The 144,179-nt window shown below is 43.4% G+C and overlaps 1 protein-coding gene across 1 annotated transcript; it reads left to right on the top strand.

Annotated features, from left to right (window-relative positions):
* The first annotated feature begins 26,197 nt into the window (after positions 1-26,197).
* ngfr (nerve growth factor receptor) lies at positions 26,198-141,944 on the top strand. Its single transcript, XM_033035373.1, has 6 exons — positions 26,198-26,511; positions 55,800-55,941; positions 71,345-71,701; positions 127,089-127,290; positions 130,237-130,424; positions 139,707-141,944. Exons 1-6 carry the CDS (start codon positions 26,476-26,478, stop codon positions 140,009-140,011), a joined length of 1,230 nt encoding a protein of 409 aa, XP_032891264.1. The 5' UTR covers positions 26,198-26,475; the 3' UTR covers positions 140,012-141,944.
* The last annotated feature ends 2,235 nt before the right edge of the window (positions 141,945-144,179 follow it).

The following is a 144,179-nucleotide window of genomic DNA, read 5'->3' as shown; positions in this document are numbered from 1 at the left end:
GTTTAGTTTAGCCAATTTCACCTTTGTGATTCTTGCAGTTATAAGAGAGGGCTGCAGAATTTATGTGGTTTTAGTGACCCTATAACAATATAGATTTTAAAGGGTTTCTAGCACAATGGGTTAGGGGCAGGAAAAGGAAACAGTAGATGGCGTTGGCAGAATTGATATTGATGGTACCTGTGGGATTCAAGATAATCGATGTAAATTACTTTGTGATTATTGAGAATGAGAGAGTTTGAGTATAGGATGGGATTTGTGTAAGAAGGAACTGCAGATGCTGGTTTAAATCGAAAATAGACACAAAAAGCTGGAGTAACTCAGTGGGACAGGCAGCATTTCTGGGGAGAAGGAATGGGTGACATTTTGGGTCGAGACCCTTCTTCAGATTTACCTGCTTCCATGAAGAGTTGAGTTTGGTCAAATATCATTATACAGCATCCTCGTGGTCATTCAGTCTCGGAAGTATTCCCATTCTCTGAGGGGGGGGGGGGGGGGGGGAGGCTTTGAGAGTGTGTAAACGCATTACATGTGTCATATTGAAACTGTCAGCCAACACACAACTCTCCATGCAATCCACTGGCCCATTATTTCCCCTTTGACACTATGTGCCACAGACAAAATCACCCCTTGGGAATGAATGAAAGCAGGATTCGAGGGAGGTGGATTTTTGACTACTTTTGCCTTCCAGATACTTACACCTAAAGCTGAACGTGTAAGTTGAACCTGAGGGCAGCACAGTGTTGCAGCAGTAGAGTTGCTGCCTCACAGTGCCAGTGACCCGGGTTCGATCCTGACTACGGGTGCTGCCTGTGTGGAGTTTGAATATTCTCCCTGTGACTGCATGGGTTTTTCCGGATGCTTCAGTTTCCTCACAAACTGACCAACGACCCCAACGAGTTCTACTGCCGGTTCGATAAACAGAAATTTAACCCTGGTACCCCCCTCCCCAACCAACACTTCACACCTACTCACAGCCTGACTCCAGTCTGCAAAGACTGGACCCTTCCCCACCCACTCCTTCTCCTCCCCAGTCTTTTGCAGTCAGGCTGTAAGTGGATGTTAAGTGGTGATTGGAGAGGGGTGGGTGGGAAAGTGTCCCATCGTTTCAGACTGGAGTCATGCTTTAAGTAGATGTGAAGTACACCTACATCCAAAGTGTAATGTCTAAAGCACCTCCTAAGTCTGCAAAGGACAATAGGAGCAGGCGCTTGGGAATTCCACACCACCCTCCACCCCAACCACTTCCCTTTCAAGTCACACACCATTCTAACTTGGAACTAACCCACTGGTCCTTCGCCATCACGGGATCTGAGTCCTGGAACTCCCAATGCAAAGGTACCATGCGAGTGCCTCCTTCAGAAGATCAGCAGTGGTTCACAGGAATGACCCATTACCAATCTCTCAAGGATAATTGGGGCTGAGTCAAGTGTTTAATTCTCATTCGGTCATAAGTGATAGGAGCAGAATTAGGCTATTTGGCCCATCAAGTCTACTCCACCATTCAATCGTGGCTGATCTATCTCCCCCTCCTAACCCTGAGGATACTCAGATCTGGAACATAAACAAAAAAGTTAAAATTAGCACAGCTCCGTTGATCACAAGTGCTGTTTAAATTTCATAGAACATAGAACATCGAACAGCATGGCAAAGGAACAGGCCCTTTGGTCCACAATGTCTGTGCCGAACATAATGCCAAGACTAACTCTTATCTGCCTGCACATCAACCATATCCCTCCATTCACCTGCCTATCCAAAAGTTTTTAAACACTACTCTCGTATCTTCCAACAGTGCGTTCCAGGCACACCACCCTCTGTGTAAAAACCTTTCCACGCACATCTCCTTTAATTTTTGGCATTCTCACCTTAAAGCTATGCTTTCTAGTATTTGATATTTCCATCCTGGGTAAATTGTTCTGACTGTCTACCCTATCTATGCCTATTTTATATATTTCTATCAGGTCTCCCTGCAACCTCCTGGGTTCCAGAGAAAACAATGCGAGTCTATCCAACCTCTCTCCATCGTTAATATCCTCTAATCCAGGCATCATTCTGGTAAGGGCCTCTGCAGCCTTTCCAAAGATACCACATCCTTCATGCAATGAGGTAACCAGAACTGCATATAATGCTCCAAATGTGGTCTAAAGTTCTAAAAGCTTCAATGCTAACATGGAACTGGCAACCTAATTAGTTAACATGAAGCCTAAAATGTGTTATTAGGCAACTGAACCATCCTACCAACAACTAGAGAGTAATTCTGAGCAACCATCGAACTCATTGGAAACCTTTGGACTATCTTTGATAGCCTTTGTGGACATTATCTAGCACCAAATTTTATTCACGTTATTCCCTTTACCATGCATTTATACACTGTGGAAAGGCTCGATTGAAATCATGTATTGTCTTTCCACTGACTGGTTAGCACCCAACAAAAAGCTTTTCACTGAACCTCAGTACACATGACAATACATTAAACTCAACGAGAATACTGACCAAAGAAGACAATCTTTGATAATTAACTGTAAAAACTGTCCTGACCCCAAACGCCACCTATACTTTTTCTCCAGAGATGCTGCCTGACGTGCTGAGTTACTCCAGCACTTTTTGGCCTTATACCTTGGGTAAATTGGCTTAGTGGTCATTTTGAGCATAATAATGCATTTAGGTGGCATTTGGACAGGTCAATGGATAGGATATATTTGGAGAAACATTGGCCAGGTCTAGGCAAGTGGGACTGCCTCAGTTAGGGAACTTGGTCGGCATCGACAAGTTGAGCTGAAGAACCTGTTTCTGTAGAGTTGTAGAGCTCCAGGTCTCTATTACTTGATGACTCTAGACTATGAGACTATAGTCTGGTGTCTATAGTGACTATAGTCTACAGTCCCCATCTTTGATAATTGACATTTTGTTCTGTTCATTACGAGTGTTTTACTGCTCTGCATATTTTAATCTGGAGACAATAGCCATATGTACAAATGTTTGTTGAATAGTTCAGCATGCAGGAAATATTCTGTGATATCGAGCATCTTCTACATCTGTTTACATTTGTCCAACCGAAAGAGATTCTTTCAAATAAGTCGTGCATTCTCCACGCTTCAGCTGAGTAGCTTGGCCTTCTGTTGAAGCACGGTGAGTGTGAATGCTAATAGTTTGAAATGCTCAATGCAAAAGCTGCAAGCTTTTAGTCAGACCAGGGCTAAAAGCTCTGTAAAGCACTTAGTGAATTCAAGTTAATCAGGCCTATGGTTGTTACTGTTTTAAAATGCTGTGTAATACATTGCATCCAATTAAAGAAACCAGTGCTGCTAATCACTAAAACCCTGTGAATGTTGTTTTTACTGTTAGGATCTTGCTGGGTTTTGATTCAAGAAAGCTTTCATGAACTCAACAGCTCTCATTCACTCCACTTTTAGCAGATACAGTGCATAAACAACATTTCTCTTACTGAAAGAAGAGACAAAATGCTGGAGTAACTCAGCAGATCAGGCAGCATCTCCGGAGAACAAGGACCCTGTTATGTATTCGGGATGCTTAGCACACTTGAATAAAGGCTCGGACACGGGAGTAATCTTACAAGCTTCTTTACCACAGGACGCCACCTAGTCACCCCCACATGCGTACTTGCACAACATATGACAAGACACTCATTACATATGCTAATTACATATGCTAATTTTACTTCGGAGTCACGTGAGTGACTACGTGAAGAGCCCGCTCAGTGCGCAGGCGCGGCATTACGCCAGCAGTGCAACAGCGGCAGCAGCGGGACTTAGGCGCTCCCGCTACAGAATGAAACGGTCCGTCAGGTGAGTACCCTGAGGTCGGGTTTCTTTTACAGGGGAGCCTTTTTCTGCTTGTGTTTTACAGGCAGAGAAAAAGGCTCTGGAACAAAACTGCCCCCGTTCGAAGAGGAACGTTTTCCGTCGGGGAGGGGGGCAGCAACAGGCGGTAGGAGCGTTTACCCGGTGTTCCGCTATTCCCCGACACCGTGCCGAGCCCAGCCCGCTAGTACCTGAGCAGCGGGCTGGATGCATAGCCACCCAAAGAGGCATCCGGCAGGTGTTCCCGATTTCGGACGGGACGTCTCTCCACCCGCACGGGGGGAGAGAGAGCCGCCTGAGCCGCTGGAGTGGCTATCGGAACAGGTGCCTGCGAGAAGCGCTGCTTGAGGGGCGCTCTCGCTTCTACAAGGCACAAAAGCTCTAGAAGAAGGCGGTAGGAACAATTACCGGGTGCTCCACTATCCCCATCACCGCGCCGAGCCCAGTCCCGCTAGTGCCTGAACTGCGGGCTGGATGTCTAGCCATCCGAACAGGCATCCGGCCGGTGGCGTCCGATTCGTCGGACGGGGACATGTCTCCACCTAAATGGAGGAGAGACAGCCGCCTGAGCTGCATCCAACAGCTATTGGAGCAGCTCCAGCGAGATGCGCAGAAAGAGCGCTCTCGCGGAGGGAGGTCAGGCACCCCCTCCACAGTGTTCTGTACACTGCCCTCTGCTCCCTCATTACTGGAGGCTAGCATTGGTGACCAGGGCTGGGCTGGTCTGGAACAGGCGCAGGCGGACGAATTCGGGAGTATGCCAGGGGTGCAGGAACAGGAAGAGCTGTTGGGTGTGGTGGACCGCTTTGTAGCAACCCCACGGGCTGGAGCACCGCTGGAACTAAGAATGGCGGCCAGCATCAACCATCTATCTAATAAACCATTACTGGAAAAGGTGCTCGCTGAGGTGCTGGAACAACACACAGCACCAGAAAACTGTGAGGCCCTCAAAGTAAAAAGTGTAAAAAATCTGGGGGCATGTGGGGTCACACATCCGGGCCCAAGAACTCAAGCTACAGCGGATCCTAAGGCTCCTGAATTCGGCCATCACAGCCTTTACTCGTTCCGTGGAGACCACGGAGATGGATACCTGCCAGCAGGATGTGCTGGCATTAATGTGTACCACACAATTTGAGATCAACAATCTCCGGAGGGAAAACATAAGACCTGCCCTCAATCCCAAATTTGCTGGCTTGTGTAAAGCCCCAGCTGCGGAGACGGACGCGCTGCTATTTGGGAAAGATCTCAATAAAAAACTGAAGGAGATGGAGGAAGCATCAAAAACCTTCGGCCTAATGAGGGCAGGCCCTGGGACGAGCAAACCAAGACCTCCGATACCCAAGCGGCAGCACCCCACGGCATCCACCAGTCGACGTCCGCAATATGGGACTGGTGAACGCTTGGGGTCCGCACATTATCCCCAAAGATCTTTTTTAGATCAGGGCCCGCAGCGGACCCCCTGAAAAATGTGCCTCCCCCCAACATCGCCAGCACGTCAGAACAGAACCTTCAGGAAAATGAAGAAACAGAATCGCCAATAACCATGGAGGTAAGTGGGTCTGGTTCCTACCAGCATATAGAGAATAAGGGTGCTTTACTAACAGGGGGCAGATTACACTTGTTTAAAGAAGCATGGGGTATGGTCACGAGTGACAAGTATATACTCAACAGCATTAGGGGATATAAAATTCAGTTTATATCAGAAAAAAAACGCCGCCAGTTCAACATTGGCCCCAAAGGGTATTTTCTCCCTCCATCAAAGAGCAACGGGAGGGACAAGCTGAACTGGTGAGACTTATCACAAAGGGGGTCATAGAAAAGACCAAACATGAACCCTTGGAATTTGTATCCAATATATTCACCAAAACCAAAAAAGATGGTGGATGTCGCATCATCATTGACTTAACATCACTAAACAAGTTTGTTAAGTATATACATTTCAAAATGGAAACATTTGTTACTGCTAGACAACTGATTTCCAAAGGATACTAACTACATGGCAAGCATTGATCTCAAAGATGCTTACTATCTAATACCCATACACAAGGATCATAGCAGATACCTAAAATTTATCTGGATGGGGCAGCTGTGGCAGTACAAAGCATTGCCTAATGGCCTCACTTCAGCCCCAAGATTATTCACAAAAATATTGAAGCCAGCCATGGCAATACTAAGGAAACAAAAACATATTGTCATGGCCTATTTGGATGATATCCACATAGTGGGGAAAACAATGGAACTGGCTGTGGCCGCAGTCTCAGCTACAAAACAGCTCCTTGAAACTCTGGGGTTCGTCCTACATCCAGACAAATCTAAGTTAAATCCATCCACTATCATGGACTACCTGGGTTTCACAATTAACTCAGTCCATATGACTATTACCCTGCCAAGGGAGAAAATGATTGGATTAGCACAATCATGCAATAATTTAATGGTCAACAAAAGACCAACTATTCGACAAATAGCAACAGTGATTGGTAAAATGGTAGCAGCATTTCCGGCTACACAATTCGGACCTTTGCACTATCAAAAATTTACAGAGAGCAAAGGTACAGGCAATAAAACGACATACAGGTCACTATGATCGTGTCATGAAATTACCCACTGAAGCAATATCAGAGCTACAGTGGTGGGCAGAAAACGTTTGGCATAGTTTCAGCCCTATCTTCATCACTAACCCTACTTTAGCTATTCAAACAGATGCCAGTGCTCAAGGCTGGGGAGCGACTAACTCCATATCCAGCACAGGTGGTAGATGGACTAACCTAGAGTCATCATTACTACTTACACTGGGCATTAACTATCTAGAGATGTTGGGAGCCTTTTATGGTTTAAAAGCATATGTATCTAATATGCAGCACTTGTATGTTCGGTTACAAATTGATAAATACTACGGTGATGGCTTATATTAACCATATGGGTGGCATAAAATCATTATAATGCGACAAATTGGTCAACATGATTTGGCAATGGTGTGTCGAAAGACATATTTGGCTATCAGCTACTTACCTACCAGGTAAGCTAAACACCCATGCCATGAGAAAATTAAACGCCTGGGTTGCAAGTTTGAACAGACCTTACCTGGAACTGGGATTGTCCAAACAAACCATCACCACCATGTCAGCATCCCTTCGAACATCCACCAAGAGGCAGTACTTAACCAGCATCAAAAAAGGGAGAAGTACTGCCAGGAAACAGGGACAACGTACGCAACAGCCACAGCCACCAACATACTGGAGTTCCTGGCCTATCTACACCACGATGTAGGGATCAGCTACAGTGCCATCAACACAGCGCGGAGTGCTCTTTCTGCTTATCTCAAACCAGCGCCAGGACAACAGGCGATGGGATCCCATCCACTGGCGGTAAAACTGATGAAGGGCATTTACAATATCAAGCCCTAAGCCCAGGTATACCCATATTTGGGATATCAGTGTGGTCCTGACATATCTCAGGGAATGGCCACCAGCCAGATCCCTCGGCCTCGAGCAAGCTACACTAAAGACGCTCATGTTGATGGCACTTGTATCCGCTCAGAGGGTCCAGTCACTACACCTATTGCGACTGGACAACATGATCACAGCTCCAGACCAGATCTGTCGTTATCCAGCGACTGATCAAATCAAACATAGCAGACCAGGAACACCTAATCCAGTCGTGGAATTCCGGGCTTACCCACCAGAACCATGGTTATGTGCCATGACCCACCTACTATCCTACATAGACACAACCAAAATATTCGAGGGAGATGAAAAGCCTTGTGGGTCAGTCATAAAAACCTTATGGTCGGGTGACGAGCCAAACCATTGCGAGATGGCTCAAGCAGGTGCTAGAAACTGCTGGGATAAACACTAACATGTACAAATTTTATTCCACCAGGGCAGCATCCATGTCGACGGCTAAAGAATGGACATGCCTATAGACCACATCCTGGCTACAGCAGGATGGTGGGGGGGGGAAAAGACCGTTCAGAAATTTTATAATAAGCCGTTGGCAAAACCGGGTTTATTTGCAGTAAAGATTTACGAACTGCAAATATTTAATTTAAGCCCAGGGGAGCAATTTAATTCTTTGTTGTTATTGTTTAAAAAATACCATTGTGTTTTTCTACAAATAGACTCATTGGTTGATTACGATAACACTTCCTCCCTCAAGAACTTCGGCAGTGAGTGGAATGAAACTGTTACACGGTTTGAAATCACAGAGCTTTGAAGTCTTCACGTAGTCACTCACGTGACTCCGAAGTAAAATAGTAAGATTAAACGAGAACTTACCAGTTTGAAGTTTGATCTGTATTTTATGAGGAGTTACGATGAGGGATTACGTGCCCTCCGCTCCCACCCTCATTATATGGATCAAACTAATAAATTGATGTCTCCTTATCTTTACTATGTTTACTTCAAATAACTGTGTCTATCTGTGATTCCACACCGCTGCTTGGAAGTATGCCGCGCCTGCGCACTGAGCGGGTTCTTCACGTAATCCCTCATCGTAACTCCTCATAAAATACAGATCAAACTTCAAACTGGTAAGTTCTCGTTTAATCTTACTATTATCACATACCTAACACTCCTCCCCCTAACTTGGAGGCAGGTAACACTATTTCTATTACCTACATAACACTCCACCCCCTTTAACTTGGAGGCCCATAACACCATTTATATTACATACATAATACTCCTCCCCCTTTAACTTGGAGGCAGGTAATACCACTTCTATTACATACACCGCACTCCTCCCCTTTTAAGTCCATTTCACCTGTATGCTCTTTTCCTACCCATCATTGAATAATACACTGTTACACAATGGTATTATACTTAAACCAAATACATTACCCTTGCTTTATGAGTTCTCATTTTCTGGTTCACGTATTTGTTTTGTTTTCCTCTTGGTAGGTGGGATCTGACCCATGGCTGCAAGGTTCCATTTTCTAGCAGCTTCCTCTGCTGTTCAGTTTCCCTTCTCTGCTTATTTATCTGCTCTTGGTGTTTCATGAGATTCTGCAATGCCTAACCCATTGTCCATTGCTCAGTGAAGGAGGCTCCATGCTCAGTGAAGGAGGCTCCATGCTGGATTATACTGAAGTGTCCTAATTGCAATTGGTCCTGCCTACTTTTGTCTTGACCGACCAGCCTCCCTTCTTTAGACTTTTCTATTAGCAGCTTCTACTCATTGTCACACATTTTTTCAACCTTTCCTTGCATCATTCAAGACTTTTCTGTTGTTCATCTACTCGTCTTCTTAAGTCACCTTTCTGGTTCTTTATCAAGAAGTAGGATCTATATTGTCTTTGCAATACAACACTGGCTTTCCTATATTGTTTAAGCCTTTTGTATCGTTTAAGCCTTTTCTGTTGTTTATCTATTTGTCCACTTAACTCTTTCCGATACCAACTCATATGGAGTACTGACTGCACTTTTACAGTAGCTCTCTTTTGCTTAACCCCCTGCCTAACCATCATACTCTTGTAGGACTTAATACGGCGTGCTGCCTTGATTTTCTCTACCAATACTCTGGCTTTGATCCCACGGTATAAGGCCTGAATACAAATCACTGCTTTTCTCAAACTATCATACTCGCCCATCCTTTTTCTCCCAGAGATGCTGACTGACCCGTTGAATTACTCCAGTACTTTGTGTCTATCTTTTGTAATGAAGGCAAATCTCGGCAGCTAAAAGGAGCATAACTTGGCCTGCTGGTTAAGTTAATTTGTTTCTGGAAATGTTTACTGGGTTATAAAATATAAGCAAAGATTTCTATCTTCAAATTGTATGGTAAGATCTCTAATTTCCCTTGAACTACAGGAACAGGTACATGGATTCCTTGTGTTCAAAAGGGAACTGCAGATGCTGGAATATCGAAGGTAAACAAAATTGCTGGGGAAACTCAGCGGGTGCAGCAGCATCTATGGAGCGAAGGAAATAGGCGACGTTTCGGCCCGAAACGTCGCCTATTTCCTTCGCTCCATAGATGCTGCTGCACCCGCTGAGTTTCCCCAGCAATTTTGTGTACATGGATTCCTTGTTTGATATCTTCTCCTAAATGTAATGCTTCTGACAATGCAACACTGCACCATGTGTTCATTGTGTCCAAGTTCAACCACACTGCTCAGGACTTTTGAAAATACTTTAGGTGCATGGACATACATCTCATGCATTAGCTGAAAACCGAGGTCTAATTTGTAAACGGAGTGTAGTCTGTCCTGCTCCACTCAGTCCACTTCGATATTGTATTTAGATTGATCAATTGTTCAAGGGTCAAGAGTGCTTAATTGTCATATGTACCAAAAATGGAATAATGAATTCTTACTTGTAGCAACATAATGGTCTGTGAGCACAGTAGTCGCGGTTAACACAATGGAGAAAAAAGTTCAAGAAATTAAAAACAAACAGTATTAGTGCAAAACAAATGCTCAAAGTGCCTAGTGTGCAACCAAGACAGTTCATAGTTTAGTTGGTGTTTGTAGTCTTCAAGAGTCTGGTGGATGTTGCTGTTGCTGAACCTGGAGGTTACAGTTTTCAGAATCGCTTACCTTCTTCCCGGTGGCTGGAGTGAAATGGGAGTGTGGCAGGGTGGTGTGTGGGTCCTTGACCATACCAGCTACCTTTTTGAGGCAGCGCTTCCTATGGATCCATCTGATGGTGGGCAGGTCAGGACCTGTGATGGTTGTTTCTGGGCGTTTGAGTTGTCAAACCCAATTGCCATGCAACCAGTCAATACCTTCTCTATCCTACAGCTGAATAAGTTCAAGGGAGTATTTGTTTTCAAGAGAGAGTTAGTTTTAGCTCTTAGGGTTAACAGAATCAAGGGATATGGGGAAAAAGCAGGAACGGGGTTATGATATTGGATGATCAGCCATGATCATATTGAATGGCGGTGCTGGCTCGAAATGGCCTACTCCTGCACCTATTTTCACTGTTTCTATGTTTCTATTTGTCTACATATTGGACCTCCTCAATCTTCTCATGAAGCAGAGGCATCGTTCAGTTTTCTTTAGGATTGCATCAATGTGTTGGGGCCAGGACTGATCTTCAACGGTATGCACTGCCAGGAACTTGAAGTTGTTGACTCTCTCCACTGTCGATGAAGACAGGATTGGGGATCTTCTTTATTCTTTCTGTACTTCAAGCGATTATTTTTCATTAAAAATGCACTGTACACGTATTATAGATGAGAATATTATAGAGTAAATCCCAGAGAGAAATCGTTGAACAAGGCAGGTGACTTTATTGTTGGAAACATTGTACTGCAATTGTACTCCATTCCAAATAGAGTTAGATAGAGCTCTTAGGGCTAGTGGAATCAAGGGGTATGGGGAGAAGGCAGGAACGGGGTACTGATTGTGGATGATCAGCCATGATCACATTGAATGACAGTGCTGGCTCGAAGGGCAGAATGGCCTACTCCTGCACCTATTGTCTATGTATCTATGTATATAGGCAAATAGTTACTGCACCAAGATTAATAGGAAAAGCAAGCCTGATGGAATAAAAGCATTTAAAACAAATTAGAAATGCGATTCCGCATTTCATGTAAAATTACTTCAAACTGGATACGCCAAATGGAAGTGCAGTGTAACAAAGTTGAAGGATAGAATAATATATTCTGTCAACATATCAATCATTTCTCTGCTGCTATGTGGTATACTGACGTAATGGCACAATGGTGGGAAATGTAGATGCAAACTGAAGCGGACAAATGCTTATTGTTTTCTTTTTGTCTGATGCTCTATGGCCAAAAGCTTCAAATGTGGTTTCTGTATAACCTGTAGCGCCATGGGCAAAATAAAGTTCTTTGTCGGGGATTAAAGCCACAATTGCACAATTAGAAGAAAATAGATGTCTAGTAAATGGCCCTTTCACCAGCGTCCGCCACCATTGCAGTCATCCTGACCGCTCTCCAGTCTACGGGGTTGTGCAGGTGACGAGCCTTGGACCACTCCAGAAGGTTTCATAGAAACATATAAAATAGAAGGAGTCGGTCATTCAGCCCCTCGAGCCAGCACCGCCATTCAATATGATCATGGCTGATCATCCAGAATCAGTAACCTGCTTTCTCCCCATGTCCCTTGAATCCGTTAACCCTAAGAGCTGTATCTCTCTTGAACATACTGCTTCACGGTTCTGCGACGGGTAAGCCAGGCCTGAGATGAACGTCTGGCCAAGGCTCGGCAGGAGCTTCTGCACCCCCCCCCCCCCCCCCCCCCCCCCCCGTGGATAGCCGAGAGTGAAGGCTGCTGCATCTGAATCAAAGCGTAATTCAGGCTCGATCCTGCTTCTCTGATAATGGTTTGAAGGCAGGATTCAAATGGATAGATGGAAGAAAATCTAGGCAGGAGCTTTAATCTTCATTAGCTAACTGATGCTTTAATAGTTTCATTACCCACAGAGGGGTGGGAGATTGCAACCTTCACGTGGTCCACCCTGTTTCGACGAATGCAATCAACCTGGCGTGCACAATCAAATAAGATCAAATGAAACAAGTTGTCCTACAACTTTAGGCTGTGCACGCCATACGCAAGAAGAAGATTACCCACAGTGGTCGCAGAGTCAGGCAGCACAGAAACAATCCCTTCAGTCCACAGGTCCAAGCCAACCATCAAGCACCTGTTGAGGTAAGTCGACACTCATCCTGTTTTATTCTCCCCACGTTTCCATCAACTCCTTCCAGATTCTTTCACTCACCCATACACCAGGGGCAATTTGGAGCAATCAAGTAACCTATCAACTTGCATGTCTTTGTAATGTGGCAGGAAACTGGAGGATCTAGGGGGAACCCATGTAATCGCAAGGAGAACATGAAAACTCCACACAGGCAGCACCTGAGGTCAGGACTGAACTTGGGTGACCAAAGCAGTGATGAGTCCATGGCTGCTTTCATTGGCAAAGAAAACAAGCAAAAGCATGCAAGTGTAAACATATACTGTGTGCCTACATAGTAGTGGCCACAAATCAAATTGGCAGTTCATAAGTTATAGGAGCAGAATTAGGCCATTCGGCCCCTCGTGTACTCTGCCAATCACTCATGGCTGATCTATCTTTCCCTCTCAATCCCATTCTCCTGCCTTCTCCTCATACCCCCTGACACCCATACTAATCACAAATCTATCAATCTCCACCTTAAAAATATCCATGGCTTGGCCTCCACAGCCATCTGTGGCAATGAATTACACAGATTCACCACCCTCTGACTAAATAAAATGGCGGTGCAGGTGATCTTACCTGCTGAAGATCCAATAAAGGAAATAAAATTTTGATAGCTTCTGCAGCAGCATCGGTCTCTCTCCACCCCCATCACCCAACCACTTGGGTTTTAGAAATTGCAAATGATTTTTAAACTCTGCAAAACTTTAAATTACAGGGTTGTAGATATGTTTGTATTCAATGGAGACTGACATCATTTTAAAGGTTAGTTTGTTGCTTTCCTATTGATAGATTTAGGTGAGATTATTATGAAGAGGACAGCAAATTACATCATCACCACCTCATGATGTAATTTGCTCATATATCGGACGTTCTGAGCAAGAAACTAAAATATAACCTGTTAACATAAATCACCAAGTAGAAACTGCATCACCAACTGCATCACTGGTAATAACTCAGCTGGTCAAGAGAAAACAGCATCTCTGGAGAAAATGGATAGCCAAATGGATGCTTTGGGTCTGGACCCTTCTTTAGACTAGACTTCAGTCTGAAGAAGGGTCGTGACCTGAAACATTACTATCCATTTTCTCCAGAGATGCTGCCTGTGCTGCTGTTACACTAGCATTTTGAGAGTACCTTCGGTATAAACCAACATATTCAGTTCCTTTTAATTGCATTGCTGGTAAGTCTTTTTTTCATTAGATGTGATCCAAATAAAGTGAGGTTTGAATTTGGTTATCATCATTTTAATTTGTGAACCTAGCATGGTAATTAATGTTGATATTTGCAGAACTGTGGTCAGTTACTATTGTTTCTGGAGACTACCAGTTTGTGAGAATCTTATATAGTTCAAAATACAAGGCTTTAATATGTAGGTGTGTACTTGTTATCATTCACGGGCTAACTTCGCACAGTGAGACCTTAATTGTAATTTGTTTGAGGAACCAGAATGTGTTGCTCTGGTGTTATGTTGGGGAAAGATTACATACATCTGAGCTCTTTGGTACAAGTTACAAGTAATTGGACTGCAAATAATGTCAATCCCAAAAATTGTTTTATTTAAATCGAGAAAATGCAAGGCATTTGCAAAGAGAATTACAATGATGTTTCCATTTTCCAAAGTCCTAACTTTTTAAAAGATTTACAAAACACCATATTTTTCAGATATATATTTGAAAAATAAATCGACTGTTCCAATTTTGGTAGACATATTGGAACTGCAGATAGTGGTTTACAAAAAAAACATCCCTGGATGCGCACCCATTTCTCCCATATTCCTGCTCCCTTTCCCCCATCCCCTTCTTCCTACATCCCTTCTTCTGACTTCACATTTCAAATCCTCTTCTCTCCTTATCTTCTTATTGAAACTTACCGCGACTTAGTGAAACTACCATCATTGAAACTTACCGCATAATGATAGGCTTGGATAGCGGGGATATGGAGACGATGTTTCCACTGGTGGCAGTCTAGGACTAGAGGTCATAGTCTCAGAATTAAAGGACGTTCCTTTAGGAAGATGAGGGAAATTTATTTAGTCTGAGGGTGGTGAATCTGTGGAATTCTTTACCAAGAAGGCTGTGGAGGCCAAGTCAATGTTTTTTTAAGGCAGAAATACTGTAGATAGATTCTTGATTAGTATGGGTGTCAGGGATTATGGGGAGATGGCAGGAGAATGTGGCTAGGAGTGAAATATAGATCAGCCATTATTGAAAGCGCGGAGTAGACTTCATGGGCCGAATGGGCTAATTCTGCTCTTATCACTTATGAACGTATGAACTTATCTCACAGCCTTTTGTCTTTTTACCTCTGTTCTTTGTTCAACCATCTTCCAATCAAACCGTTCTCAACTGCATCCACCTCACCTGCCAGGCTTTGTCCCGCCCGACCTCTCTTCCAGCTTTCTCTCCGCCTACTACAATCAGTCTGAAGAATGATCCCGACCTGAAGCATTACCTGTCCTTGTCCTCCAGAGATGCTGCCTAACCTGCTGAAATATTCCAGCATTTTGTGTCTTTCCCTGTTCAAAGTATGGTGCTATTTTTGTGTCAACTCCTCTTGTTTTTTGCTTCATGTCACATGTGAACATGCCTGAAAAGCAGATCAGAAAAAAAATACTGGATATATTTCAAGTGTCAGGCAGACTCTGCAGAGAGAAAAACACCATTCACTTTTCAAGTTGATTGCCTATTCATCAAGAGCCTATTCATCAAGAGCTACTTATCTGCTACTTAAAATGTGTGTGAAATCACACACATTTTAAGTTGTAGAGAAGTAGCGAGTAGTGGAGAAAACAAAGGGAATGTCTATGGTTGTGTGAAAACCAAGAGAGATTGAGAGGCACAAAAGTCATGATGCCAGCTGAGAGGCAGCTGTAAGTTAACAAACCTTCCCACTCTTCAGGGTGGCACGGTGGTGCAGCGGTAGAGTTGCTGCCTTACAGCACCGATGACCCAGGTTCGATCCTGACTATGGATGCTGTCTGTACAGAGTTTGTACGTTCTCCCCGTGACCTGCTTGGGCTTTCTCCGGGATCAACAATTTCCTCCCACACTCCAAAGACGTACAGGTTTGTAGGGTTAAATGTTCAAGTTCAATAATCAGAGAACATTTCAAGTGAGTTTATTGTCATGTGTCCCTGTATAGGACAATGAAATTCTTGCTTTGCTTAAGCACACAGAAAATAGTAGGCATTTACTACAAAACAGATAAATGTGTCCATATACCATGATATAAATATATACACACATGAATAAATAAACTGATAAAGTGCAAATAGCAGAAAGTGGTTATTAATAATCAGTTTGGCCGAGCCAGGTTTAATAGCCTGATGGCTGTAGGGAAGTAGCTATTCCTGAACCTGGTTGTTGCAGTCTTCAGGCTCCTGTACCTTCTACCTGAAGGTAGCAGGGAGATGAGTGTGTGGCCAGGATGGTGTGGGTCTTTGATGATACTGCCAGCCTTTTTGAGGCAGCGACTGCGATAAATCCCCTCGATGGAAGGAAGGTCAGAGCCGATGATGGACTGGGCAGTGTTTACTACTTTTTGTAGTCTTTTCCTCTCCAGGGCGCTCAAATTGCCGAACCAAGCCACGATGCAACCGGTCAGTATGCTCTCGACTGTGCACCTGTAGAAGTTAGAGAGAGTCTTCCTTGACAATCCGACTCTCCGTAATCTTCTCAGGAAGTAGAGGCGCTGATGAGCTTTTTTGATAATTGCGTTAGTGTTCTCGGACCAGGAAAGATCTTCAGAGATGTTCACGCCCAGGAATTTGAAGTTCTTGACCCTTTCAACCATCGACCCGCTGATATAAATGGGGCTGTGGGTGTAGTATAATTGTAAATTATCCCTGGTGTGTAGGATAGTGTTAGTGTGCAGGGGTCGCTGGTCGACACAAACTCAGTGGGCCGAAGGGCCTGTTTCCGCATTGCATCTCTAAACTGAAACTAAACTAAACTAAACTAGAATCATATCTCACAGTTGCAGCATTAGTTTCTCTTCTCTGTCCTCTGTCCTCTCTCATCTCTTTCTATTTCTATCTTCAGCAGCCAGACTGGATGTGGTTGAATTACCTTCACCATCCCCTCTCTGCGGGCACAAATAACTTTTATCTCATTCAGTTTTGTTAGGTCTTAACTCTGTCATAGACATTAGAGTAAAATGTATCCCGGAAGCCGACATCCCAGATCAAAGGACTTTAATCTGGGAGCAGATGATATCTGCAACTAAGATACCAATATATTAATTTTTTACAAAGTAATTAGGACTGGCAATTGCTTAGCTTGTTGATGCAGTACGTAGCTGAACATTATTTGTGTAGAATTCATATGAAGACCAGTTCACATTTCATTCTGATATCCTCAAGGATTGTTAGTCTATACAGAAAGTTGAGGACAATACAATTGGATCAGCAGCTTGGTGCAGTATTGAGGGAGAGATGCACTGTCAGAAATGCAACCTTTCATGTGTATCATTAAACCAATCCTATAAATAAGATTCCAGGGACGTCTTTGAAGAGCTGGAGAATTTGCCATTGTATAGTGACCCATATTTATTCCTTTAGTTTAGTTTAGTTTAGTTTAGAGATACAGCACGGACATAGGCCCTTCGGCCCACCAAGTCCATGCCAACCAGCGATTCCCGCACACTAACACTATCCTACACACACTAGGGACAATTTACAAATTTACCAAGCCAATTGACCTACAAACCTGTACGTATTTGGAGTGTGGGAGGAAACCGGAGATCCCGGGAGAAAACCCACGCAGGTCAAGGGGAGAACGTACAAACTCCATACAGACAGCACCCATAGTCAGGATCGAACCCAAGTCTCCGGCGCTGTAAAGCACCAACTCTACCGCTGTGTCAGATAAGTTCATCCAATTATTATCATGTTTCTGGAACTTTTCCTGGATACAAGACAGGTGATGAGTGAACCCCTTACAGAAATGACCCCTTCAAATGAATGTAGTTGCCTGTAAAGGGCCTGCTATGTACAATAAAACATAAGGACTGGAGAATTATCCTTGTCTATGACTTATAAATGTGGGAATAAAATTTTAAGGTTAATTGTAGTCAGAACAAAAGAGCATAAATTAAATATGGGACAGTTCTGTATATCAGCATGTAAAACACTAATTTATTCTTCCTAAATTATGCATAATGAATGTGAAGACTTGCTCAACTCCAATAAATCCCAGGGAAACAAAGCATTAAGCTGATAAATGCTCAGATGACAGGATGATTTAGCAATTCTTAGCTGTGTTGCCACCGGTTACTCGAAGAATTTAGACCAACGGATCTGAAATCAAACAGCGCATTCCTAATATGAATGCTCAGTGCCTGGAAAATAGTGGTTGAGAGCTGCTTCTTTCAGCAGTATGCAATTCAACATGAGTTTAGAAGGATGAGGGAGAACCTCATTGAAACTTACCGAATATTGAAAGACCTGGACAGAGTTGACGTGGAGTGAATGTTTCCACTCGTGGGAGGGTCTAGGACCAGAGGGCACAGCCTCAGGATAAAAGGATGCACCTTTAGAAAGGCGATGAGGAGGAATTTCTTTAGTCAGAGGGTGGTGAATCTGTGGAATTCATTGCCACTGACGGCTGTAGCAGCCAAATTATTGGGTATTTTTAAAGCAGAGATTGGCAGGTTCTTGATTAGTAGGGTGTCAAAGGTTATGGAGAGAAGGCAGGAGAATGGGGTTAAGAAGGAAAGATAGATCAGCCATGATTGAATGGCGGAATAGACGATGGGTCGAATGGTCTAATTTTGCTCCTATGACTTAAGAACTTACTTATACACATTGGTTGAGGGTTGTATAATGCAAGAATAAAGTTGGCTGGACACCTCACAGTGTTAGTTACATTTAGTGGATCTGGATGTTTTGAGCATCAGACATCAAAGACATTGTTTCCCTGTTGATGGACATATTAGTCTAAGTTTGCCCTGGAGTATTCATTTTTGGTCACTCATAGGCCAACCAATGTTTTTACAATGCAGTGCCAATGGGATGCATCAATATTAAGCCCCAAACTTATTTTTCATCAACAGAACTGTCCCCCCAACCCCACCAACCACTACCAGTGGGTAATCATTCACCACATCCTCTTATCTCACCCCAAGTGCCCCAGTACCCAACCTAACAATCTTCTAGTCAGTGATCTATTCTGATCTCCTTGGAACCCCAAGACCTTGTATCCCTGCCCCCTTGACATCAGGACTATAGGCAGCACAGTGGCTCAGCTGGCTGTCCTGCTGCCTTACAGCATCAGATACCCCTGTTTGATCCTGACCTCAGGTGCTGTCTGTGTGGAGTTTGCACGCTCTCCCTGTGAACGCATGGGTTTCCTCCGGGTGCTCCAGTTTCCACCCACATCCCATGGACGTGGTGGGCTGAGCGGCCTGTTTCCAAGCTGTATCCATAAAATAAGCTAAACTAAACTAAACTAAACTAAACTCTTGGCGGATACACACCGGCCATCATTGTCTCCCACCTGCTCCGCTACTCCAGCTGCTCTCCTGATCATTCATCAAACTGAACCAACCTCCCTAGGTTGCTCCAATCTCAATTATTGACCACTCCACAAGACTCTGATTAGATCAATGACTACAGGCACCTTGCGCCTCCCCCCCCCCCCCCCCCACCCCCCTCAATAATCCCCTCACGTGGCCCTGATCCCGGATAACATATTTCCGTCCATGATAAGATGCTAGCGCCTGTGCAGCGGTGATATTTACAGAGGTGGACCCATGACCAAAGAGGCTGCTGGTGCCTCACGCAATGACAACACTGCATGTCTGAACCAGTGTTCTGCAATGTCTTGCCCATCAACTGTAAACATTTGGGAAAATTGCTGAGCCATCGTTAAAATCAGGATGGAAGGTCATGTTAACGGCCAAGCAAACGTCAAATAACCAGATTATTTTTCAAAATCCTAAAAGCTTTTGAAATCCACTGATGTTTGTTGGTAATAACAGAAGCCATTCATCATGTTCCACTGTGCTTGAGGGGCAACGCAATCTAATTAGAAGAAGGTTTTTTGTTTGGAAATGCAAAGGACAGCAGTTCAGTGTTCGACAAAGTATGTCTAACATTTTGTGTTCCAGCTGACCTACAGGAATCAAAGTAACGGAGAAGGCCAGTGAAGAGGGGTCCATAATTAGGATCAAATAATGACGAATCGTGGTGACATGATAAGCCACAATATGTGGAATTCAACCCACATTTGCCTGATATAATCAGAGATTTCATTCAAAGTGGAAATCCATAGATTTCTGGCCCAGGGATGGGAGAATAGAGAGAAAAATGCTGAAAAAGATCAGCCCTGATTTGCCTAAATGGTGGAGCGGGTTTGAGGGACTGAATGGTCTATTTATCGTCCTATTTCTTATGTTCTCATGTCCTAATTCATGAGGGATGGACATGGCCATTGCTTATCCCTATTGTCATTACTTTTCCTCAATATAAACTCAGTCTGAATTCAACCGGAGTCTGAAAAAGAGTCCCAGTCCAAAACTTTGCGATAGAGTTCCTGCCTGACCTAGACACAAAATGCTGGAGTAACTCAGTGGGCGAATTTATAATACGATTACGAAGAGGACAGCTTTGTTTCATCACCACCTAATGATGTCATTTGCTCATATATCAGACGTTCTGAGCAAGAAACTAAAATATAACCTGTTAACATAAATCACCAGGTAGAAACTGCATCATTGGTAATAACTCAGCCAGTCGGGCAGCATCTCTGGAGAAAGTGGACAGGTGATGCTTCAGGTCGGGAGCCTTCTTTAGACTAGACTTCAGTCTGAAGTGGGTCCTGGCAGAAAATATCACTATCAATTTTCTCCAGAGGTGCTGCCTTACTGAGTTACTCCAGCATTTTGTGTCTATCTTTGATATAAACCAGCATCTGCAGTTCCTTTTTATTATATTGCTATTTGACCTGCTGAGTTACTCCAGCAGTTTGTGGTTTAGATACGATTACAGCTTCTGCAGTTCCTCATGTTTAAATGTTACTGCTCCACTGCAATAAATCCACACGATACACCTACTTTGTTCTTCTCAGTCTGAAGAAGGGTCCCGGCCTGAAATGTTGCCTGTCCACGTCCTCCAGAGGGGCTGCCAGACCCACCGAGTTTCTCTATCACTTTGTGTCCAATGCATAAATTCAGCCATCTGGACATTCCTCGCCTCTCAAATGTTGAGAAATTCCCTCTTTACCTGGTGATCACTCATTTCAATAACACAGTACCTCTGCTTGGCAAGGACAATGCTCTGAGGCCGGAAGGGAAGCAGAAATTAGCAGTAACTTCCTACATCTTACACAGCACAAGCGTGGAGTAGAACAGTTTATCTACACTACTCTTTCTACATCACAACCGCTGAGCTTTTCAACACTTTCGTGTTTCATTTCAAACTTCCAGCCTTTTTAAGACTTTCTTTAAAGCAGGCGGGGATTGCTGGTAGGCGCGGACTCGGTAGGCCGAAGGGCCTGTTTCCTCACTGTATCTCTAAACTAAACAAAATCGGAACCAATAGTAAAGGTCCACTACTTTACTCTTAGATGGGGAGTTCAGACTTGAGCAATAAAGGAGCTATGATCTATTTGGGATGAGATATTAGTTTCGAGATACAGCGTGGAATCAGGCCCTTTGGCCCACCGAGTCCGCGTCGACCAATGATCCGCCTACACTAACACTATCCTACACAATAGGGTCAATTTTTACTGAAGCTAATAAAACCTACAAACCTGTACCTCTTTGGAGTGTGGGAGGAAACTGAAACACCCGGAGAAAACCCACGCAGTCACGAGGGGAACGTACAAAATCCGTACCCCTAGTCAGGATTGAACCCGGTCTCTGGTGCTGTAAGGCAGAGGCTAGGTTGCCCTAAGGATACGCATTTAAGGATAGAACTGGTGGTGGGTGTGTGGTGGTTGGAAGATGGAGATGATGGTGGTCATGTGCAAGGCCAAATATTGTGTGAAGTGAATTGTCCTGTTGCGAGAAACAGCCTGTATTATCAGTTGCTTGTCAGTATCAGTTGTCTGTCACCATGCATGTGGCACGACTAAAGCAAATAGGAATTGGACAATCCAGGATGTCTGTACACTACAAGCAAGTGTCAAGAATCAGGAGCCAAGAGTGTTTAATTGTCATATGTACTGATAATGGAACAATGAAATTCTAACGTGCTGCAACATAACAGGATGGGGCGACATGGTAGTGCAGCGGTAGAGTTATTGCCTTACAGCGCCAAAGACCCGGGTTCGGTCCTGACTACGGGTGCCGTCTGTACGGAGTTTGTACGTTCTCCCTGTGTCTGCATAGGGTTTCTCCGGGTGCTCCTGTTTCCTCTCACACTCCCAAGTTGTACAGGCTTGTAAGTTAATAGCCTTCTGTAAAATTTAGGTTGTCCCTAGTGTGTAGGATAGTAAAGTTGGCATGGACCCAGTGGGCCAAAGGGTCTGTTTCCACGCTGTATTTCTAAAATATCTCTAAAGCATAACAGGTCTGTAATCACGATACACATTGGTAACATATAATAAACAAAACAAATTCAATAAATAAATAATCCCAATACAAGTGTAAAAAAACACAAAGTCCTTAGTGCAACCAAGACAGTCTATAGCTCATGGTTTATTTAGTGCTTGTAGTGTTCAAGTGCCTAGTGATTGTTAGTAGGAAGCTGTTCTTGAACCAGGAGCTCACAGTCATCATATACCGTCTTCCCGTTGGTAGAAATGAAATGAGAGTGTGGCAATTTCTTCCAGAAAATTGGGGAGGAAGGAGGAATCTATTTAGCTAACATCAAATTGTAGAAAGCAGCAGAAAATGAGTGAAGAAATTGGTTGTGCATTCTTATTTCCTTGGGTATTTATAATGTGCTGTCACACGACATATTTAATGATGTGGAAATCAAGAAATCTGCAGCTGCTGGAAATCTGAATGAAAAGCAGAAAATACTGGAAACACTCAGTTAATCGGGCAACATCAAGAGACAAGACTGTGGGGACTTTTGTTTCAAGTAGGCTTGTGTGCATCATCAAATCCCTTTCTCTGTTCACCAGCTAATCTTTCTGTGATGGAAATCAAAATTTAGTTTAGTTTAGAGATACAGTGCAGAAACAGGCCCTTCAGCCCACTGGGTCCGCGCCGACCAGCAATCCTCACACACTAACAATATCCGACACACACTAGGGACAATTTACAATTAAACCTTTAAAATCCTGTACATCTATGGAGTGTGGGAGGAAATCAGAGCACCTAGAGAAATCCCACACAGGTCACAGGGAGAATATGCAGACACTGTACAATCAGGATTGAACCCTGGTCTCTGGTGTTATATGGCAGCAACTCTACTGTTGTGCCACCGAGCCACCCTTTAGAAAGTCTATTTTAGATATCTGGTGTTAGGTCTGCCTAGTGTAGCTGGTTTAGTGAAATTAAGACCTTAGTGTCAGGGATGTTTGCCTGGTAGAGAACCCTGATGTTGCTTCACTTATCCTTCCAGTAAATCATAGAATCATAGAGCCTACAACACGATCTTTAGTCCAACTCATCCATTATGACCAAGATACCCCATCCTTTACCTGCCGGCTGAACCTTTTCTATCCATGTACATGACCATATATATATTTTGCCTGCCTTTGTACCCACTTCAACTACTTTCTCTGGCACCCCATTCCATATACCCACCATCCTCTATGTGAAAAAGTAGCCCCTTGGATTCCTATTAGAACTTTCCCCTCTTAGTTTTTAGTTTAGAATAGTTTAGTTTGGCCTTAAACATCTGCCCTCTAGTTCTTGATTCCCCAACACCTTGAAGACAAATACAAGGAACTGCAGATGCTGGATTAGATTTTTTTTAAAAGAGGCAGATGCTGGAGGAACTCAGCGGGTCAGGCGGCATTACTGAAAAACATGGCTGCATTTTGATCCGACGCTAAACATCACCTATCCATGTTCTCCAGAGATGCTGCCTGACCCGCTGAGCTACTCCAGCATTTTGTGTCTTACTTTGAAGACTTCCTCGGTGTTGACTTTTTTCCCATTGACATTAGCGGCCGTTCCTTTCTGAAGATGTGCTGTTGGGTGCGTGATGTACTCTGATCCCTCTGCTAGCAACTCACGGCAAATACTGAGTGAATCCGGCTACTGTGTTTTTGGCCTCGGGGTCCAGCGGGGGTAGACAATATGAGCGGATACAGTCGGTACACATGGAGGGGAAGGTACATCACACGTGTTGACGCGCGGGAATGTGATTTCAACACGAGGACTGTTCTCTTTGAATGAAGTTGTCCTTTCTAAGGAACCGTTACAACATGCATTTGAAAGTAAAATTAAAGTCTGCGTTGAGCGCTATCAACTGGTACCAAACTCTGATGCTAATTCATGGCAGAAGATAGAAACAAAATGCTGGAGTGTCTCAGCGGGTCAGGCAGCATTTCTGGAGAAAAGGAATAGGTGACTTTCGGGTCGAGGCCCTCATCGGAATCAATACATGGCATCAAGTAGATACGTAGAATCGACTTAAACAGGTGGTGAATACTTGTCCAGGAAGCAGCGATGGATTCGATCTGAGATGCAAGATTTGTGGGATAGGGTGGTCATGGTGAGAAATGATTATAGGCTGTAATACAGTGTGTAACTTTATGCTAAAGATACATGTGGAAGGGTGGTTTCCAAGGTGTTTGGAGTAGTTCTGTAGCAATAGCCAAGGTGAAAACCTGTTGGAAAATGAAGAAGATATTTGCAATTGAGAGGTTTGACCTGACCGTGAGGAGCTGCCGAGTTGAAAGTAAATCCATCGTAGACAAAAATGCTGGAGAATCTCAGCGGATGCAGCAGCATCTATGGAGCGAAGGAAATAGGCAACGTTTCGGCCGAAACGTTGCCTAATTCCTTCGCTCCATAGATGCTGTTGCACCCGCTGAGTTTCTCCAGCATTTTTGTCTACCTTCGATTTTCCAGCATCTGCAGTTCCTTCTTAAACAAAATAAATCCATCACTAATTTCTGAAGGGTCTCGACCCGAAACGTCACCCATTCCTTCTGCCCAGAGATGCTGCCTGTACCGCTGAGTTACTCCAGCATTTTGCTTCTATCTTCAATTTATACCAGCATATAACCATATAACAATTACAGCACGGAAACAGGCCATCTCGGCCCTTCTAGTCCGTGCCGAACACTTACTCTCACCTAGTCCCATCTACCTGCACTCAGACCATAACCCTCTATTCATTTCCCGTCCATATACCTATTCAATTTATTTTTAAATGATAAAAATCGAACCTGCCTGCACCACTTCCACTGGAAGCTCATTCCACACAGCTACCACTCTGTGAGTAAAGAAGTTCCCCCTCATGTTACCCCTAAACCTTTGTCCCTTAATTCTCAAATCGTGTCCTCTTGTTTAAATCTTCCCTACTCTCAATGGAAAAAGCTTATCCACGTCAACTCTGTCTATCCCTCTCATAATTTTAAAGACCTCTATCAAGTCTCCCCTTAACCTTCTGCGCTCCAAAGAATAAAGACCTATCTTGTTCAACCTTTCTCTGTAATTAAGGTGCTGAAACCCAGGCAACATTCTCGTAAATCTGCAGTTCTTTCCTACTAATGTCTTAATATTTGCTGTGACATATATCAGTATTGAGTGTTAGTCCAAATGTAGAAACAAGGAACTGCATATGCTGGTTTACACCGAAGATAGACACAAAGTGCTGGAGTTAGTCAGCGGGTCAGGCAGCATCCATGGAGAGAATGAATAGGTGACGTTTCGGCTCGGGACCTTTCTTGAGCCTGAAGTCAGATAAAGACAGATTTCTAGTTAACCCCAATTTTCAGTCTCGGGGGCACCCCACATCACTTAGCCGCAAGAAACACAACATAGCATCTGCAATTCCTTGTGTTGAATTAGCCGCCAGTTTCCAGACAATAATGTAGCAAATCATCAAACAGCCCATTTGATTCGCGTGGAAACAACGCGTTCAGATGACATTAGCCAAGGGATAATATGGTTGACCCAAGTTACTTGCATAACTCGTGAGCAGATGTCAGATATTTTTGAGATATTTGTGTAAATCTGAAGGAGCAGACGTGGTTTAAATTCGGCGCAAAATACATACTCGGTTGTCCTCGGGAAGGATGAAGCGGAGATCCAACTGGTGATTTAACGGAGCCGCCGCCTCAATCGATGGCAATTTCGCCGGCCGGCGGGAGAGTGGAAACTGGCGGGTGGGATGAATTGCAATCAGTTCCCAATAAAGATATCACGACACAGGTGTCTGAATATACACACTTGTTCGTGTCTTGTGGAGTGAGGAGTTTGAACATAATGTCAGTGGGAGACGGAGTTCAGATCTAATTGAGATTTGGGGTCAGACAAATCTGAAAATTAGTTTTGTTTTAAGTACAGAATAAGTTACTATGTGGAGGAAGGAAGTGCAGATGCTGGTTTATACCGAATATAGACACCAAATGCTAGTTTCACTCTCCCCTGAACATCAGTCTGAAGAAGGGTCTCGACCCGAAACGTCACCTATTCCTTTTCTCCAGAGATGCTGCCTGACCCGCTGAGTTACTCCAGCATTTTGTTTCTGCCATCAGAAAATAAACTCAGCAGAGGATTCCTGGCTATGAGGGAACGCCGAGCCTGCGCTGGCCAGCGGTGGTCGCGAGTTGGAAGAGGGGCGTTGCTCAACACCCTTCATCTAAAGGCTTTCTCTCGGGGTTAATGCTGACGCTCCGGTTCGCAATATGTCAGATGGCTGTGGACGGGGAGGAGATGATGGATCCAGCCAGCCAACCAGTGCGAAGCTGCAAGAGATGATTTCAATGAAAATGCGGCGTGTCCAGTTTGCGGGCGCAGTTCTGGTCTGGCGACAGTCAATCTCTGCCTTTGATATTCAGCTCGCTACTGGGGCCATGGAGATGGTATAAAGGGTTCAGAGCAAGCAGTCAGTCCATCGCAGCCCGGCCGCTGGAAGCACTCAACGACTTTACACCGACAGGATGAAACTCGCTCCGGTTATTTTGCTGTTTACAGCGGTGAGTGCTATTTACTTGATTTTTGTTTGAAGTACCTGTGTGTGTGTGAGTATATGTGCAGTGACGGGTATAATGAAGCAACATCTCTCCACCTGTATCCGCCATAGCATCAAGGCGAAACTTGCAAGATAAATAGGCAGAGGAGTGTAACACCTCGTTACTCGGCTGGCTGTCAGGTTAGACGGCTTCAAGGAGAGTAGACACAAGCAGGGCACTCGCGTGTGTAGGGAGGAACCGCACCGTCTGTATCTCGCGTTTCCCTCTCCCCTGATTCTCAGTCTGGAGAAGGGTCTCGACCCGAAAAGTCACCTATTCCTTCTCTCCGGAGATGCTGCCTGTCCCGGTGTGTTACTCCAGCATTTTGTGTCTATCTTCGATTTAAACCTGCACCTGCAGTTCATTCCTGACACATTTTGCCTGCTGTTTGTTTGAGACGGGCTGTTATCTCTGGAGGTCGGTGGTGCCGCCGCCGCCGCTGTTTACGGGGAGAGATGAACTCTCAATGAATTGTACAATTGCATCAGGGAGATGCCGAATGGATTGGACGGGAGAAGGGAATCCCGTCTTTTTGCAACTTGGTGGAAACCCTCCTTCGCGTGTTTTACCCGCCGCGTTGCGTGCTACAAGATTCGTCTCAGTCAATTCACCTTAAACAAAATATTTATCTTCGGGGAAAGGGGGCATTTAACATGTGAACATTTAATCCCCAATTTGAAGTGATTGGTGGACAGGATCTGACCATTAGGGACAAACAGAGCAGGTTTTATCTCGACTCTTTGGGTTTGGACACAAAAAGCTGGAGTAACTCAGCGGGACAGGCAGCATCTCTGGATGGAAGGAATGGGTGGCGTTTCGGGTCAAGACCCTTCTTCAGACTGGCGGACCTCCGCCCGGGTTGTTGGTGCAGAGGCTTCGCCGCGTGTTCTGTGGGTTCTCGTTAGATTGTAGACGCCCGCTTTCGCTGACTGTCCCATTGCTCGGCTCCCCAGGGATGTAACACTGCCTCTCTCTCTCTCTCTCTCTCTCTCTCTCTCTCGCCCGACTAATTGAAACCAATCTATCCTCCGCAATGATGCGGGGACCGATGTCAAAGCAATTTAAATGTTGACGCTTTAAAATGATGGGGCGAAACGCAAAGTGCTGGTGGAACTCAACTGATCAGCCATGAGCTGAAACGTCGCCTGCCCACCCCCCCCCCCCCCCCCCCCCCCAAACACTGCCTGACCCGCTGAATTCCTCCAGCACTTTGTGTTTTGTCCGCTTTTCCAACATCTGCAGTTCCTCGTTGTCTCCTGTAAAATTTTGCTGGGCGTTCGGCGGGATGACAGGCGGGTCACTGTGTACAGAAGCGGCCACTGAGTGGAGGAAAGAACTGCAGCTGCTGGTTTCGATCGAGGATAGGCAAAAAATGCTGGAGCAACTCAGCGGGACGGGCAGCATCTCTGGAGAGAAGGAATGGGTGACGTTTCGGGTCGAGACCCTTCTTCAGACTCCAGAGATGCTGCCTGTTCCGCTGGGTTACCCCAGCAATTTGTGTCTATCACCGAGCGGGCACTGACATGGGAGTTGAAGCTCACTGAAGGCGGGGAATCCCTAGCAAGCCGTGTCAGTGCCTTCTCTGTCTCTGTCACGTCTCTGTTAACCCGGCAATGGAGACGGTTTGATTTTTAAACAGCGCGGAAGAGCGTGGAGCAACGTGTCGAAACATTCAATCCTTCGCGTTATTGAATGAAAGTGAATCGGATGTAAATGTCTCCCACGCATGGGTCTAGGCTATTAAAGCCGTCACCCCTTCAACTCGCTGGCAATCAGCCTGTGTCATTATTTTCCAGTCACAAACGACGCAGGAGAAACGTCACCCATTCCTTCTCTCCAGCGGTTTGTGTCTATCTTCGGTGTAAACCAGCATCTGCTGCTCCTTCCTATACCCGAGTTTTAAATCACAGCTGCGAGGCTGGTTTGGCATCTGGATATATGCGGGAACTGGAGGCACAGCAGCAGCGATGAGTCACCTGCATCGGTGTGTTGCAGAAACGTTCTCACTGTAACCGGCCTCAATGTAGAAAGGACAGGCACCGTCCGGGCAAATCTGATAGAACTGCAAGCTGAAGATTTAAAAAAAAAAAAACACTTGTGGAGCTAGCTGCTGCATCACAGCGCCAGAGACCCTGGTTCAATCCGGACCTCGGGTGCTGTCTGTGTGGAGTTTGCATATTCTCCCTGTGAACGTCTGGGCTTCCCCGGGTGCTCCCGTTTTCTCCCACATCCCCAAAGACGTGCGGGTTTGTAGGTTAAACTGGCCTCTGTAAATTGCCCCCTAGTGTGCAGGGAATGGATGAGAAAATGGGAGGACATAGAACTAGTATAGAAACAACGAGATGTAGATACTGGTTCATACGGAAACGGAACACAAAGTGCTGGGGTAACTCAGCGGGTCAGCCGGCATCTCTGAGGAACTCCCGTTCCCCCCTCCCCGACTCTCAGTCTGATGAAGGGTCGCGACCTGAAACGCCACCTATTCCTTCTCTCCAGTGCCCGACCAGTTGGGTTACTCCAGCACTTTGTGTCTATCATCGATGCAAACCAGTATCTACAGTTCCTTCTTAACCATGGAATAGTGATGTTTCAGGTCGGGACCCTTCTTCGGGACTAGTGTGGTCGGCATGGACTCGGTGGGCCGAAGGGCCCGTTTCCACGCTGCATCATTGACCCCCGCAACGCTTATCCCCCTGAAGCGGTTATCTTTTTAAACCGGTACAATCTCAAATAAGAAAGTGAGCTTTGTGAGTGTTCAATTGGTTGTATGTGAGGGGACTCGCAACCGCATGTGGCCAGCAAGGGGCGCAGTTGGTAAGAGACCCCGAGGTAGTCTGAAGAAGGGTCTCGACCCGAAACGTCACCCATTCCTTCTCTCCAGAGATGCTGCTTGTCCCGCTGAGTTACTCCAGCTTTTCGTGACCATCCGAGGTAGATATTGCTTAGAGAGTTTACCGACTATTAACCGGGAGAGAGACAGACTGAAATCTGTTTCTAACAACAACAGTTTATCATTTAGAGCATCGAATTACAATGATGTGCACGCTGACTGATTTTAGAAATCCATCTGTGTTCAAAAGGGAACTGCAGATGCTGGAATATCGAAGGTACACAAAATTGCTGGGGAAACTCAGCGGGTGCAGCAGCATCTATGGAGCGAAGGAAATAGGCGACGTTTCGGGCCGAAACCCTTCTTCAGACGTCTGAAGAAGGGTTTCGGCCCGAAACCCCGCCTATTTCCTTCGCTCCATAGATGCTGCTGCACCCGCTGAGTTTCCCCAGCAATTTTGTGTACCTTAGAAATCCATCTCCCTGGCGTTGTGGAATTTGATTTTTTTTTAAAGCAGAACAGCTCCAATAATTTTACCGGATGAACAAGTTATGGTGATTTTATTTTCCATTGATAAGATTTATGGGACTTGGATAGTGTGGATAAAACTGACGGTTTTGGTCATAAGTGTTAATATGATTCAAAGGGGTATTGAATAGATAATTGGAAATGAAGGACATGAAAAAGATACGTCTGTGAGAGTGAAATTGATTATAACGAGTGGTTCCAGTTAAAGATCGAGTGGGACCCATGTAGTGGGCTGAGGGTTTCAAATATATAAATTCATTTATATCAGGCAGAGGGAGATACTGCTCTGTGGTTTATTTATGTAATTAATATTCAGTCGCTGCATGCATTTTAGTTTGGGTTATTGCCAGGTGTCCCAAGGTATAGTGAAAAGCTTCTGTTGTGTGCTAACGGGTCAACAGAAAGACGATACATGATTACAATCGGCAGCTATCCGCAGTGTACAGATACATGATAAAAGGAATAACGTTTAGTACAAGGTAAAGTCCAATTAAAAATAGTCCCAGGGTCTCCAATGAGGCAGTTTAGGATTGCTCTCTAGTTGTTGGTAGGATGGTTCAGTTGCCTGATAACAGCCGGGAAGAAACTGACTGAATCTGCAGGCATGCGTTTTCACACTTCTGTACCTCTTGCCTGATGGGAGTGATTGACCGGGTGAGACTGGTGCGGCAACATGCAGGTTTGTAGGTTAATTGGCCTCTGTAAATTGCTTCTGGTGCGTGGAAAAGTGGGTTAACATAGAATTGGTGCGAACTGGGTGATTGATGGTCGGCATGGACTCGGTGGGCGGAAGGGCCTGTTTCCATGCTGTACATTTCTGTCAATCAATCAACCAATTAATCTAAACTGCTTTTGACTGCCTGAACTTGCAGAGGGTGGTGCACACCGACCAGACTGTCATGGGCTCGTCAAGTCCTTGCACCCAGTCCATCTTCGCCGTGCATTGCATCAGGAAAGATGGAAGAATGGTGAAGAATGCCAAAGACGTATGGGTTTGTAGATGAATTGGCCTCTGTAAATTGCCCTCTGGTGTGTAAGGAGTTGATGAGAAAGTGTAGGGAGTTGTTGAGATGCCCTTTCCCCTCTTCTACCTTCTGGCAGAAGAAACCTGGACATCCAGACTTAATTACACCTTCTTCTCCGAAGATAGACACAAAAAGCTGGAGTAACTCAGCAGGACAGGCAGCATCTCTGGAGCGAAGGAATGGGTGACGTTTCGGATCGATACTCCAGTTTTTTGTGTCTATCTTCGGTTTAAACCAGCATCTGCAGTTCCTTCCCACACCTTCTTCCCCACTGCAATTGGACTCCTCAACCCATTACCTCTTTCACATCCCTTTCCCGGAGGTGCTGACATGTACTCTTACTCTTAACTCCACCTTATTTGGATATTCCATTGTTCTACTTTAATTTGTTTGCACTGCTTCAGATTGCACAACAATCTTGCACCATTCAATTGTTCTACACTAAGTTCCTAATTTCATAAGTGATAGGAGCAGAATTTGGCCATTCGGCCCACCACGTCTCCTCCACTATTCAATCATGGCTGGCCTATCTCTCCCTCCTAACCCCATTCTCCTGCCTTCTCCCCATAACCCGTGCTAATGACTAATCAAGAATCTATCTCTGCCTTGAAAAAGCCTCAAAACTAATGGTTGCACGTATTATTGTGTTTCTCATTATTATTTGTATGCTTTGTACACATAGCATAGAAACAGGCCCTTCGGCCCAACTTGCCCATGCTGATGTACCTTTAGAATGGAGAGGAGGATAAAGGGGCTGTCCAACTGTGGCGACCTAATTGGCAAGTTTAGAAGAGTTTTCCCTCGACTCGTACTCGCAGCATGGTCGACACGAGGTCCCAGGAGGGCTTTGTAACTCTCCTTCTTGCTCGAGAGTAGTCCGCGCGTACTCGAGGCCTCAGCTAGGTTGCGGCGTATTTTTCAACATGCTGAAAAATGCCCGCGAGTAAAAAAAGGTCGCCATGGAAAAAAATCAATATTTGTTTTACTCGTAGGTTTAGTCGAAGTAGGTCGTAGTAGGTTGGTATGTTAGTCGTAGGTAATTGAGGGTAGCCGAAGGTAATCAAAGGTAGTCGAAGGTAGTCGTAGTTAGTCTTCAACATAGTCAAAGGAGGTCATCTTCACTCTCCACTATTCGGTGTCCAATATTCCCGAACCTAGTCGAAACTAGTCTTCAACATAGTCGAAGGAGGTCTTCAACATGACACCTTTTCAAGCTCTCCTAAACTCTTCTAAACTCACCAATTAGGTCAGCGCAGTGGGACAGCCCCTTAAATTTCATGAGCCAGAGGATTATGAAGCTGTGGAATTCCTTGCCACACATGGCAGTGGAGGCCACAGCACTTCAACTCCCCCTCCCATTCCCAATCCGACCTCTCTGTCCTGGGTCTCCTCCATTGCCAGAGTGAGCAACAGCGGAAATTGGAGGAACAGCACCTCATATTCCGTCTGGGGACCTTGCGTCCATATGGCATTAACATTGAATTCTCCCAATTTTGCTAGCCCTTGCTGTCTCCTCCCCTTCCTTAACCCTCTAGCTGTCTCCTCCCACCCTCCCATCCGCCCGCCCTCGGGCTCCTCCCCCTCCTCCCCTTTTCCTTCTTTCTCCCACCCCCCATCAGTCTGAAGAAGGGTTTCGGCCCGAAACGTCGCCTATTTCCTTCGCTCCATAGATGCTGCTGCACCCGCTGAGTTTCCCCAGCAATTTTGTGTACCTATTGATAGGCTCTTGATTAGTATGGGTTACGTGGAGAAGGGTGGAAAATGAGGTTGAGTGTCTTTTCTCACGCACAGCGTGTAACACATTTATTATGAATAAATCATATCAGCGGTGATTGAATGGTGGAGCAGACTCGATGGGCTGAATGGCCTAATTGTGCTCCTATGTCTTATGAACGGGATTAACCTGCAAGATGAACCCTTCTTTCAACTGAAGTTGGTGGAGCTGAAGTAGGTTTGAACACACATACGTCATTACATTGTACATTTAGCCAATTCAATGGAAGACAAATTCCTAACCGTAACCTTTGAAATAATTACAAACCCACTCTTAGTTTTACAGAGCTGAGCATCCTCCTTAATTATAAGGTACCACAATGCCAATGCCTTCGCTTGTGCGAATATAAGAATGAAATAAAGCCTTTTAGTCACTCATTTCTTTCTGATTCTATGCTATTAATACATCCTCTACGCCCTCTGAATTGTCTGATACTCAATGGAAATGTGCAACAGAAATGTTCCAATCTTTCTGGCATCAACCACACAGTCATTTGCATTTGACTTGCTTCTAATACTGCTCTGTGCAAGATTTCATTTTCAAATTATTAGACCCCCTATTTTGCCTCCATGCAATTTTGGTCAACCTATTTAAGATATTTTATCCCTTATCTTGTATCTATACACTGTAAATGGCTCGATTTGTAATAATCATTATATTTACACTGACTGGATAGCATGCAACAAAAAGCCTTTCACTGTACCTCGGCACATGTGACAATGAACTAAACAGAGGTGTTTGTCAACTGTACCCTGAAGGAGGGAGAGTTTTGAAACAGGAAGATGGAGTAAGTTAGGGGATGTGGGTTAGATGGAACAAAGTTCGTACAGTTTCACTTGTGACAGCGTGACAGGACGACCTCTGGAGCATTGAGCAGTACATCTAGCATCTACCTCTTTGGAGACCCTTAGCCTATCTTTAATCGGACTTTACTGGACGTTATCTTGAACTAAATATTATTCTCTTTATTCTGTATCTGCACACTATGGATGGATTGCTTGTAATCATATATTGTCTTTCCACTGCTAGACAGCACGCAAAAAAAATGCTTATCACTGTACCTCGGTACACGTGACAATAAACTAAACGAAACTGCAGGAGGATGTGAAGGAAAGAGGGGTGGAAGGCGGTGATAACAAGTCTAGACTGAGATGAACAATGCCATGGTAGGTGGACCAGGAGGAAGGTGAACTGCAGCAAGATGTTACTGGGGAGGAGAAAGGGGGGGAAATACAGGTAACGGAGAGAGAGGCAGACTGGAAACATGCTTCCAATATATTAGTGTGTAGGAAGGAACTGCAGATGATGGTTTACACTGAACATAGACACAATATGCTGGAGTAACTCAGCGGGACAGGCAGCATCTCTGGATAGAAGGAATGGGTGACGTTTCAAACTGAAGAAGGGTCTCGACTCGAATCATCACCCTTCCTTCTATGCAGAGATGCTGCCTAGCACCCAGAGTTACTCCAACATTTTGTGTCTATGTCTATCCAAAATGTTAGTGCCACACTAATGGCCACAAATGATTTCGGAAATTAAAGTTGGAAATTTCCAATAGCTTATTCTGATTAAAGTCTAAAGTTGTAAATATTCTCGGTGGTTCCCAGAAAACAAATGTCCGTGGATTGCTATCACGGATCAGATTAACTCAAGCCCTTTCACTATATTAGGGGAAAAATCAGATTGCATATGCAGCTGAGCAAATAGAATGAAGTTTACATGTATTGATGCAAAACATCAATTATGAAGCGGGCTCAACTCATTGCAACCTACCCTTATACCCAATGCCACAGTTTATTTACATAATACTCAGATTATCCTCCCAGGTATACTACAGGTTAATCCATGAGAGAAAGCGATTAAAAATAATAAGTGAAATAGCCAAAAGCAACACCTCCGAACAACAAAGACATCTTGCCAACACAAAAAAGCCTTATATGGTGGCTTATAACCCGGAAACTATTACAGTATCTTTCATCCCCTCAGCCAACAATGACCCATTCTACATTTCCTTGATCACCGTCTGCTTTGATCTGTTTGCACACCTTACATTCTCTTTGAAACCCTTCCATATCTCTAGTTTCCCTCTCGCTTGACACTCGGTCTGTAGGAGGGTCTCGACCCGAAACTTCATCCATTCCTTCCATCCAGAGATGCTGCCTGTCCCGCTGAGTTACTCCAGAGTTTTGTGTCTATCTTTCATGATTGATCATTTCTTGGTAATGTGAGTCTTGTCCAAGGTTTCTCTGTTGGATGATCTCTCATTCTAATTTAGTTTCTTTTATGATTATTGTCACATAAGCTGTGTACAGCAAGAAGCTTTTTGTTGTGTGCTATCCAGTCACCGAGAAGACTATACGTGATTACAATTAAGCTGTTCTCAGTGTATAGACACAGCATAAAGGGTATGACGTTTAGTGCAAGATAAAGCCCAGTAAAGTCGAATTAAAATGATTTGAAAGGTCTCCAAGGAGGTAGATGGGGGATCAGGACTGTTCTCTAGTTGGTGTTAGCTATCACAGTTCCATGAGGATCAAACTCATTCTCTCTGCCCCAACAGTGGAACCACTATGGTTATGTTGCAGGTGTAGAGAGTGAGGGACAGGCAATAAATGGAGGATAGATAATGCGATTGGGATGCGTTTCTGAAAGGGGGAAGACAAAATTGGGAGTCTGCAACTTGGAGCATAGGATTGTAAGTTGGGTAGACTTTAGACTTTAGAGACACAACGCAGAAGCAGGCCCTTCGGCCCATCGCCGAGTCCGCTCCGAGCAGCGATCGCCCCCGTGCACCAGCACTATCCTAGGGAAAATTGACAATTTTTACCAAAGCCAATTAACCTGTATGTCTTGGGTGCGTGGGAGGAAACTGGAGCAACCGGGGAAAATCCACGCGGTCACAGGGAGAACGAATAAACTCTATACAGACAGCATCCGCAGTCAGGATCGAACTGGTGCTGAAAGGCAGCACCTCCACCGCTGTGTCACCCTGGGTAGTGGGGCTGGTGCGGGATCTTCCTCTCACAGAGGGTCAAGTATTCCACTGGGTGGCGCCAGCAATGGCTGCCTCGCCAACAGTTTGTCTGTCCTCTCCTTCTTTGTGTTTTAATTGAATGTGTTAAATGTATGATTTCAGTGCTCTTTAGCTTGTTTTATGTGGGAGGTTAGGGGAAACCTTTTCTAATCTCTTACCTCAACGGAGATGCAATTTTTTTCCATATTGTATCTCCCTCCACACTGCGGCCTAACATCGAGGAGTTGGTGGCCTTTGTTGGAGACCGATTTTGTGAGCTCCACCGCGGTTACCTGTGGATTTACCATCGCGGAGCTCGTGATCCCTTTGACAGGGGTCGACCTCGGATCTCCAACCGTGGGTGCTTGCAGAATGAACATCACGGAGCCAGTGGTCTCTGTTCAGAGACCGACTTCGGGAACTCTAAGCCGTGGGTGTTTCGATCACCCCGATGGATGGTTTTGATTGCCCCGACCGCAGTAGAATAAAGAGGAAGAAGGTTGGACTTTATTGCCTTCTATCACAGTGAGGAATGTGGGGAATCATCTGTGGTGGATGTTTATGTTAACTTTTATGTAGTTGTGTGTCTTGCTTTTTTTTCCGTACGGCTCTATGGTAATTCGCATATCACTGTACCTTAATTGGTACGTGACAATAAAAGACTTTTGACCTTTGAAACCTTTGATGTCCAGGGAGGGCAGTGGGGGAGTTTGGTGGAGGTTGTAAAAGACAGGCTTCACCTTGGCATTAAATTGATTCAATAACACTGCGCTGGCAAAAGGCACTCTTGTCTTTTTTCTCACGCACAGCGTGTAACACATTTATTATTGAGTGTTCGTTAGCCATTCAAAGCCGACATTCTGTTACCCATTCTGAATTGGGCAGCTGCCAGCAAGAATTCTGTGCTGTCTGCTGGAGCCAAACTGTCAGCACGCCAGTCCTGGAAGAATCTTGTGTGTCTTTGTTATTTTCATCCCAAATGATCCCAATCTATCTCAGTATTTCAAGCTTATTCTATAATGTCCAGCTCTTGACCCGTATACTCTTTTCCGTTTAGGGATTTTCACTTTCCTTATCCTAAGGTGTTTTTAGTGGCGTATCGGTAGAACTACTGTCTCACAGTGCCAGAGACCCAGGTTTGCTCCTGACCTCAGATTCTCTCTGTGTGGAGTTTGCAAGTTCTCCCAGTGATGTCGTGGGTTACTTCTGGGTGCTCCAGTTTCCTCCCACATCCTAAAGATGCGGGTTTGTAGGCTAGTGTTCTCCGTAAACTTCACCTACTGTGTAGGGAATGGATGAGAAAGAGGGATAACACAGAACTAGTGTGAACGGGTGATTGATGGTTGGCGCCACTTGATGGGCCAAAGGTCCTGCTTCCATCCTGTATCTCTAAACTAAACTATGGTGTAATTAAGGAGTTGTACCATTGTCTCAGCTACTGTCTCTTACCTTTGGTAAGCAAGTCTACATTAATTGCTGAAGTATTTCAAGTGTGCTTATGGATTTTGAGTATTCTACTTTAGCAATAGAAAATGATTAGTAATTTTCTTTACACTATTTCTTACAGAGTTTTGGAAAGAGGATCTTTTTTGCACCACCTGTAATCCAAATAGTGCTAGAAACTCCTTACTTCTTGCAGAAATGCTGTCAATTTCGTTCAGTAGACTGGTTTATCTAGCTGGCGTAAACTTTGCAATAGAAATCACATTTGTCTCTTGGAAGCGAGAAGGTTGCCCACACCATTAGCTAATATGTACAGTAAATATATGGACAATCATGCTGGCTGTAAAGTGTTATAGTAACTGTTTCTCTTACCCAGAGAGAGAGAGGAGGTGAATGAACTGCAGCATTTTCATTATGGATACTTTTCCGTTGGTTAAGGTCATTGATCTTGTAAAAATCACAAATAGTTGACAAGCATTTTTTCAGAAAATGGTGATTCTTTACATCTAATATTTTCAGGAAGAAGCTTCAATCAATCAATCTGAATTTAAAATAACTGATACTGACTCAAAACCTCACCCGTTTCCTTTTCTCCAGTGATGCTACCTGACCCGCTGAGTGACTCCAGCATTTTATGTCTATCTTTGCTGTAAATCAGCCTCTGCACTTCCCTCCTACACCCGATATCTAAGATTATGTTGAGATTGGAGATGTCAAATGTTGTAGCAAGGATATTTTTTGTTCCGAGTTCTTTATTGTGTTTATTTCCATTCCTGTGATAAAGTGGGAGAGGAATAGAGGGAATTTAACCAGAAGGCATGATGTGTATGATTAAAATAAATGTTGACACTTAGTTTAGAATGGGAAGTCTTAAATTCATTAAAAATTGATATAATTGGATTATTTTGATACAGAATTATAATTATTCATTTCTGGTTCATTGCACAACCAAGCCCCAGAGCTGTCCCACCAAGCTTGTGTAGTATCAAAAATTAATGCACTGTAGTAACAATTCATTTTCTTTGCTAGGTTACAGTGCAAAGCAGACTGCACTGGAGGGAGGATTGGCTACATCCATTCTTAACTCCGTACTCTCTATGTGCCATTTTTCCAGTCCTGAAATAATATCTTGAAGGATTGTATTGTGTTCCCTGTTTCTATTGTATCCAGTGATCCTTGGTTTGTCCTTGGATTCTGAATTCAAATCCTGCTCACTGTTCTTCTTCTGTTACCACTCAGTTACTTTCTGTCTGCGGGTTAGAAGTTGATTTGTGCATTCATTTATGAATCAATAGTCTAAATGTAATGGCCTGTGATTGTCATGGAGACATAGTCTTACAGCAGAAAAACAGGCCCTTCAGCCCAACTTGCCCATGCCGACCAAGGTGCCCCATCTATACTAGTCCCCCCTGCCCTCATTCGGCCCATATTCCTCTAAACCTTTCCTATTCATGAACCTGTCCAAATGTCTTTTAAATGTTGTTATTGTACCTGCCACAACTACCTCCTCTGGCAGCTTGTTCCAAATGCTTACCACCCTCTGTGTGAAAAAAGTTGACCATCAGGTTCCTATTAAACCTTTCCCCATTTCATCTGAAACCTATGCCCTCGAGTTTTTGATTCCCTAACAGTGGGTAAAATCTGTGCATTCACCATATCAGTTCCTTGCATGATCTTATACACCTCCATAAAATGACCCCTCACCCTCCTGTGCTCCAGGAAATAAAGTCCTAGCCTGCTCAACCTCCCTATCTCTTAGGCCCTCAAGGCCGAGCAACATCCTCGTAAATCTTCTCTGCATTATTTTCAACTTAACAATATTCATCTTGTAGTAGGGTAACCAAAGCTGAACATAATACTCTAAATGCAGCCTCACCGACATCATATACAACTGCAACATATAACATCTATACTCGTTACCTTGATTGAAGAAGGCCACTATACCGAAAGCCTTCTTGACCACCCTATCTGTGACGCCACTGATTGAAATGTGCTTTTTGTTTAATGTATAACGAGGGAGGTTTAGAGTAATAGAATCACACGGTATGGACACTCATCCATGCTGACCAAGATGCCCAATCTAAGCTGGTCTCATTTCTCAACACTTGTCCAGGTCCCTTTGAATCTGTCCTGTCCGTGTACCTGCTCATGTGTCTGTTAAATGCTGCTTGCGGTTTGCTATTAGGTATTTGGTATGTACATCAAGAAGAATGATTGTATTTCTATATCCATTGGTAATAGTTGGCTCATGATGTGACACCTGTGGACATTTACTTTTTGAAATACACGTTGAGCAATCATGGACATATGGAAATGATTTATTAGATCCTGCAATTTGCATGTGCAGCAAAATATAAATAATAAGTATGTCTCTTTTAATTCCATCAATGTTCTCCATTACTAGTGAAGTCCTATTAAAATTTGAATAGCCTTTGATAGGTAATATTATAGTATTAATTTTTCTTCCTGAAAAATTATATTCAAGGTAGTTGCAAGGTTGGTTTCCTATTTAGCTCTTGTTTTTAGCCATCGTTAATAATACCTTGTAGAAAGCTCGTTATGTCCATCAGACCATCAAGGAGAAATTCTGTTCTTTTGACTGTACGAGAAATTCCTTGTAAGAAAAACAGGAAGAGGATTTCCTGAGATTAATTTTCTTAGCAATGTGGATAGATCCAACTTTTAAGCAAATCAGACACAGTTTGCATACACCTTTGTATTTTTACATGGGCAAGGTGGGTGTCTTTGTTGCTTCATTTTAAATTGTTGCAACTCCATGGCTTAAATGGACTGAAGGTCGAAAAATGGAAAGGGTAACCAAATCTCTCATGTCAAGTTGTCTCCTTCTTATGAATACCTTAGTGCGACTTCAGATATTATCCAAAGACACAAAATGCTGGAGTAACGTAGCAGCTCGAAACCCTTCTTCAGACTGATTGAAGGGAGTGAGTAGAAAGGCAGAAGAGAGTTAAACAAAAAAACATAGAAACATAGAAAATAGGTGCAGGAGGAGGCCATTTGACCCTTCGAGCCTGCACCGCCATTCAATGTGATCATGGCTGATCATCCACAATCCGTAACCCATGCCTGCCTTCTCCCCATATCCCTTGATTCTGCTAGCTCCTAGAGCTCTATCTAACTCTCTTTGAAATTCATCCAGTGAATTGGCCTCTACTGCCTGCTGTTGCAGAGAATTCCACAAATTCACAACTCTCTGGGTGAAAAAGTTTGTTCTCATCTCATTTTTAAATGGCCTACCCTTTATTCTTAGAGTGTGGCCCCTGGTTCTGGACTACCCCAACATTGGGAACATTTTTCCTGCATTTATCTTGTCCAGTCATTATATAATTTTATACGTTTCTATAAGATTCCCACTCATCCTTCTAAACTCCAGTGACAGTGAGTCAGGACAAAGCGTGGCAGGAAATAGGTGGACGTAGTGGAGAGGGTTTTGAAAGGCAGATGGTTGGAACAAAGACCGGAGATATTGTAGAGTTGTGGATTTGAGAGAAGCTTGAAGGTGGAAGGAAGCAAGAGGAGAAAGAGGTGGGAGTCTGGCTGGGGCATAGTGGAGAAGAGGGAGAGGGGTGGAATAAAAAGGGGGTGGGAGTGTAGGGGAGAAAATGGGTGTTATGAGGGGAGGGGGATAATTAGTAGCAGGGTACCTAACATGGTAATTTAAGATATTACCTATGAAGGTGAATTTGGGATTGTAATACAGTTATTTTTTTCTGATGATATGTGCTGTACCGGCACCTCTAAGAAGTTAAATGTCATTATTTTGTTTTCCAACCATGTGTATGTAAGTTTATTAATCAGGCACATTGGTGCCTTTCGTCTACAATAAAAACAGTCGGGATGTATTGTGGACATTCACTGAGAATGGTTTGCATTGAAGTGCATAATACATTATGGTAATTATTCCTAATTAAAGCTATGGACCATATGGTGAAAGGATCAGTGTAGCTGAACTAATTCTAACATGCATCGATGGATAAGGCAGCATTGTTACATTTCTTTCCACAATGATCGATTGATTGATTGATATACTTTATTATCACATGTGACCTGTCACAGTGAAATTCTTTGTTCTACATAACATACACAAGGCATGCAAAGTGTCGCTACGTATCGGCCGCAGACAATGCGCTCAATGTCGTCTCCAATGGTCTCTCTGTGTTCTTGGCAGTCCCCCCCCAATGCTGGGTCCTTCTTTGTACTCGACGGCGTGCCCTCGCATTTAGAAACACTTGGACAGCTACATGGATAGGAAAAGTTCAGAGGGATATTGGCCAAACGCGGGCAAATGGGACATGCTTAGATGGTCAGCATGGATGAGTTGGGCCGAAGAGTCTTTTTCCATGCTGTATGACTGACTATTTTTATCCATCCTATTCACATTTCCTTTTGACCTTTCTCCCTGATCATGTATCTTTCCAAACTAGTTTTGAATGCTGACAAAGCAACTATCTCAAGCACAAGCTCTTGAAATGGAATCCATATTTGCACAACTTGCTTATCTACACACAATTATTTTTCCCTGTCTGTCTTTGTAATTCTAGAGTGGGGCTGGAGGCAGAGGGGTTCAATCAGTCTCTGTGGCAGAAAGTATTTGCACAAAACAAGGTGCATCAAACAGCACGTGAGATCAATTATTTTGGTAGGAGGAAGTTAGGATACAAAAATAAGTTCCTGCTTTCTTTGAAGTGCCAGCAACGCCATTCAATATGATCATGGCTGATCATCCAAACTCAGTACCCCATTTCTGCTTCATCCAAAATCAGTACCCCGTTCCTGCTTTCTCACCATATGCCTTGATTCCGTTAGCCCTAAGAGCGATAGCTAACTCTCACTTGAATACATCTAGGATGTAGGATAGAACTAATGCCCTGGTGATCGTTGGTCTGCGCGGACTTGGTGGGCTGAAGGCCACGTTTCCACTCTGCACCTCTAAACTAAATTAAATATTTAGATTTTTTTCAATAATGCCACTTTAATTACTTTCCAACATCAACGACAATATCCACAAACTGAATAGCCTATCCAAGAAAGCTAAAGAAATTGGAATGCAATTAATTAATTGCATTTTTGCTATTAATGTTGGCTGCGATTATATATTCAGAATTCCTAGTCAGTTTAACATCAATTTTGGTAAACTTCCATGAGGAATCGATTCATGCAAATGGTTTTGATAGGAGTGATTTATTTCAAACAACGTGTACAGAGGCTCTGTGAGCAGATGCAGTCTCTTTGGCTTGGTCAGTTTGACCATTTGCCAACTCAGCAATTATCTGTTGGTGGGGGGGCTTGCAGAGAAGTAATCAGCTGGAAGCTCAAGGATAAAATAATCAATGCACTGTCATGTGAAAAAAACATTGATCCTTCAATTGATAGCTTTTGCACATATTATAATTTCTACTTTAAATAATCTTTGTTGGTATGAACTGCAAATTGCAACAAAATAGACGAAATGTACAGAATAATGCATAAAGTGCCTGGTAATTACACCTAAGGAATTCTTCCATTTTAGGGATTCTGCCCCACATGTTGTGAAGTGTAAATATGCTTTGATTTAATTGAGAGGACATGATGATGGGAAATGAAAATAATTGGAAGCAGAAGAAGCTATCATCATCTCATCCCCGTAGGAAATCAGCTCTCAACCTTCTTACTTATTAGCTTTAGAATTGCAAATACTTTATACTCTGAGGAGTGTCTGCACTCTCACAGAGAGTTTTAGATTAGTTTAGAGAAACAGCGCGGAAACAGACCCTTCGGCCCACCGGGTCCGCGCTGACCAGCGATCCCCGTACATTAGCACTATCCTATACACACACTAGATACAATTTACAATTTTACCAAAGCCAATTCACCTACAAACCTGTACGTCTTTGGAGTGTGGGAGGAAACCGGAGCACCCGTTGAAAACCCACGCGGTCACAGTGAGAATGTACAATCTCCGTATAGACAGCGCCCGTAGTCAGGATCGTACCCGGGTCTCTGGCGCTGTAAGGCAACAACTCTACTGCTGTGCCACCGTGTCACCCTCATTTAGTGGGATGTTTGATGCATCTGGACATATTAGGGTAGACTTTCTGCTACTGAAATCAGTGGCTGCCTGCCTCTGGGAACACTGTTTGGTCACACCATGACCTCTGAGCTGAGGGTCTGTGTAACATAGAGACTGATTCAACCCATACAACCTGTTACACTGTTGGAATGGTTTTGGCAGCTGGTGAAGCCACTACTTAGCTTGGCAGCTGTTGAATCTGTCAGTGTCATTGGGGGTCTTGAACAAACATTCAGCGACACTTGGAATTTGTTTACAAATGGAGATTTCTTTAATATTTAACAAAAAAGCTCACATTTTCAATATCTGTCACAGAGGAATTAAGATACCATTTACAGTAAATATGGATGATCAGAATTTGGAAGGTGGCCATGATGAGATCATAAGATCATAAGACACAGGAGCAGAATTACGCCATTCGGCCCATCGAGTGTACTCCACCATTTGATTATGGTTGATCTATCTTTCCCTTTCATCCCCATTCTCCTGCTATCTCCCTATCATCCCAGACAAATTACTAATGAAGAACCTAACAAATCTCTGCTTTAAAAATACCCAATGACTAGGCCACATTGCAATCTGTGGTGATGAATTCCACAAATTCACCACTGTCTTAATAAATTCAGTTCAGTTTAGTTTATTGTCACGTTAACCGAGGTACAGTGAAAAACTTTACTCTTCACTTGGAAATTCTTCCCCACCTCCATTCCAAATGTACATCCTTTCATCCTGAGGCTGTGCCCTCTGGTCCTTGACTCTCCCACTACTGGAAACATGAGGGGGGGAGGGGGATTTTTGAATGGATTTTTAAAAGACAACTAATGCTTGACAATGTTGACAGCAATTTTGATGAGGTGACTAATGCCAATGATTCAAAATAAATTCAAATTGTAATAGATTTAGGCAGACGATGTAGGGGCAGGAGAAGGATAATTATAGCGTATGACTGAGCGAACAATAGGTGATCTGATGTGGTCAGTTCTCTGTGGATTGTCACCTTGTCGTGGTGGAGAAGCTTGTGTGGTCCTGAGATCCTGAGAGCGATGCCATCTGGAGCTACGCTCCTGGTAGGGCCACCCATGGTGGTAATGTCGAGGGGGAGGACTCTGACGAAGAGCAATCCAACCAAGACCTCAACGGTGGAACAGGCGGAGGATGATGGCTGACCTTAGTGGAGCGTCACAACGGCTGGGAAGGCGGATGAAGGCTGCAGCAGAAAAGGGTCTCCGGTCGTCTTGGACTCTATTCCACCAGATCCTGACCCAGATCTGTCAAGGACTGTGGGTTGGCTGTCTGTGCACCAGTCTCCCCACGTTAAACAAAGTCACGCACAGGCGTCCTCCAACCCTGGAGACACCCAAGGGGAGCCTAAGAAGAGATGTGGCAAGTTGCGAACCTGACTTAGAAATTAGCCGAATGGTCGGAGGGATTGTGAGGAAACAGGTAGATTGACCAAATTAACATTCAACAAATGAACAATGAATCAAACAATGAACCATTCTACATTTCCTTGATAATCTTCTGCTTTGATCTGTCGTTTTCGCACCCTACCTTCCATATCTCTTGTCTTCCTCTCCCCTGACTCGCAGTCTGAAGAAGGGTCTAAACCCAAAATGTCACCCATTCCCTCTCACCAGAGATGCTGCCTGTCCCGCTGAGTTACTCTGGCATTTTATATCTACTTTTAGGTAGATATTAAATTGTTTGAACACGTCAAAAGATCATTGGGGGAGTCCAGAACCAGGGGTCACAGTTTAAGAATAAGGGGAAGCCATTTAGGACAAAGATGAGGAAACATTTTTTCACCCAGAGAGTTGTGAAACTGTAGAATTCTCTGCCACAGAGGGCAGTGGAGGCCAATTCACTGGATGTTTTCTAGAGATTTAGATTTAGCTCTTGGGGCTAAAGGAATCAAGGGCTATGGGGAAAAGCTAGAATGGGGTACTGATTTTAGATGATCAGCCACGATCATATTGAATGGCGTTGCTGGCTCGAAGGGCCGAATGGCCTACTCCTGCACCTATTTTTCAATGTTTCTATGTTTCAATGTTTCTATGTTTGCTACAAAATTCCATATTAGATCTAAAACTGTTAAAAATTTATGGACAAATTGTGGAGAAAACCACAAATACAAATCAGTTATCGATATAATGTTTGTAAGCATTGCAGATGGAAGAATAACACCACAAAAACAATTGCAATCGATGAGTGAATCAGCAAGTGGATTTCAGTGTTGGGAAATGTGACATGCACTTTGAACATAAAAATAGGTTGGTGTAACGGTAAAAGTCCAAAGGGTGTTTGCAAATAAAATTTGAGGAGGGAGCAGGTACAACATCGAATAAGTTGAAGCAGAAATGCATATGATATGCTGAAACACATGGGTATGTTCATAAATTTATGTGATAGAAACATAGAAACATAGAAATTAGGTGCAGGAGTAGGCCATTCGGCCCTTCGAGCCTGCACCGCCATTCAATATGATCATGGCTGATCATCCAACTCATTATCCCGTACCTGCCTTTTCTCCATACCCTCTGATCCCCTTAGCCACAAGGGCCACATCTAACTCCCTCTTAAATATAGCCAATGAACTGGCCTCGACTACCCTCTGTGGCAGAGAGTTCCAGAGATTCACCACTCTCTGTGTGAAAAAAGTTCTTCTCATCTCAGTTTTAAAGGATTTCCCCCTTATCCTTAAGCTGTGACCCCTTGTCCTGGACTTCCCCAACATCGGGAGCAATCTTCCTGCATCTAGCCTGTCCAACCCCTTAAGAATTTTGTAAGTTTCTATAAGATCCCCTCTCAATCTCCTAAATTCTAGAGAGTATAAACCAAGTCTATCCAGTCTTTCTTCATAAGACAGTCCTGACATCCCAGGAATCAGTCTGGTGAACCTTCTCTGCACTATGGCAATGTCCTTCCTCAGATTTGGAGACCAAAACTGTACGCAATACTCCAGGTGTGGTCTCCCCAAGACCCTGTACAACTGCAGTAGAACCTCCCTGCTCCTATACTCAAATCCTTTTGCTATGAAAGCTAACATACCATTCGCTTTCTTCACTGCCTGCTGCACCTGCATGCCTACTTTCAATGACTGGTGTACCATGACACCCAGGTCTCGCTGCATCTCCCCTTTTCCTAGTCGGCCACCATTTAGATAATAGTCTGCTTTCCTGTTTTTGCCGCCAAAATGGATAACCTCACATTTATCCACATTATACTGCATCTGCCAAACATTTGCCCACTCACCCAGCCTATCCAAGTCACCTTGCAGTCTCCTAGCATCCTCCTCACAGCTAACACTGCCCCCCAGCTTAGTGTCATCCGCAAACTTGATCCAGATCATTAATATATATTGTAAATAGCTGGTGTCCCAGCACTGAGCCTTGCGGTACCCCACTAGTCACCGCCTGCCATTGTGAAAAGGACCCGTTTACTCCTACTCTTTGCTTCCTGTTTGCCAGCCAGTTCTCTATCCACATCAATACTGAACCCCCAATGCTGTGTGCTTTAAGTTTGTATACTAATCTCTTATGTGGGACCTTGTCGAAAGCCTTCTGGAAGTCCAGATACACCACATCCACTGGTTCTCCCCTATCCACGCTACTAGTTACATCCTCGAAAAATTCTATAAGATTCGTCAGACATGATTTACCTTTTGTAAATCCATGCTGACTTTGTCCAATGATTTCACCACTTTATTATCAAATTCTGATAGGAGCAGAATTAGGCCATTCGGCCCATCAAGTCTACTGTACCATCCAATCATGGCTGATCTATCTTTCCCTCTCAACCTCATTCTCCTGCCTTCTTCCCATAACCCCTGACATCCGCACTAATTAAGAATCTATCTCTGCCTTAAAATATCCATTGATTTGGCCTCCATGGTGTTCGGTGGCAATGAATTCCACAGTTTCACCACCGTCTGAGTGTAGAAATTCCTCCTCATCTCCTTCCGAAGGGAACGTCCTTTGGGGGGGTGAGGCCTGTGATTATCCACATTTATCTGAACCTTGAGTATCCTTTCATCCTGCCCAAATTCTATTAGTACCCTTAGATCACCCTTGGGTTTGAACGAGATCCACCACACTTTACATGGATCTTAGCAAGTAATTTGATATTCAATTGAGTTTAAGCTATTGTAAATTTGCTGAAAATGGATGAAAAATATCCATACATTCAATCTGTTATTTTCGGGAGATGCAAAGGGGACTTGGGAATTATAGTAAACTTCTAGTACCATTCTCACTTCTGATTGTTAGAATCTGTTAGTATAAGTCCCACAACCAGATTAGACTTCACATATGCTGGTCGGATGCAATGCTGAGGAGTTGTGCATTGCTGAGCTAAAGCACTGTCCTCTGAAAGGCACGTCCACTTGTTATTCTGAATACAAGTCTAGTCTATCCTTTGACTTGTGTTGTCTGCTGTGGGTGATCCAGGACAGAACGGGAAGGGTTGCAGGGATCACTGCTGCTCGGTAGACCATGAGTTTTATGCCACATCACAGGTCTGGAGCTTCAAACACTCTTTTCCTTTGATTTCATTGTTATCTGTACGTTTATTCCCTCTGATAGACACAACATGCTGGAGTAACTCAGCGGGTCAGGCAGTATTTCTGGAGAAAAGGAATAGGTGACATTTCGTGCTGGAACCCTTCTTTGCTCCCTCTCATGCTTAGGTGTTGAAGATCCAATAACTTCACCAGTTGGAGTATTGTCAATTCTTGTTGAAGACTATAACACAATGAGAGGTTTAAATTTAAGTATATTGATTATCAATGGTCAAAACTGAAGCCCTTTTATAATTTTATAATTTCCTTATTTTCCCTACTTAGACTTTGACCTACAAGCACAGTTGTTGCTGTGCACCCTATGTTTGTCTTCAATCCCTCAGTATTTGCAGAGATGTGAGCACCATTTTAGCAGAGCTAGGTGCACTTGTTGCTCCAGTTCTGTGGCAATACTCCTGCTGACTCTTCAAGATTTGTAATGCTCACACTAACCTTTTTTAAGGTGAGGTGGGGGAGGAATGATTTAATAGGAACCTGAAGGGTAATTTTTTTTACACGAAGGGTGGTGTTTGTATGGAACAAGCTGCCAGAAAGATAGTTGAGGCAGGTACTATTGCAATGTTTAATAAGCATTTAGACAGGTACAGTACATGGATAGGATAGGTTTAGACTGATAATGGCCAAATATTGGCAAGCAGGACTAGTGTAGATGGGACATATTGGTCGGCGTTGGCAAGTTTGGTCCGAAGGGCCTGTTTCCATGCTGTATGACTCTGTGACCAATATTTTGATTAAAAATCCTTGATTTAAAACAAGGTGCACGGGCTTCTCAAGACTCTGAATATTTAATCTTTTCTAAGTTATTCAGAAATAAAGTGCATCTGATGAGAAAAGGAAGATATTGGATAACATAACTTACTTGACCCTGTCATCCAACATCCAACGTCCAACATCCAACAAGGCACAACATCACTTGTAAACTCTATGCGTTCTGTACAAAACTATCTTCCAGACAATACCTAGAATGTTTAACATCAAGCACAAAATTCATCAACACTGGTTGACTTGGGATTAATATTGTGATTGTGGTCATTAAAGGAGAATATCAGTTTTGTGAACCAAATCTTCTTAAAATTGAACAGCACAGCATAATGTTGTCCAGGTGGTGTCACGGGGAAATTATGACCAAATTGAACCCATTATCTCTAAGTTGGCTGTAAAACTAACTAAGCCATACCTCCCGTTTAGCACTTGATCAGTAGCCCTGCAGGTTACAGCTCTTCACTTACCAGTTGGGCCAAAGGGTCTGTTTCTGTGCTGTACGACCCTGTGAGTCAAAGCACTGTTTAATTGTTAGGATGATTCATGTCTATTCTACTCTTTCAGGCAGTGCGTTACAGATTCCCACCAACCTCTGAGTGATTTTCTTTCTACAATTCTTCCATGATATTTCTACAATGACTTTAAATCTCTGCCCTCTGGTTTTTGGCCATCTACCTGAGAGAAGTCGGCTGTTCATATTCTATATAGTTCAATTACGTTTCCTGTTAATCTCTGGAGTTCCAAAGAATACAATCGCAGCCTGTTCGATTTTTCCTCATAATGAAAATGTTCCAGTCCTTGCATCACACTCATAAATCTCCCCTGCACCTTCTTGAGAGCAACTATGTATTTTCTGTATGATGGTAAACCAGAAATGCATACTGTACTTAAGTTGCATCAAGTCTACTCTCTATTGATATTCTGAAGATTCTCAGCCAGTTTAATATCTGCTGCTGTTTTTGTTTTAACTTGGCCAATGAATTCTGAAGAAGTCTGAAGAAAGGACTTACCTCGTATGTCACCCATTCCGTTTTTGTCTATCTTCAATGAATTTGCTTGGCAGTTCAGATGCAAAATCAAGGAAGTTGTGTTGTTTTGGTGACTTCAAGGAGTCTAAGAGGCTGATGAGTCCAACTAACACAAACTGAAGCGAGATATCCATTTTGTTCCTTTTCTTCCCATAACTTTGCCTTTATAACTGAACATGTAAAAACAACTAGTGATTAAATGCTGAGAATGTTATTATTTAAATGCCTTAAAATATTAATTTTGTCGTCAAAAGAGGCATGGAAATCTGAAACCAATAAACCAATAAATATAACAGTCCCATCAATTTCATTTCAACTCGTTGCTTTTGGACCTCAAGCTTATTTTATATGGGCTTTTTTTTCCTTCTGTTGCCCTAAAGGTATTGGAGTAATTTTTGCAAGTAGTAGCATTGAACTGAATGAAAACCTATTAAAATCAACTTAATTTGCTTTTCTTTTCGGTTCTTTTAAAGCTGATGGTTTATTGTCACTTGCTTTGAATTATCACTCCAAAAATATCACTCCAATTATCCCTTAGAATACAAAAAAAACAATTTCCTAAAGAAATATAATCTAGATCATTGCTTCAGGCAAAAGAAAGTAGAGTATGGGCATTTCCCAACCTGTCAATAGTTAGTTATTAAATGTAAACATTAAATGCTTTTTTTAAATCTTTGTGACATGTTTCTGTTATTTTTGGCTCAAATATTTTATTGTTCATAGTCTAGATCTAATCTCTCTGGTATCTGCCCAAGGGAGAATAGCACACCATCATATTAGTTGAAAAAGGTAACGCTTAAACTAAAACACTTGCGTGTGGATGAAACATCCTGAATGTTGACACCACCACCAGTACCACAGTCTGAAGAAGCGTCCCGACCTAAAACATCGTCTGCCCATGTTCTCCAGAGCTGCTGCCTGACCCAAGGAATTACTCCAGCACTCTGACTTTTTTTTTGGAGACAACCCAGAAGGCAGATAATTATCTGTGTCAGACCCATGATATGATAATTGCAAGCTGCCTGCAGGAGATAGATGTGCTGATATGTGACTCCACTTCATAACTGTTGACTTTCCTAATAATAATCTGTTACAGATAAAGAATTTAAATTGTTCCTGTATTGTTATTGCTGCTTTGATCACTATAGTGTATATAATATGCATTAACCTGATTTGGCTTTGTCACTAATAACCCCAACAATTGTACATTGGTTTCACTAGTAGACAAGGTGCGAAGAAAGATTTATAAAATGCAAATACAAACATATGTGCAAACTGTGTCCAACAAATGTCAACACTCTAATTTTATTTGTCCAAAGCAATCATCTAGATTATTTTTCTTTAGGAATATTCTTTTTGTATTCTAAGAGATAATTGAAGTGATATGTTTTGAGTGGTAATGCAAAGCAGGTTACAACAAACCATCCGGTTTAAAACTACAAACAAACTGTGCAAATCACAGTGAATTTGAACGTTCTCCATTTTCCTCATTCGTTCGAATGCAATTACAACTAATGGGATAATGTCTCCCAGCTCATGAGTTTGGATGTCCCAAGTGAATGCGTTGGCTGGAGCCTAATCTACCTCCTTACTGGTACGTCTCTAATACAAACTGCTGCTAATTGAACACTAATCACATAAACTGGCAGCTTGTTTGGGCTGCCGGGAATTCTCGTTAGGCAATGGAGAATATAAAGAGTAACTTTTATTTCTCCAGACTCATGCCCTCCATTTTTGGAACATACAATTTAACAAAAACCATACCTAAGTAAAATACTTCAGCTAGCCAAAATCTGAAATTTAAAAAATCAGAAAATGTTAAAGTATTTCTCTGACTTCACATTCCATACCTATTTACTCCTAGGTACACAAAATTGCTGGGGAAACTCAGCGGGTGCAGCAGCATCTATGGAGCGAAGGAAATAGGCGACGTTTCGGGCAGAAACCCTTCTCCTTATCTCCCAGCCGTTTGTCTTCCTCTCATCTCTGGCCTTTGTCCACCCAAATGCCAATCAAACCCCCTCTCACCTGTATCCACTTATCATTTAAGATAGACACAAAATGTTGAGGTAACTCAGTGGGCCAGGCGGCATCTCTGGAGAAAAATAATAGGTGACATTTCAGATCAGACTGCTAGTTATAGGGAAAAGACTGCTAGTCTGAAGAAGACTTCTGACCAGAAAGGTCACCTATTCTTTTTCTCCAGAGATGCTGCCTGACCCATTGAGTTACTCCTGCATTTTGTGACTATCTTTGGTATAAACCAGCACTTTAGCTCCTTCCTCCACTCATCACTTACCAAGCTTTGTCCTGCCTCCACCTCTTGTAGCTTTCTATCCCCCTACTACAATCAGTCTGGAGAAGGATTCTGAGCCGAAACGTCACCTATGTATGTTCTCCAGTGATGCTGCCTGACCCGCTGAGTTACTCCAACACTGTGTCTTTTAAAATATTCGGCAAGTCAGGTAGCATGAGAGAGAGAAGGATGGGAGAGGGGGTAATGTTTCAGATCCTCCACTTTTTCGCTGATAAAATCAGCACCATCTATCAATCTTTATCCCCTGTACCCGACTCCCCAGCATCTACTCCAACACCTACCAAGGCCCCTCCTTTCAACATCTCCACTGACCTCCTTACCCCTCCTCCACACTGCTTCCTCTCCCAGTTTGACCTGGTCACCCCTATTGAAATCTCCAAACTCATCAGCTCTTCCAAACCCACTACCTGCTCCCTCGACCCTCTCCCCACTCCGCTGCTGAAGTCCTGCCTCCCCGTTCTCTGCCCCTACCTCACTAATCTCTTCAACTCCTCATTGTCCCAAGGAATTGTCCCCTCTGCTTTCAAAACTGCTGCTGTCACACCAATCTTAAAGAAACCTGGTCTTGATCCCTCCTCTCTCATTAACTATCGCCCAATCTCAAACCTCCCCTTTCTTTCAAAAACCCTGGAGCGTATCGTTGCGTCGCAACTTCATTCCCACCTCCTTGCTTATAACCTACTTGAAACCCTCCAATCTGGCTTTCGCCCCCTCCATAGCACAGAAACTGCTCTCCTCAAAGTCCTCAACGACCTCCTCACCTCTGCTGACACTGGTTCCCTCAACATCCTCATCCTCCTTGACCTGAGCGCAGCCTTCGATACAGTGAACCACAACATCCTGCTCACCAGACTCAAAGACCTCGGCATTGAAGGCTCTGCACTCAGCTGGCTCCGTTCCTACCTTTCCAACAGATCCCACTTCATCTCTCTCCACAACCACACCTCTGCTACAGCCACAGTCACTCAAGGCGTTCCCCAAGGCTCCGTACTCGGCCCCTCCTCTTCATCATCTACATCCTCCCCCTTGGTCAGATACTCCGCCACTTCAACCTGGACTTCCACTGTTACGCCGATGACACCCAGATCTACCTCGGCACCAAATCCCCCCACAACCCCCCCCCTCTCCCATATCAACTCCTGTTTGTCAGCTATAAAAACCTGGATGCAACATAACTTCCTCAAACTCAACAGCGATAAGACAGAATTCCTCCTCATAGGCTCCTAAGCCACACTCAGCAAAATCAATAACCCCACTCTCACCATCGACGGCACCACTGTCTCCCCATCTCCCAAGGCCTGCAACCTTGGCGTGATCTTTGATTCCACCCTCTCCCTTGAGCCTCACATCCGCCATGTCATTAAAACCTTCTTTCATCTCCGCAACATCGCCAGACTCAGACCCTCTCTCACACCTCCCGCTGCTGAAAGACTCATCCATGCCTTCATCTCCTCCCGACTGGACTATTGCAACTCACTTCTCCTTGGCATCAGCTCCACCTACATCAACCAACTCCAACTGGTTCAGAACGCAGCCGCCCGACTCATCACCCACACCAAATCCTGGCATCACATCACTCCAGTCCTCAAACAACTTCACTGGCTTCCCATCTCCCACCGGATCACCTACAAAATCCTGATCCTCACCTACAAAGCCCTCCACCATCTGGCCCCCCCATATCTCACTGACCTCCTCTCCCCCTATCAACCCTCACGGTCCCTCAGATCCACATCAGCCGGTCTCCTCTCCACCCACAAGTCCAACCTCCGCAGTTTTGGGGACAGAGCCTTCTCCAGGGCAGCTCCCAGGCTCTGGAACTCCCTCCCCCAACTGATCCGCAATTCCGTGTCCCTCACCATCTTCCAGTCCCGCCTCAAGACCCATCTCTTCACCTCTGCCTATCCTTAGCCCCACGTCCCCCTCCCTTTTCATCTGTGCATTAATTGCCTCATATTGTGTTTTGAATTGTATTCTGTCTTTACTTTGTGTACTAGTCATGTCTCTACTATTTATTTCATTCCCCTTACATGTTTTTCCTCTACCTGCTAAATTTTTGTAAGGTGTCCTTGAGACTCTTGAAAGGCGCCCATAAATAAAATTTATTATTATTATTATTATTAGATCAACGACTCTTAATTAGAACTGGGAATGGTTAGAAATAAAGAAATTATCAGGTGTGTGAAAGTAGTGTTGAGCTAAGGAGAGAGCAAAGATCTATGCTAGTCAGGAATGCATAACCCTTTGGTTCTGATGAAAGATCACTAAACTGAAATGTTAACTGTTTCTCTCTACATATGTTGCCTCACTCTCTGAGAATATTTTTTTATTCAAGCAAGTAATGTCAATACATTTCAATAACATTAAAATAGAATGTATTCAGCTCTAAAATTGAGAAAGTATACAGTACGCCTTTGGGGGGGAAAAAGTTATAATAAAGCTAAGATCACTTAGAGTGATATACTGTAATTCAGAATAGATGAGATTCTGTTCAAAACACTTTCTTGGAACTTTTTTTGCCCTGGTAAAACTAGGCATAGAGTTTGAAATAGAGTTTGTATAAGATAATTACAAGCAGTTGAATAAGGGGTGGGAATTAATAAGCTTTGGCTTCTTCCTGCTCCTTTTCGGACACATATGATTTCATTTATTTATAGATATTGTTTATGACACTTTATAAATATTTTTGTTTTGTTTTGTGTATGCTGTTTGACACTTGCTTTTTATTCTTTTATTCTGTTTGAAATAAATAATAAAATAAATAAATAATAATATAAATGGATAAAGTATAATTTCTCAGACATAGAAATACTAATATAATTTGGATGTTTTATTAGTTATTCAATAATGTAGTTCCTTCTAATTTAACCTCAAATTTCAAATTGTTTCACATCCATGAAACATCTTCTGAAATGCTGCCACTGTTACTTGACATCTTGCACAAAGCATGGTTCCATCACTTGGTCCATTGTTTTAATCTGTTCATGTTTGTACAGATTGTGGGGCCCAGGGAAGCGAGTTGAGGTGAGATGGTGGGAAGGGTGGAGTAGGTAGTGGTGTTCCCATGCACTTGCTGTCCTTCACCTTGGTGGTGAAGTTTGTGAATTTGTGGGGTGCTGTCAGCATAGCCCGGGCAAGTAACTTTTGTCCTACAGCAAATGTAGAAGACTATAATGCTAATACCTTAGATGGACAAAAAATGCTGGAGTTGCTCAACGGGTCAGGCTGCATCTCTGGAGAAAATGGATAGGTGACTTTTCTAGCCAGGACCCTTCTACAGACAGAGGAAGAGTCCCGACCCGAAACATCATATATCCATTTTCTCCAGCGATGCTGCCTGACCCGCTGTTTCTCCAACATTTTGTGTCTATCTTTGATATAAACCAACATCTGCAGTTCCTTTTTATCTGAATATTATGTCCAGATATATTATAAATTAAATGATGAGATGAAATTAACTATTATGATCCATCTTGTTATTAGTCACTCAACCCTTGCTTAGAAGTGTGTTGATCTCCCCAATGTGAAATGTTGCACGCTGCCATAGTCTCTATATTCTCCCCTGTTAGCTCAGATGATCTCAGAGCGGGGAACAGCAACCAACTGAACAATTTCTACAAACTGTTTACGAAAATCACCCTGTATGACGCTGTCACCACTAAACCTTTCGACATGTTTTGACAAAGTCCTGGCTGTTTGTCAAATACACCAACTGTGTTCATTCACACATGGCTTTGTATTTTTTTAAAGAAAACTAATTACTTGGGTGGAGATTGGAGGGGGGGGGGGGGGATCTTATTACAGGATGTAAGATTGCAAATGTTATATATTGATTCTGAAAAGGGGTGCAAAATATATTATTGTGTCATTTGTTTCCTCTTCAAAGGTATCTGTGTACAAGGCAGATGAAGACTGCGAAAGTGGGGAATTTACCACCAGTGGGGAATGCTGTTCTGTATGTCCACCGGGAGAAGGTGTGGTGTCAACATGTGGTGAAAAAGACACTGAGTGTGAGACGTGCATGGACAGTAAGTACACTCACACCGCAATGCCATAAATAGTGGTGTTTATTCACTGACCTATGAAGTTGGAAAGAATAACATTATTTTGATTTGTTTGGAATAATGATCAAAACATTTGTCTCGTTGGTCTTGGTGAAAAGAATACAGACTCTTACTTTGTCCTTTCATGTCCAAAGTCAAACTAAATTTAGAATTGCTGCACGAAAAGTCCACGCAAGCGATTACTGAGGAAAGGTCTGCTTGGACACTGAGACAGCAACTTAGAATGTAAAATTAGAACTTAGAATATCTGAAGAAGGGTCCCGATCCGAAACATCACCTGTCCATTTTCTCTGGAGATGCTGCCTGACCCATTGAGTTACTCCAAGCACATTGTGCCTATCTTTGGTATAAACTAGCATCTGCAGTTCCTTTTAAAGTACATATCAAACTGAGAATATAACCCAGTTTCTCCTGGTTTCTGCTCTGCAGATGGAATGTACAGCGGGTGGTGTTGGGGGTTTGGGGGGAGGCAGGGGAAGGGGGGAGAAGGAATCGGCAGTTGGGTTGGGGAGGAGCGGGTAAAGAGGGAGCTCTCTGCCCATTGTCCATGCAATGAGGTTGGGGTTGGAGGAGTTTCTGGGAAACTGATAAATTCTGCATATTGCTCACTCGTAAGGATCAGTGCAGTTCTCTGCTGAGGGTTGTGCCCCAGGATTGGGTCATGTTAAGGCAACAGAAGCCTGACTACTTCATCAAGAGTAGCATAAAAACAATTTATACCAAGGTCCTGGTGGCACGGTGGCGCAGCGGTAGATTTGCTGCCTTTCAGCGGCATAGACCCGGGTTCGATCCTAACTACGGGTTCTGTCTGTACGGAGTTTGTACGTTCTCCCCGTGATCTGCGTGGATTTTTTTTCCAGGATCTCCCGTTTCCTCCCACTCTCCAAAGACATACAGGTTTGTAGGTTAGTTAGCTTGGTATAATTGTAAATTGTTCCTAGTGTGTGTGGGGTAGTATTAGTGTGCGGACTAGGGGGGCCGAAGGGCCTGATCTCTAAATTAATCTCTGAATTAATCTCTATATTAATCTCTAAACTAAACTAAACTAAATATTGGGAATGTACCTGGAGAGATTGGACAAACTTGCAATTTTTTCTCCAGAGCATTGGAGATTGAGGGGCGATCTGATAAAAGTATCTAAGAATAGGTGAAGACTACATAAGGTAGTGTAGGTAGTCAGAGTCTTTTACCCAGGGTGAAAATGTCAAATGTCGTAGGATGTAAATTTGATTGTCCTGTCATTTGAGGTCCATCTGATCGTTTTAGAAAATGTAGAACTGCTCAGATAAATGCAAGTACTTGCAGGCATGGCTTTAAGGTGAGAGAGGCAAAGTTTAAAGGATATGTACATGACAAGTTTTTTACACAGAGGGTGGTGAGTGCCTGGAACCCACTGCTGGTGGTGGAGGCAGATATGATAATGGCATTTAAGGGACTTTTGGATAGGCACAAGGAATATGCAGGGAATGGAGGGATATGAATTGTGTGCAGGCAGATAAAAGTTGACCTTGTCATTCTGTTTGGCAAAAACATTGTGGGCCAAAGGGGCTGCTCCTGTGCTGTCCTGTTCTATGTTATTTCTCCTCAAATTGGCTTGTCATAAACCATAGCAGTACAAAAGGAGCTTTACTTTAGAGATACAGTGTGAAAACAGGCCCTTCGGCCCACCAAGTCCACATCGACCAACAATTCTATCCTACACACTGGGGACAATTTACAGAAGCCAATCAACCTACAAATCTGCACGTCTTTGGAATGTGGGAGGAAACCGGATCACCCGGTGAAAACCCACATGGTCATAGGGAGAGCGTACAAACTCCGTACAGATTACACCCGTAGTCAGGATTGAACTCGGGTCCCCGGCGCTGTACGGCAGCAACTCTACCGCTTGGCCACCGTGCAGCCCAGTTATGAGCCCATTAAATATGGAGTCCATCCTTGTAGAATTTTTGTTCTTGGGTATATCTGGCCTGCTCTTGAGAAAACAGTCCTGAAAGTACACCAACACGTCAGCTGCAATTTAATTTTCACCTCTCCCTTCCTCCAGGCCAAGTACTTCTTGTTTCCAAATGTCACAACAGATTATTTGGATTTTAAACCTTGCGCAACCTTGAGGCGGACTCAAAGAGCACATTTATAGGTTGATACTGTGTGCTTTGAACATTCCCTCCTAAATGTATGAATCTTAGAACAACTGTTGGTCACGTGCATTAGATAAATAAAGGAAATCAGAATTGTGATTCAGGGAGGTTCAGCTGCTCAACATTATTTTGGAGTACCAGTGCGGAAATTAGAAATGAAAACAAAATGAAGAAATGACATACAAGTTGGGACATTTGATATATAAATACTGAGTTAATACTCATCGATTACTTATAGATTTAATTCCTTACATAAAACAAGATCTAATCAACATAAAGAAACTGGGAGGATAGGGCAACATATGAGTGGCCCGTGTAGCTGACTTTGCCCCCAGTTATTCTGCCATTGATTATCCTAATAATAGATCGACATCCAAAACAAGGATCAGTGTCTTTGCCTGCCACAGATTTATTGAATTATCTGCACAGCCATATTTTACAAATGACCACATTGGCTAGAAATGCAGTCATAGCAAGTCCTTGCATTGCACATCTATAGTTCTTCCGTTAGAATTGGCTGCCTTGAATTAGGTAATTAGAAATGAACAAACCAGATCGCAGACGGACTGGTTTAGCTGGCACTTGCTGCTTAATTTTGCTTACTACCACCACTTCGATTATGACAAGAAAACGTTGGACTCTGGATACAGAATTGGCTAATGGTAGGAAACACAGGATGGTGGTGAAAGGTTATATCTCCTAGACTAGAGGCCTGTGACTGGAAGTGTGTCTCAGGGATCAGTGCTGGGATCGTTGCCATCTATATCAATGATTAGGATGAGAACATTTGGATGATTTGGAACAGTGAAATTCTTACTTGCAGCAGCTTAGCAGACCTGTAAACACAATACGCAACAAACAAAATGCAATAAATCAATGTCCTCAATACTAATGCAAAAAAAAACTCTGAAGTCCTCGGTGTCAATCAAAGACAGTCCACAGTTCACTGTTGACGTCAGTCTTGTGTTTTGTTCAACAGCCTGATTGTTTTTTGAGAAAATGTCATTCTTGAACTTGATGGTCACAGTTTTCATTTGGATGACATTATTAGTAAGTTTGCAGCTGATGCCAAAATCAATGTTATAGTGGACACAAAAGAAGGACAGTATCTAGATCTGTGGAGAAGGTGGGCCAAGGATTGGCAAATGGAATTTAACACAGACAAATGTGAGATTATGCACTTTGCTATGTCAGACCATGGTAGAACTTAGAGTAAATTGTAGAGCCGCAAAGAATGTTATAGAGCAGAGAGATCTAGGAATACAGGTGCATGGTTCTGAAAATGGCAATTCAGATGAGTAGAGTGGTGAAGCATGCTTGCCTCCATTGGGAAGGGTATTGAGTAGAGGTTGGGGCATCATGATACAGCTGTACAAGTCATTGGTGAGACCATACTTGTGTACAGTTCTGGTTGGGCAGCTATAGCAACAATTTCATTGTTCGAAATGGTGCAGAAGAGATTCATCAGGTTATACTGGGACAAGCAAGCTTGAGTTATGGGGAGAGGTTGGATAGGTGGGGTCTCTTTTCTTTGGAGCATGAAAAGCTGAGGGGTGAACTTTTGATGTATGTAAAATCATGAAGGACATGGATATAATAAACACTCACAATATTCTCTCGAGGGTAGTGGATTCTTAAACTAAAGGACAGAGGCTTAAGTGAGGGGGGAAATTTTTAGGAAGAACATCAGAGGCAAGTTTTTCACTCTGAGTATAGTTAGTATCTGGGCAAGATGCCAGAAAAAGCTAGGGAAGCAGATACAATTACAACTTTCAGAAGACATTTGGACCAATGTAAGGGTAAGAGGCATCTTGAGGGATACAAGCCAAATGTAGGCAAATGGAACTCGCCCAGAATGCCAAATTGATCGATGGGCTGAACGACCTTCAGATTGTAGCGACAATAGAGGAAATAAGAGCTGGAATTTGCATTTGGCCTCTTAGCTCTTTGAGTGGATTTGTGTATACATCGCAACCCATTTATTCGAATGAGGTCACCGACATGGATTGGACAAAGAAGTGCATGTGGTTTGTGTCATAATGGTTTTAATTAATTTCTGTAACATAATGTGTTTCTGATTATTACAAATGTTTTAGAAATAATTGCAAAAGACTTAAACAGCACATGTTGTCTTGTTACTGTAGTGCAGCCAAGGGCTTGATTTGAATCACAGGCTTCAGAATGTGGGTGTAGTTGTGGTAATAACACTGCCATAGAATGGTTTAGATGAACTATCCCTATCGCCAGGCTCATGGGAATGAATAAAACATCAACAATCTTCCTACCCCTCAGAATGCCAACATCACCTTGGACCCTTGGATCTCTCTATCAGAGGTGTGGGAGAAAGCAGGAACGGGGTACTGATTTTGGATGATCAACCATGATCATATTTACTGGCGGTGCTCCAAATGGCCTACTCTGGCACCTATTTCCTATGTTTCAATAGCCCCATTCTGATCACCTGGGATCCTTTCCCAAAATTCCTCTTTTTTTCCACCATCTGCACTCTTCCCATTCTCTATCCCACACTCCAAATACATACAGATTTGTAAGCTAGATGGCTTGGTATAAATGTAAATTGTCCCCAGTGTGTGTGGGATAGAGTTGGTGTGCAGGGATCGCTGGTCAGCGTGGACTCGTTGGGCCGAAGGGCCTGTTTCCATGCTGTATCTCTAAACTCTAAACTAAATTAAAACTAAACATCTGTGAATATCGAGCCAACAGCCTCCACCAAGAACTTTCCTTGTATTTCCTCTTGTGACCTTCTCTGTCCGCGATGGTTCATTGAGTTCATTGAAGATTACGGGGTGGGAGATTGCAACCTTCACGTGGTCCACCCTGTTTCGACGAATGCAATCAACCTGGCATGCATAATCAAATAAGATCAAATAGAACAAGTTGTCCTACAACTTTAGGCTGTGCACACCATACGCGTAAAGAAGAAGATTGAAGATTACAGAGGGTAGACTCTAAGGCCCAACCTAGCTAAGTGCAATGCTTAACCCTATCAAATTGTGGAGTTTATTTGCCCAGGAGCCTAATGCTGAGCTAGTTTGTTTTCAATGTGTGGAACACAATGTGCTGGACTAACTCCACCGGTCAGGCAACATCTCTGGAGGAAACGGATAGGTGGCGTTTCAGGTCGGGACCTCTCTTCAGACTCCCGAATGCTGTCTGACCCACTGAGTTACTCCAGCACTTTGTGTTCCACGCAAGATTCCAGCATTTGCAGTTCCTTGTGTCTACTTTTTTCAAGGTGTGTTTTAAAAGTTGGTGAATTTATAGGCCCATTACACTTCAATAAAATCCAATTGTATACTTAAAAGTAAGTTCATAAGTCATGGGGCAGTTGTGGGCCATTCAGCCCATCGAGTCTATTCCGCCATTCAATCCTGGCTGATCTAACTATCTCTCTCAACCGCATTCTTGTGCCTTCTCCCCACAACCCATGACACCCATACTGCTCAAGAATCTGTCTATCTACGCCTTAAAAATACCCAATGACTTGGCCTCCACTGTGGTATGAGCTGCTTGTACTAAAATGGGAAATGTTGGAAATATTCAGCAGGCCAGACAGCTCCTATAGAGAGGGAGAAAGAGTTACGGTTTCTGCATTTTCTATCTTATTTCAGCCTGTCCTGTTGAGTTACTCCAGCATTTTGTGTCTATCTTCGGTGTAAACCAGCATCTGCAGTTTCTTCCTGTGCAGCTGTTCATTGCAGGATAAGTTTAATCACTTATGATGATTATTACATCCAAATGAATGCTGCCTGAGGTTAGCAATGTAGCATCTGATTTCCATAATGTTTTGCATATTAATCTTTACATTGCTCGGAAAGATAATGTTAACTCCATTTCAAACACAACACATGTTGGGAGATCTATTTAGTATTTCTGGCATTTTGGATTTTATTTCTGATTTTAACATCCACAGTTATTTTTTTCTTTTTAAAAGTCAACAGATGGGATTACTTAGGAGTTGAAGTAGGAATAGCAAGGCTAAGCAGAAGGCTTTCAAAGCTCCAAGCCATCAGATAAGCAGAAATATTTTCCTGATTCTGAACATAAGAATGAAAAAAACACAAGATAAACAAGGCACTAATAAATGTGCAGGAAGGAATTGCAGATGCTGGTATAAACTGAAGGTAGACCTAAAAAGCTGGAATAACTCTGCGGATAAGGCAGCATTTCTGGAGAAAATGAATAGGTGACATTTTAGACCGAGACACTTCTTCAGACTGAGAATCAGGGGAAAGGGAAACAAGAGATATAGATGGTGATGTCTATATCAGCTAACAATGGCCCATTTACTTTATCATTGTTACTTTTTTGCATATCTTTCATTCATTTGTTCTCGATCTCTCTACATCACTGTCTATATCTCCTGTAACCCACTTAGTTACTCCAGCTTTTTGTGTCTATCTAAGGCGAAAATATAGATAGAATCACAACAACATAAATAATGGTAATTCAATGTGACTTCACATTTGTCTTGAAGACTGGCTGATGCCACAAGGTTGATGGGATGAGAATTTCCTGAAAGGTACATTTCTGAGGCCATGTTCACTGCAGCTAAGGGAAGTTTAAGAGGATATGAGAGTGAGTGGGTGGATGAGAAGAGGCAAGGTGTGTCAGCACTTGCTTTTGGTGTGATAACCAGTTTCAGTAGTGTGCTTGTCTTCATTGCTAGGGGTATTATCTCTAAGAATCAGGAAGTCATGACACAGCTTTATAAGACCTTGGTAAGGCTGCACTTGGAATATTGCGTGCCGTTCTGGCCGCCTCGTTACAGAAAGGATGTGGAGGCTTTGGAGAGAATGCAGAGGAGATTTATCAAAATGCTGCCAATCTGGAGGGTATTAGCTACAAGGAGAAGTAGAACAGACTTGGACTGTTTTCTCTGGAATGTTGGAAGTTGAAGAGAGACCTAATGGTGAGAGACATATACTGTAGTGATAGACAGTCAGAACCTTTGTCCCGGAGTAGAAATGTCAAAGATCAGAGAGCATGGCTTTAAGGTGAAAGGGGAAAAGTTTAAAGGAGTTGTGCAGGGCAAGTGTTTTACACCGATACATACAGTCTGGGATGGGAACTGCTCGGCACTTGACTGCTTTAGTTTAGTTTATTGTCATGTGTACCGATGTACAGTATAAAGCTTTTGTTGTGTGCTATCCAGTGAGTGAAAAGACTGTACATGATTACAATCGAGCCGCCCACAGTGTACAGCCAGATACAGGATAAAGGGAATAAAATATAGTGCAAGGTAAAGTTCAATTAAAGATAGTCCAAGGGTCTCCAATGAGGTGGATGGTAGCTCAAGATCGATAACTAGTGTTGAGAGGATGATTCTGTTGCCCGATAATAGCTGGAAAGAAAGTGTCCTTGAATCTGGAGGTATGCATTCTTACACTTCTGTACCTCTTGCCTGATGGGAGAGGGGAGAAGAGGGAGTGTCCGGGGTGAGACTCGTCCTTGATTATGCTGGTGGCCTTGCTGAGGCAGCTTGAAGTGTAGATGGAGGGAGACAATGGAAGGGTGGCTGATTTGTGTGATGGTCTAGGCTGCGTCCACAATTCTCTGCAATTTATCGCTGTGGTTGGAGCTGTTCCCAAATCATGCTGTGATGCGTCCCGATAAAATGCTTTTTAACAGCGCATCTGGAGAAGTTGGTGAGAGTTGTTGGGGACATGCCATGGAATTTATGTTCAAAATACATATATATTTGTAATTGCTATTGCTCTATCCATCATTGTCATGTACACTGTGTACTCCATGAGCTACAAGGAATGTCATTGCAACCTGGTGTGTTTGACAACAAAATAACCTGAATCGGAATCTAATTTCTATATTTTTATATAATGTACTTCAGAATATTCCAACCAAAATGCTAATCTATTCTTACATTTTCAAGTGTTGATGGAGGCTGCACGTATTAAGAAAAAATGTTTTCTCTTTAAACAAATATTATGTTCATAAGCTCATAGGAAAATAATTAAGCCATTCGGGCCAACAAGTCTAATCCGCTAGACAACATGACTCATCTATCTTTCGCTCTCAACCCCATTCTCCTGCCTTCTCCCCATAACCCCTGACACCTATGCTAATCAAGAATATGTTAATCTCTACCTTCAAAATACCCATTGATGAGCTCAATAGCCGTCGGTGACAATGAATTCCACAGATTCACCACCCTCCGACCAAAGAGATTCCTCCTCATCTCCTTTCCAAAGGTACGTCCTTTTACTCTGAGGCTAGAGCCTCTGGTCCTCGACTCTCCCACTGGTGGAAACATCCTTTCCACATCCACACTAATCAGGCCTTTCGCTATTTGGTACGTTTCAATGAGGTCCACCCTCATCTTTCTAAACTCCAGCGAGTACAGTCCCAGTGCCATCAAACGCCTATCATATGTTAACCCAATCATTCCTGGGATCTTGATCTTGTTTTTTTAGGTATTCATAGCTTTATCTTCTAAAACCTAGTCCTTGCGCACTTCTTCCATACCATGTATCCATTAATCCTCCATCCTTGCAATGCCAGTGTTTGTTTGTGCTTTCTCAAAGGGAATGTCAGGCAGCTTGTTGCTAGCAGATAGCAGGTGAGATTGGGGCTGTAAAGTGCTCTGATAGTTGGTCGAGACCCTATCAGCTGAATTCCCTCATGAGCAGATTATTGGAAACCTGTCGGAAGGGAATAAGAAATGTCAAGGACATGGAAGTGGCTGTCAAAATCATCAATGTAGATTCCCTGGGTCTCTAACTCTTGCTTTGTACCACTGAGCTTTTTATTTTTAACCTTTTGTAATATTTTTGCTTATTTAGCTCCACCAATCATTCGAAACATTGATTGGTTTTTGAGTAAAGCCCTTCCTGAAATGTTTATCAATAAATTAAATAGATGGGCTTCCCGCTTAATCACTTGCACTCTGGGCTGTGGAGCATGCGTTTGGTCATTGTTTCCCATAGCTCACCCATGTTACAGTCGATCAGACTGCCCTGTTCTATTTTCTACCCTTAGTTACCTCGTTGACATGTACAGCAAGTGGAAGTGGATTAAGGAGCTCAATGAACAGGTGGACATTTATGACTATCTAGTGGTGTGGCAGCCATCATTATGAACAGTGGTTGTTTTTAGAACAATGCAGATTAATTACTCATTTGAAATTCCACAGATGTCACCGACATCTCTTGATTGGTAGTTCGGGATTTAGTTTACTTAGTTTTTAGTATCCAGACAGAAATGTCTGAGCGTGGGCTCAACTGGGGTGATCCCGAAAGAACTGCCAATAACCGAGTGAGGTGGAGGACATTTGTCAATGGCCTATGCTCCCTAGAGGAGCAAAGGGCTTAAGAAGAAGAAGAAGAAGAAGAAGAAGAAGAAGAAGTTTTTAGTTTAGAGATCCAGCGTGGAAACAGACCCTTCGGCCCACTGAGTCCACACTGACCGGCGATCCTCGCACATTAACACTACCCATCACACACTACGGCCAATTTTACATTTATACCAAGCTAATTAATCTAAGAACCTGTACGTCTTTGGAGTGTGGGAGGAAACTGGAGATCTCAGAGAAAAACCACGCAGGACAACGTACAAACTCTGTACAGACGGCACCCGTAGGGCACCACCGAATCTGGTTCTCTGGTGCCCTAAGGCAGCAACATTACCGCTATGCTACCATACTGCCCTTTAGGGTGGTTTCATAGCTATGACGTTACAGTATCCACAGTAGATAATCACAAAATGCTGGAGTAACTCAGCGGGTCAGGCAGCATCTCTGGAGAAAAGGAATCGGTGACGTTTCGGGTCGAGACCCTTCTTAAGACTGAGAGTCAGAGGAGAGGGAAACTGGAGGTATGAGGTATAAAGAACAAACAAGAGAAATGTATGAAAAGAACAAATCAAGGCCAGCAAGGATGATCAAGGAAAGGTGGAGCGCACAATGGTCCATTGTGGGCTGTGGAAGAGGTCATAACGGGGGGGATACGAACAGTGAAACTAAGCAGAACGACAGTGAAAACTACTAGGATGACTAGGGTGGGGGAGGGATGGAGAGAGATGGAATGCCAGGGTTACTTAAAATTAGAAATATTTTGTGTCCATCTTCGATGTAAACCAGCATCCGCAGTTTCTTCGTACAAACAATATCCATTGTGATTGATTGATTGGTTGAAAGATACAGCATGGAAACAGGCCCTTTGGCCCACTGGGTGCATGTCGACCATTGATCACCCATTACCACTAGTTCTATGCTATCCCACGGGGGGTGGGTGGGGGAGAACCCGCAAGGTCACAAATAGAATGTGCAAACTCCACACAGGCAGCATCCAAGATCAGATTTCTGGCGCTGTGAGGCAGCGGGTCTACCAGCTACGCCACTGCGGTAGGGTGATAACTGCTGATCTTGCCAAAAATGCACACAGCCTGTACGTGAATAAATTAAGAAAAAGGCACTTGATAGCATCCTATCAATAACTAATCCACTTGATCTATTTATCTATGCAAAGAAAATATCACTAAAGAAGCAAGAGAGGAATTATTGCACATGTATGTTCGATTCCAGGGCAGAGAAACACTCTTCCTTATTGCCTCTCCTTGCATTAAGACCTTTTAACAATAATTGTAAGACTCGTCTATATTATTAAATATATTATTCATAGATGCAGTTAGTTTTCTCATAAACTATTGTCTCCAAGGAGCACTAGACAAATGGAAATACTTACGAGAAAAAAAGCTGCTGGAAGCTTATAGATAAGATGCTGCAAGCAATACGATATTAATACAGAATTAGACAATCAAACAAAGTTGATTTACCAAATATAAAATGCAGATTTAGGTTATCTGGAAACTTTCCATCAGCAGAGAGAATGCCGTGTGTGTTCAGCAAGTTGGGCATCAACTGTGGAGTGAGGAAGTTAACTTATCTTGTGGAAATCCTTTATCCATGCTGAAAGGCTATCGACCTGAATCTGTCTGTTATTCACTACATGTCTACAGCTTTGGTTCTGTTAGAGACTTGGTGTCGGTCTCCCTGGCTTGCTATCAGAAAGAGAGGCACAAGGAACTGAAAGTGCTGGTTTATGAAAAAATACAGAAAGTGCTGGAGTCTTTCAGTGGGTCAGGCAGCATCTCTGGAGAACATGGGTTGGTGATGTTTCAAATTGGCACCCTTTTGCAGACTGATTGTGGTGGGGATGCGGGGCGGTGGAGAAAGCTGGAAGAGCGGTGGGGGCAGGAGAAAGCCTGGCGAGTGATAGGTGGATACAATAAGGGTGTGGGTGGGTTAATAGGTACATAGTTGGATAGAGGTCAGAGAGGAAAGTGGAGAGAATAAAGGACAACAAACTGCACTGTTTGTTCCAGGCATCTCACGCCCATTGTAGCCATTGAAATTCAAGTCAAACATGACTCAATTCTGCTATCTTCCAGAAACTAAGATGCAAACATAGAAAATAAAACAAAGAACAGCACAGGAAAGGAACTGGCCCTTCGACCCACACTGTCTGCGCCTAACATAATGCCAAGTTAAACTAATCTCTGCCTGCACGTGGTCCATAGCCCCCCCCCCCCCCCCCCCCCGTTCCCTGTACATACATGTCCCTATCTAAAAGCCTCATAAATGCTACAATAGCAACTGTCTCCACCATTACCCGCCACCCTCTGTGTAAAAAAAAAAAACTTGCCCACACATTTCCTTTAAACTTTGCCCCTCTCACCTTAAAGCAATACTGTTTAGTCTTTGACATTTCCACCCCGGGAAAATCAGGTTTTGAATGTCTACCTTATCTATGCCTCATAATTTGATCTACTTCGATATAATTTTTTCATAGTCATCTCTAAAATTATTGCATATTAACCCAGTAGAAAAATGAAGCATTGATTTGGCAACCAAGAATTACTAAGAGTCAATGTTAAGAGAAGTGGAGTACTGTTGATGTATGTCAAACAACCAGAAAGAGTGTAATCAAATTGTCTGCTTATCCTAATAGCCAGCTATTCCATTAGGAACATTTTACTGTACTGCATGAAACTGAAAAAACCATGAAGTGCAGGTCAGGCAGCATCTCTGGAGGGCATGGATAGGTGGCATTTTGGATCAGGACCTTTTTTCAGTCTCTGCACTAACCTGAATATTACTCTTGTTATGTTATATTACATTAATTCATTGATTGATTTACAAAGCTGTTAGATTGCAAATAGACTGGTAACAGGTCATAAAGTGTCACTGAGTCAGACTGTGCCCTTCAGCTTCCTGCATTTATGCCGTTATTCAGCACTCATCTACATTAATCCAACACTATTCCCATTTTCCTTCTTGTCTCCTCATGATCTTTCCCCGTGCCAGTAAATTATATCACCTATCCCTCTTCTGTGTTTAATTATAGAGAAATAATGAGCCTGATCCATGAATACACAACACCTAGATAGTTCACCCAAGGAAACGCTGATGCTGGAATCTTGTACTCGCCACCGAATAGTGGAAGCATCCCCAAATCTACCTCAAAGGATTAGGCAGCATCTCTCGATAACATGGATAAGCAAAGTTTTCTTACGTCTTAGTCACAAAGTGAAATATTACCTAATCTGCTGAGTTACTCCAGCACTTGTTGTTTTGCGAATGAAAGGATAGATTTGGGGATGTTTCCACTACTCGGTGACGAGTACTAATGTGTGGCACGGTGGAGCAGCAGTAGAGTTGCTGCCTTACAGCGCCAGAGACCTGGGTTCGATCCTGACTATGGGTGCTGTCTGTATGGAGTTTGTATGTTCTCCCCATGACCTGCGTGTGTTATCTCCGAGATCTTCGGTTTCCTCCCACACTCCAAAGACGTACAGGTTTGCAGGTTAATTGGCTTGGTCTAAATAGAAATTGTCCTTTGTGTGTGTGTGTAGGATAATGTTAATGTGCAGTGGTCGATGGTCGGTGCGGACTGGGTGGGCCGAAGGGCCTGTTTCCGTGCTGTATCTCTAAACTAAACTAAACTACTCCAGGAGCCTTGAATAGGGGAAACTTCTCTGGCCTCTGCCAAACCATCCACATCAAATCTTCCTCAGCTGTATCCACATATCACTTGCTTGGCTTTCTCCCACCCACACCTCTCTTCCAGCTGTCTGCCCCCTCCTACAGTGTCTAAAGAGGGGTCCTGACCCGAAACATCACCTAGCCATGTTCTCCAGAGAGATACTGTCTGACCCGCTGAGTTACTCCAACACTTTGTATTTTCTGTCCGAGATTGTTCTGATGGTTGTGTTCACTTTCAGACCTGCCAGTGGATGCTTAATACTCATTAACCTAAAATGGCATGAACAATTTTCAGAGCTTATCGTTCCCCTGTCATTTTTACCCACTGCAAGGCCTTAGTGCTTAGTGCAGGTAATAAAACCTTTTCATGTGGATTGCTTCATCTCTCTTCTTCCTGTGAAGAACAATGAGAAAAGTGAATAGTGTAGCTTTTGATGTTTCTATCGGGTTGTTGATGAAGATAAGAAATAGAACATGCTCCCTCAGGAGTCTTGATACAGATATGTGGTAAGAAGGCCAACAGCCATTTATTACGGCTAAATATTTGCATTCCCTGAGGAGGCGTTGCATCTCATTCAGCAGAAATGTCATGAGGGGCCAATTTTTAAATCTGGCCAAAATGCCACCCGTCGCTTCCTCAAAGTCTAAGTGCTTCTGCCCGTGTACAAAGGCAGCTGTTTAATTTGTGGAGTATTATTCTGAATGTTGCAGGATTTAGTTCATCTGGATGAAGCCAGTTTTGTGCGACATTTTATTTCTTGTTGTTTGCACCAGTTAGTTATGGCACAAGCACAGGAGGGATGCTAGTTCGTTATAACCTGGATTTGATTTTATCCTCTATTATGAAGAGGCTTGGTATTCAATGCTTTCACCAAAGGCTGAATGATGTCTGTCGACAGGAACTGCTAGAGTGGATGAGATTTAAGAGCAGTTATTTCCAAGGAGATTTCATGCACGTTAATCATGATGGTCAGAAGTATCTCTTTCATCACGTTATTGCTTGTCGAGATATTGATCCGGATAAGTGGTTTCCTTCACTTTATAGGAGCTTTTAAATATCTGACATTGAGTTACAGACGGATTTTTGGTAAATCCTGTATTTAAATAGGCTCTCATATAAAGTGTGAAATACAAGGAAGAGCTGATGGACTGGATGCAAGGGGTGGTTTCCTCTAGAATTAGAGGTGACAGCCTCAGGAGTTAGGGCCTTCCTTTTAGAAATAAGGTGAGGAAAAATCAATGTACAGAGGGTTGTAAATATTTGGAATTTTCTAACTTGGAGGGAGAGATGCTTAGTTGTTGAATGTATTTAAGACTGTGTTCAACAGATTTTCAAATGCTAAGGGAGTCTGGTCATAAAACACATGGCAGTGGATTAATAGTGATCCCATTGAATGTGGATAGGCACAAACAGCTGTAGTAACTCAGCGGGACAGGCAGCATCTCTGGGAGAAGGAATGGGTGATATTTCGGGTCGAGACCCTTCTTCAGACTACCTCGGGGTCTCTTACCAACTGCGCCCCTTGCTGGCCACATGCGATTGCGACTCCAGCATTTTGTGTCTACCTTCGATTGAAACCAGCATCTGCAGTCTAGGTCCAGGAGGCATCTACCTTCGATTGAAACCACCAACCCCAGCAGTGTGTTCCAGACACTCACCACCCACTGTGTAGAAAAGAAAGTTGCCCTGTACATCTTCATTATACTTTGCCCCTCTCACCTTAAAGCTATGGCTTCAAGTATTTGATTTTTCCGTCCTGTAAAAATAGGTTCTGAACATCTACACTAACTATGCCTCTCATAATTTTACATCCATCTGTCAGATTTCCCTGCAAAGTAGATTGTAAATACTTCTGCTGGTGCATAAAAAGGAAAGGACAAGTACTGTCGAGGCAAATGTGGATCCCTTACAGTTTTCAAGCTCTGTCAGATGTATTAGAGTATCTGTCAGAAAACTCAAACTAATATACTGAAATCTTTCGATGAAGGAAACTTAATGTCTTATTATCAGATTTGGTCAACACGTGATTTCATCTCACTATGGTGGCGCTGATTCTTAATTAGCCTTTAATGTGATCTTGTAAGCTCTGCACTTTATGGAAAGGATGATCAACACCAACCTTGGTCGTTATGCTTTATTGTTAGTGCAAGTGATAGAAAAAAGACTTTGCACTTAACTTACTTATGTTTTTTGTTTTGTTTCCAGGTTTATTTTACTCAGACGTGGCAAGCCATACGGGGCCCTGTTACCCATGCACGGTGTGTCCAGAATCAAAAAATATCGGAATCCCTTGCATGGAGAACTTTGACACCACCTGTATTTGCATGAATGGGTATTACGAAATCTCAGACGGAACGTGCCTTCTGTGCAAGATGTGTGATAAGGGATTTGGAGTGGTGCAACAGTGTTCATATGGAAGGGATACACTGTGTGAAGAATGCCCTGCAAACACTTACTCTGACCAGAAGAGCAACATCGACCCTTGTCTCCCGTGCACAGTCTGTGAAGATTATGAAGAAATTGTCTCAGATTGCACACCTACGCAAGACGCTGAATGTATCTGTAAGTCATTCTGGCTTGTTCCTTTTTCTGCAGTTCATTGTAAGTGTCAAATTGATAGAATGTGCTTTGCAGCAAGGAGCCTTTCATTATGCTACTGATTGCCTGTGGACCTAAATCCTTTGGCACACAGCTCACTGGCTTTGAAGGCCAATTGCTGTGCAGCATTGGTCAGAGAATTGCAGAATGAGACAGCAGAGAAGGAAGTCAATCCGCCTGTAAAGTCTGTGCCGGCCCTTTATAGAACGATCCAGTCAGTCTGATCCCTACTCATTCCTGCATGCTCCTACACCTTCTCTTCCCTTGTACCTGCTCAATACTCTTTAAACAGACCCAATTAATTATTTTCCACCATCTATAAAAGCAGTGGGTTCCACATGATCACCTCTCTCTGTGTAAAATGTATGATGTCCCTTCAAATATCCCCTTGATCTTCCATCCCACTCCAAAATGTTAGTTACCCATGTTTTAAATCAGCAGAAGATTATAGCCACACTGTCTACTCCTCATGATCATTTCTGCTACAATAACATTTCATGTCAACCTGCTTTGGTCTGAAGGGGAAAGCCCTGTCTCCTCTAGCTGTCGTCAAGATCCCTTATCCTTGGAACTTTTCAAGTAAGTCTTTACTGCACAATCTCTAAGATATAATGCGGTGAAGAATGGCAATATTCCCAATGTGATTTAGTTTTAGTTCAATTTACAGATACAGCACAGAAATAGGTCCTTTGGCCCACGAGTCTGCTCTGACTAGTGATCACCCCATACACTAGCATTATCCCACACACTGAGGACAATTTACAATCTTTTACCGAAGCAAATTAACCTACAAACCTGCACGTCTTTGGAGTGTGGAAGGAAACCGGAGCACCCGGAGAAAACCCACTCGGTCACGGGGAGAACGCACAAACTCCATACAGACAGCACCTGTAGTCAGGAGCAAATCCGAGTTTCTGCTGCTGTAAGGCAGCAACTCTCCTGCTGCACCACCGTGCTGCACTAATCGAACAATGCATTTATTTATAATGCCCAGGATTCCACATGATTTACTATCTATTCTCTTTAGTGTTCAGTCAGCTTCAAAGATTCATGCACATATATACCCAGATCCCCACTATTCCTGGGCATCATTCAAACATTTATCATTTATTTTATATTGATTCTCCTAGTCCTGCCAAAATGCATCACTTCACTCTTCTCTGCATTAGATTTCATCTGTCATTCTTCTGCAGGTTAATCAATTCATTCTGCCAGTGCATATATGTTTTCTGGAAGTCTATTACTATCCTACTCAGTATTTACTATGACTCTTCCACACATATTGAATACTTAAGGGCCTGTCCCATTTGGTGGGTGTTTCAGCAATTGCTGGCATCATTGACTGAAGTATCATGTCACCGAAAAATGGCGTGACGCGGCGGTGATGTGGCGTGATGACGTTTGACGCACGGTATTTTTTCAAGTGTAGCAACATTTTTCTTGTCGCCGCTGGATTTTGAAATGTTCAAAATCTTTTGGTGACACTGATATGACGCAGGCAGTCGCCGAAAAAGAATCGCCAAGTGGGACAGACCCTTTACGCTGCGCGCACACACACGTTCAGGCCATTGTCAACCAAATTGGGAGCACTCAACATTGACGCATACGGAACATCATAATATTTCATTCTCCAGTCTGAAATAACACTAAGTTACTTCAACTTTCTGCTTTCTGTTTTAAAGCCAGTGTCTTATTCATGTTGTCATCGAATATTTTATTCCATGGGCATCAATCTTTCTCAACAGCCTTTCATGCAGGACTTTGTCAAAAGCCTCTTGAAAATCCAGTGAAATGTAATCTACTGCATTCCCTTCTCTATTTCCTAAACATACATTTCCAATCCAGTTAGTCAAACAGGATGTGCTTTGAATAAATCCATGCTTTCTCTCCACTCTTAACAAAAACCTCTTCAAATTTCTATTGTTTTTTTCCCCCTTAATTATTATTCATCAAAGATTACTCACCGGCATCTTCCCTGAGCAACCTAAGATGCATTCTATCTGAATCAAGTGACTGAGTTTCATTTTTAGTTTAGTTTAGAGATACAATGAAGAAGCAGTCCTTTCGGCACACCTAGTCTGTGCCGAACAGTCATTCCTGCACACTAAGACTATCCCACACACACTGGGGACAATTTACAATTTTACTAAGTAAATTAGCCTACAAACCTGTACGTCTTTGGAGTGTGGGAGGAAACCGGTGCACCCGGAGACCTAAGGAGAATGTACAAACTCCGTACAGACAGCATCTGTAGTCAGGATCAAACCCGCATCTCTGGCACTGGAAGGCAGTAACTCTATCTCTACGCCATCTTGTCGCCCACCATTAAACTTATATCTTGTTTAAGCATAGCCAGACGTCCCTATTACTGCCTCCATTTAAAATTTAATCAACAACCCATTATATCTATTTGCTTCTCTTCTGCTAAAATTTAGGAAGATCTTTTGTGCTCCGTAGTTTAATGCACGGGGTTGTTTGCTACCTTTCTTCAGGGTCTTCCATGATTAGGACATGTAAGTAGTTACCAGAAATACAGTGTTATTAAACCATGTTCTGGACATGTTTTGACATCAATTGCTCAAAAGCCTTTGTGCGTGCTTCTCCCATGAATGCACTCGCTGCAGTAGGCCAATGTGGATGGGTGAGGCCTGCTCCTACACTACTTATAGGGGACCGGTCTAACCTGATCACTGCCTTTGAGTCTAATGTGTGGATCCACAGGCAGATAGGAGCTCTTTATGATTTTTAATTGCTGTTCCCACCCAATTACCAAGTAAATGCTCGGGGGGGAAAAATGTAAAACAGCAAATGTTATTTTGTCCAGTATTCAATAACAATGGTGAGGTACATGAATAAAACAACACTTTTACTCGCAGCACGGTTTGGCAGCAATTGATGAAAAATACTTACACAGGAATGGACACATTGTAAAACATTAATGCAAAGATTTCTGGACATCTGCCATATAAGTGAAACAAACTCTCAAAGCTGTGTCTCTAGCGAGGATATTATTATTTAGTGGAAGGGTAGAGCTTGTGTTCTTGTGTTAATTACTCTCTTTCTTTCCCTTCACCTTTATGTGGGCTTTCAGGGTAAAAAATGATGTGGCTGTCTGCAACCAAGAATACATGCCACTTAACCCAGTCTCGGGCCTTGATGTGGGTGTGTGCATGAATGATCCCAGGAATGAGTGGGTTAACTTATTCTGAGCGTTTGACGGCACTGGGCCTGTACTTACTGGAGTTTAAAAGAATGAGGAGGGACCTCATTGAAACGTACCGAATAGTGAAAGGCTTGGATAGAGTGATGTAGAGAGGATGTTTCCTCGTGGCAGAGTCTAGGACTAGAGGTCATAGTCTCAAGAATTAAATAACGTTCCTTTAGGAAGGAAATGAGAATTAATTGCCACAGAAGGTTGTGGAGGCCAAGTCAATGGATATTTTTAAGGCAGAGACAGATAGCTTCTTGACTTGTACGGGTGTCAGGGGTTATGTGGAGAAGGCAGGAGAATGGGATTGAAAGTGAGAGATAGATCAGCCATGATTGAATGATGGAGTAGACTTGATGGGCCGAATGGCCTAATTCTGCTCCTATTACTTATGACCTTATGAACAGTACATTTGTAGTACCAATCGACATTTCAAAGACAGTGTGCAGTGCTCTGGCCAGTGACGGATATCGCTATCAAAATCTGGAGGGGACCGGGGGACAGGGGGGACATAATTTGTTGGCGGTCGCGTGCGCATGCGCACACACACGCACGCACGCACACACACACACACACACTCACACACTCACACACTCACACACACGAGGCTTCGCAGGCTTCTGTGGGCCATGTGAACGGTAATTTCAGCTCAATCCAGCGCTAAATCCAACTCAACTCTGCCCGTCTCGCCGGGTTAACCTACAGCCCTGCCTGGACTGATTGAATACCAGTCCGGAGCCGTGGAGCTAGCGCTGCTTCTCCGTGCTGGCTGTAAGCCTGGGCCATTTTACCCACAAGTCCAGGCAGGGCTGTAGGTTAACCAGGCGGGACAGGCGGAGTAGTGCTGGGTTTAGAGCTGCTTCTCTGTGCTGGCTGTGGGCCTGGGGGCATCGTGCCCGTCTGACTCCCAACGTCTCTGGCCACCCCTGGGCGTGGGGGGGGTGGGGGGGCACTCGGCTGCAGACGGGGATGGTCCAGTGGAGGTTCGGCAGCGATTGCAGCGCCGGAGAGCCGGCCAGGATCGATCCTGGCTGCTGATGAGGCACAGGTCTGTATCCAGGCCTGCCGTTGTGACCCTATGACCTGGGCACGTCTCCCTCCTCCAATCACCCCACTCTATCCTCAGTCCCACCACCCCCCTACTTCCGCCTCTGACCGACACCTCCCTCCTCCAATGATCGCGCTGAATCATCATGTCCCGCCCCCATTGCCTGCTGACCGACGTCTCTCTCGTCCAATTGGCGCCCTCGATCAGCAGTCCCACCCCCAGCCTCGCGGAAAGCGGAGATTTCACCTGGTTTTAAAATGGGGGGTGGTGGGTGGGGACGTGTCCTCCCTGCCCCCCCCGGGATTTCCGCCACTGGCTCTGGCCACCATGGACATTGAGTCAGTTTCCTCTTCTTCTTCTTCTCCTTCTTCTTCTTTCGTATGGCGTGCACAGCCTAAAGTTGCACAGACAACTTGTTCTATTTGATCTTACTTGATTGTGCACGCCAGGTTGATTGCATTCGTCGAAACAGGGCGGACCACGTGAAGGTTGCAATCTCCCACCCCAAGTCAGTTTCTCAATCTTCATTGCTAAAGCAGCAGCATTACTGTTAGATTGAGGGCCAAGCCATCGTGTGAGAAACAATATGATGTGAGGAAGCACCAGAAGAAATCGGAAGTCTCTCCGTTCTTTAGATGGTCTTGCTTTCCTCTGCATTATTCAGAGATTTTGGATTAGGATACAACTCCCAGGCAATTATATCACGGTAGTTTACTTCAACGTAATGAAATTGAAAAGCAACTTCTCCAAAACTTCTCCAACTGTTTCCATTATTATTTCATTTGGAAATTCTCAACTTGTTAATTCCTTCGTGACGCTAATGTATTTTCTGTATCAAGGTTACATGTGACGAGAAAGATCCCGGGGATGAGTGGGTTAAGGTATGATGAGAGTTTGATGGTTCCATGCTTGTACTTGCTGGAGGGGGGACCTCATTGAAACTTACAGAATAACGGAAGGCCTGGATAAAGTAGGTGTGCAGGACATGTGCCCACTGGCAGGAGGATCTAGGATTATAGGGCACAGCCTCAGAATAAAAGGATGTACCTTTAGAAAGGAGATGAAGAGGAATTTATTTCGTCAAAAGGTTGGCGAATCTGTGGAATCCATTGCCACAGACGGCTGTGGAGGCTGTCATTGGGTATTTTTAAAGCGGACATTGACAGATTCTTGAATAGTATGGGTGACGGGTTACGGGGAGAAGGCGGGAGAAAGGGGTTGAGAGGGAAAGCTGGATCAGCCATGTTTGGAAGGTGGAGTAGACGAGATGGGCTGAATGGTCTCATTCAGCCCCAATGACTTATGAACATGAGTCCTCCTTGGCGCAGGCTAGACTTTTTTGGTCTTGAGCTGCTGATTATAGGTGCAATCCCAACACAACAAGATCATCAGGGGTGTTCAAGAAGGAACTGCAGATGCTGGAAGATCGAAGGTACACAGAAATGCTGGAGAAACTCAGCGGATGCAGCAGCATCTATGGAGCGAAGGAAATAGGTGACGTTTCGGGCCGAAACCCTTCTTCGCTCCAACAAGATCATCATATGGCTGGTCTGCAACATTGATTGATATATTTTTTTAAATCCCAGCTGATCTTGCATACATCCATCACCAGTATCAGCAAAAAGAGGGATATGGGCCACACACACAGGCTGTTGGGACTAGTGTAGATGGTCGGTGTGGGCAAGTTGGGCCAATGGGCCTGTTTCCACACTGTATGACTCCATGACTATATTCTCCTTAGTCCAGTGCAAGAGAAGTTATTGATCCTTCCCACCTCTTGCTCTCAACTACCTCCACCAGCGGGGCACATCCCCACCAGACGGAGATGGCATACAAGGGAAGAGCTGGAATATTTAGACGTCTGAAGAAGGGTCTCGACCCGAAAGGTCACCTATTCCTTCGCTCCATAAATGCTGCCTCACCCGCTGGGTTTCTCCAGCATTTTTGTCTACCGTCAACAACAAATCAGATCTTTTTGAACAAAATTCAACCACACCAAGATATAGAATAATGTAGACCTAATGCAGATAAGTGGGATGGCTATAGTTGGATGCAATGGTCAGTGTGGACATGGTGGACCAAAGGACCTGTTTCCATGCTGCATGGAATTTATCTTTGAATATAAATTGATCATTGGGACTTTTCCAAAAGCAGAAAGCAAGTTTATATTCCCAGTGTGGTGTGGGTCCTAGATGATGCTGGCTTAGTGTTTTTAGTTTAGAGATACAGCATGGAAATGGTCCCTTCGGCCCATCGAGTCTGCACTGACCAGCGATCCCCGCACATTAACACTATCCGGCACACACTAGGGACAATTTTTTTAATACATTTACACCAAGCCAATTAACCTACAAACATGTACGTCTTTGGAGTGTCGAAGGGAACCGAAGATCTCGGAGAAAACCCATGCAGATCACGGGGAGAACGTACAAACTCCGCACAGACAGGATCGTGGTTAGCTGTACCGCTATACAACCCTGCCTCCCTGGCTGTCTTATTGTTATATAATCTTGACTGGAGGACAGCAGAGATTTACTGTATCTCTTGAGTTTGAAGATTATTTACTTGCATGCTGGTTCTGTAGGGTCTGAAGTGACTGAGCAGGCTCAGTTTAGACCCATGTAGAGATGTTGTCATGGGTGGGGTGGGGGGTGCTTGAGTAGGCAGGTTGGAGGGTAGATCTATCTGGAGGTGGCATTTCTTCTGCTGGATTTCCACAAGCTTTGTATAGGTTCTCTGGCCAGAATCACAACATATGTGCGGCAGATGGAGACAAATCTCTAAAGGCAGCCAACTTTGTGAATAATTCTCAATGATCTGTTTCATTTGACCGACGAAGTCTTATGTAACGTGGAAAAAGCCTATTTATAGTGGTTTAGGTTTAGGTTTATTATTGTCGCACGTACTGAGGTACAGCGCAAAGTTTTGTTTTGCATGCTATCCAAAGTTTGACTTGATTGTATATATGTTAGACATTACTTTACAGATACCACGTGGAAACAAAACCTTCAGCCCACAGAGCACAAGCAGACCAGCGATCCCTGTACACTAGTCCAATCCAACACACTAGGGACAATTATAAGTTTTTACCAAAGCCAATTAACCTACAAATATGTTCATCTTTGGAGTGTGGGAGGAAACGGGGAGAAAACCCATGTGGTCACAGGGAGAACATACAAATTCCATTCAGACAGCACCCATAGTGAGGATTGAACCCGGATCTCTAGCGCTATAAGGCAGCAACTCTACCACAGTGCCACCGTTAATTAATTGTCCAATTAATTAATTAATTAATTTTGATCTAATTGGACCAGATAATACTAGACATACAGTAAATACAATCAAGTAAAATAGGGTGAGCAAATGGGAACATACAGAGTGCAGAATATAGTTCTCAGCATAGTAGTGCCCGAAATGTTGCCTATTTCCTTCGCTCCATAGATGCTGCTGCACCCGCTGAGTTTCTCCAGCATTTTTGTGTACCTTCGATTTTCCAGCATGTGCAGTTCCTTCTTAAACACATTGTAGTGCATCTAATCCATAGACAAAGACATAGATATAGTGGTTGATTTGCAATTTTCTTGGAAGTTGTCACACGGTGAAGATCATGCCCAAAGTCATGTATAAGATCCACAGTATGAATTTGGCAACGTTTCTTTGCCTCTCTGGGAGGGAGCAGTGAGGAAGACCCTTGCGATGACTTCCCCTGGTGCAGAGCACAGGGTGACCTCTCTGTAGTTCCTGCAATCTGAGTTGAACATGACCATGAATATGGTTTAGTTTAGATTAGTTTATTGTCATGTGTACCGAGGTACAGTGAAAAGCTTTTGTCGTGTGCTAACCAGTCAGCGGAAAGACAATCCATGATTACAATCGAGCCATTCACAGTGTACAAGTACACGATAAAAGGAACAATGTGAATAATGTTTAGTGGAAGATAAAGCCTGTAAAGCCCGATCAAAGATAATCTGAGGGTCTTAAATGAGGTAGATAATAGTTCAGGTCTGCTCTCTAGTTGTTGGTAGGATGGTTCAGTTGCCTGATAACAGCTGAGAAGAAACTGTCTCTGAATATGGAGGTGTATGTTTTCACATATCTATAAGTTTTTCTCGATGGGAGAGGGGAGAAGAGGGAGTGGCCAGGATGCGACTCATCCTTGATTATGCTGGTGGCCTTGCTGAGGTGACGTGAGGTATAAATGGAGTCAATGGAAGGGAGGTTGGTTTGTGTGATGGTCTGGGCTGCATTCACAATTCTCTGCAAATTCTTGCTGGAACTGTTCACAAACCATGCTGTGATGCATCACGATAAAATGCTTTCTTAGAAGTTGGTGAGAGTGGTTGTGGACATGCCAAACCTCTTAAGCCTTCTAAAGTCTGAAACCTCTTGGTACCTTTCTAGATGAGGGAGTTGAGGCTGAGAATTCAACTCGTCATATCACCCACCAAACTTTATAACTTCATCAAGGTAACCATCTGCTCAAGAAATGTTGGTGCCTTTCAGCAGATATTTGTTGCCATTTCAGTCCTTAATTGGTCTGGGGTTTGAGCGAGCTCAGACTGGAGACATGTTCTGGAATGTCGTCAAGGATATTCTTGTCAAAGACACTTTGTTGACAAATTCTTTGCATGACATATGATTTAATTGGCACATTCCTATTTGATTATATGCAGAAGAGCTATACAATGGCCAGCAAAAAAAAAACAAGCTGTCTTGGGCCTCCTCCACTGTCAGATTGAGGCCAAACCGCAAATAGGAGGAACAGCATCTCATATTTTGCTTGGGCAGCTTACAACCCAGCGGTATGAATATTGATTTCTCTAACTTCAAGTAACCCTTGCTTCTCCTCTCTATTCGTCCCTCCCCCACCCTAGTCATCATATTAGTTTCACTGTCATCCTGCCGAGTTTAACTGTTTGTATCCACTCGTTCCCACAGCCAACAATGACCATTGTGGGCTCCACCTTTCCTTGATCATCATTGCTGGCTATGATCCGTTGTTTCGCATCTCTTTCATTAAGTTCTTCCATGTACCTTTCGTGTCTCTTGGGTAAACACAAAATGCTGGGGTAACTCAGCTGGGCAGGCAGCACTTCCGGAGAGAAGGAATGGGTGACGTTTCGGGTCGAGACACCTTCTTCAGGCTGATCTCTTGGTTCCCTCTCCCCTGACTCTCAGTCTGAAGAAGGGACTCGACCCGAAACGTCACCAATTCCTTTTTATCCAGAAATGCTGCCTGACCCGCTGAGTTACTGCATTTTGTGTCTACATAGCTGGAGGCACTCAATGGGTCTTGCAGTGTTTGGTGGAAGCGAGGGGATGGTCAATGCTTCAGGTCGACTTCCTACTGAGAGATCAACTCCCCACTTTGCCACCATGGATGCTGCTTGACTTGCTGAGTTTCTCCAGCAGTTTGTTTCTTGCTCTGGATTCCAGCATCCAGGGTCTTGTCGGCCTGTAAAGCAACCAGCATGCAAAACAATCAAGTCAGACTCCCGAACAGTGCACTGTCTCTGCAGAACATTGATTGCAGAAACCTGGGTTCCACTGGTAACAATTTACTCAATCTTTACATGGTTCTTCTATTTCAAACATGGGCCATTAAAGTTTAAACAGCTCCTTGCGCACTTCCCAACAATCCTCCAGAGGACCGCACTCTTTCCTACTGAAACCGATTAGAACACTTATTTAATTGTAATAGGATCAGCACCAAAAAACTGCAGAATCCATGTTCCATTGAAACTCCAAACTAGAAACCTCGTCAGGTTTCACCGTATTCTGGTTCCTTCACTATTCAGTTTCAATACGAAATAATCCATAAATGACAATCATGGACTTGCAGGGGGTTCCTCAGGATGGGGCATTATTTTTGCCATCTGTTGTGCATCTGCCATGCTTCCGCACAGAGGATGTCAGACATGCGCATTGTGCTGTTCCTTCCATGATGTTCGCTGAAAGACCAGCCTTGTCTGCATGAGTGAAACTCCCAGAAGGTTTGCATTTGTCTGGCTGGGCCAGGCTTTGTGTACAGAATCAGGCATTCCCACCACTGCAGCCTACCTCAGTAGGTCTGTTGCCCTCATGGCACCAGTGAACCCGGTTTAATCCTGACCTTGGGTGTGTTCTGTGAGGAGTTTGCGGGTTCTCCCCATGATCCTGCGCGTTTCCCCAAGGTGCTCTAGTTTCCTCCCGCATCCCAAAGACATGCGGGTTTGTAAATTAATTGGCCTTTGAGCGGCATGGTGGTGCAGCGGTAGAGTTGCTGCCTTACAGCGCCGGAGACCCGGGTTCGATCCTGACTACCGGTGCTGTCTGTACAGACTTTGTACGTTCGCCCCATGAGTGCGTGGGTTTTCTCCGGGTGCTCCAGTTTCGTCCCTCACTTCAAAGATGTACAGATTTGTAGGTTAATTGGCTAAAGATTGTAAATTATCCCTAGTGTGCAGGATAGTGCTAGTGTATGGGGATCATTGGTCGGTGCGGATTTGGTGGGCCGAAGGGCCTGTTTCCGCTCTGTATCTCTAAACTAATTACACTGAAAGTTGAGTTTTTGCAAGAATGGCCAGTTGGATGTTATAGTGAACAATCAGGTTTGCATGTTGGTTCATTGAAAACAAGTGATCCTCTGTAAATCATTTACTGCTCACGACTCATTTACTGGGACTGAATCGCCATTAAACATCATCGATACTGTCTCTCATGCTGTTACCGGCTCCTCTGAATTGCTCCCTCAGTGGCCGTTAACCAGGGGGCTGACTTGCTATGTTGAAGAAATCAATAATGTTAACTTCATATTGAACTAGATGCTAAAATGTTGCTGCAGCCATTGACAGTTTAAGCAGAACACTCTAGGAATGTGACATTCATGCGACTCCTTGCCATGCTGTAAAAGGAAACAAAGTGCTGGAGTAACTCAGCGTGCCAGGCAGCATCTCAGGAGAACGTGGGGAGGTGACATTGTGGGTTGGCGCCCTTCTTCAGGCTGCGAATCACTTGTTACCAGTCTGATGAATAGTCCCAACCCGAAACATCACCTATGTATGTTCTCCAGCGATGCTGCCTGACCCACTGAATTACTCCAGCACATGGTGTCCTTTTAGATGAACCAGCATCTGCAGTTCCTTGTTACTACAAGTAGTTGTTCTTGTTTGATACTGAAGTGTCAAACATTCTAACTTATTTTCTGAATGTGACATGTTCTCTGGCCTGTACAGATTCTTCTGGATGGTTCTTTGTAATCTAGCTGTTGTGTTTTTTCACCGTCCTCTCAAACCATGAGGTGATAAGTCATCAGGTCATAAGTGATAGGAATAGAATTAGGCCATTCGGCCCATCAAGTCTACTCCACCATTCAATCATGGCTGATCTATCTCTCCTTCCTAACACCATTCTCCTGCCTTCTCCCCGAAACCTCTGACACCCATACTAATCAAGAATCTATCTATCTCTGCCTGAAGTATATCCACTGACTATGCCATCAAAGCCTTCTGTGGCAAATAATTCCACAGATTCACCACCCTCTGACTAAAGAAATTCTTCCTTATCTTCCTAAAAGAACTTCCTTTAATTCTGAGGCTATGACCTGTAGTCCTATACTCTCCCACTAGTAGAAACATCCTCTCCACATCCACTCTATTCAAGCCTTTCACTATTCTGCATGTTTCAATGAAGACCCCCTCATTATTCTAAACTCCAGCGAGTACAGGCCCAGTGCCATCAAAAGCTCATCATAAGTTCATCTACTCATTCCTGGGATCATTCTTGTAAATCTCCTCTGGACCCTCTCCAGAGCCAGCACATCCTTCCTCAGATATGGTGCCCAAAATTGCTCACAATATCCCAAATGCGGCCTGACTGTCGACTTATACAACCTCAGCACTAGATCCCTGCTTTTGTATACAAGCCCTCTCGAAATAAATGCTAGCATTCCATTTGCTTTCTTTACTACTGATTCGACTTGCAGATTAACTTTTTAGGAATCCTGCACCAGGACTCCCAAGTCCCTTTGCACTTCCGATTTCTGGATTCTCTCCCCATTTTGAAAATAATCTATGCCTTTATTCCTACTACCAAAATGCACGACTCCACACTTTGCTACACTAGTCAAGCGACTCTGCTGCTTGATATAATTAGTGGAAGGGCCTAGCGAGTTTGGGCTTGCTCAGAGCCAGCTTCTAATTTCCAGGCAATAAGTAATCTTGGAATTTATGATTCAGATGTATTCTCAAGCTCTGCTTAACACAAAACAAACCGGTTTGTATTCAGCTGCAAATTTGAACTTAGTTTGACAATTACCACAATGTTGCAGATGGTAAAAGAGTGTATTTTAATTTTTATCATAATTAACGCAAAGTAGCTAACGCTAATAAATCTGGACGAACATTATCGTTATTACCATTAAATGTGGCTTGCCTTTGTAGACCCAATCGATGTGTCCTAAAGTGATTCACAGCTAGTGAACTACCTTTTGATGTTTCCTCTTTTTAGTTTTTAGTTCAGTTCATTGTTACGTGTACTGAGGTACAGTGAAAGGCTTTTGTTGCCTGCTATCCAGTCAGTGGAAAGACTATCACATGATTACCATCAAGTGTACATGCAGTGTACAGATACAGGATAAAGGGAATAACGTTTAGTGCAAGATAAAGTCCAGTAAAGTCCGATTAAAGCATGCCAGATTCAGTCATTCCAGCCCCATGTTCTGGTTTGCAGATATTCATGCTGCTTCACCAGTCGAGCAGTATTGATCCTTAAGCAAAGCCCACAAGGTCACTGCAGCCTCTTCCTTCCATCTTTGTTGATCGTGAGGTAGTCAGATCATCATTATCAGACGTAACCTTCTTCTCTGCCACGTCTGGTGCGAGATTCTCTGCAAGACCTACGTTTCCTTCCTGAGTCTTGAGGGCCTGTCCCACTTACGTGAATTTTTTCGGCGACTTGCCGCTACCCATCATGTCGCGGGGTGACGCCTGTATGGTCGTGAGTAGTCACCCAAAGAGTCGTGCCATTTTCTGGTCGCCGCTGGATTTTCAACATGTTTAAAATTTTCGGCGACCTGCAGTGACTATGACGGGTGCCAGCAGTCGCCGAAAAAACTTGCGTAAGTGGGACAGGCCCTTAAGAATCAAAATGAAACTATGGTTCTTTGGCTGCACTCATAACTGAAAGAAAGGGTCCAAATATGATTTTTTGTTCTAGTGAAATTTCTGATAGGATTTCTGAAGTGCCTTAAATGAGATTTGACAAAAATGTAGAAGGATTGCTTACAGCATCTGCCTGATTTTCAGGTCAGGTCACAATTAGATGCTGCGCTCATATAATTTACTTAATTTCGGCTGCACTGTGATTTTCTATACAGCTTGTGAGTTCCTCATGGAATCCTGATCGCCAGGGATAAATTCACTTGCCTTCAGGTCCCATTTCTACATTAAAGCTTGACCTGCCCCATTCAGATCTTGACCTGTCAGAGTTGTGTTTCTGGGCTTCTGCTTTCTCTCAAAGAGTGATTTTAAGTTGTTTTTTTAGCCATTGCAAGGGCAGCACTTGAACATCCACCAACAACTCCACGGTGGACCAAGGCAACAAGAAAAAACAGGTGGAAAAATCTAGCAATCCTCAAAGTGATTCGGGTACGCAAACATTTAGTGTTTGCCTGAAATCCCTCTCTCTGTTATCTTTTTGATCTGCACTTTATCTACAGCTGCACTCGTTATTCTCGCTTTTACACTAACGTGTATGGGATAATTTACCTGGATAGCAAGCAAAACAATGTTTTTCACTTTATCTTGGTGCATGTGGCAATAATAAACCAATACCAATTAAAAAAAAGGCCATTAATACATTGACAGTTAGTGTGGTGATGCTGCCTTTACCTGTGAGTGGAGCAGACTCGATGGGCCGAATGGCCTGATTCGACTTCTTCTTCTTTGCCCTTCTTAACTCTGAAGAGAGGTCCCGACCCTAAATGTCATCTATCCATGTTGTCTAGAGATGCCTGACCCACTGAGTTACTCCAGCATTTTGTGTTTCTTTTTTGTAAACCAGCATCTGCAGTTCCTTGCAACTCCATGATGGTGTCACCATTACCACTAACCTCTTGTTCCAGAATTATTTATGTACATAGGTTCTGAGACTGATTCTCCCTCAAATGGAAACAAACCCAGCTGCCATGCAGGTATTGAAATTCATGTTTCTGGGCCTGTTGACCCAGCCTCAAGACGATAGCTAATAACATAACCGTTAAGTAACTTCCACATTATATTGGTGCAGCCATAACCCTCTAATTTCTATTGTTTCTGCTAATTTGCCTCATCAAAGTGGTGCTCAGTACACATTCAAGCACAAGCCGCATTGAGAAGAACAGTGATTATAGTTTTGACCTCTGGGGAAACTCCACTCGACAGTCCTCTCCACACCACGAATGGTGAAAGGCCTGGATAGAGTGGATGTGGAGAGGATGTTCTAGTCGGGGAGTCTTGGACCAAATGTCATAGCCTCAGAATTAAAGGACGTTCCTTTAGGAAGGAGATGAGGTGGCATTTCTTTTGTCAGAGGATGGTGAATCTATGGAATTCATTGCCACAGACGGCTGTGGATGGCAAGTTAATGTATATTTTTAAGGCAGAGATAGATAGATTGTTGATTAGTATGGGTGCCAGTGGTTATGGGGTTAGGAGCGAGAGATAGATCAGCCATGATTAAATGGTGTAGTAGTCTTGATGGACCAAATGGCCTAATTCTGCTCCGATCACTTATGAACCTATTAACTTATGAGACAACTATTCTCCACACTCCCTGCTTCCGTGGTTACCTCCATTTTGTTGAGGGATTGTCCATGCTTACATTTGAACTGTTGTTGGTCAAACAAAAAGTCTGCTGAAGACAGGAAAAACTTAGACTGGAGACAGAATAAATTTCTTCAACACAATATCAACTCAGACTTTTCCAAGAGCCTCTTAACATTTTCTCTCTTTATTTCTTCTAAACGTACCCCCTATGTTTGCACCCTTTGTTTTGGGCACGAGTTTGCAACTGTCTTTATCCAGTCCAGTCCTGTATCGAGGGATGTTTCCTCTCCAACCCCAGTGACTTGTGCACTTTAATCATCGTCAGGTTCTCCAGTGTCTTCTGCATATCACATTTCACTCTCTATTATCTCCACTTCCCCCAGTTCCAGTGAGATTTTAGCAGCATGCTCTTCTTTGACAAACAGTGATACAAAGTACTCATTCAATATTCTCGTTCTGCTTCCTGTCTCCATCCATTGATCCTCTTCTTTCTCCACAGTCAGCCTGCCCTTCCTCCTGCTCTCTACTAACTATTTATATAAATGTGAATTTTGCTAATGCTGTTTACCTGCCGATGCGGTCGAATTGATTTCTGACAAGATCCGAATCTGCATTTTGCAATTGGCCGAGAACGGCCAGTTTTCAGCAATAACCAGACAAGGGAATATTGTATAAGAATGAATCTTCTGTCTTTTATTGCGCAGGGCATGAGATTGTAGTGCACTACAGAGCTGGGAGTTACTCCCCACCAGAAAGATCCAGGCAGCTGCCTTATCCTTAAGTGCTTAATTGGGTCCCGAAAGCATCACCAGCGAATCCACGTTCATTCCCTGAAATTCCACTTTGTTTCCACCCACAACCCCCCTCTCCAAAGCATCTCAATAACTCAACAGAAACAGCTGCTGGCAAATGTTCATTGAAATTCACTTATTTTCAAATCTGTCCAAATGTTGTCAAATGGAACTGCTTTTACTTTAATGGAATTCCCATCTGGCCATCACGGTTCATCGCCGATCAGGAAAACTAACTCAGTATTTATTAAAAGAGAACAATTTATCCTACATGAGGGAGGCTAAATTACTAAATTGGGAACTAACCTTTCTAAAGCCCTTTGACATCTAATATGGAAGGGTCCCGACCTGAAACATCACCTATCCATGTTCTCCAGAGATGCTGCCTGACCCGTTGAGTTACTCCAGCACTTTATGTCTTTTTTGGTAAACCAGCTTCTGCAATTCCTTGTCGACATGGAATCTTTAATTTATGAATTAGTTCATTTTTTTACTTTTATAATCTAAATGATCGTGTGCAGGTAAAACCAGCGAGTGAAAGGAACTAAGCAATAATGTGGGAACTAATTAATGAGGATATAGCAAATTAGATTGATGTGCATTCTCCTCTTTGCAGTGAGAGAAATGTAAAATATTTAAACTGCGACTTAATTTAGTTTAGTTTAGTTTAGTTTAGAGATACAGCGTGGAAACAGGCCCTTCAGCCCACTGAATCCGCACCAACCAGTGATCCCTGCACACTCACACTCTCCTACACACGCTAGGGACAATTTACACTTGTACCAAGCCAATTAACTTACAAACCTGTATGCCTTTGGAGTGTGGGAGGAAACAAAAGATCTCGGAGAAAACCCAAGCGGTCACGGGGAGACTTCAGGCCAATACAAAGGATATTTAGTATAGATGGCATTCATTGCAAATAACATTTGATGAAACGACATGACAAAATAATCTGATTTATTTTCAGATTGCAGGAGAATGTGCTAACGTCATCACATTATTCAACATGAGTGCATGTAATACTCTTTTAGGGTAGGAGGAGTTTTACAGAGTAATGACATGTGTTGCTCAAGAGATCTGTAACCTGTGTGACATTTCTCACCATTAAATGAGCCGATCAAACATTTTGAAGACCGATTTGGGGGAAAAAATATTAGGTTAAAGAAAAACGTGCTGGAGTAACTCAGCGGATCAGGCAGCATCTCTGTGGAATATGAATAGGTTTAGACCGAAGAAGTGTTCCGACCCAAAACGTTACCTATTCATGTTCTTCAGCGATGCTGCCTGACCCGCCAAGTTACTCCTGCACTTTGTGCCCGTCTGTGTAAACCAGCATCTGCAATTCCTTATTTCCACTACTTAATATCAGGTCACCTCAAAGTGCACTAAATATCAGGCTAACTTTTGACTGGAAGAGTCATAAATTCTCCTACCAGGCAACATTACAAATAATTTTATTTGTTGACCACTTGTCAGTATAATCAGTGAAATATTTTTGTATAAAATACATTAAAAAATTGTCATGTCATGCAAGATATTAATAGAGCATTGATAACCTAATGGTTATTATCTTTACACAATTTCTAAGTTGAAAGCTTGTTAGATATTAATTGACTAAAGGTTAATTGTTTTGGACATGATACTCGCAACGTGAAGCTTATTTCCACATTTACACCGACTTTAAGACTTTAAATAATTTATAGGTAAAAAATAGTGACTCAATATCCCCTTTGATGCAATGTAACTGAATAAATTACAGCAGAGAAAAAAAATCCTCGTAAAATTAAAAAATATATTCATGTTGCTCTTTTTATGGGATCCTGCCTTGAGGAAGAAACCAGGTGCATTTCTGCAGAAGCGTCTACATGGGCAGAAATTTGCTGTGAAGCCTTTTGGAACATTCCTATTACTTTTCATAATTCACATAATCATCATGATTATTCTATGGCCTTTGAGATTAGGAGAGTGTTACATTTTAACCTCACTTCCCCAATGTTATGAAGGAAGTAACTTTTCTACTTTATAGTCAATAATGTCAACGAGGCATTCTCTGTCAAGGGAATCCAAGGTATAAATCACAACAGCTCTATAAAGTATTGATGCGCAACCTGCCCAGCATTTCCCCCCCCCATTCTCTCTGTGCTCATAGTTTCCCATGTCCCTTGTTTTTAATAGTTTGAGTGAACTAGCCATTAGACCATGTTCGAATTCAAAACATTCGAAACTGCAGGATAGAGTGGATTTATAATCGTCAAAGTGAATTTTGAATAAGTGCACCTTGAGTCACGGAGACATACAGCATAGAAACAGGCCATTCGGCCCAACTTGCCTGTGCTGACCAGGATGTTCCATCTACACTAGTCCCACCTGAATGAATGAATTGATTAATTAATGGTACTTTATTGTCACATGTGACAAGTCACAGTGGCATTCTTTGTTTTGTGCACCCAGGGTATGCAAAGAGTAGCCACGTAATGGGTGCTGACAAAGTATCCCATGCCGGGTCCTCCTTTGTGTCTGCCCGTATCCCTCCAAACCTTTCCTATCCATCACCTACGTACTTTAGATCCTGAATAATTACGGACATTTGAGCTGGCAGAAATAATTCAATTGACTGCATAGATCTTGGAAGTGATGAGGAAGCGACACAATACTTTAGTTTAGTTTAGAGATACAGTGCGGAAACAGGCCCTGCGGCCCACTGTGTCCACGCCGACCAACGATCCATTTTACTTCACTTTCTCCTGCCTTCAGTTTTCATCTATCATTCAATGAACAAAATAATGGCTGGTTACCCGCTCTGATGGTGCTCCTGGCTATTCTGAATTATGCAAGAGTTACCCAAAGCACTCATCCCCCTTCTCTATAGTTAACTTCTTAGAGGTCAGAAAATTGCCCTGTGCACATGAATATTCTTCCCTGTTCACCGATAACTGCCAGGTTAGAAGTCCTACATTGCACCAATACTTCTCATTGACAACTCTAAATTAGTCCAGAGAGACTGGGCCTGATCTACAGCATAGCAGCCAGCAACAGCTGTTGATGGTCTCAAGTTTTCAATAAAATGGAATGACCCCAGCACATGGTTCATGCCTCATTTCCTTATCTGTAACCTTGTTTCTTTGGTTGTATCTTTATAATGTTGTAAAAAAAAATCTAACAGAATTCCTTTTCCGAGTTACATGAGCTGAAGTCAAACTCTAAAATTACCGGAACACATGCAATGTCATTAGCTTCTGTGATCTTGCTCCAAGGGATTGAAGCTTCCTCGTGGGAGATGCTTGAATGCAGATATTCGTACATTAACATACGTCCTCTCAAGAGAAACATTGACCTCTGTCAGATTAAAGCAAACAGGACAATCTATGGTTCTCATAGCCATGGGGTCGGAGCGGGGGGGGGGAGAATGGGAGGTGAGTGGGGGGGTTGGGGGAAAGTGCCAAATGCACGTTTCATTTGTGTTAAGGGCCTGTCCCACTTTCATGACCTAATTCACGACCTTTTTTACTCGTGGACACCCCGACCTACTTGATGCCACGAGTACCTAAGAGTAGCATCACGACCTACCTACGACCTACCTACGACCTCGTGATGACCATGCTGCGAGTATGAGTCAAGGGCAAACTTGGCAGAGGTCGTGAATTAGGTTGTGAAAGTGGGACAGGCCCTTTACCTTGCTGTGGATTAACAGGGTGCAGGTTTATACCTACAATTCCATACACAGTGACTTCTTGCAGAAGTGCAAGGATCAATGGGTCTATGCATCTACAAAGGGGTGCGTGCAGGGTAGTAAATGAAACGTGGACTTACTCCAGGCTGACATTGAATGATTGATTAACAAATCAAAACAGATAGACAATAAAGGCTCCTCCAATTGAATTATTTTTTCCCGTAATCCTTCTAAAGAAAGGCGGCACAGTAGTGCTGCTGGTGGAGCTGCCTCACAGGGCCAGAGATTCTGGTTCCATTCTGACATCGGGATCTGTCTGTGTGTGGAATTTGTATGTTCTTCCTGTGAATGCGTGGGTTTCCTCCGGGTTCCCCGATTTCCTCCAACACCCCAAAGGCGTGCACTTTGGTAGATTGATTGGTCCCTACTGAGTAAGGAGTGGATGGGAAAGTGGTGTGAATGTGTGATTGATGGTCGGCATGGACGCGGTGGGCTGAAGGGGCTGTTTCTATGCTGTGTCTCTTACAAAAAGGCCAACAACTTTGACCTCATTATTGCTCCTTAGACTTTAGAGATACAGCAAGGAGGCAGGCCCTTCAGCCCACCGAGTCTGCGCGTTCCAGTGATCGGCCCATACACTAGCACTATCCTACACACTAGGGACAGTTTACGGAAGCCAATTAACCTCCAAACCTGTACGTTTTTGAAGTGTGGGAGGAAACCGGATCACCCGGATAAAACCCATACGGTCACATACAAACTCCGTACAGACAGCACCTATAGCCAAGATCAAACTTAGGTCTCTAGTGCTGTATGGCAGAAACTCTACCGCTGCGCCACCGTGACGTCCCACATTCCAGCCACCCATCCTTCTTTCCCTTTAGGACCAAGCTGAGGAAATGACAGCTGAGCCTGTAGCCATTTTCCATTGACCTACAATGACATTTATTGTGGGATCTCAGATGACTATTTAGTAACTATTAGCAATGGATGAAGTGTAGTCTTGTGACTGGACTAGACTGGCCTTTGACTGGACTGGGCTCACCTCACAATACTTACATAATTTTTCGGCAGAATACAGAAAAAGTGAAGATTGATTTTATTTGGTCTTGGTTTGGTCTTACTAGTTTCAAATTGAAACATAACAATATTTCTCAACAATAATCTACTGATCATTTCCACATGTACCTCTGACTTTGAAAAATATTACCTGTTCAATGAAGTTTTAATAATGTTTTGTATCTAAAATGCATTTGGGATCTGAGGCTCCCAGATGGTTATGTCAAAGTTGCAGTCAAAGTTCTTACGAGAAACAAGATTCTCTGAAGCTTTTTTTATTTTTATAAAAAGTCTTTCAAATGTTCTCACGTGTGAAAATGAGCAGAAAGTTTAAAGTTGTAAAATAATCCTAAAGTTAAGCGTTGATCGTAAAACCACTTGAACTTCGCCTTTACAGTTTACAAGGATACATGAAACCTTCCATTAGATTTCAGCCTTGTGAACATTCCCAGCTATCCATTATTCACTATTAAATGTCAAGCATCCTAAATAATATTTATGCTTCTACCCATTCATAAATTTCAACCAGAGAAAATGTCACTATTAAAAAACACATATTTTTGGGGGCATATTTTCTTGTTCAGCACTTTTAACACTTTTTTTAATTGTTAATTTGACATTTAAGCACAAATTGCAGAAATGTAACTGTAGATTCTTGGTTTCTGTGGCTTTGGAGTATGCTGTGGAAATGTACTACTGAGGACACAGAGCAGTTATCATATCACCAATTATAAACCGGTGAATCACAGAGAAGGGGTGAGTATCATAGAAATATAGAAAATAGGTGCAGGAGGAGGCCATTCGGCCCTTCGAGCCAGCACCGCCATTCATTGTGATCATGTCTGATCGTCCCCAATCAATAACCCGTGCCTGCCATCTCCCCATATCCCTTGATTCCACTAGCCCCTAGAGCTCTATCTAACTCTCTCTTAAATCCACCCAGTGATTTGGCCTCCACTGCCCTCTGTGGCAGGGAATTTCACACATTCACAACTCTCTGGGTGAAAATGTTTTTTCTCACCTCAGTCTTAAATGGCCTCCCCTTTATTCTAAGACTGTGTCCCCTGGTTCTGGACTCGCCCAACATTGGGAACATTTTTCCTGCATCTAGCTTGTCCAGTCCTTTTATAATTTTATATGTTTCTATAAGAAACCCCCTCATCCTTCTAAACTCCAGTGAATACAAGCCTAGTCTTTTCAATCTTTCCTCATAGGGCAGTCCCGCCATCCCAGGGATCAATCTCGTGAACCTACGCTGCACTGCCTCAATCACAAGAATGTCCTTCCTCAATTTGTGCTGAAGGGCCTGTTTCAATACTGTGTGTCTCTATGACTCTATTGGGATGGATACTGTCATCCCAATATATATCCATGTTTCCATACATATATGGATATGTATTGGAATGGACAATATTCATACCCATACATGTCCATACCGTACTGGGATGGATATGGTACATAGAGCTCAATTGTCCATAATAAGAACTATTACTGATGATTAATGAATGACATAGTGAAGAGTAGGTATAGAAAGGGAGGTTGGGGAGAATGACAAGATAGTTCTGCAGGCCATAAATTGAATGCAATCTACTTGTGTAGCTGGTAGAGCCACTGCCTCACAGCATCACTGACCCGTGTGCAGCCCTAACCTCAAGTCTTGGCTTTGTGGAATTTGCATGTTCTCCTTGTGACTTTTACATATCTCCCAGCTCCTCTGGTGGGGATTTGATGGGAATAAATTACAGGGAAAATTAGTGAAGGAATTGGAATGCCCTGTTAACTGGCATTGATCCGATGGGCTGAAGGGCCTCTTTCTATGCTGTGAGAAAATGCAGGAGCCAAATAATTTTTAGTGCAGTCAATGACAAAGTAATTAACTATTCTCAAACTATTGTAAATTTTTCTTTTTTTTGTCTGGAAAGAAGATTGAGATTTCGAATGAGTTGCCTGAATGGGCACAATTAACATCAACTCTGAAACTTCCACAGAATATTGCAGGTGAATTAAATAAGAAGTTCATAATGTTAGAAACATTTCCTGATACCGTCATTTTCTTTATGTGTGCACTCATTCTGGTGGACAGTCACTCCAGTCCTGGGACATGTAGGAGATTGAGGCTCTCTGCGTCCGTTAAGGCCATTTTCAAGTCTAGACAACAGTGGAAATATTTCCACCTGATTAGTCACATTTACAATAAACAGTGTTACCATGCCCTGCGGCAAGGGTGCGGTGAAGATCGTGGGGGTGAGGTGTGGGGAAGAACTGATCTGAGTTGGGTGTCAGAAGCAAAACAGAGTCAGATGTGAAGATTCACGTGGAAGTGCAAAGGATGTGTTTCTTTGTTCGTGAGAAATATCTGTGGAGTTTCATTGCATAAAGAACACATTTTGCAGTTCATCTCATGTGCAAATCTGTCAATTGACGATAACAATTGGTTTTCAGGAAACTTGTTTGATAATCTAATCGTCTGATGAATCCAACATTAAATGATATATTTATTGCAGTGGCATTATTGTGGGATAATGTGATAAATGGAAATATTGCATTTATCCAAATGTAAACTCTCCAATCATGTCCTCTATTGATGTGTGGTCTGGTTCCAGATGAACGTTTGGGTGCTGTGTGGGGAGTTTGTACGTTCTCTCTGTGTCATGTGAATTTCGGCTGGGTGCTTCAGTTTCCTCCCACATCTCAAAGTCATGCAGGTGTGTAGGTTAATTGGCCTCTGTAAAATTGCCCCTAGTGTCTTGGCAGTGGATACAAAAATGGGATAACATGGAACCATTGTGAACGGGTGATCGATGGTCGGTGTGGACTCAGTGGGCTGAAAGGCCAGTTTCCATGCTGTATCTCTAAAATGAACTAAGATACAAAGTGGAACATATTACAGACCTGAAACAGACAATGCAGTTTTCCGTGACACTTTCCATAATGGAAGGGGTCTTAGCTAATAAGTTGCTGTAATAGGTTTTGGATATCTTGTTTGGACATTTAAAGAGTACACACATTTTTCCAGGTCAGGGAATTACAGTGAGTTAATTGAAATAAAGGTCATGATACTAGGTGTTCTGGGTTTCAAACTGAATTATTGAAGTCAATATTTGATATTTTTAGCAAAGGACTTGAAGGTTAGATGATAGGGATGATTTAATAGTGATTAATCATAATAACATCTGATTTAGCCTTCCAGCATAACTTGTTTCAAGAGCAGTAAAGTGTTTAGAGGCCTTCCAATGTTCAAGAGACTGGGAGGATTACCCTCAGGGGCACTAAAATCTGATTTGATTTAGCTATTCAGGAAAGGGGCAGATTATCATGTCAGCAAGTAATAGTTTGGGGGGGGAGTGAAAGCCTTGTAGAGTTATCCAACAGCTCATGACTATTATGTTAATTCGAACTTTCAATCTTTGCCATTGGAAACAATGACTAAAATTGAATCAACTCTAGCCCATGTAGACTGAGAACTACGCAAAGTGCTGGAGTAACTTACTGGGTCAGGCAGCATCTGCGAGTGAATGATGGGGAACATTTTGAGTCGGGACACTTCTGCAGACTGAATCTGCAGTTCCTTTTGTATCAGGCAGCTGAACCATCCTATCACCAACTAGAGAGCAGTCCTGACCTACCATCTACCCCATTGGAGACCCTTGGACTATCTTTAATTGGACTTTACCAGACTTTATCTTGCACTAAACACCATTCCCTTTATCAATCAAAGTTCAATCAAATTATTAATATTCATATTACTGCTATTCACTCAATTTCAATCATCTGTACACTATGGACGGATTTATTATAATCATGTATTGTCTTTCCGCTGACTGAATAGCATGCAACAAAAGCTTTTTGCTGCACCTCGGTACACGTGACAATAAACTAAACTAACTAACTATAAGAGTGTGAACTAGTCAATGAAACAGGCAAGCATATATAATTGGCCTCTGGTACAGTGGAAAAACAGTGAAAATATTAGAGGAATAAACAAACAAGCAAAGGTGTTGCTGCCAGGCTGCATACTGATTTCTTCATGAGATAGTTTTGTAAAATTAAAACCTGAGGGGAGCCGGTCTAAATATCAACATCAGTCAATGTAACTTGTTCAAAAACAAAAATCAAATTGCTGCATTCCTGCATGCAACATTGCAACATTATGTAAAGACTTTTGCCTTACATTGCACTTGAGTGAGAACAGGGACACTCACTTCTGTCGAAGATTATTTATGGCTCTCTAAAACACTCCAATCATTTCAATAAGCTGCCTGCCAATTCCAATAACCATAGTTCAACTAAAGGGCAGCACAGTGGCATAGTGGTGGAGTAGGATCCCAACCTGAAGTGTCAACGATAGAGTCTGAAGAAGGGTCCCAACTGGAAACGCTGCCTATCCATGTACTCCAGAGATGTTGCCTGACCCAAAATGCTTACGTAATTCAGCAGGTCAGGCAGCATCTCTGGAGAAAAGGAATAGGTGACTTTCCAAGTCAAGACCCGTTTTCAGACTCTGAAGAAAGGTCTCAACCCAAAACGTCACCTATTCCTTTCCTCCAGAGATGTTGCCTGGCCCACTGAGTTACTCTAGCATTTTGTGTCTATCTTCTGTATATCTACAGTTCCTTCCTACACATGTTGCCTGACCTGTGTCACCATCCCTTGTGTGAAAATGTCACCCCTCAGATTCCTATTAATCTTTTCCCCTTCACCCATTTATGTTCTCTGGTTCTCATTTCCCCTACTCTGGGCAAGAGACTCTGGGCATATACCCAATCTATTCCTCTCATGATTGTATTTAGCTTTATTCTTTTTCGCTTTTCATTAACTTATTTTTGCTAAGAGTTTTCACATGGGCAGGCGTCTGTTACTTCCACCAATATCTTACCATCTGGATACCATTTTGCTAACATCAGCACAGATGTTTGGATGAAGGGTTCACAAACCTAAATGTTGAGTGTTTCTCTTAACATAGATGCTGCCTGACTACCTGAGTTTTCATAATCATAATCGTAATTTATTTGTTAAGTATGTTTTGCAACGTACGAGGAATTTGATTTGCCATGCAGTCATACCAAAAAAGCAACAAGACACACAACTGCATAAAATTTGACATAAACATTCACCGCGGTGGCTCCTCCACATTCCTCACTGTGATGGAAGGCAATAAAGTCTTATCTTCTTTCCTCCTTATTCTCCCGTGGTCGGGGGAGTCGAACCATCTGCAGTCGGGGCGATCGAAGCTCCCATGATCGGGGTGGTCATAGCTCCTGTGGCTTGAAGCTCCCAAAGTCGGCCACGGACAAAGGGATCACAAGCTCCACATTGGTAAGTCCGCAGGCTCCCGCGGTTGGAGATCCCAAAGTCGGATCCCAGCAAGAGGCTGCCAGCTCCGCGATGTAAGGCCGCAGTGCGGACGGAGATACGACACGGAAAAAGCCGTCGAGGAAAGAGATAAAATAAGTTTCCCCCACCCCCCCCTCCCCCACACTCCCCATAATACAAAACTAAAAGTACACTAAAACATACATTTTACAACAAACTAAAAACACCAAGGAAGGAAAAAGACGAGACAGACTGTTGGCGAGGCAGCCATCGTCGGCGCCACCTGGTTTTCCCACCATTTTCTGTTTTTGTCTTTTTTTCTTTTTTAAATTAAACGTAATTTAGTTGTCAAATTGCTTCCAAATTGGGGAAGAATCTCGTAAGCAGTAAAGTGCTCAGTAGGTGAACACTATATGTTTAGGAAGGAACTGCAGATGCTGGTTTAAACTGAAGATAGACACAAAATGCTAGAGTAACTTAGCAGGACAGGTGGCATCTCTGGTGAGAAGGAATGGGTGACGTTTTGTGTCGAAGGTGGGTCTCGACCCGAAATGTCATCCATTCCTTCCAGGCAGAGATGCTGCCTGCCCTGCTGAGTTACTCCAGCATTTTCTTTCTCTGAACACTATATTGGGGGTTTTTTCAGGGCTTGTGCAGCTTAAAACTTTCACACTGGGAAAATATAATTTTAAACTCAAGCCTTAAGTCAAATTTCCTGAGGGAAGCAAAATAACAGGAAATTTGACAAGGCGTGAGTCACCTTGTTCCCTTTAACCGATTCCCACATTTACATTGAAATATCCTGGGTCGAGCTATTAAATTATCAATAGAAAATAGTACGAATGCTTTGATTGTTGAATCTAACTGTGTTAGATATGGCCAATGCCTGCAATTCATGAAGACTTAAGTCAGGAAAACTCATTCCGTAGATTATGCAGATTGCAACACAAAGGTCAAAGGGTTATTAAATGATGAGAGATATTTGAGCAGCACAAGAAATTCTCAGTGTTTTCTTGAAGGAGTGCTGTGGAAATAAGGTGTAGTTAGAATTCCTCTCCATGGCGGGGAATGAATACAAGTGCCAGAAGCAGATGAATGTTTTCAGGCGCAACTGTAGGAGTGGCCGTGGTGCGAGAGTTAGAATTTACTGGCCCTCAAACGTACTCAAGTTCAGTCCTGGTTGTTGTGTGTTTTTGTACATCAGAACAAACCGTGCTTTTTCAATGAAAAGACACAAAATGCTGGAGTAGCTCAGCAGGCCAGGCAGCATCCTTGGAGAACATAGATAAGGGATGTGTCGTTTCAGGTTGGGATTCTTCTTCAGACTTGACATTTTGGGTTGGGACTCTTCTTCAGACTGATGTTTCGAGTTAGGACCCTCCTTCAGACTGGTGATATTTTGGGTGACTTTTTTAGACTTGATATTTTGGGTCGAGACCTTCTTCAGACTGACGTTTCGGGTCTTTGTATCTTTTGGCATGCTGCCTGACCCGTTGAGTTACTCCAGCACTTTGTGTCTTATTTTGTTAACCAGCATCTGTAGTTCCTCGTTTCTGCAGTGCTCTCTCAATGGTCATTGGCAAAATGCGCTGTGAGAAAGTTATCAGGGCAGAATTGGGAGAATTAGTACAACCAAAATGGCCCATGACCACATAGGCTGAGGTTATGGCAGCATAAACTGGAGGTTAAAACAACTACTCTGCTCAACTGTATCCACCTATCACTTCCCAGCATGTGTCCCATCACCACCTCTCTTCCAGCTTTCCAGGCACGGAAATCGCTGTCAAAACATGCAGGGGACACAATTTCTTGGCGGGCGCGCGCATGCGCATTCACACACGCGCACGCAGGCGCACACACGTGAGGCTTTGGCTGTGGGCCTGAATCGGCCCGTTCACGGGGTCTTTCATCAGCTGGTGGGGGCTTCAACATCGGGAGCCTCAATCACCTCGATGCAGCAGTTTGAGTTTAAGCCGCACCGGGCGCTGAAAGGCCTCGTGAATGGGCCGATTCAGCCCCTAGAAAATGGCTGATAAAATCTGGATGACAATACATGGGGGGGGGGGGGATTGTCCCCCACCTCTCAAAGCAGGGGGGGACGTGTCCACCCTGTCCCCCCACAGGATTTCCGCCCTTGCAGCTTTCTCCCCCTATTACAATCAGTCTAAGAAGGGTCTCAACCTGAAACATCACCAAGTCATGTACTCAAGAGATGCTGCCTGTCCTGCTGAGTTTCTCCAGCACTTTAATTTCTTTTTTTTAGTAAGCCAGCAACTACAGTTCCTTGTGCCTACTCTGCTGGTTTACAATATGCATTTAATCATCGGATAGACTTATTTGGAGAGATTAACTGAGCCGTTTAGCTGAGTGTAAAAGGACAGAAGTGGCTTCCAGGCAAAGTCCCAGTGAGTTAACACCACCGTCATGTGAAATATTCAAACAAGTTTGGCCATGTTATGTGTACAGAAAGGTACATGCTGTTCGGCAGAACATATTCAACAGTTGTACGCAGGCAGCTTCACTCTTACCCAATAGACTTTAGCAAGGGAAGTTCATAGAAAAACAAAATCCTTTCTTGCGTTCTGAAACTTACAAAACCTGTTGATGGGAACGTTCCAGTGAGCAGCGATTGGGAAACAGATTTTTCCCATGGATGCTATAAGCTGGTCTTGGCACATCTGAAGCATTCCATGGGAGTGAAATGCTCGCTGTAAAGATGGAGTTATTGATCCTATCCACAGAGAGAGATTTACACCAGTGTAAAATATTCCCACAAGTAATAATGCCTTTTCACCATAGGAATTATTACAAACATTGAAAGTATGTGTGCTAATCCTAAATATCACTGACTCAAAGCCTCAACATTTGTTGCAAAAATACCCTCTCGTCACCTCACATTGTTTAGTTTAGTTTAGAGATACAGCGCGGAAACAGACCCTTCGGCCTACCAAGTCCACACCGACCAGCAATCACCCCATACACTAGCACTATCCTACACATTAGTGACAATGTATAATTTTTACCAAAGCCATTGAACCTACAAACCTGTATATCTTTGGAGTGTGTGAGGAAACCGGGGCACCTGGAGAAAACCCACGTGGTCACGAGGATAACATTCAAACTCCGTACAAACAGCACCCGTAGTCAGGATCGAACCTGGGTCTCTGTCGCTGTAATGCAGCAACCAGGGCCGGTTTTAAGCCGATTTGACCGATTGCTCCCAATTGGGCCCCGCGCCTAGGTGGGCCCCGCACTAATGTTCCGTACTTCATATGGAAATACGAATTCTCTTTGTTAACTAAAGTTTTTTTTAATTCGCCATCCGGATTTTTTTTTTAAACGAACATGTATAACCAAAGATCTTCTAGCAGAGCTCCACTATAGGATCTTTGTGTATAACAACTGCTGCACGGCCATCAGACACAAACGATGTGTTAACTAGTACTGTTAGCACTTCTTATCAGCAAGTACTTAACTCGTTGTTATACAATCATGTCATCAATGCATCCATCCGCCTTCCTCAGTAAATGTTATTGTGTTTTGAACAAGTATTAATAACGTCGTGTTCCTTTGAATAAAATTCACGCGGCGTCATTAATACTTGTTTAAAACACAATTACATGTAGATGTAATGTAGATCGATGACACGTTGAGAATTTCTTTAAACTCACCATCATGAGTGAGGGCCCCGGAGCGCGAGAAGGGGCTTCTTCCTGGTGTGCAGGTTAGTCATTCACCTACCGACCCACGTTGTGTCTCTTTGTGTTTTGCTCTCTCCCTCCCTCTCCCGCTCCCCATCTCGTCTCTCTCTAGCTCTCTCACACTGTCGCCTCGGCATTCCCGGAATCATTGACGTTTTGCGGTAGACAAAAATGCTGGAGAAACCCAGCGGGTGAGGCAGTCGCCTGGCCCGCTGAGTTCCTCCAGCACTCTGTGTTTTTTGTTTGGCTCTGAAGTTGAAGGTGGCTCAACGGGACGCGCAAGGGCTCTGGGGAGAGGGTTGCGTTTCTGGTCGAGACCTTTCTTCAGACAATCACAACTAATCTCACCGACGAGAGTTCAGTTTAGTCTGAAGAAGGGTCTTCTCTCTAAAGTCGCTGCGCTGCCTGTCCTGCAGAGTTACTCCAGCTTTATGTCTATCTTCAATTTCAGAGAAATACAATTTCTCACGGGGGGCTTATAACGTCTCTAAACCCCTCTGGGACCCTCTGAACACCTCTAAAACTCCTCTAGCCCCCCTATTTCCCTCTATTCCCCTCTAAACAATTGTAAACACACCTGAACCCATCTGAAGCCCTCTCAACATCTCTAAACCGTTTAAACCCCTCTAAACTAGGAGGCTGCAAGGTGACTTGGATAGGCTGGGTGAGTGGGCAAATGCATGGGAGATGCAGTATAATGTGGATAAATGTGAGGTTATCCACTTTGGTGGCAAAAACAGGAAAGTAGACTATTATCTGAATTGTGGCCGATTAGGAAAAGGGGAGATGCAACGTAAAATGCTCACGGCAGACCAAACGTGTTAAACAGAAATTGGTCAGATATTGAGCTTTACACAGTGAGAAATCATGTGAAATAAGCACTGAATTTAATTTTAAATGAATGTACCTGCATGTTATACTGTTTAGTTTGGAGATACCACCAGATAGTCTGGTTGATACAACCAGATTAGTTTGGAGATACAACCAGATTAGTTTGGAGATACAACCAGATAGTCCACTGAGTTCGCACCGACCAGCGATTTTTGTTACAGATTTGACAAATTTATTTGGCGGCCAATCAAACGCTGTCTCTAAGGGGGTTGCATCCAATCACCAACCAGCTTGCCTTAAAATTCCCGAAACTACACGAAATATAAACATACATAAATTTTTACTTTTCTAGAGTAGGGGCCCCGCCATCAGTTTTCTAATTGGGCCCCGCAATTCCTAGCACCGGCCCTGGCAGCAACTCTACTGTTGTACCACCATGCCGCCCTTGTATTTGTATGCATATAATAAATTAATCTTTGAAAAGCCCGGGATCATTTTGTGACCAATATTATGTGGCCGTCGTGAAATCAAAGTATCAAACGGATCATCTTGTCTGCAACGATCTGAGAGGAAAAAAAAGAACTACTTTGGAGAGATTTTCTGGAATCTAGAATTATTTATTCTTCCATACGGTTTTGCTTGCATGCTATAATGGGCTACAAATTGTGGTTGGGCAGTATCGATGGTTACAATGGCTCCTTCCCCAATGAGCTCAATATATTCTATGCCCGTTTGGTGTAGAGGAACGCCACCTGCCCCGCCAGTCTCGGGGGTGTCTGTACCAACGGTTACTGTGGCAGGTGTAAGGTCTGCCTCCCTGAGAGTGAATCTGTGGAAAGCAACTGGTGCGGATGCAGTCCCTGGCTGTGTCCACAGGACCGGCGCAGACCAGCTGGCTGAACTATTCACAGACATCTTTAACCTCTCACTGCTTTATTTACGGTTCCAACCTGCTATAAGAAAACACTATCAGCACATTATCAATCAATATAGCAGAGAAAAGCAAGGTAACGATGCCTCAATGACTACCGTCCTGTGGCTCTGACATAGAAACATAGAAACATAGAAAATAGGTGCAGGAGTAGGCCATTCGGCCCTTCGAGCCTGCACCGCCATTCAATATGATCATGGCTGATCATCCAACTCAGTATCCTGTACCTGCCTTCTCTCCATACCCCCTGATCCCTTTAGCCACAAGGGCCTCATCTAACTCCCTCTTAAATATAGCCAATGAACTGGCCTCAACTACCTACTGTGGCAGAGAATTCCAGAGATTCACCACTCTGTGTGAAAAATGTTTTTCTCATCTCGGTCCTAAAAGATTTCCCCCTTATCCTTAAACTGTGACCCCTTGTTCTGGACTTCCCCAACATCGGGAACAATCTTCCTGCATCTAGCCTGCCCAACCCCTTAAGAATTTTGTAAGTTTCTATAAGATCCCCCCTCAATCTTCTAAATTCTAGCGAGTACAAGCCGAGTCTATCCAGTCTTTCTTCATATGATCCACCATCATGAAGTGCCTGGAGAGATTGGTGATGGCTGCCTTCCAGACAGCTTCGATCACTGCCATTTGTCTATCGTCACAACAGACCCACAGCAGATGGCAGCTCCCCAACCCTAAACTCATCTCTGGAACACCTAGACTACTATGACACCGACATCAGACCCTGATTTATTGGCAATAGATCTGCCTGCAACACCATAATCCCATCCAAACTTATCTCCAAACTCTTGGACCAAGGAGTCAGCACCTCTCACCACCACTGTATCCTTGACTCTCTGACCCACAGATCACAATCTGTGAGGACAGATGACAACACCTCCTCCACGATAATTCTCAACACTGATGGCCCCCCCAAGGATGCGTTTTCAGCACCATACTATACTCCCTGTAACGCATGACTGTGAGGATAAATTTGGTTCTCATTCATTCGACAAGTTTGCACACGATACCACTATGGAGAGTCGGTTCACAAACAATGATGTGATGGAGTACAGGAAGGAGTTAGAGAACTTAGTAAGATGGCGTCAACAACTTCTCCCTCAATGCCAGTAACAAAACGGAGCGAGATATCGACTTCAGGAAGCATAGTGGAGTTTATGTCTCAATCAGCATAAACGGTGCCGATGAGGAAATGGTTGAGAGCTTCAAGTTTCTTAAAGTCAAACTTACCCAGGATCTGTCATGGATTTGCCACATTGAAGTGACAGCCAAGAAGTCATGTAAACACCTCTCTCTACTTTCTTGGGAGACTGAGAAAATGTGCCATGTCTCCAACGACTCTTGCAAACTTCCACAGATGCACCACAGAAAGCACAGTGGAGTTACGGCACAGCTTGTTTTGGGAACAGCTCTGCCTAAGATCGCAAGAAATTGTGGAAAGTTATGTATGTAACCCAGTCCATCACACCTACCCGACTCCCAATCATTAACTCCATCTACACTCACGCTGTATTGGGAACACAGCCAACATAATTAAAGACCTTGATCATTCCTCTTCTCCCTGCTGTCGATGGGCAGAAGGTACAGAAGTTGGAAAGTGTGCACCACCAGGCTCAGGAATAGCTACTTCCCCGCTGCTATCAGGCTTCTGAACAACCCTTCCATAAACTAGGGTCATGGCTGATTCACCTCTACCTCATTATGGACATTGGTCTTTGTCTGTGGAACTGGTGTGCAACAATGCTGAGAACTATATCTTCCCCTCTGCTCTACCTATTGTACTTGAGTTTGGCTTGGTGGTATTTATATATAGTATTATTTGATCTGTGTGGATAGCATGCACAACAAATATGCATACACTATACCACTGTACATGTGACAATAATAAACCTATACCAGAGTTGACTGGAACATTAGGCACATTATACCAGAGTTGGCTGGAACATACACAAACTTGTACAATTCATAAAACAGTAGTGTCTGGATTTCGACTCCATACTTGGTATAGAATGAAGTAAGGGCTGCCATTAATATTACTAAGCTGAAGCTGAATTAAAAGTACAAAATAATAATGGAGAATTTCAGAATCTAGTTAATAGTTTAAACCATCAAACATTTTCCCTGAACTTAACTAGTTCTGTTTTAAAAAATAATGCAATTTTTGGTTGTGAGCATTTTCCTAAAACCAAACCAACTTCAGGCAGCACAGGGGGTTGAGTGTTGCATTTGGGTGGTGCTGGTAAGATCATAGCTTGTATTCTGATATTCTTTTTGATAATATTGATAATCAATCAGAATAAGTAGAAGTGTAATATACAGGCTATTAGATTAAATCATTGATCTTAAAATCCTTCCTCTATTTGCCACTAAAATATCAGAGGACTCTCAGACGGATGCATTAACTGTTCCTACAACACTATCCATCAACATAATTTCAGAAGTGCAGAGCCATGGCGTCTGATAGACTGTGGAGATGCATTTTACACAGCCTTGTCTAAAACCAGACTCAAATTCAAACAAATGACAGCGCAAAACTTTAAAGTGAAATGTTTTATGATGTGCACTTGCTTTTACAAATGAGAAATGCAATATTGTTAAGATGTTGTCAGAATCATAACATTTCCTTTAATGTCACATATTGTCACCTGCAGGAAGAAGGTGCAAGTGTTTAAGCAGACTCTAATAACTCACATACAGTGTAATATGCTCCAGGAATATGGATTTGCGTATCCGATCAGAAAATATTATTTTCTAATATTTATGTTCTTAAGTGATAGGAGCAGAATTAGGCCATTCAGCCCATCAAGTCTCCTCTGCCATTCAATCATGGTTGATATATCTCTCCCTCACAACCTCATTCTCCTGCCTTCTCTCCAGTACTAATCAAGAATCTATCTATCTCTGCCTTAAAAATATCCATTGACTTGGCCTCCACTGCCTTCTGTGTCAAAGATTTCCATTTAGCATGGATGTCTGTAGTTTTCCAGATACCTTGGTAACTTTTACCTTGCCGAAATAAAACAAAAAACAAAAGTTGCTCTCCTCACTATCTTGAGATGCACCCAAACACTTTACAACCACTAAGGGCTTTTGAAGTGTAGACAGGTTTTTGATGGTGCATCTTTCAATTGAACCACAAAACCTCAATTTCATTGGTTGTGCAGCTTGTAGAGCAGCTGCTTCTCAGTGCCAGAGATCTAAGTTTGATACTGACCTCAGATACTGTCTGTGTGGAGTTTGTTCGTTCTCCCTGTGATTGCGTGAGTTTCCTCCCACATTCCAAAGATGTGTGGGTTTTTATGTTAATTGGCCTATGCAAATTGCTCCTAATGTGTAGGGAGTGGATATGAACGTGGGATAACGTAGAACCAGTGTGAATGGGTGATCGATGGTTAGCGTGGGCTGAAGGGCCTGTTTCCATGCTGTATTTCTAAAGCAAAGTAATTATCGTTCATTCATTCCTGTGTTATTTGGAAACCTATCCTTACGTTTCCAGAAGTGACTGAAAGACTGATTGCAGATACCTCAGGTCTTCAGGTTCATGCTCATGTTCCACTTGGTGCAGGGTTGGGAACATGAGTAGAATCATTCTTCCTGCTAGGTTTGTGGTCCAAAAATGCAAAACGGGAAATTGACCAAATTGAATAATTGTTGTGCAAAAAAATAAAGTGCAGAAGGAATTCAGCAGGTCAGGCAATATCTGTAGAGGGAATTGATGCTGCATGTCATGCTGAGTTTCTCAGGCACTTTGTTTTTTTGCTCAAAATATCAGCATCTACAATGTCTTGTGTCTTAAACAAACATTACACCTTAGATAGATATAAAAAGCTGGAGTAACTCAGAGGGTCAGATCACATCTTCAGAATCTGAAGAAGGGTCTCAACCCGAAACATCACCTACTCTTTTTCTCCAGAGATGCTGTCTGACCCGCTGAGTTACTCCAGCTTTTTATGTTTATCTTCAGTTTCAACCAACATCTGCAGTTCCTTCCTAAACATTGCAACTTGTGTAGAATGGAAAAGCTACACTTGTGTATCTTGGATTACCTGCAAAGCATTTAGGGCAAAGGCCAATCGAATTGCTATTTTTAAGGATATCTTTCAGACAATTTGGTGGCCACGTTATTTACGACTTTGAGAGTCCTAGAATATTCATGTGAGGGCCAATGCTTCTTGATGAGTGTGTGTGCGATGAAGGGTGAGATGTAGAGAGGGTAATGGAGTTTCTCTTCTGCGTAAATTACTTCTGGACTAGCCCTCCATCCTTTATGGACTCCACCCTTCCTGAGGTCATCCCTTGCCAGCCCTGCTTTGTTCTGGCCCTTTGCCGCTTCCAGTTTCTCCAACCTACACCACCTCTATCTTTCAGTCTGAAGAAGGGTTCCGACCCAAAACGCCACTCATTCCGTTTCTCTAGAGATGCTGTCTTTACAATATGATAGAACTTTATTTATCCCAGGGGGGAAATTGGTCTGCCAACATTCATAAATACCTAAAATACATGAAACATGAAATAAAAGTGACGCGTGGAAAGTCCAGAATTGGGGATGTACAAATATTGGAGAGGGTGGTGGGGGGAGTCTGTGTACCCCATGACAGAAGGGGGAGGAGTTGTATAGTTTGATAGCCACAGGGGAAAAGGATCTCCTGTGGCATTTTGAGTTGCATCTTGGTGGAACCAGACTGTTGCTGAAGGTGCTTCTCAGGTTGACCAGTGTGTCATGGAGGGAGTGAGCTGTATAAGCGAGTTCGGCATTCAGACTGCGCATGCCCACGTCATAGGTCACACGCGATAAACATTCTCGGCAGCTGTGCTGCTGCATGTATACAGACCAGCGTTTCATCCGTAGTCAGGATCGAACCTGAGTCTCTGGCGCAGCAAACAATGTTGAATTGCTGCTGGACCATCCCCGTCCCCTCCCGATTGTCCTATCCTTGCCCGGGGGCGGCCGGAGATGTCCTGGGTGATGGGACACCGGCCGGGAGCAGTGGCGGCTCAGGCTTATAGCCAGCGCGGAGAAGAAGTGCTAACTCCACTGTTCCGGGCCGGTGTCCCCTCAGTCCAGGGCTGTCGGTTAACCCAGCGGTACAGGCAGAGTTGAGCTGGAATTAGCGCTTCTTCTCTGCGCTGACTGTAACCCGGGCTGCCACTGCTCCGTGCCATTGTTCCATCAGTCCAGGGTCACTCCGGACATCTCCGGCCGCCCCATACAGGTATGGGACACTCGGGAGGGGACGGGGACAGTCCAATAGCAATTCACTAGCGCTTGCAGCGCCAGAGACCCGGGTTCGATCCTGACTACGGATGAAACGCAGGTCTGTACACACGCTGCAGCACAGCAGCCGAGAATGTTTATCACGAGTGAACTTTGACAAATCCCATGATTCCTTGTGTTTTTTGGAATACCGAACTCGCTTATTGTCCAAATGATTATTTTCGTACCAGAACTGCATTAGAAGGACACTTGGACAAGTACATGGATAGGACAGGTTTCAAGAGTGTGACACTACCCGCTCCCTCGGATGCCGTTCTGATCTCCAACACCAGCAATCATGCCAGGAGAGGCCAAACCTCAACACCATTGGTAAAAATAGCTGTGTCCACTTAGCTAATATTAGTTTGGTCCACCTGAACCATGTCAGCCTACTCCTTATGAACCCAGCCAGCCAAAGGGAAGAAGGGAGAGTGTTAGCGAAAAGACAGGAGAGAAAGAGGAAGAAAGAGAAAGAAGGAATGAAGGAGAGAGCGAGAGAGAGAGAGAGAGGGGGAGAGAGAGAGAGAGAGATTTCTGAAATACTGAGAAATACTGAAATACCCAAGACCACTGGGGCCACCATTTTGTGGTCAGGATTGAGCTGCTGAGCCAAGCCATAGATAGCCAGCCAAGACTGAGTGGCTGGGTCAAGCCTGAGACCTCCAGTGCCTCTTCTCTCCCCATAGACAGACAAGGACTGAGCTCACACACAGAAGCAAAGACTAAGCTGCCAGAACAAGCCTGAGACCGCCAGCACCTCCTATTGAGGCAAGGATGAACTTCAGGAACAAGCCAGAAATCATTGTGCCTCCTCCTTCCAGACCAGAATTGAGCTGCCGGGACAAGCCCAAGATCGCCAGTGCCTGCTCACATGTGCACTGACCAAGAGGGGCAGCACCCCCACGCAGACCTGGACCTTCTTGTCACTATATTGTAAACCATAGTATGTGAGTTCACCCTACTGTAAGTGCCAGTGTAGTCATTGTCGGCACAACATCATTCTCAATGCCACAAGGGACATGTGCCAAACGCAAGCCAATGGCACTAGCGTGGATGGGGCATTTTGATCGGCTTGGACAAGTTGGGCCAAGGGACCCGTATCCCTTCTGTATGACTCTATGACTAACTTGTTAAATTCAGTGCAAATGTTTGATCACAGATCTTTAATGAGAAAGCACTGGTGGCTCTCTTTCTCTTTCCACCAGGAAGGGGAACTATCATAATGAAATTGCTGACTGCTGAAAAAAAAACCCAGTGCTGTTGTGATACTGGAGAGGAAATGCCAAGAATTCATATTTAGGATGGAGTATTACTGGTATCCTTTCACTCACAGAATGCTATTTATATCAGATCCCACACCATGCTTGCAATTTTCCCATTAAGCTCCATAAGCAGAAAATAGAAATGTTTTAGTCAAATGCAGTAATTTAATCTTCACTCACTGTTGATGTTCATCACTCAGATTTTGCTTTCACAGTTTATAGAACCATTGGCCTTGTCCGATCGGATTACCGAACAATAATTCAGTTCCGCCATCTCTTGCCCTCTGTATATTTTGGTGCAGAGTTAAGCTGTTAAATGATCAGGGCTGGATTATGGCGGCTTCTGGTTGATGTTTTGCAGTCATCGCTATCATTACGCCCCTTGTTCTTACAACAGCGCGAGTGGTGCTGGCGGTAATGGAACAAAAGCAATTACTGTAACCAAAGGGAATGATCTATTGCAAAACTGTTCTCTCAGCAAAGGTTTATATCTTGTTCCTCTGTTTAAAAATGACAATTTTCTCAAATATAGCATCTTGTCCTCATTTGTATGATATCTCTTTCAAACAGTGAAGACTATCTCCATCACTATTTATGACCAAACAAAGTTTACGTAAGATTGAGAAATAAAGATGAACAATGGTGTTCAGACCATTTAGCATCTCTGAAAAGAAATAAGCAATGATTCTGGTCATTTTTTACATTATCTCATCAGCAGTAGATGCGCAGTTGTGCCCTGTGCCACCCTAAGTGACATTTTCGGTGACATAATGCTAAAGAAATTATTATGCAAATAAATGTTCAGACATTAGATTATTTTATTCTTATATTACTTATTCTTATATTACATAAGTAATATGTAAGATATTAGCTTTCAATACCTAAGCAAAATGCAATACCTCACACATACTTGAGGTGAAATTAATTTGTCAATTATAATCTTATCCTGCAAAGTTATTAATTCGTGATCAAGTTAAACATCCAGGTTCCTCTCTTTTTTGATGTGAGGTGATAACTATCCTAGTTAAATGGATCTTGCTGAGATCGCGAATTGAATCAACCAGTGGAATTTAATTTCTATTTGGTTGCTTAATAGCAAAGCTCTTGAGCTTGTCATCAAGCTCCACTTAATTGTGGCGTTCACATGATCACTATGAAGTGTTTCAGTTTGGCATTTGGCAATTGTGATGTCTGATTGGTATGATGAGATTCCACACTGACATCTAATGCACAGCAATTGGAATAATCCAACACTTCAACTTCAGTTGACTGAACAAATTATGCCTTGACGACTGCATTAACAATAATCTAAGTAGAATTCCAGCATATTTCTGGTTTATTTATCATTCAACTATATATTTTGAACCCTAAAGTGTTTGTAATATTTGACCCTGCCATCATCAATCTGTTCTTGATACCAAAAATAAAAACTCTTTGCCTAGAAAAGGAATAGCAGATGCTGGTTTACACCGATGATAAACACAAAATGCTGGAGGAACTCTTTAATCCTTGCTCTGTTGTTTGCTACTTTAATATAACTGACATGGAAAAAAAAGCCATCAACGTCAAACAAGTAGAAACTATGTGATTCAAAGAAGAGGAAGTACTGACACTTTTGAAAAATATAAGTGGCTAAGTCTCCAGGTCCTGACAGGATATTCCCTAGGACATTGAGGGAAGTATGTGTAGAAATAGCAGGGGCTATGACAGAAATATTTCAAATGTCATTAGAAACGGGAATAATGCCGGAGGATTGGCGTACTGCGCATGTTGTTCCATTGTTTAAAAAGGGTTCTAAGAGTAAACCTAGCAATTATAGACGTGTTAGTTTGACGTCAGTGGTGGGCAAATTAATGGAATGGATACTTAGAGATAATATATATAAGCATCTTGATAAGCAGGGTCTGATTAGGAACAGTCAACATGGATTTGTGTCTGGAAGGTCATGTTTGACTAATCTTCTTGAATTTTTTGAGGAGGTTACTAAGGAAATTGATGAGGGTAAAGCAGTGGATGTTGTCTATATGGACTTCAGTAAGGCCTTTGACAAGGTTCCTCATGGAAGGTTGGTTAAGAAGGTTCAATTCTTGGGTATTAATGGTGGAGTAGCAAGATGGATTCAACAGTGGCTGAATGAGAGATGCCAGAGAGTTATGGTGGATGACTGTTTGTCAGGTTGGAGGCCGGTGACTAGTGGGGTGCCTCAGGGATCTGTGTTGGGTCCACTGTTGTTTAGAAACATAGAAAATAGGTGCAGGAGTAGGCCATTCGGCCCTTCGAGCCTGCACCGCCATTCAATATGATCATGGCTGATCATCCAACTCAGTATCCCATCCCTGCCTAATCTCCATACCTCCTGATCCCTTTAGCCACAAGGGCCACATCTTGTCATGTACATCAATGATCTGGATGATGGTGTGGTAAATTGGATTAGTAAGTATGCAGATGATACTAAGATAGGTGGTGTTGTGGATAATGAAGTAGATTTTCAAAGTCTACAGAGCAATTTAGGCCATTTGGAAGAGTGGACTGAAAGATGGCAGATGGAGTTTAATGCTGATAAGTGTGAGGTGCTACATCTTGGCAGGACAAATCAAAATAGGACGTACATGGTAAATGGCAGCGAATTGAGGAATGTGGTTGAACAGAGGGATCTAGGAATAACTGTGCATAGTTCCCTGAAGGTGGAATCTCATGTAGATAGGGTGGTAAAGAAAGCTTTTGGTTTGCTGACCTTTATAAATCAGAGCATTGAGTATAGAAGTTGGGATGTAATGTTAAAATTGTACAAGGTATTGGTGAGGCCAATTCTGGAGTATGGTGTACAATTTTGGTCGCCTAATTATAGGAAGGATGTCAACAAAATAGAGAGAGTACAGAGGAGATTTACTAGAATGTTGCCTGGGTTTCAGCAACTAAGTTACAGAGAAAGGTTGAACAAGTTAGGTCTTTATTCTTTGGAGCGCAGAAGGTTAAGGGGGGACTTGATAGAAGTCTTTAAAATGATGAGAGGGATAGACAGAGTCGACGTGGATAAGCTTTTCCCATTGAGAGTAGGGAAGATTCAAACAAGAGGACATGACTTGAGAATTAAGGAACAGAAGTTTAGGGGTAACATGAGGGGGAACCTCTTTACTCAGAGAGTGGTAGCTGTGTGGAATGAGCTTCCAGTGGAAGTGGTGGAGGCAGGTTCGATTTTATCATTTAAAAATAAATTGGATAGGTATATGGACGAGAAAGGAATGGAGGGTTATGGTCTGAGTGCAGGTAGATGGGACTAGGGGAAAATAAATATTCGGCACGGACTTGAAGGGCCGAGATGGCCTGTTTTCCGTGCTGTAATTGTTATATGGTTATATGTTATATGGTTATTAACTGGGCTTGTAGTCGCTGGAATTTAGAAGGATGAGAGGGAATCTTATAGAAAGGAATAAAATTCTCAGAGGATTGGACAGGGTAGATACGGGAAAAATGTCCGGAACCAGGAGTCACAGTTTAAGAATAAATGGTAGGCCATTAAGGACTGAGATGAAGAAAAACTTTTTCACCCAGAGAGTTGTGAATCTGTGGAATTCTCTGCCACAGAAGACCGTGGAGGCCAATTCACTGGATGTGTTCGAGAGAGTTAGATTTAGCTCTTAGGGATAAAGGAATCAAGGGATATGGGGAAAATGCCGAAACGGGGTACTGATTTTGGATGATCAGCCATGATCATATTGAATGGCGGTGCTGGCTCGAAGGGCGGAATGGCCTATTCCTGCACCTATTTGCATTGTTTCTATGTTTCTAAGCACTAGCTGTGGATCTAGTAAGAATGCTCTCATAAAGCTCTGAAGATATGAGATATAAATAATATCATCCTCAAGAGATTGGGATTGAGATTAAGGTTTCATGGTTAGCATTTGTTCAATGGCACGAGTCAGACATCGTGATTGGAAGGTTATGGGTTCTTATCCTACTCTAGAATTATGAGCTGATATTTTGGTACGCTACTGAGAGAGGTTCTGGAGGTGCTATTTAGTTTAGTTTAGTTTAGATTAGTTTAGTTTCAAGATACATCACGGAAACAGGCCCTTAAGTCACAAGGTCATAAGTGATAGGAGCAGAATTAGGCCATTCAGCACATCAGGTCTACTCTGCAATTCTGTCATGGCTGATCCACCTCGCCCTCCTAACCCCATTCTTCTGGCTTCTCCCCATAACCTCTGATACCCGTGCTAATCAAGAATCTATCTATCTCTGCCTGAAAAATATCCATTGACTTTGCTTCCACAGCCTTCTGTGGCAAAGAATTCCACAGATTCACCCTCTGACTAAAGGTGGCCCTTCAGCCCACCGATTCTTCATGACCAATAATCACCCATACATAAGTTCTTTCCTACATTTTAGGGACAATTTACAGAATCCAATTAACCTGCACGTCTTTGGAGTGTGGGAGGAAAGTGGAGTACCCGGAGAAAACCCACGTGGTCACCAGGAGAATGTACAAACTTAGTACAGACAGCATTCATAGTCAGGGTGTCTGGTGCTGTAAGACAGCAACTCTGTGCCACTGTGCCACAATTAGAGTGGTATTGAACTCAGAGCCATGCCTCTTTTCTTGGGTCTTCATCAAAGATCCCAAGTTTGCAAAAGAACAAGGCAGTTTCTTCCGGTTTCCCATTTGAGACCTTGGGAAAGAAAGGTTTGAAACAAGGGATGAATCCCAATTTCAAAACAGAGAGGGGGAAGAGAGACAAAAGGCCAATTAAAATGCCGTATTTGTACTGAGAAGGGAAATAACAATTGCAATAATGACATAATAGTCGGGAGCAGGCAATGATAATGAGAGAGAGAAAGCAATTGAAGTGGTGAAAAATGATTAATTCAGCAACATTTTCACTCGCATCTTGTCCTGGAGTGCTGAGACTAACGAGAATAACAAGTAAACAGCAGTTTCTATGTCTTATGTGATATTAGGTTTGATACAGAGCCAATAGTTGTTGAGTAAGTTGGAATAAATATTTGTGCAAACCTTTAAAAAATCAAACAACAGTGTAATGTTAAGAAGTTCACCATTCTAAATCGTATTTCCATAATATTTCATTGTGCATTATTCTGTTGCAAACTTTTCTGTCCTTTGCATGAAAGGAGGAATTGTTGGCATTCAACCAACCATCTGTTGTGTTGTGTCTGTTTAAAAGTGCTGTTTTTGGTTTTTTTTTTTCCTATTATGTAAATACTGATTCTGTTCTGTAGTTTTTTGCACAATCCGCAGGCATTGCTACTTTCATTTCACTGCACATCTTGTATGTGTATGTCACAAATAAAGTTGACTTGACTTGACGACTATTCCTTTTCTCCCGAGATGCTGCCTGACCCGTTGAGCTACTCCAGCTTTTTGAGTCTATCTTCGGAGTAAACCAGCACCTGCAGTTCCTTCAAACATAGAAACATAGAAAATAGGTGCAGGAGTAGGCCATTCGGCCCTTCAAGCCTGCACCGCCATTCGATATGATCATGGCTGATCATCCAACTCCATATCCCATCCCTGCCTTCTCTCCATACCCCCTGATCCCTTTAGCCACAAGGGCCACATCTAACTCCCTCTTAAATATAGCCAATGAACTGGCCTCAACTACCTTCTGTGGCAGAGAATTCCACAGATTCACCACTCTCTGTGTAAAAAAAGATTTTTTCATCTCGGTCCTAAAAGACTTCCCTCTTATCCTTAAACTGTGACCCCCTAGTTCTGGAACAACACTGCACTTTTCCAGCCATGGCAATATTTTCACTGGAATAGGGGATGTGAATTGTGATATCATTCTTCTGCCTGTTCCAGTGGGATGGATTTGAATCTCACTCCAGATAGACCTGGCAACTGGAGACCAGAGCTCTGGCCAATGGAATACTCACATCCTATGGACTAGGTGCTTGCATTCATCGTCTTAAAATGGGAGTTCAACAAACACAGGGTTGACAAGATTAGTGCCTATTCACCAAGCGTAATGTTACTTAGAGTCATAGATGCAGCATGGAACAGGCCCATCGCACCAGGGCCCTATTATCGAGGATGCATATCAGCTTGGCCATTCCATTTTCTCTCCTCTACCTTCTGGGTGAGGATACAAGAGTTTGAAAGCTCTAACATCTAGGCTTAAGAACAGTTTCTGCCCCTTTGCGATCTGACTCTTAAACTAATCACCTTTCACATTCCATCCCCAGAGATGCTGCCACATACTCTTAAGTTTAACACTACTTTGTTGACTATTCCATTATTATACATCAATATTCTTTTGCACTACTCACTTTTTGTACTTCAATCTTGCACCATTCTCCTCTTCTGCACATTTTATGTATTCATGGTATTTATCACCATTGTTTACTCCAGAAGCAACATGTGAACACAGAATTAAATTTCACCCTGGTGTACATGACAATAAATCACCCTGTCAACTCTAGTTTGGAATGGCAATGAAACTCTGGTATTCGCAGGGGCCACGGAGCATTTTTGAAAGTGGGGGGGTTGAGCGATCACTGATCACCGGCCTCGGGGGTACCCGGCGAGGGAGCGAAGCGACCGAGTGGGGAGATGGTATAGGAAGAGTTCCCACAGTAGGGACTTTTTGAAATTTGATGTATTAAAATCATGTTTTAGTGCATTGTAGAAGTATGATTTCAATGTTTTTTCTTTGAACTATTTTTAAGAATGTAGAGCCTACATGAGAGATAGGAGCAGGTGATTATTCTTTTTTTATTGGTCGACCTCCAAAAACTGGGTGATAATTTATACCGAAAATGGAAACAAAATGCTTGAGTATCTCAGTGGATCAGGCAGCATCTCTGAAGAAGGGTTCCTGACCCGAAACGACCCATTCATTTTCTCCAGAGATGCTGCTTTACTGAGTTACTCCAGCATTTTGTGTCTATCTACCCTATTGCCTTGCCCTTCATCACAGACGTTTACAAGGTTACCCCTTCAGTGCTAGGCCAAGCTCTCTTTGTGAAGGGTCTCCTGAAGCGCTGTCTCTCCACTCTCTGCCGTTGCCTCTGGTGTGATCACCCGAAGTCCATGTTGTATGTCTCTTGGAACAACTTCTCCTTGTTTGTTCCACACAGGATTGTGAACATGCTCTCACTCTCCTACTCCCCTCCCCTGCAACGTAAAAAGCCAGAGAGTCTACGCATGACTAAGACCTTTCATTGCTCACCCATTCTGGCTTCCCTATGAACTCTTGACATCCATCCTGGTGTGAGACCAGAGCTGACCCCAGAATCTATCCGGGGTTAGCCAGTGTTCGACATGTCAGCTCTCTGTGTTTATTGTCCATGATTCCTCTATAAATAGGAGAAGGAAGGTTGGGTTGTTCAGCAGCGTTCTCCATTAGTCCGATCCCTTGACCTCGTGCCCTCAGACCCCGGGCCCCTCCTCCCATCGCTCGCTTCCACACGGCTCCGTGTGTGAGTGTGGGAAGCCTCCACTCTCTCTCCACTCCCCCACACCCCCTTCACATTCACCGGCCCGCCAGCCCGCCCCTACCGTGGTGAGTTGCTGACCAACTCAGCAGGTCAGACTGAAGAAGGATCATAGAAACATAGAAAATAGGTGCAGGTGTAGGTCATTCGGCCCTTCGAGCCAGCACCCCCCCCCCCCCCCCCCTTTGCAAAGAGCAGTTTAATGGTATGAACTTTTCTCTCATATTTCCAAGATTCCTTTACAAACCAGGGGAAATGTGAGAGAAACCAGGTAACCAGGGGAACCATGAGAGGAATAGATCGAGTCTCTTGCCCATAGGCAATGAATTGAGGACCAGACGACACAGGTTTAAGGTGAAGGGGAAAGGATTTAATAGGAATTTGAGGGGTAACTTTTTCACACAAGGAGTGGTGGCTGTATGGCTGTATAAGCTGCCAGAAGAGGTAGTTGGGGCTGGGACTGTCCCAATGTTTAAGAAACAGTTAGACAGCTACATGGATAGGACGGGTCTGGAGGGATATGGACAAAACGCGAGCAGGTGGAACTCGTGTAGCTGGGACATGTTGGCTGGTGTGGGCAAGTTGGGCTGAAGGGCTTGTTTCCACACTGTATCACTCTGTGACTCTAAAGGCTAAGGATCTGGGGTTAGAATTTATGGAACAATACTGCCTGGAAATTCCACAGCATAGTGAAACATTGCTTAGCACTGAATTGTTTGAACATTAGTGTTTTTTAATGGAGTGGATTGTAATAAAGATAATGTCTGGGACAAAACACTCTTGTATGGTGTAGAGTACTCAGGCAATCATGTAATTCAACAATCAAAACCCATCAAGAGTACTTGATTGTCGTATGCACCAAAACAGGCACAATAAACACCAAAGCAACAAATAAATATACAATAATCAATAATGCAATATATTATTAGTAATACTAAGTAACCAGACCATGATAATGCAAAGTGAAGTATGTAGTGCAACCTATACAAAGACCATGGTAGTTTGTTGCTGATGTTTAGTTTATTGTCACATGTACCGAGGTACAGTGAAAAGCTTTTTGTTGCATGCTATCCAGTCAGTGGAAGGACTATACCTAATTACAATAAAAGGGGAGGCCATTTAAGACTGAGGTGAGAAAAAACCTTTTCACCCAGAGAGTTGTGAATTTGTGGAATTCCCTGCCATACAGGGCAGTGGAAGCCAAATCACTGGATGGATTTAAGAGAGAGTTAAGATAGAGCTCTAGGGGCTAGTGGAATCAAGGGATATAGGGAGAAGGCAGGCACGGATTATTGATTGGGGATGATCAGCCATGATCACAATGAATGGCTCGAGGGCCGAATGGCCTCCTTCTACACCTATTTTCTATGTTTCTATGTTTCTATGATTACAATCAAGTCGCCCACAGTGTACAGATACAATATAAAGGGAATAACATATAGAGCAAGATAAAGTCCAGTAAAGTCCGATTAAAGATAGTCCAAGTGTCCCCAATGAGGTAGATGGTAGGTCATGACTGCTCTCTAGTTGTTGGTAGGATGGTTGTTGCCTGATAACAGCTGGGAAGAAACTGTCCCTGAATCTGGAGGTGTGCGTTTTCACACTTCTGTACCTCTTGCCCGATGGGAGAGGGGAGAAGAGGAAGTGACCGGGGTGAGACTCATCCTTGATTATGCTGCTGGCCTTGCTGAGGCAGCGTGAAATGTAGATGGAGTCAATGGAACAGAGGTTGATTTGTGTGATGGTCTGGGCTGCGTCCACAATTCTATTCAATTTCGCAGTCTTGGATGGAGCTGGGCCCAAACCGTGCTGGGCCCAAACTTACTCTCAGCTGCCTTGCCCTACAGGAGCATGCATGGGTGAAACTTTCACCATCACACTTTTAAAAGCTTTCCACTTTGCAGATGTCCATTTGCCTGTAAGCAACGTACTCCAAACCATTTTAGCAACTTCCGGTCTAACACCATCAAAGTTGGCCTTACCCCCAATTCTAAACATTAACTCGTGCACCTGGCCTGTCCTTAATCATGATATTTTAAAGCCAATGGAGATGTGGTCACTGGTCCCAAAAGGCCCACCCACCATTACTTCAGGCACCTGCCCTTCAGTCACAGCGCGAAAACAGGCTCTTGGGTCCACCAATGATCACCCCGTACACTAACATTATCCTACACACTAAGGACAATTTTACAGAAGGCAATTAACCTACAAACCTGCACGTCTTTCGAGTGTGGGAGGAAACCGGAGCGCCCGGAGAAAAACCACATGGTCACGTACAAACAGCACCTGTAGTCCGGATTGGGCCCGGGTCTCTGACGCTGTAAGACAGCAACTCTACTGCTGCGCCATTGTGCCGCCCTGCTCCACATGTGTCCTGCTTTCTCAACTCCATCCATACAGCCTCAATGGATGAACCATCAGTGATGTCATCCAGGGCTACTACCTTAATCAGTGAAGCATAGAAACATAGAAACATAGAAAATAGGTGCAGGAGTAGGCCATTCGGCCCTTCGAGCCTGCACCGCCATTCGATATGATCATGGCTGATCATCCAACTCAGTATCCCATACCTGCCTTCTCTCCATACCCCCTGATCCTTTTAGCCACAAGGGCCACATCTAACTCCCTCTTAAATATAGCCAATGAACTGGCCTCAACTACCTTCTGTGGCAGAGAATTCCACAGATTCACCACTCTCTGTGTAAAAAATGATTTTCTCATCTCGGTCCTAAAAGACTTCCCTCTTATACTTAAACTGTGACCCCTAGTTCTGGACTTCCCCACCATCGGGAATAATCTTCCTGCATCTAGCCTGTCCAACCCTATAAGAATTTTGTAAGTTTCTATAAGATCCCCCCTCAATCTTCTAAATTCTAGCGTGTACAAGCCGAGTCTATCCAGTCTTTCTTCATATGAAAGTCCTGCCATCCCAGGAATCAGTCTGGTGAACCTTCTCTGTACTCCCTCTATGGCAAGAATGTCTTTCCTCAGATTAGGAGACCAAAACTGTACGCAATACTCCAGGTGTGGTCTCACCAAGACCCTGTACAACTGCAGTAGAACCTCCCTGCACTTATACTCAAATCCTTTTGCTATGAAAGCTAACATACCATTTGCTTTCTTCACTGCCTGCTGCACCTGCATTCCTACTTTCAATGACTGGTGTACTATGACACCCAGGTCTCGTTGCATCTCCCCTTTTCCTAATCGGCCACCATTCAGATAATAGTCTACTTTCCAGAAGCAACTCCCTCTCCTCTTTCACCCTCACCTCTATCTCACCTGTAGCACCTGTACGCTGGGTAATTAAACTACCAGTCCTGTCTCTTCACCAGGACTCCGGAATGGTTATAATATCCAATCTGCACGTTACCTATTCACTCCCTGAGTTCATCTGCCGAGCCTCTCGCAATGAAATAAATGCAATTCAATCCAAGAGTCCTTCCTCGCTCCCTGCGGTGCTTCTGCTTACCCTGTCTACTGAACTTGCTTTCACACCTTCCGTTCCGACTTCCAGCCTCTCACCTGCCTCACATTGGATCCTGTTCCCCGACCAATCTAGTTAAACTAAGCAGCAAATGAGTGGCAAATTACTTCTTTACAGAAATGCTGCCAAAATAATGAGGAAGGGTTAATGCTAAACTCATTGTGTTGTTTATGGTCTTATAACTGGCCATATCAATTCTGTCCATTAATCTTACTGTACCATAGTCATGGGGATAGTGTAGAAGTTTACTACATTCTATTACATTTTCTGCAGCTACCTTCCTTCCTTCCTTTTGTACAGTTCTGTCACCTTCATGTCTGTCTGGAAACGTGAGGAAAATGTGCACCTTAAATTCAAAACATTCTTCACGGTCCTTTGAAGATTTTAATAAAATAAAAACAAGTTCAAGTGCAAGTAACAATACCCATGGCATTACAACACCCATGGAGAAATTTAGAATTAATGCCTTGGGTTAGTGTCGGGTTTAAAGATCTATAATTAGCTCAGAACTGCCCACGCAAATAACTTTCACCATCAAACTTAAACATTCCTTTTGATTTTTACATTGCAGATCTAGTACACTGCTATGTCTTGCTGTTTTAAGGACCCCAGGTTTATGTTTTATCTTCTAATGAAAAAGGCACAGACCCATTTTGTTACAGGAGTCTTAGTTTAATACCAGATGTTCTTCGTCTACTGAAAATATCTGCTATTCTCCTGAATAGTCTGACAAACATCAACGTCCGAAACCTGCAAAAGAAGTTCGGCAACATAAAATATCCGAAGGGGAATGTTTATGTCAAGGTGATTTCAGTTTTCCGGTGGTGTAGGGATGAGTTTTTTCATCTGAGGAAAGAGTATCCACTCAAAGAAGTTTTGGGGATAACCAACGATTTATACTTTGAGAAAACAGAAACACTTTGTCGGCTTTGATTGAAATATGGTACTCCAAAGGTTACACTGTTGCTAATACCGAACCTGTTTCTTGTCAGTACTGAAGAAAAACACAAAATGCTGGAGTAAGTGCTCAGCGGCACGGTGGCGCAGCGGTAGAGTTGCTGCCTTACAGCGCCAGAGACCCGGGTTCGATCCTGACCACGGGTGCTGTCTGTACAGAGTTTGTACGTTCTCCCCGTGACCTGCGATGAGTAAAACAAGTGATTACACAAATAAGTGATGTCTTTGAACAATTCAGTCATAAAATAAACACCCTAGCCTGCCAGCACAGCAAAGCATCTCACTGACATAAAGATTTCATACTAGTTCTAAATGGATTACTAACATTAGGATTAGTCATGGTATTCAATGTTAGTCTTTGTATATATGACACAGCAATTCTTGCAGTGTTTAAATACATTTTAAAAACGACAGTTTTTAAATACTGTGATTGTAGCACAATTCAGAAAACATTTTCTGGTGACAGAAACATCTGGTTTGGAACATGAGGTGGTAACAGGTCTGATATACACCACCACCGCTTCGGGAAATGAAATTATTAGATGGTTTTATGGCAAGATTTACATCAAGGTACACCAGGTGGGGCAAGGTGCATTTGATGCTGGGGGGGGGGGGGGGGGGGGGGGAATGTGTGGAAGGTTGCAATGGATGGCGTACATTGCTTTGTGCAACCAAATAGTGGATCCATTCATTAATGGTCTGCTTAATTATACACAGAGCGCAGAGGAAATCTCCCATTGTTAGAGTGGTGGAGCCTGAACTTTGATCAGGGACTGCTTGTCATGTTACCTGATGGTGGTGGGTTGGGGAGGGGAGGGATTGATACAGACATTGAGCACTGAGGATAGAAAGTGTCCTTTTCCTGGTTTATCTTGCTTCATTGTAGGTCAGTAGGTGAATCGAGGACCAGAGGCCATAGGTTTAAGGTGAAATGGAAAAAGATTTAATAGGAATCTGAGGGGTACTCTTTTCACATAAAGGGTGGTGGGTGTATGGAACGAGCTGCTAGGAGAGGTAGTTGAGGCTGGGACTATCCCAAAGTTGTAAGATACAATTAGATAGGTACATGGATAGGACAGATTTGGAGGGATATGAGCCAAATGAGGGCAGGTGAGACTAGTGTAGCTGGGACATGTTGGCTGGTGTGGGAAAGTTGGGCCAAAGGGCCTGTTTCCACTCTGTATCATTCTATGACTATGACACTTTTGTGCAAAAATTGGTGATTAAAAACAGAATGATGTGCTATTTTGGCAGAAGAGTCCAGGTAAACAGGTCTATCTGACCATTTTGCTGAACACTTGTGCTCGGCCTGGCAAGGCCTACTGGATCTCCCGGTTGTGAACCATTTTAACCCCCCCTTCCCATTCGTATACTGACCTTTCTGTCCTGAGCCTCCCCTACTGCCAGTGAGGCCACATGAAAACTGGGTGAACTGGCTAGATGACTGCTTAGTTTAGTTTAAAGATACAGCACGGATACAGGCCCTGTGGGCAACCGAATCTGCACTGACCAGAGATCCCTGTACATTAACACTATCCTAACTCACTAGGGATAATTTTACAATTATTTTTTGGGCCAAGTAACCTGTAAACCTGTATGTCTTTGGAGTGTGGGAGGAAACCAAAGGTCTCGGGGAAATCCCACACGGTCACAGGTAGAACGTATAAAACTCCATACAAACAGCACCCATAGTTGGGGTCTGTTAATGCCCATGCTTGCGATGCTAGTTGAAGGTGGTTGCCGGAGGTTGCAGTTGGTTGCCGGAGGTTGCAGATAGTGGAAGGTAAGACCTTCCACTACCTGCAACCTCCGGCAACCACCTTCAACTAGCATCGCAACTGGCTTCGACTTAAAAATTACCGATTTTTAAAACAGCAACCTACTTTTAGTCGCGGCCGGTTTTGAATTTTTTGAAATAATCACCAGAACATAGAAGAAGCAGAAACCACTTTCGACCATTAGGGAGACTGACAAGAACCTCCGGGAACCGCACGGAAACCTTGGGTGGGGCGCAAAGTCTCCAGTGGTTTCCGTTAAGGTTTCCTAGTGGGACAGGGGCATAAGCTGCTACTCTACCGATGCGCGACTGTGCCGCCCCTGAAACTGTTGTTCCAGCGGAAGAGCATTTTGGAGAAAGTGATCACAATAAGTTTGAATATTGTTTTGAATTGGGATAAGTCTGGACATTGGGGGAGTAAGTCAGATTATTAAAACATTATTAAAGAATTATATAAAACTCCTGCATTATTAGGCAAGAGTTAGAGAGAGTAAATTGGGAGCAGTTGTTAGGGGCGCGTCTGCATGTGACATATGGGAGTTGTTTGGAGGCCAGTTGATTAAAGTTCAGGTCCAGATTGTTTCAGTAAAGAGGAAGGATGAGGATGGCAAGGCAAGGCAAGGCAAGGAAACCTTGGATGACTAAACAGGTTGTAAATTTGGTTAAAAGGAAAAAGGAAGCATATTAAGGTTTAAGAAGAGGAAATCAGACACTGCCCTTGGGGAACATAAGGAAAGGAAGAAAGAACACTAGTGGGTGATTAGAAGGGACTTACAGGGCTATAAAAAGGGCTTTGGTGAGTTGGATTAAAGAAAAGCTCAAGGCTTTTTGAACTGCCTGAACAACAAGAGGGTATCCAGTAGTAGGTAGGACTGCACAAGATAAAAGAGATAATTTATGCGTGGTCAGAGGATGTAGGCCAGGTATTAAATGAGTACTTAGTATCTGTATTCACCAAGGAGAAGGACATGGAGGACAGTCCATGTCCATGGAGATCAGTGTGGGGGATACTAATACGCAAGAGCATTTTGAGATCAAGAAGGAAGAGGTGTTGGGGCTTTCAAAGAGCATTAAGGTGGATAAATCTCCAGGGCCTGGTGTGATCTATCCCAAGTCATTCAGAAAGCAAGGGGAGAGATTGCAGTGGCTTTCACAGAGATAGAAACATAGAAACATAGAAATTAGGTGCAGGAGTAGGCCATTCGGCCCTTCGAGCCTGCACCGCCATTCAATATGATCATGGCTGATCATCCAACTCAGTATCCCGTACCTGCCTTCTCTCCATACCCTCTGATCCCCTTAGCCACAAGGGCCACATCTAACTCCCTCTTAAATATAGCCAATGAACTGGCCTCGACTACCCTCTGTGGCAGGGAGTTCCAGAGATTCACCACTCTCTGTGTGAAAAAAGTTCTTCTCATCTCGGTTTTAAAGGATTTCCCCCTTATCCTTAAGCTGTGACCCCTTGTCCTGGACTTCCCCAACATCGGGAGCAATCTTCCTGCATCTAGCCTGTCCAACCCCTTAAGAATTTTGTAAGTTTCTATAAGATCCCCTCTCAATCTCCTAAACTCTAGCGAGTACAAACCGAGTCTATCCAGTCTTTCTTCATAAGACAGTCCTGACATCCCAGGAATCAGTCTGGTGAACCTTCTCTGCACTCCCTCTATGGCAATAATGTCCTTCCTCAGATTTGGTGTCCTTCCTCAGATGTTTGCATTTTCTACAAGATGCATTGCATTGTCTCCAAGGATGTACACATGTTTAGTTTAGTTTAGTTTAGTGATCCAGCAAAACAGGCATTTGGTCCACCATCACCGACCAGCGATCCCCGCACATTAACACTATCGTCTCCGCCTATGTCATAATAAATGAATGCAGTACATTGCATAACATGTGCCATAACCCCTGAAGGATGACTCACTGCCTCAGAGGATTCCCCACCACCCTCCTCTCACGTCCAGCTACATTCAGTAAATTGGAGCGAGATTTTCGGATCATGGTTCGATGAGTGTTGTGGACTCATATCTCCTGAACTGTAATAGCTCAATAGAGCCACTTGGCTCTAACAACTTGCAATCTAAGTGGAATCAAAACCCAAAGATCTTTTGGACTTTAGACTTTTTGACTTTAGATATACAGAGTGGAAACAGGCCCTTCAGCGCACCCAGTCCATGCCGACCAGCGGATGATCCCCCCATACACTAGCACAATCCTACACACTAGCACACTTTAGTATTTACAGTAGCCAATTAATCTACAAACCTGTACATCTTTGGAATGTGGGAGGAAACCGGAGCACCCGAAGAAAACCCACGAGGTCACAGGGAGAGCGTACAAAATCCGTACAGACAGCACGTTAGAAGCCAGTTCTTTGGTGCTGTAAGGCAGCAACTCTACCGCTGCGCCATTGTGCCGTTCTTTTTAAAAAGAAGTAAAATCATGAGTGGATAGTTCTTTATCAGGACCTTAATGCTCCATTCAAGCTACATACAGGTTTTCTGCTCTCCATGGCAACACACAAGGTGTTGTTACTGACTGGCTGCTACGGGTAGTGGACCTTTAAGAGCTGACACTCTGTGCAGCAAAATGCTGGAGGCTGCGATGAACAGTACAGGCCACACCTTAACGGATCCTTTGTGAGTGGAGTTCCCACCTATGGTATTGCACAGGTTGTGTCTTGGGACGCTTGATGTCATGCTAGTTATTAGTTTAGCTTATTGTCACGTGTACCGAAGTACAGTGAAAAGATTTTTGTTGCATGCTAACCAGTGAGCAGAAAGGCTATGATTACAATCAAGCTGTCCACAATGTACCGATACATGATAAAGGGAATAACATTTAGTTCAAGATAAAGTCCAGTAAAGTCTGATTAAAAATAGTCTGAGGGTCTTCAATGAGGTAGATAGTAGCTCACAACCACTCTCTAGTTGTTGGTAGGATGGTTCAGTTGCCTGATAACAGGTGGGAAGAAACTGTCCATGATACTGGAGGTATGCGTTGTCACACTTCTGTATAGCAATGAAGTTTCAGCCCAACAAATACAAGTTCAATCCAATTTCTAAATATTCACTATGAATAAAGCAATCTCTTGATTTTGGTCACAATTGTGCATATGAAAGGCCACCGTTCATGTTTGTGCATGCCTATTGCATTATGTTGGTTGGCTGTTCACCACAGATAATTATGAATTATGAAAAGGTGCTCTGATATCAAAAACGCTAACGCTTAACTCATTTCATAATTTTAGGATTGTCAGACATTATTCACGTGTATATTTTATACACTTTATATTTTATCACTTCCGATGGTTTCTAATATGATATTACACTTTTTACAATCTAAGTAAAAAGGGATCATTTGATACTTCCCTAATGTTTAATGTAGTGATTGCATTGTTTGATTAGCTCCAATTTTCATGTTCATAAGTGATAGGAATAGAATTAGGCCATTCGGCCCATCATGTCCACTCCACCATTCAATCATGGTTGATCTATCTCTCCCTCCTAACCCTGTTCTGCCTTATCCCCACAACCCCTGACACCCATACTAATCAAGAATCTATCTATCTCTTCCTTAAAATTTTCCATTGACTTGGCCTCCACAGCCTTCTGAGGTATTTGACTAGTATAAGAGTGATGAAGATTGCGAGCGTTGTGCAGCAAAGTTTAACACAGTTTGGTTTGACAGTTGTAAATGAAAACCTTTCTGGATCAACTTTCAAGGGGAGATAATTAGACAAATTGTGGTAACATAAAGAAAGTTGTTGTAATACTGGAGAATTAATGGGACTTCATTTTTCTTTCTTCAGCACTTCGTCGCCCAAGACCTTCTGTAGCTAGCACAGTGATACCTCCGAAAATCGTCACGACCACAGAGATAATGACTACCACGGCTGTCCCAAGCTCACCACAGTTTATTGGGCAGGGCAACACCGACAACATCATCCCTGTCTACTGTTCAATCTTGGCCGCAGTTGTGGTTGGACTTGTGGCGTACGTGGCTTTTAAACGGTAGGTTTGTCCCTCATTGTCTTTTTTAAACCATGTGGTGATGCTTGCCATGACATGATGCAAGTCATTAACTTGCAATGAATGTTGTAACGACTGACATATGTAACATGACAACATCCAAGACTTTGGACTCATGATAGACACAAAAAACTGGAGTAACTCAGCGGGTCAGGCAGCATCCCTGGAGAAAAGGAATAGATGACATTTTGGTTCGAGATGCTTATCAGACTGGACCCGGTCTCGACCTGAAACATCACCTATTCCTTTTCTCCAGAGATGCTGCCTGACCCACTGATTTACCTCAGATTTTTGTGTCTATCTTTGGTGTAAACCAGCATCTGCAGTTCCTTAACACACAAATACTTTAGACATGTTGTATTTTACCTTCTACAAATTTGTGAATTGGAAGCAACAGGAGACAATCTGGTTCTTAAAGCTCTGCTGACAATAAAATCATGGTTGATCTGATTGTAACCTCAAGATCACATTACCAAATGTTTGCTGAGGTCTTTCACCCCTTTCCTGATCAAAGAGGTGTTCAAACCCTCTGTTCTCACCACCCGTTAATGGAGAGCGTCTCAAAGTTATGTGATCTTCTCAGAGAAAAATTATTGCTTGACTTACACTGGAAATAGATGATTTTCACTATTTTAAAAAAAAATAGTGATATTTAGTTTTAGATTCTCTCACAAGAGAAAACTTTCTTCCCTGTCAAGACCCCTCATGCTTCCAAGATGGCACCCAACCAAGGTGACCATTTGCGTGCCAGCCACAGAAGCAGCTATACAATCACATATTACAATCGCTCCACACTCTTCAATCTCTACTCCTACAACAACATTTCTTACTTTAGTACGTTCTTCTTAAACTGCTCTCAGATCTGTCCATTCTCTGATCGGAGTTTACTGGCTTTACCTTGCACTAAACCTTATTCCCTTATCAAGAATCTACATCTAGAAAGAATTAGACTTGTCTTAATGGACAAACAAGAACTTTTTGTTAAAATATGGGCTCCATTCATTAATTATCTGAAGGGATAGACTGGCCCAGCACGAAAACCCAACTGAAACTTGAACTCAGGATTAGATGAAAAGTTATACTTTATAATCTACGAACATATCTCCAATGACGTATTATAAGTAATCCATTCCACCTTTTCTGTTTTTTTGATATTTGTAACCCTTTTTTCTCTCTTTCTCTCTTTTCCTATCTATATTAAAAAAAACACTAGAAGCAGAATTAATCGACAATTGAAAATGTTAATAATGTATGACTGATGTATATGAAAAGTTTTTTTTACTATAATATGTAACTATACTTTATAATATGTCTACTTCTAATAAAAATATTATTAAAAAAAAAAAAAAAAGAATCTATCTCTGCCTTAAAAATATCCATTGACTTGGCCTCCACAGCCTTCTGACTAGTATAAAAGCGATGAACATTGAGACCATACACTGTGAATGGCTCGATTGTATTGTCATTTTCTTTCCACTGACTGGTTAGTATGCAACAAAATCTTTTCACTGTACCTTGATACAAGTGACAATAAACTTAACTGAATGGAACGAGTAAGATCTCACATTTTTAAACTCTATCAAATATAAGCCCTGCCAGTTCAACACTTCTTCATAAGACAACCTGCTTAATGCAGGAGCCAGTCTAGTTTGCTTATGGACTATCTAAAGTTGTGGAATAGATGAATATGAATTTGGCCATCCACGTTGATTATCCACTGCTGATACGTGTTACACCGGAGGGATAGGACGAGGCCCTCACACTGTACATGCTGGCCTTGTTGTTCATTGGAGTCGCCTCAGTGACCCACTCCATCAATTCTACAATCCTCCGTCACTCACCCCCTTCTTGTACCGTAAAGGTCATCGTACAAGTAAACAAAGAAGACATTTCTTCCACCATCCTGCCTCTGCTTCCCTCGTCCCTTTCACTGGTTTCACATTTTGTGCCTCATATGTCACAGCCTTTTGTCTTCATCACATATGTGGCCTTTGTCCACCCATCTGCAATGCGTTCCAGGCCCCCACCACTCTCTGTGTAAATAAACCTGCCTCGCACATCTTCATTGAACTTTCCCCCTGCCACCTTGTAGCCATGCTTTCTATTGTTGGACATTTCCACCCTGGGAGAAAAGTTCTGATTATCCACTCTATTGATGCCATCATTGATTTGCAATTATTGGAAGAGCAATGTGTAACGATTCCCTTGAAAATTTGCTGTTAAACTTATTTCCAGGTTCTTCTATACTGCAAGTACCCCAGAATTATCTTGCTGCTGTAGCCTTGGAGCTGCTTCATATCTATTTCAGTCCAAATCTACGTCGCATAGATCACTTCCCCTTGGATTCCTCCCTCCGTCATTTTGTCCCCTCCTGTTCTTTCCTTTTGGACAGTGAGCTTGACTTGATGTATCTGCCTGTCCTGAGCTACTATCTACCTCATTGGAGACCCTTGGATGGTCTCTGATTAGACCTTGCTGGACTTTATCTTGAACTAAATATTATTACCTTTATCATTTAACAGTACAGTATGGATGGCTCGATTGTAATCATTCAATTCAATCCAATGATACAATGACACATTATTGTCACATGTACCTAGGAAGAGAGAATTATTATTTTTTGTAAACAGAACATAAGCTGTGCAAAGAGTCGCCACATATCTGGTGCTGACAAAGTTACAAAATAACTCATTAGATAGTCAATAGTCCCTCTTTGTTCTTGAAGGCCTGCTCCTCCTCCCACCGCTGGGTTCTTCCTTGTTCTCGGTGGCTCCCCTGCCGGGTCATGTATTGCCTTTCCGCTGACTGGTTAGCACGCAACCAAAGCTTTTCACTGTACCTCGGTGCACTTGACAAGAAACTAAACTACATTAAACTGAACTAAATGTTTGCTGCATCTTGACTCCTCTGAATATTTTTTTTCCGCAGATGGAACAGCTGTAAGCAAAACAAGCAGGGTGCCAATAACAGAGCGGTAAACGAGACACAATCACCAGAGGGGGAGAAGCTGCACAGTGACAGCGGGATCTCAGTCGACACCCAGAGCCTACACGAGCAGCAGCAGAAACAGCAGCAGCAGCAGCAACAGCAGCAGCAGCAGCAGCAGCAGAGCCAAGGTAGGGGCAGAACTGTGGCAAATGAACTTGATTTTAGTGACACTTCCATCATCATAAATTGGGAGAGAGGTTACCTTTCTCAGCTATATTCATGTACTTTAAAGGCACATATGAATGTTTTATATTATGGGAAAGAACACATATGAAAGCAAACAGTCTGAAGAAGGGTTTCGGCCCGAAACGTTGCCTATTTCCTTCGCTCCATAGATGCTGCCTCACTCACTGAGTTTCACCAGCACTTTTGTCTACCTTCGATTTTCCAGCATCTGCAGTTTATTCTTAAACATGAAAGCATTAATTACTTGGCTATACAAACTTCCAGATCAACAGTATAGGTCCTGTGACAAAATGGAGAGATCTCTTTAGTTTAGTTTTGGGATACAGTGTGGGAACAGGCCCTATGGACCATGGAGTCCGCGCCGACCAGCGATCCCCGCACATTAATGCCCCTGTCCCACTTAGGAAACCTGAAAGGAAACCCCTGGAGACTTTGCGCCCCACCCAAGATATCCGTGCGGTTCCTGGAGGTTTTTGTCAGTCTCCCTAATGGTCAAAAGTGGTTTCCGCTTCTTCTATGTTCCGGCGATTATTTCAAAAAATTCAAAATCGGCCGCAACTAAAAATAGGTTGCCGTTTTAAAAATCGGTAATTTTTTAGTCAAAGCCGGTTGCGATGCTAGTTGAAGGTGGCTGCCGGAGTTTGCAGGTAGTGGAAGGTCTTCTGTCCCACTATCCTAGGGACAATTTTTACATTTATACCAAGCCACTTCCCCGCACACTATTCTACACGCTAGAGACAATATATAATCTTTTACCAAAGCCAATTAAACTACAAACCTGTGCGTCTTTGGAGTGTGGGAAGAAACCAGAGCACCCGGGGTAAACCCACGTGGTCACGGGGAGAACGTACAAACTCCGTACAGACAGCACCCGAGGTCAGGATCAAACCCAGGTCTCTGGTGCTGTAAGGCGGCATCTAGAGGGTCACCGTGCCGCCCTCTAGTATTAGTATTTTGGCGTATTCTTCTTGGATAGTTGACAAATTTCCCAATGATGCAAATTATATTGACATTCACCTTAAATATGGGAATAAGATCATAGTCATCATTATATGTCATCAAGAATCAAGGTGCTGGAGGAGCTGAACGGGTCAAGCAGCATGTGTGGAGGCAAAGGGACGATCAATGTTTCGGATTGATGATGCAGGGTCTCAGCCCGAACCGTCGACCATTCCTTTGCCTCCATAGATGCTGCCTGATCTTCCGAGTTCCTCACATAGCTTAATCCTGCTCCAGATTCCAGCATCTGTGGTCGCCTGTGTCTCCATTATAGCTGCCATGTTTGATAAAAACCTTTTAGTGTTTATCTTGCCACATTTTAGTACAGAACGAGAAAGACAATGTAACAGAAAGGGCACAATTCTGAATCAGGCTGGGAACAGAGTGACCCAGACGTCAGATAAGTCAGGCTAAGAAAGTTGTAAAAGCTCTCAATGTCCTGGGATTCAATGATTGAGACATGGAGCGTAAATGTGAGAGAGTTATGATGAACCTTTAACCTGTCTAATTCCGCTCACGGCGTGTTTAGGAAGGATATAAAGGTCTTTGAGTTGGGGCAGAAGGTTAGAGTGAAGAGGGACCCAAGAGAATGGCAGGAAAAGCTGTGACTGAATTCCTTATTATTGAAATGTTTGAGAGCAGATGTGATAGAAATGTGTAAATGTGAGGTCTAGACAGTGTAGGTAGGAAAAAAGGGTCAGGAACCAGATGAGGCCAAATTTAATTGATTGGTAAAAGAACTAAAGGTGACGTGAGGAATTTTTTTTAATTTCATGCAATGATTGGTTAGCATCTGGAATGCATTTCTGACAGGGTGGTGGAGGCAGATTCAGTCTTGGTTTTCAACAAGATTGGAGAACTGTATTCGGCGCTCTGTATCTTCCCCTTTGCCCTATCCATTGTACTTGAGTTTGACATGATTGTATTTATGTACAGTAGTATCTGATTTGTTTGGATAGCTTGCAAAACAAAACTTTCATTGTACCCACAGTACATGTGACAATAATAAACCTAAACCTAAACTTTAAAGATAGAGTATTGCAGAGGCCCCCAGGTTACGGCAGGAGATTCCAAAGGGCCTGTCCCACTCTACGAGGTAATTCAAGAGTTCTCCCGAGTTTCCCCCTGATTCGAACTCGGAGAATGTCCGTAGCGAGTCCGTAGGAGTTCGTGAATGTCCCGTAGCGGCTCGTACGGGTAACGGTAGGTACTCGGGAAATCCGGTAAACTAGTGACGTTTTTTCAACACTGTGAAAAATGTCCACGAGTAAAAAAATACTTGTGATGAAAAAAACTTTACTTTTTACTCGTACGAGCCGCTACGAGACATCCACAATCTCCTACGGACCCGCTACGGACATTCTCCGAGTTCGAATCAGGGGAAAACTCTTGAATTACCTCGTACAGTGGGACAGGCCCTTTACTGTCTGTATTATTCTAACAGAGAGATATTATAGGGCTAAATGACATTTCTGTACCGTCACATCTCTGTGATTGTATCATTAGATAAAGTCAGAAATTTGCTCAGGAATAGGGAAGCGCAGTGGTGCAGCTGGTAGAGCTGCTGCCTCACAACGCCAGAGACTCAGACTTCAAGTGCTGTCTGTGTGGAGTTTGCATGTTTTTCCTGTGGCCATGTAGGTTTCCCCTGGGTGTTCCGGTTTCCTCCCACAACCCACAGAAGTTCGGGTTTTTAACTATCAACGTGCCCATCCCTGTACCCCCAATCTACCACATCCTTCTCCTTGGTGAATACAGATGAGAAGTATTCATTTGGGTGCTCCTTTACGACCTTTGGCTTCACACCTAGAATTACACTTCTTTCATTCCTCAGATCCATTTCCCCCCCCAGGCTATCCTCTTCCTCCTGATATCCTTACAGAATGAAGACACAAAAAGCTGGAGTAATGCAGTGGGTCAGGCAGCGTCTCTGGAGAAAAGGAACAGGTGGTGTTTCAGGTCAAAACACTTCTTCGAAGTTTCGACCCAAAACGTCACCTATTCCGTTTCTTCAAAGATGCTGCCTGACCCGGCTGAGTTACTCCAGCATTTTGTGTCTATCTTCAGTGTAAACCAACATCTGCAGTTCCTTTCCATACATACTTACAGAATATCATGTTTGAGAAAGAACTGCAGATGCTGGAGAAATCGAAGGTAGACAAAAATGCAGGAGAAACTCAGCGGGTGAAGCAGCATCTATGGAGCCAAGGAATAGGTGACGTTTCGTGTCGAGTCTGAAGGAAATTTCATGCACCCTTTATGCCTTCTTAATTTCTTTATTAAGTTTTCTCCTACTTACATCTACCGTATATGTTTCCCTTTTTTTCTGATCAAACCGTCATATTCTTTGTCATCCACCATTTTCAAAATCTTGCCATCTTTGCCCTTCATCCTCATTGGCACATGCTGATCCTAAACTTTCCCTAACTGCCTTTTAAAAGACTCACACTTGCCAGATGTTGCTTCATGCGAAAGCATCTGCTTCCAATTCACATTCGCCTGGTCCTCTCTTATGCTGTTGAAATCAGTCCTCCCCCAGTATAGAGCCTTAAGCTGAGGCTCGATGGTGTCCAATGTGGAAAGGAGATTTAGGGCAAACCACCATAGGAAAACCCTCATCTAGATTGTAAACAACTCACTAATGTTTTGACACTGATACACCCAATTCTGGTTCAAACCAATATGAGGATGATGGCGATAAGTTTTGGGATTTAACTTCAGCTTCCCATTGTTCATGGAAAGCACTGAGTGGTAGAGGGTCCTGGGAAACAAGACTGAATGTGGTCACAGAGAAAGCAAACCACATCAAATGGCTCTACATACTGGAGTGGTGGGAGGGAAATTCAGACATTGTAAGATAATTTTAACAGTGCCATAATGTAGTTTGCTCCATTTCAAAGAAATCTTGGCATGTAGCAGTATAATGATTCAATTTGTTGATACCATTTTAATTTTCAATCATGTCATTTGGGATCTGCTGTTCATTTTCCATTTCTGCCTTCTCTCAAAGGTGCCAGACAGAGCATTTTGTCTTTGGATTTGCAGATCTAAATTTATATTGATTTATGTTGAAAATACCAACACATTTCAGAATTCACAAATTACTATCCATGCTCTAATAAATCAACATCATTGATCATCATCATTTTCAAATTTAATCAAGTGTGAAGACGGTGGTGCAGCGGTAGAGTTGCTGCCTTACAACGCCAGAGATCCGGGTTTGATTCTGACTCTGGGTGCTGTCTATTCAGAGTATGTGCATTCTCCCTGTATCTGTGTGGGTTTTCTCTAGGTGCACTGGTTTCCTCCCACATTCCAATGATGTGCAAGTTTTGGAATTAGGGACGTTATATTTAAGAGGGAGTTAGATGTGGCCCTTGTGGCTAAAGGGATCAGGGGGTATGGAGAGAAGGCAGGTACAGGATACTGAGTTGGATGATCAGCCATGATCATATTGAATGGCGGTGCAGGCTCGAAGGGCCGAATGGCCTACTCCTGCACCTATTTTCTATGTTTCTATGTTTATGGGTTAATTGGCTTCTGTAATATTGTGTAGGATAGAACTAGTGTACGGATGATTGCTGGTCGTCATGGACTCAGTGGGCCGAAGGGCCTGTGTCCGTACCGCGTCTCTGAAACTAAAATTAAGATTGTACTATCATGCCTATGGATCAAACAAGGTGTACAGACCAAGTGTGTGCAATCCCGAGCTGTAACCATCCACTAGAAACAGATGGCCTGATTCAACTACTTGACAGAGCCTGTGCAGGAAGGAACTGCAGATGCTGGCTTAAACCGAAGATAGACACAAAGAGCTGGAGTAACTCAGCGAGACAGGCAGCATCTCTGGAGAAAAGGAATAGATGACTTTTCAAGCTAAAAGCGGGCTCTCAACCCAGGCCGTCACCTATTTCTTCTCTCCAGATATGTTGTCTGATCCGCTGAGTTACTCCAACTTTTTGTGTCTACTTGACAGAACAATTGCTTATGCGGGTAGAAAGCTGTTTGGTCATCGATCGTCAGCTGCCAACAACGAAGCCACATTGTCCTTATCATTGCCTCAACAATGGCACGCTGCTCATCAAACTTTAGGCATTGCTCACCTTTAGTTTTTGTTTTGGAGATGTAGCTTGGAAACAGGCACTTCGGCCCACCGAAGATAAACACAAAATGCTGGAGTAAATCAACAGGTCAGGCAGCATCTCTGGAGAAAAAGGCTGAGCAACGTTTCGGGTCGGGACCCTTCATCAGCCCACTGAGCCCACCTCGACCAAAGATCCTCCGCACACTAGTTCTATCTTACACACTAGGGACAATTTACAGAAGCCAGTGAACCTACAAACCTGCACGTCTTTGGGATGTGGGAGGAAATTGAAGATAGGCACAAAATGCTGGAGTAACTCAGCGAGTCAGGCAGCATCTCTGGAGAAATGGAATAGGTGATGTTTCTTGTCGAGATCCTTCTTCAGATTCATCATACTCAATATCATGTATGTTGTTTAAGAGAAAGTAAATGTGATTCTGCTGGTATTGAGCGCTGCCCAAGCCTAATTCATCCCTTCCCCAATAGGAATAAGGTGAAAGATGCCAGAGGTAATCCACACGGCCACAGGGAGAATGAATAAACTCCGTACAGGCAGCACCCATAGTCAGGATTGAACCTTGATCTCAGGCACTGTAATGCCCCTGTCCCACTTACGCCCCTGTCCCACTTAGGAAACCTGAACGGAAACCTCTGGAGACTTTGCGCCCCGCCCAAGGTTTCTGTGCGGTACCCAGAGGTTTTTGTCAGTCTCCCTACCTGCTTCCACTACCTGCAACCTCCGGGAACCGTACGGAAACCTTGGGTGGGGCGCAAAGTCTCCAGAGGTTTCCGTTCAGGTTTCCTAAGTGGGACAGGGGCATAAGGCAGCAACTATACCACTGTACACAAAATTGCTGGAGAAACTCAGCGGGTGCAGCAGCATCTATGGAGCGAAGGAAATAGGCGACGTTTTGGGCCGAAACCCTTCTTCAGACTGATGGGGGGGAGAAGGAAGGAAAAAGGGGAGGAGGAGGAGGAGCCCGAGGGCGGGCGGATGGGAGGGTGGGAGGAGACAGCTAGAGGGTTAAGGAAGGGGAGGAGACAGCAAGGGCTAGCAAAATTGGGAGAATTCAATGTTAATGCCATCCGGACGCAAGGTCCCCAGATGGAATATGAGGTGCTGTTCCTCCAATTTCCGCTGTTGCTCACTCTGGCAATGGAGGAGACCCAGGACAGAAAGGTCGGATTGGGAATGGGAGGGGGAGTTGAAGTGCTGAGCCACCGGGAGTTCAGGTAGGTTATTGCGGACTGAGCGGAGGTGTTCGGCACTGTACAACTGTGCCACCCTCATGCCTAACCGTTAATTCATCGTTAACTTTTACACCAGGTCTGCACCCTCTGTATCTTCGCATTTGTGACAGTAGAGGGTAAGATGTTGAAATTTAAGGACAGGTGTGTCTTTAAGTCTTGCTCATTAAAAACTTGTCTGAGAAAGTCAGCTAACTTTACCTGCAAACATGTGACAGGCAGTGCTGGTTGAAACACAAGATCCCCCAGCTGTCATGGCGGGATTTGAATCTTTGTCTCAGTAGCATTAGTCTACCCGTCTGATGTCCGAGTGCAGTAACATAATCATCGTGCCACTGTTCCCTGGAATTCTCCTCTTATTGTGTCTGATGATCTTCGCCCTTTAGTCACGGGGAGGGAGGGGGAAATCTGGTGAAGGGAGAGGAATGAAATGCCAGATTGAAGTTTATATCAATTTGCTAAATGACTTAATCCTCAACATTGGCCGAAGTTGTAGTTACTGATGCTTTAATCAGCCTCAATAATGAAACATGTTTACATTTTAGTTTTAGTTTAGTTTAGACACAGCATGGAAATAGGCCCTTTGGCCCATCGAGTCCGTGCCGACCAGTGATCCCCGTATACTAGCACGATCCTACACACTAGGGACAATTTATAATCTTTGTCAAAGCCAATTAACCCACAAACCTGTACGTCTTTGGAGTGTGGGAGGAAACCGGAGCACCCGGAGAAAACTCACACGGTCACAGGGCGAATATACAAACTCCGTACAGACAGCACTTGTAGTCAGGATCTACCGCTGCACAACCATGCCTGCTAAAGTATCAGACCTGTTTGAAGTCTATTGTTTAAAAATGTAATTGCATTATTCGGTCCTTTTTAGTATTATGTGATTGACATCAATTTATTTTTGGAAAGATATGAAATGGGATTTTCATGTGCTGTTTTGGCTCCCTGCAACTGATATTGACTGGATATTTCCTGGGGGAAGTTACCTTTGCTGCTCTGGTAATGGTTGCAGAGCTGATTATTCTGTGAGCATTCTCAGTGTAACTAGATCCCCAATAGATTGTGAGTCTTCTTGAGTAAGTCCCTCAACTACTCTCGATTGTCCGGACCCTCCCATTACTTTCCCCTGCACCATGAAGAACCTGCCTAATACTGCCTGATCTGCTGAGTTACTCCAGCACTGTGTCTATCTTCGGTATAAACCAGCACCTGCTGTTCCTTTCTACCCATAATGAACCTTGAGGTTCACATCTGAATCACAGCTTGAAGCATCCTGGCTACTCTTCCCTCAGCCCACGCCAGACGGTCCCAAACCCTCTTCACTCTCACCCCAACCCTCCTACCAACAATTCCTCCACCAACCTCCTCAGCCCAAAAATAAACACTGGCTAGAGCCCCATCGAGTCTGCGCTGACCAGTGATCCCCGCACACTGACACTATCCTACACACACTCGGGGCAATTTACAAGTATACTATGCCAATTCTACAAACCTGTATGTCTTTGGAGTCTGGGAGGAAACCGGAGCTCCCGGAGAAAACGCATACAGGGGAGAACGTACAAACTCCGTACAAACAAGCACCTGTAGTCAGGATCAAACCCGGGTCTCTGGCGCTGTAAGGCAGCAACTCTACCGCTGCACCACCGTGCTGACCTCTATTTTAACCTTTATGATGGAAGCAAACTGCAATCTACAACACACCCTTACGCAGCAGAACTGTTCACTTGGAGAACATTGATAGGTGACGTTTTGGTACCTTGAGGAGATTTCACAGTGGAATAATCAAAGTGTAGAAACAAGGAACTACAGGTCAATGCTGATTGATACACAAAAGGACGCAAAGTGCTGGAGTAACTCATCAGGTCAGGCGCCATCTCGACTCGAAATGTCACCTATCCACAGTCTCCAGAGATGTTGCCTGACCTGCGGAGTTTGCGTCCTTTTGTGTATTAACCAGTTCTTTGTTTATGCACAACAGTTTATCTTAATTACCAGATTAAGGCATACATTTCTACCTCGCATTGCAAATCTATGTCCTGACAGTGTACTGGCAAGACAAACGGTTTACACAGTGTTTTTGCCCCTTGAATTACATCTGATACTATCAGATGGGGACAGATACAAAATGCTGGAGTAACTCAGTGGGCCAGGCAGCATCTATAGAGAAACGTAATAGGTGATGTTTAACGGTTAAATTAACAATGTTAAATTAACTCTACACACAGACAGCAGCCGACGTCAGGATCAACCCCAGATCTCTGGTGCTGTGAGTACCAGCTGCGTAGTGTGGAGCCCTGAAGAGATGAGGGGGAATTTATTTTGCCAGATGGTGGTGCATCTGTGGCGGCCATGTCATTGGGTATTTTTAAAGCGGAGATGGAAAGGTTCTTGATTGGTAGGAGTGTCAAAGGTTACGGGGAGAAGGTAAGAGAATGGGGTAGAGAGGGTAAAATAGATCAGCCATGATCTATGCCTGGGTGGCAGGTTGGCACAGTGGTAGAGTTGCTGCTTTACAGCACCTGAGGCCCGGGTTCAATCCTGACTATTGGGTGCTGTCTGTTTGGAGTTTGTACGTTCTCCCCGTGACCTGCGTGGGGTTTCTCCGGCAGCTCCCGTTTCCTCCCACACCCCAAAAACATACAGGTTTGTAGGATTATTGGCTCGGTATATTTGTAAATTGTCCCTAGTGTGTGTTGGATAGTGTTAGTGTGCGGGGATTGCTGGTTGACGCTGTCTTGGTGGACCGAAGGGCCTGCTTCCATGCTATCTCTAAACTAAACTAAATGATTGAATGGTGGAGCAGACTCGATGGGTTGAAGAGCCTAATTCTGCTCCTATGTCTTACGCAGTGTGATTTACTGGTGTCTTTTTCCTCTCTTTGCAGTCACAGTGGAGGAACCAAGCCTGTACAATGCCCTCCCTCCCCACAAGCAGGAAGAGGTGGAGCAGCTGCTGAACACTTGTGAAGAAGAGACAGACTGGTGCAACCTGGCCGGGTTGCTGGGCTACAGCGAGGAACACATAGACACTTTCAAGCAGGACGATCACCCGGTGCGTGCCCTCCTCTCCGACTGGTCGGCCAAGGACTGCGCCACCACGGATGCACTTTGCACTGCCCTGCGCAAGCTGAAACGAGACGACATCATCGAGAGCCTCAGCAGCGAGCCCACGGCCATGTCGGCTGTGTGAGAGCAAACCAGTCAGCCTTAAAGCAGCCGAAAAGATTCCTTTTGGAATGACTGTTGACAAAGAATCTCTGAAGGAAAATGGCGTTCAGTCCAATGCTTAAGAACGGCCTAACGTGCACCAATGCATAACTTTCAGTATTGTCCTGCCTTCTCTCCCGTACAAAGTGACTGTGGCCGCTGAAGCTGAACCGCTATCATGTAACTAAATCGGATTTTGTCTTTTCTGTAATCATTAGGAAAAACAAATTGTGCACATTTTGAAATGGGCCAATTTTAGCTAATTCCGAGTGCTAAATGGGACATATGTGTAAATGTCAATGCATAGACATTGCTTCCTTGTGCTGCAGCACTCTCGGCTAAACAAAAAAGTAGGTTGCAGTCTTGTACATTGTTAGCAGTCCCCTCCGCATGTGTCCAAACTCGTTCGTGTTTGTGTAAATAAGTCTAGCGTTGTCCAAAGCTACCAGAGGTGTCCTGGCTAATTCTTAGTCCAGGATGTTTGTGTGTCTCTTCACTGTGGATTCCCTGAACTTTTGGGTGAAAGGCCAAGACTTTGGAATTTTTAACAATAATCTGGGCATCGATAATAAAGATCAGGGTCTGAAGTAGCCAGGAAAGGTTTGTTGCTGTTTCAACTGGCACAGAAGATGACTGTTACCTCTAAATCTTCTCCTTAACGTCACGTGGCTGTGATCAAGACAGCTGAAGAGGGTGTCCATGTCGTGACGAGAGAGGGCAAAGTGTTTCTCCACTCACTCAAAGAGAATAATTTCAGTCTCATCCAGGGGATACAAGGAATGAAATGTATTGGATCATTTTTTGTTTATCACCGTTCCAAAGTCAGATGCACCATTCTAAATAATTACTACTTCTGAATATAAATTTGTAGTGGGATTGTTGAATGTATTAGTAGGTTTAGCATTTGATGTAGAATTAGTGACTGTCTGTGATTCCAAACCACCAATGGGCTAAATTACTATCACTGATTTTCATTAAGACCTGAGGTTATTTAATGAGTTGTTGGTCTTATACAGTGCACTATTGTTCCTTCTGAGGCCAAATGCTTAAGTAACTGGGCCAGTTATTCTTAACCACTTCCCCAGTGTTTCACCTAATCTTGAAAAACAAGTATTGCTTTGAAATATGACTTTGCAAACAGTAGCTGGTTAAAAACGGTTAAATGTGTTTATGGCAGCTGTCGACATCAAACTCATTGTTCAATGATTGTAAATCCAGTGCCTAGTTAAGAATCCAGTTTTTATACTGATGTGTTTTAAGGAAGGAAGTCTATCATTGTTGTAGGATGACCTATAAGTAGTGTCAGTCTCATATCAAAATGCCCTCTGAAGTCATCTAATAGTCATTGAGTTGTATCATACCCTACTCCAGGCAAATTGGGGTGGACAATAAATGTTGGGCATTCAGGAAGAATCCAAATCTAAGGAATGAATTTAAGTGAAGCGATGGATCTGTGATGAGTATGTCATTTTGTACTGGCTATGAACTGTGTGTTGTTGTTCCACTGTCCAACATGGGAAATGTATCCTTTATTGATGAAGAAGTGACCTCTCTGTTCTTGCATGCTGGTTTGTCAGCCTGTATTAACGGCTGAACATTATACTTTGGTTTTGTTGGGGGAAGTGTCCGATGCTAGTGACCACAGCTATGTGGAGAGGTGCACCATTAAGTGCCGACAGTTTTTGAAGGGTTCCTGGACACGGAAAACGTGTGCAACTGTCAAGGAACTAAAATAATGTATAAAAACACATCAACATTTACTGCTAAAGTGGCTGTACTCTTTCTGCAAACTATATCAATTTAAGAGCATCAGTTGTTAAATATTTCATTCAAAGTCTCGTCAAAATGTATCATTTTCTTTCAGATTGCTGAATGTCAAGCCTTTTACCAATTAATAAAGTTAACAGTATTATAAAGTTAGTTTACTGCAATTTTTTATCAAAGACATGGTATATATTTGTTCAGGGGAGTTATTTTCTTAATTCATCTCGATTGTGTGCAATCTTCCTTCTTTACAAGAAAGGAATCCATTTCTTCTATCAGTGTAGTCCTTCCTTCTCTGAGGCCATTTTATTGAGATTGGTAGGGATTGGGATTATGCCATAAGGAAAATTCCCATTTGAGGCAAGCATCTCCGCAGCACAAATTCCTGAATTCAGGAGGTTTCTTGGAAAATGACGGCGATGAGTTGGAAGGCTGGCTGCAAATTAAAACAGAAACAATTAAAAAAACATATATTAAACATTAAGAAATAAATTATAGAACATATATGCACACATATATATATATATATATTTATGTGGCAATATGTACGGGTGGCACGGTGGCGCAGTGGTAGAGTTGCTGCCTTACGACCGGGGTTCGATCCTGACTACGGATGCTGTCTAAAGTTTGTACGTTCTTTCCGTGACCTGCGTGGGTTTTCTAAGGGAGCTCCGGTTTCTTCCCACACTCCAAAGATGTACAGGTTTGTAGGTTAATAATAATAATAATAAATAATAATAAACTTTATTATGGACTCAAGGTCCAGACAAGGGGCAACATTAAATTAAAAATGCATTGCATATCAAATATCATAAATATATATAAAATCATGGTATATCACAGAAAAACATTATAATTTATATTTAACAAAAACCCACAATACTTAAGTTAAAAATCCAGATTAAAAGATGATCAATGTCCTACAACGAGACAACGATACCAGTGTCTCCACAACTGGGATTCGTAGCGTGTAGTGCTAACCCCTATGTTTGGTAAAATTGTAAATTGTCCGTCGTGTGGGCTGGGCGGTGCGGACTCGGTGGGCCGAAGGGCCTGTTTACGCGCTGTATTTCTAAACTAAACTAAAAAAAGATATCTTATAAGGTTGTACTTACAAACCCCATAATTGTATAAATTGCAGAGCCATTGTAATTGTGACACATCTCTGTTGAAACAAGGAACTGCAGATACTGGTTTACAAAAAGGGCGCAAAGTGCTGGAGTAACTCAGCCGGTACGGTAGCATCTCTGGAGAACATGGATAGCTGAACTTTATGGTAGCGACCCTTCGAATGTCTTCAAAATCTCTGCGGTTGGATTTGTTTCAATTTTTGGATTGCAGTCTTTGCTCAAATGATGTTACGGAAAGATCTGTTCTTATTCAGTACCCAAAGTGTTCCATGTCTGGCTAATGATTAAATTACCAGAATATCTATACAAAGGCCTGATTCCGCAAATCTGAGATGCTTGTTCATGTTCACCATGACAATCGTGGATTTTTAGCATCAATAAAAAATCACATGGAAAGTAAAATAAACTATCAAAGTAATGGTAGCCTCAACAACTCGAGGACCGAGAATGATTGCTTCTAACCATTTTAACCAGACAGCATCTCCGGAGAAAAGGACTATGTGACATTTCAGGTCAAGATCCTTCTTCAGACTGCTTTGTGTCTATCTTTGGTTTAAACCAGCATCTGCAGTTCATTCCTACACATTCCCGGAATCTTTTCCTCTGTTCATTCTGGTCATCTGCTCCCGTGACAGAGCTTGGAATAGTCTATTAATCTCAAGAATGTGATGTTGGTCAAGCATAGAAAAAGCCATTCCGTTTTTCATTAATTTTATTTAGGACCTCAATGGGATGTTTAATTTCATTTGGTTTAGTTCAGTTTAGAAATACAATGCAGAAACAGACCCTTTTGTCCACCCAGTCGGCGCTGATCAGATTCCTGTACACTAACATTATTCTACACGCTGGGGACGATTTACAATTTTTACCGAAGCCAATTAACCTACAAACAAGTACATCTTTGGAGTGTGGGAGAAAATGGGATCACCTGGGGAAAACCCACACGGTCACAGAGAGAATGTACAAACTCTCACAAACAGACAGCACCCATAGTCAGGATCGAACCCGGGTCTCTGGCACTGTAATGCCCCTGTCCCACTTAGGAAACCTGAATGGAAACCTCTGGAGACTTTGCGCCCCACCCAAGGTTTCCGTGCGGTTCCCGGAGGTTTTTGTCAGTCTCCCCACCTGCTTCCACTACCTGCAACCACCTGCAACCTCCGGGAACCGCACAGAAACCTTGGGTGGGGCGCAAAGTCTCCAGAGGTTTCTGTTCAGGTTTCCTAAGTGGGACAGGGGCATTAGGCAGCAGGTCTG

This window comes from Amblyraja radiata, chromosome 16, assembly GCF_010909765.2.
Source record: "Amblyraja radiata isolate CabotCenter1 chromosome 16, sAmbRad1.1.pri, whole genome shotgun sequence".
NCBI lineage: Eukaryota > Metazoa > Chordata > Chondrichthyes > Rajiformes > Rajidae > Amblyraja > Amblyraja radiata.
The sequence above is the reverse complement of the archived record's forward strand: the minus strand, read 5'-3'. Positions and strand labels throughout refer to the sequence as shown.

What these genes read in the sequence shown, in the direction of transcription:
- ngfr (XM_033035373.1), top strand. Translation starts at nt 26,476, where the DNA reads ATGAAACTCGCTCCGGTTATTTTGCTGTTTACAGCG. An exon ending in GTGTGAGACGTGCATGGACA is followed by an intron (nt 55,942 to 71,344) that starts GTAAGTACACTC and finishes TTTTGTTTCCAG; the next exon opens with GTTTATTTTACTCAGACGTG. An exon ending in GCGTACGTGGCTTTTAAACG is followed by an intron (nt 127,291 to 130,236) that starts GTAGGTTTGTCC and finishes TTTTTTCCGCAG; the next exon opens with ATGGAACAGCTGTAAGCAAA.